This window comes from Schistocerca piceifrons, chromosome 4 (assembly GCF_021461385.2).
Source record: "Schistocerca piceifrons isolate TAMUIC-IGC-003096 chromosome 4, iqSchPice1.1, whole genome shotgun sequence".
In the NCBI taxonomy this organism is placed as follows: domain Eukaryota; kingdom Metazoa; phylum Arthropoda; class Insecta; order Orthoptera; family Acrididae; genus Schistocerca; species Schistocerca piceifrons.
The window spans coordinates 418,403,666-418,534,407 of NC_060141.1; the positions used below are offsets into that span (position 1 = coordinate 418,403,666).

A 130,742-nucleotide genomic window follows, 5' to 3' on the forward strand; every position below is an offset into this window, starting at 1 on the left:
TGTGTGACCCACAGTGGGAAGCCATTAATGTAAATGAGAAACAGTATTGGGTCTAATAGACTCCCGTGAGGGTCTACATTGTTCAGATATTCTTGATCTGAAGGATGTTTCACCATGTAATTACAGCCACTTGAAATTTGGGATATCTCTATCCTCTGCACTCTGCCTGCTTGTTAAGACCTAAATGATTTATTTACCGCCTCCTTATTCCTAGTACTTCAAGTTTACCTAGATGTATTTCATGATCAGTTGCATCAAATGCTTTCTGAGGTCTAGGAAAATGCATGTTCCCCTCTATCTTCTAAAACTACTTTTGTAAATTTTGCTATAGCAGCTTCTGTTCCCTTTCCAAACCTGAATCCAAATTATTCTTTGCACAGAAACTGATATTTATTTAAATAATCTGTAAGTCTGGTTTCATAATAGTTTCCATCATTTTTGAAAAGGAAGAAGTAATGAAACTGAGCTGCAATTCTCTCTCTTCTCTATATCATCTTTTTTTATATGGTAGAGCTTTGGATGCTTTAGGTAATCAGGGAAGCAACCTTATGAGACTGACTCATTTATAAAGACTATTAGGGGTGCTTTTATACTGCTAGTGCAGTCTTTTAGTAGACATGTTGGTACTTCATCCAGACATGTGGATATTTCACTTTCAAATGTTTGCACGATTCTACTGATTTCCTCCCAAGTGGTGGATAGCAGCAGTGTTGTGTAAGGTACACAGTTATTATTTTGTTCCTCCATCTTGTATGTTTGGAAGATTTTCTTGCAGTTTGATTACTATTTTACTAAAGTAATTGTTTACAAAGATGGACAGGTCTCTGGGGCTACCTGTTAAACTATCTTTATTTATGATTTTTATATTGATCTGCTTTGCCTTTGTGTTACCAGCTTCTTGTTTTACTATATTCCAAATGGCTTTGCTTCTATTGTTTGAGTGCAGTATGTTCCCATCATTTTGAATTACTTTTGCTTTCTGCAGCAGTTTTCTGTGTGTCCTTTAGTGTCTGAGAAAGAACTGTAAGAAGACTGGGTCACTCTTATTTTCTTTAATAGAACTGAGATATCTGAGAGTTTTAGAGGATTTTCTGATATCTTTTGTTACCCTGTCCCTTCTACTAGACTCCTCAACAGGTTGGTAACATAAGAAATTCCTCTTCAAATTTTAATTTGAATATGTTCGTGCATTTGTTGAATTTTTCATTTTTATGTGTTCCTGAGTATAGTTCTGACCATGTTTGGGTAGTCATCTGCATTGCAAATCTGCCCCTTTTTGATTTTGAAAACACCTTTCTGTAGCTAAGCACTTTTGTTTGTTTCTTTGTAGATATTTTGAGTTCTACAATTTGACCAAAGTGGTCTGATACTCCAAGGTTTTTAACAGATTTCTTACAAGATTTATGGTTGATATCTGTTACAATATGGCCAATAATTGGCAATGAGTGAATGGTTATTCTTGAGGCATTTGCTACTATAACTGTACAAGATATTCAAGAATCTGTTGCTGACTTCATCTATTTTCATCATATTGATATTTAAATCTCCACAAATAATAATATGCCCTTTATCATTACACATCTTGTCCAGTACTTGTATTAATTTAGTGGAAAAGGGTTCAACATAACCATTACGAGATCTACAAAAGCACAGTATAAACAGTTTTTTTATTGTATTTTACTGTTATTCTTCCCTTGGGGAAATCATGTCACTTCTAACTATGATCTGAAGTCCTATTTTAACATAAATACATGAACCTCTACCCCTTTTTAATGTTCTGCTATAGTGACAGCCTAATTCATAAGAAGGTTAAACTGTGTATTCAATGTCAGTGCCTTCCCACCAGCATTCAGTAACACAGATAATCAAGCTATCTATGGTTTTCAGTTCAATTTATAAATGTTGCAATTGTTTCTTATTGACTGAACATCCTGGTAAAACACTGTTAAACAATAAATATTACTTTTCTTGGACACTTCTTCTTCCTTCCTTCTATTAAAAAATCTTTTAGATAGGAAGGAGGCGCTGTCCTCCTTTTACTCACAATGCTAGATGCTGTTTCTTCTGCAGTTGCTGCTGCTGCTAGTGTTACTGCTGCTGTAGCTGATGATTCCTGCACTATTTGTGCTAATGATGCTGATCCCATCAATATTGTTCTTCTCATTTCATCCAGTTCACACCAACGTGGATCTTCTGTTGTTACTGATTTTAAATTCCTTGCTATTACTGCTGTTGTTGTAGCCATTGATACTGACACAGAGTCCTCCTCTGCCAATGTTATTAAAGCTGCTTAATTTGCAACTGTTGTTTCTGTGGCATTTACATGTATGAGGGCTGGCTTATCTTCAACAGCCAGCTGCTGGTTGCATTCTTGAGTGGAGCCTCTTCTGTCTGAGTGATCTGTTGTCTCCAGTGAAACTTAATTGCCTGTTTCACTGTTGATGTAAATAGTTTATATTAACTCACCAAGTTTTTTACATAAATAAGATTTGCCTTTCTGCAGGTTTATTGGTAAACATTGTTGGCCTTCTGGATTTCCTTGCTTATACAAACCAGTCCATTAGATCATGCCTGTGAGTTAAGTATATTACAATAACTTTTTGATCTTTTATTCCATTTAAGACTGTTTTCAGTGTGCGAGTAGCTTCAATAAGCTCGTTATTACATATGACATTTCCACAAACAAAAAACTGATGTGCACAGGTTTTGCAATGCCTGATTACAAAAAAGGTAAGTGTATTTTTAGAACGTGATACTACTATTGACATCTATACTCTGCAACCACTGTGAAGTGCATGGCAAAAGGTATACCCCATGGTACAAGTTATTAGGGCTCATCCTGTTCCATTCATGTATGGAGGTCAGGAAGAATGATTGTTGAAATGCCTCCATGGGTGTTGTAATTAACCCACTCTTGTCTTCATTATCCCTATGGGAGCAATATGTAGAAGGTTGTTGTAGTAAATGTTTTTTGACAATCAAGAAATACTGCATCTACTTGACTGCCTAGATCCAAAGCTTTCAGTAAGTCATGTAAGAAAAATGCAAATTGGTTTTCACATGATTGATATTTTCAGAATTCATGATGGTTGTCATGGAGGAGACCATCCTTTTTGAGATACCTCATTATGTCTGAGTTCAGAATATGTCCTAAGATTCTACAGCAAATCAATGTCAACAATATTGTGCAGTAGTTCTGGGGATCATTTCTACTACCTTTCTTGTATACCAGGTGTGACCTATGCTTTCTTTTGACTACTGGGCAAAGTTTTTTCTTTGAAGGATCTACGACAGATTACAATTAAAAGAAGGGTTAACTCAGCCACAAATTCAGTATAATATCTGATAGGGATTCCATCAGGCCCTGGAGATTTGTTCAGTTTTATGAATTTCAGTTGTTTTTCAATGCCACTGACACTAACACTTATTTCACTCGTCTTTTCAGTGGTACGAGGATTAAGCTAGGACAACTCTCCTCAGTTTAAAAACAGAGTTAGCATTTCTGTTTTTGCTTTTCTATGCTCAATTTCAGTTCCTGTCTCATCCACAAGTGACTGGATACACTTTGGTACTGCTACCAGCCTTTACATATGACCAGAATTTCTTTGGGTTTTGTGACAAATTGACGATATTCTACTACAGCAGTCAGTGCAGACTCCATGCATTGCTATCCTGACAGCCAAACACATTTCTTTTAGCATCCCTCCATCTATAGCCTTATGCTTTGTTTTACACCTATTATGCAGTAGTCTCTATTTCTTTAGAAGTTCCTTTACAGTGATTGTATACCATGGAGGGCCCCTCCCATTATCAACTATTCTACTGTGTTCATATCTATCCATTGTATGGTCAACAATTCATATATTTTCGAGGCATATTTCCTTCACATGCTGCTGCATGAGCTAAAAGCTTTAAGTTCCTCATTGAGATATGGCACTGCCACTTCTTTATCTAGTTTGCCAAACATACAGATCTTTCTACTTGTTTTAATTGCCCTTTGTAGTGTAGTAATCACTGTTGCTGTTGCTACAGCTGTTGCTTGGTCACTGATACCAGTTTCAATGTGTACATTCTCAAAGAGGTCAGTCATGTTTATTGTCATTAGATTTAATTTCAAACTATAAGTTATGAGCAATTTTCAGGGAACGTATTTAGCAAATGTACACAGGATTTCTTGTCACACCTACCACTAACAAAATTGTAATTTTTCCAATTGGATGATTAAAGTTTCAACCAACAATTATAGCATGATTGGGGAATTTACGTACTAGCAAACTGAGGTTTTCTCTAAAGTTTTTGGGTCACATCAGAGGTGGGCCTGGTTGTCAGTAGAAGGATCTAATAACAATTGCGTGCCCACCCTTGATACTGAATCTTGCCTAAACTATCTCGCAAGCAGCTTCTATTTCTATCTCAGTGGATTTGAGTTTCTTGTCTACTATGACAAATACACTACCTCAATTTCCCATTGTCATTTCTATATTGATTTAAATTTTCCTCAAAAATCTCACAGCTGTCAACTTCAGTTTTAAATCAGCTTTCTGTCCTTAGTATTTTGTGAACTTCACTGATTTTTGGGAGCTCTTCAAAGTCTAGCACTTTGTTGCAAATGCTTCAACAGTTGACTTCTAGGATTTTGACACTATTGCCTGTGCATGTGTGGGTGGAGGGGGGAGAGGGGAGAGGGGGGGGGGGGGGGAAATTCCTTTAGATCTTACACCAATACTTCTGGATCTCCAACAGCTGTTGTTATCTGGACTGAATGGAGAGTCGCACCCAACACACAGCCCACTACCTAGGTAGCAGCCCTTTATGTGTAGTGTACACTTGCCCATTTAGGGGGAGCCTACAGTTCTCAGCCACATGGCCCAAGCCGAGAAAACCACAGCCTACCTTGTCACAGAACATTCACAGTTTCTGGTTCAAGCCTTCTAGTTGATTCAGAAGTAGGGGGCCACAATCTGGTCTGTGGACTATATTTCAGAATGTGAGCTTCACTCCATGAGCAAGGTTGATATTCTCAACCTTAACTGCTAGTTACTGAAATGATCCAAGTATGATCTCGGAGCTCACATGACATGCATCATTTATTCTAACATGCACCACAGTCTTCAGTTGGTTGCACCCTTTTCCCTCAGTGGTGGCCAGAATAGCCTCTTCAACATGTTGAATGAGGCCCCCAGGCATCCATGTTTGATTATTTAAGAATAACTCAAGTTTTTCTTCATTCAAATCATTGGTTTATTGAAGTCCACACATTAACACTTAACAATGGTAATAAACAGTTCCACAGTGGCAAAGAGCATAAAACAATCTGTGTCTGGTAAAACAAAGATATTTAAATGTCATTCAAGTTATTATATAAAACTGTTCACAACACTTGACTTTAACACCCTCCCTTATTTAATAACTTACACATTCTCATATTATTGCACAACTGTCATAGTCAGACAGCAAATAATGAATTTGTTAATAAACCCACAAGCTGATTTTCTGTATTCAGTAGTTTCAGCAGCTGTAACTAACTCTCAAACAAAGAAGTGTACCATAAAAATATGTTTTTTTTAGGATTCTGTCCAAGTCAAACAGCAGCTTCATTGTCCACTCTTAAGCAAGGCTTTGATGGCAAAATTCGGTTAAAAGTCTTCTGATCCAAATTATTTCTTGTGCTGCTTCACTTGCCACTACAGCTTCTGTAGTAGAGACTGCAATGGAAGTTTGTCCTTGACTCATCCAACTGACAGGTACACCAAAATACAGGCAGAGAACACCAGGGTAGATTGTCCAGTCCCTAAACCACCAGCACACTCGGCATCGTTTTAACATTCAAGAATGCCTTTGCCTTCACTGTTTTTGTAAATGTAAGTCTGTAGTCATATGCATCCCTCAAACAGCAAAAGATTCTTTTTAGCCTTATTACCATACATCATGCTCTATCAGATCCTCAAGACTTCTAGATACTACTCCAACAGCATATGCTATGTCTGGCTTTGCCCTTTACATCAGGAACATCAGGGATCCAACTGCTTGCCTATAAGGATATTCAGTGTTTAGATTAGATTAGACTTACTTTCATTCCAATTGATCTGTCGTGAGGAGGTCCTCCAGGATGTGGAACATGTCAGAAAAACAACAATACATGACAAATATTTACAACTAAAACAAATAAGCTATGTACCATTCCACAGGTCCCAAGTGGAATGATCATCATTTTTTAATGAACACTATATGAAAGAGTCATTTTACAAATACTAATGCACTGAATTTAAAATAAAAAAGGTTTTTATTTATTTATAAGGTAATAAACATGTAATACAACTACTATAATACTTATTTACAATGAACACATTACTGCACTGAAATGGTGCAGAAGTTAGATTGTACTTACACACACACATACACACACACACACACACACACACACACACACACACATTTACAATGACCACATTACTGCACTGAAATTGTGCAGAAGTTATATTGTACTTTTATATATATATGTATATTTCTGAATAGTGCACACCTTATATATATATATAATAGAAGGAAACATTCCACGTGGGAAAAATTATATATAAAAACAAAGATGAGGTGACTTACCGAACGAAAGCGCTGGCAGGTCGATAGACACACAAACAAACACTAACATACACACAAAATTCAAGCTTTCGCAACAAACTGTTGCCTCATCAGGAAAGAGGGAAGGAGAGGGGAAGACGAAAGGAAGTGGGTTTTAAGGGAGAGGGTAAGGAGTCATTCCAATCCCGGGAGCGGAAAGACTTACCTTAGGTGGAAAAAAGGACAGGTATACACTCTTTCCTGACGAAGCAACCATTGGTTGCGAAAGGCAGAATTTTGTGTGTATGTATGTGTTTGTTTGTATTTCTATCGACCTGCCAGCGCTTTCATATGGTATGTCATATCATCTTTGTTTTTAAATATATTTTTCCCACGTGGAATATTTCCCTATATATATATATATATATATATATATATATATATATATATATATATATATATATATATATATATATATATATATATATATATATATATATATATATATACAAATCAGTTTTAAATCCTTGTGAAGATTATTCTTATTTCTAGTATTGATTCCATGAATTGAGCTGTTGGTTTGAAAAAGTGATATATTTTAATTACAAATTTCATTAAGGAATAAATATATTGGGAAGCAGTAGTTAGTATCCCTAGTTCCCTAAACAGGCTTCTGCAGGATGTTCTTGAGTTCACACCACATATAGCTCTTACTGCACGTTTTTGTGCCCGGAAAACTTTAGTTTAGCCTGATGAATTACACCAAAAAATAATCCCATATGACATTATGGAATGAAAGTAATCATAGTATGCCAGCTTTTTCATTTTTATATACCCTATGTGTGACAAAATTCGCATTGCAATCAGAGATTTGTTAAGACACTTCAGCAGTTCTGTGGTGTGCTCCTCCCAGTTGAATTTATTATCAAGCTGTAATCCCAAGAATTTAACACTGTCCACTTCTTCTATCTTCTTGTCATCATATGTTAGACATATACTCATGGGACACCCCTTACAAGTTCTGAACTGCATGTAGTGTGTTTTTTCAAAGTTTAGTGACAAAGAATTGGCTACGAACCAGTGATTAATGTCCACAAATATTTTATTAGCTGATCTTTCTAAGACTACACTTGATTTGCTATTTATTGCAATGTTTGTATCATTGGCAAACAAAACGAACTTGGCATCTGGTAATGTTACTGATAAAAGGTCATTGATATACACAAGAAAAAGTAAGGGCCCCAAAGTGTAACCTTGTGGGACCCCACATGTAATTAGTTCCCAGTTGGATGATGTCTGATAGCTTGATACATGTCTCTTTCCTAATAACACCCTTTATTTCCTGCCAGAGATATACGATTTGAACCATTTTGCAGCATTTCCTGTTACACTATAATATTCTAATTTACTTAAAAGGATATTGTAATTTACACAGTCAAATGCCTTTGACAGATCACAAAAGATACCAGTTGCCTGCAATTTTTTGTCTAATGAATTAAGCACATTTTCACTCTAAGTGTAGATAGCCTTCTCAATATCAGAACCTTTTAGAAATCCAAACTGTGACTTTGACAGTATGTTATTTGGGATAAGATGGTTATAAAGCCAACTGTACATCACTTTTTCGAAAATTTTTGAGAATGCTGGCAACAGTGAAACTGGACGGAAATTTGATGCTATTTCTTTACCTCCCTTCTTAAACAGTGGCTTAACTTCAGCATATTTCAGCCATTCAGGAAATATTCGACTGATAAACGACTGGTTACACAGATAGCTTAATATGTTACTTAGCTCAGAATCACATTCTTTAATTAACTTTGTTGATATTTCATCATACCCACTAGATGTTTTTGATTTCTGTTGGGGTAGTGAGGGTCAAATTCATATTATGGAAGTTACTTGAAATGTCTGGTCTGAGGAATTCCATAGCAGCATCTACTGAACCTGACAACCCCATCTTTTCAGTAACAGTTATAAAATGTTTGTTAAAAAGTTCTGCAACACTATACACATCTGTCACCAATGGTTCAAATGGTTCAAAGGGCACTGAGTACTATGGGACTTAACAGCTGTGGTCATCAGTCCCCTAGAACTTAGAACTACTTAAACCTAACTAACCTAAGGACATCACACACATCCATGCCCGAGGCAGGATTCGAACCTGCGACCATAGCAGTCGCACGGTTCCGGACTGCGCGCCTAGAACCGCGAGACCACCGTGGCCGGCTGTCACCAATGTATCATTTACTCTTAATGCTATTTGTTCCTCTTCACGTCTGGTTCTACCGGTCTCCTCCTTCACTATATCTCATATTGTCTTTATTTTGTTATCTGATATGACTCTATTTTCCTTGTAATATATTTGCCTTGACATCCGTATTACAGTCTTTAATATTTTGCAGTATTTCTTGTAATGTGCTATAGCATCAACATTGGAACTGTTGCTTCTCTTTCATGCCATTATCCTTGATAACTGGAGTTGTAACAGCTCTACAAGCACTTGTGTCAAAGTGCACCAAAACCTTTTTGTTGTTGTATTTTCTGTCAGTTTCCAATTCTAAGATATGCAATGCTGGGTTTGAGTTTATTTTGAATTCTCTTTCAAGATCTTCAATAAATTGTTTAAGTTCACTATCATTGTTTGTCACAATCAGTCATCAATATAGAGTACAAAGAAAATCTTGTAAGAACCTGTCTGACTCATAAAGAGGCAGTCATCAGCTTCATTTCTCTTAAAACCTAATATCATGACATCACTAATGAATCTCTCAGTCCAGCAATGGCCTGTCTGTTTCAGACCATGTAAGCTTTTCATTAATCAATGTACCTTTCTAGAACCATCACTATAGGCTTCAGGCTGCATTATAAATATCATTTCCTTCACGTCACTATAAAGAAAAGCAGGAGTCACACTTATTTGTGAAATGTTCATCTTCTCCTTGGCTGCAAATGCTGAGCAGTATTTGAGTAATCGACATCTTTGCTACAGACCTTTCTTTTGAGAAAATCCTTTTCCAACCATCTCATTGACTCAAATTCATGGCATCACAATAAGAGTCTGGTTCCTCAAGATTCATTAAGTGCATTAATAATCTTGAACTCTTCTCAGACATTTTAGTGTTAAACATTCATGCAGTTGTGGCTTGTGGCCTAATCCTTTATAGTTAGATTGTTCTAATAACTCTTCCGTTTCATCCCGTGAGTCACAACCATAAAACACATTTTTTTTCTAATTTCTCTTCAGCTTTGTCTTGTAAATTATCATAACTATGGAACTCATTTTATCATGGAAAAATAAGTTTCACTTTGCTGTCAGTTCTCTCTGATGATCCTGGGGGTTTCTGATGAGGGATACCAAGATCCACAGGAACTACTGGATTTCCCTTTTCCTTAATTTTCTCTTCAAAAATAATGTCCTGTGATCTCATTAGCTGACGATTTTCCATGTACCAGATCCAATAACAATCATCGTGGTCATAGCCATTCAGAATCCCTGTTACTGCTTTTCAAACCATTTTCACCCTTAATTATCTTGGAACATGAACATGACATTTAGATCCTATTATATGTGTATGTTTCACATCAGTCTTCTTATGATACCATATTTCATATGGAGACATCGCTAGAATACTGGAAGGTCCCATTTGATTCATGATGTATGCTGCAGAATTTATCATTTCACCCCAAAACAACTGCGGAATGTTCCCATGAGCATTTGTCACAGACCTGCTGTTCCAGCAAGAGTAAGATTTTCTCTTTCTCTGTATCCATTTTGCTCAGAGTGTATGTCATAGTGAAACACTGGATTATGTTCTCCTTTTGTAGAATCCTTCTTTTCGGTTTATTGTTGAACTCTCCTCCATTCTAGTTGTATACCCAGCAGTCTTTTTTTTTCAGTTATAAATTTGTTTAATTTATTAGGAACTTTTGATTTTTCCTTGATGAAGTAAACAGCTTTAAATGTACAGTAGTCGTCTTTGAATAAAACAAAGTAGTGACACCCAGATTTGGACTTTTGAAGAGGACCACAGACATTCATATGAATCAGCTCACCCAGTTCAAAAGCTCTCTTCTGGCTGCCAGATGCAAGCCAAAGTGTTTTACTGTAAATACAGCCTTCACAGAGCCCAGAGTCCAAGCCCATGTTTACGCGTAAGATCCTGGAGATTAACATCTTGACATGTCACATATTTTGATGCCCAAATCTTTCATGAGATAACCGTAGTAAGTTTTCTTGGATGATTTATGTTATTTCAGAAGGAATAGAAGGTTTAATGCTTCTCATCAGTTACTTAAATAGTCTTCCATAATGATCATGATTGCCAACTAGTTTTGTGACTTTGCCAATTTTAAAACAACATACTTCTGTTGTGGATGAAAATGTACTTTTCGGACTTTTATCTTGTGCTGCTGAGACAGAAAATAGGTTCTTTTTAATTTTTGGTACATACTGTGCACCATTTGGATTGAATTTTTGCCAGTTTCAATTTACCCCTGATTCCATTTCCATGGTGCTCTTGCCAAGAGCCTCAACAGTATCACCATCTGCTGATATAACTGTATATGTTGTCGAAAATGGTTCAAATATCTTGAAAAAATTGTCAGTGTTGGTGATATGACTTGTTGCACCAACTGTCAGTATCAAACTGAGACGACATAACACTGGACATTTCAAAGGAGAGAACCATATCTGTATTCAGAGTTTCAACAGCTTCCAACTCATCACTTTTCAGAGGCTTTTGCACTCAACTATCCACAGTCCACTTTTGGCATTTCTTGGCTTGTGCAATAATGACAGTCAACTTTTTTGTACTATACTTGTTTAGACAGTTGTTTTGGTGAGTTACTTATAAGTGCCTCTTGAGGTGTAGAGTCTCCTCCTTTACTCAACAAAACTTTCTCATATGCACAAAGTTGAGTTGTCAAGTTATCAACAGTCCTGTCCCTTTTTGACATGAGCATTCAACTTCATTTGAATGACAAATACTCATCGGGTTGTATGCCTAAAATTTTACAAATTAAAAATAAATTGGGTAATTTTTGATTATTTTCTACATCTGTGGCCATTTCGTGATTCAGATCATTCCACACATTTTTCAACTTGCTACATCATCATTAGATCATTTGCTGAAATTTAATTATGGCTGTGGAGGCATAGAGTGCTGAAGTTGGCAACAGCTGTTGAACGATGCGAATTAACAATGACCAATTGTGACACAGATAAAGGCACCAAATCAGATTTTAGCCAGTAATAGTTAATTTATCTCCACAATAAACATAATTATTTTGATAAGGTCAATCGGAGGTTCTAGTTTTATGATGAGGGATAAACATTGGTCAGTGGTTTAAATTTAGAAATTTTCTCGTGTGCAGAGTGTTTATTTTATTTATTTATTCTTTCATCCATAGACAGATTTCTTTGTATGGACATCATCATTAGAAGTACATAAAATAATGGGAAAATAGGGTGTATATAAGAAATTCAGATCACATAACTAATGAGGAAGTATTGAATAGGATTGGGGAGAAGAGAAGTTTGTGGCACAACTTGACCAGAAGAAGGGATCGGTTGGTAGGACATGTTCTGAGGCATCAAGGGATCACCAATTTAGTGTTGGAGGGCAGCGTGGAGGGTAAAAATCATAGAGGGAGACCAAGAGATGAATAAACTAAGCAGATTCAGAAGGATGTAGGTTGCAGTAGGTACTGGGAGATGAAGAAGCTTGCACAGCATAGAGTAGCATGGAGAGCTGCATCAAACCAGTCTCAGGACTGAAGACCACAACAACAACATAAGAAATTCATAATACAAATACACATACACACAATTTATCACTGCATTATATAATGTAGAAGAGCCTTATTCAAACAAGTGAAGTGAATCATAAGATAATAGGTTGGTTGATTGGATGGTTAAAAGGACCAAACTACTAGGTCACCATTCTTTTTCCTCAAACAGACAGGTCTATATGACTGTGAATCAGAGATAGCCTACCACGCAAAACCCAGGGAAAGAAAACACCAAGGTCTACCAATGTTAGTGAAGCTGAGGAGGTAAAGGACAAAAGGAAGAAAAGGAGACATAGGAAGAAAGGCAAGCAAAGTGCCCCATTTAGGAAGCAGTTATTAGCTCCTGAAAGCAGAGTGCAGTGAGGGGACATATATCCCCCAGACTACTGCCACTTATCATAGGTTCTCTACTCCAAGATTGCTTTGGAAAGACTAGCAAAACAGACAGGGCAAGAGAAGCGCAGAGAAACAAAAGCTGAAGAAGTCCAACAGACCATGCAAGAGGGGGGGTGGGGGACAAGAGTAAAAGAATAGGTTGGGTGAGGACCATGCTGGACCATCAAACAAAGTGTTCTGCCAACTTCTCAGTTGGCTTGGTCAATTGGCTCTCCCTTGAAGAGTGGTAAAAGCCCGCTTCAGGAACAAAACGTAAAACTAAGTCAGCTGCTGGGGCATCATCTCCTAACACCGGGGGTAGCAAGTCAAGGAGATTAAGAGTCCACCGCAGGGTGACTAAGTTGGGACAGTCCAACAAAACGTGAATCACAATCAAACTGGAGCCACAACAACAGTGGGGTGAGTCCCTTTAACAGAGAAGATGACCATGGGTCAGCCAAGTATAGCCAATGCAGAGCCAGCAAAGTACGGTAGAGTCCTTGCGAGGGCCCTGCGTGGAACACCTCTATAGATTCGCTGTCTCCTTTGTCACCTGCAGTTTGTTTGGTGAAGACAGAGTGAGCCATTCCATATTGCAGGCACCTGAAACTTGACAGTGTAATGCCAGTCGGAGATCTGTTTCCGGAATACCAGTCTCAAGAGTCAGTTTACTGGCAACCACTTTGGCCAGGCTATCAGTGAGTTCATTCCCCAGGATCCTGACGTGGCTCTGAGTCCAGACAAAACTTACTGATCGACCACACTGTTCAATGGCATGCAGGGAATCCTGGATAACAATGACCAATGGATGCCGAAGGTAGCACTAGTCAAGAGCTTGCAAGCTGCTCAAAGAGTTGCTGCAGATGAGAAAGAACCCACTAGTGCAGGAATGGATATGCTTAAGAGCTTGAGAGATGGCTACTAACTCTGCAGTGAAAACACCATAACCATCTCACAAGGAGAGCACTTCACTATGCCCTGCATATAAGCGAACCCTACACGACCAACAACCATTGAGTCATCAGGTGGATAATTCTGAACCCAGGGATGCATCAAGGATGGAGAAAAACTGGCGGGGGAGGGCCTCAGGATGAACAGAGTCTTTCAGACTTTGTGATAGTTTGAGACAAAGCTGTTGCTGAGGGAGACACCACGAAGGTACACAGGAGTGGATGCAGAGGAAAGATGGTAGAGGAAACAGCTGAAGTTAAGAGAGGATAGAACGGATTTGGATTATGATCATAATCCCTGATCAGGGTTATCATCATGGGGAGTAGTATTTGGAAAGAGGAGACAATAGTTTGGTTATTCAGAGGAGCTACAAACATGGGTATCATAACTGACAAGCTGTTGTTGGCACCTGTTCTACAATGGAGAGACCTCTGCCTCCACGACTAAGCTGTTCACAGGGCTAGTTCGAAAGGCTTTCGCCGTATGTAAAACATAGCAGTTGTGTATCGAATCCAGTATCTGCAGTGAAGAGATCAATGTCGAACTGTAAACCAGACTCCCATAATCGAAGCAGGATTGTATCAGGGCTTTGTAAAGCTGCAGAAGGGTAGCGCAATCTGCACCCCCCAGCTGGTGTTACTCAGACAGCGAAGTTTATTAAGGTGCAGCCAGCATTTTCACGTAAGCTGGCGAAGATAGGGAGTGTATGTCAACCAAGAATCGAAGACCAGTCCTCAAAAGAGGTACGTCTCCACCACACTGAGCAGTTGGTCATCGATGTAAGGTTCTGGTTGTGTGTGAATGGTACAATGTTGACATAAGTGCATGATGTGAGTCTTGGCGGAAGAAAATCGAAAGCCATGGGTGAACCTATGCCTGTGCCTTTTGCATAATGCCTTGCAGTCTATGTTCAGCAACACCCACACTATAGGAGCAATAGCAGAGGCAAAAGTCGTCAGCATCCGAGGGGGGTGATGCTGAGGGCCCCACAGCTGCCAGTAGACTATTAATGGCAACTAGAAAGAGAGGGACACTCAATGCAGAGCCCTGTGGGACCCAGTTCTCTTGGATATGGGTTGCACTGTGGGAAGCACCAACTCGAACCTGGAACATACGATGCGACAGGAATTTCTGGATGAAAGTCGGGAGCTGACCCCAGAAATCCCATTCATGTAAGGTAGCAAGGACATGGTGTTGCCATGTAGTGTCATAAGCCTTTTGCAGGTCATGGAAGACAGCTATAATGCGCTGACATTGGGCAAAAACTGTTGAGATGGCAGACTCCAGGTAAACCAGATCAGTAGCGGAACAGCTTTGGCGAAAATCACCCTGGGACAGAACCAGAAGGCTGGGAGTCTCAAAGAGTCACTGGCTCACCATGCATTCAACAAACTTACATAGAACATTGGTGAAACTTAGTGGGCGATAACTGTCCATCCCTAGAGGGTGCTTACCCAGTTTCAGTACTGAGACAAAGATGCTTTCTCGCCATTGTGATGGAAACTTGCCCTCGCTCCAGATGCTGTTAAAAATGGCAAGGATATGACACTGACAATCCACCAGTAGGTGCTTGAACATTTGGTTGTGGATGCCGTCTGACCCTGGGGCTGTATTAGAGCAGTGGGCTAGGACACCAACAAATTCCCACTCACTGAATGGAGCATTTTATGGGCCCAAGTGGCGCTGAAGCTTGAGCATAGTGCAGAGCAAAATGGTCGGTCATGGCGTTTGAGTCAGTGTAGACAAGGCTATTCAAGGCAGTACCAGGTACACCTGCAGGTGTCTGGTATCCATAGAGTCATCTGATCTAAGCTCAAACCTATGAAGGAGAGGTACATGGTCTGATGGTTGAAATGTGCCGTCCCCAGAATTCTTGCTTCCATCTTTTTATCAGGTGGCAGACCCAGGCATGGAGCCAAGTAAAGGCAATGAGGTGCTCCATCAATAAGTGCCACTTATAGCATTGTAGAGCCTACCTACAATCTCTAATGGCCTCTGCGTTTTTCGATGACCACCAAGGAACTGTCTGTGATGGGGTGGGCCCGAGGAAAAGAGGATCACTAAATCAACTGCCAAAAGAATGGCTGTAGCTGTTGTCTCATCAACATCTCCATCCAGCAAGGAGCCAAAGTCGACAGCAGAGGTGAAAGCATCTCAGTCAGCGCTGTTGAGAGCCCATCTAGACAGGCATGCAGGGGAGTGATTCTGAGGGAGGGACCAGAAGATCAAGAAGTGGTCACTACCACACAGGTCATCATGGAGCCTCCATTGGATGGTTGGGAGAAGACAAGCATTGCAAATGGAAAGGTCAATGGCCGAGAAGGTTCCGTGTGCCACATTGAAGTATTTGGGGGTACAAATATTCAAGAGGCGAAGGTCAAGCTCTGCTAGTAAAGTTTTGAGGTCTTTACCATGGCCAGTGACCATGGTTCCATTCTACAAACGATTATGGGCATTGAAATCACTCAAGATTAGGTAAGGGGGGGGGGGGGGGGGGGAGCTGAGAAACCATTGCAAACAGTATGTCGCGAGATACTTCACCATCGGGAGGGAGGTAAACATTGCAGATGGTAATATCCTGAAACACCCTCACCCGAAGGGGCACAGCCTCCACAGGTGTATTAAGAGGCATGAGTTCGCCATATAGAGTGTCTAGAACATATGCACAAACTCTGCAGTTTCACATCACATCAGTATGCTATCACTGTGACTTTTCAGGCAATGAATAGCCCTCAAAGGCCAAGATGAAGACCCCAGTAGCAACCTCATTGCCTTTTGGCCCCCTATAGACATGGTGGACAAAGCTCATCATCAGATTGTAAGAACAGGTCTCTGTGAAAAATGATGGCCTCAACCAAGTTTAGACCGTGGGAGGGGAGGGAGGAAGGGGGAGAGGGGGCGACAGTCACCAGTATGTCACCCAGCTTGATCCAAGCAAGCAGTGCTGTGACTGTGTGGGGAATGCCGTTTTGATCAAAATTGAACCACTCTTTATTTTAGAAACAGCTAGCACTTCCCCAAATTTGTTAAGTTCTTTATGAAGAGCAAGGGCTTTGTGGTCAAGAATGAATCGCCATCAGTAATTGTACACACCAAGTAGCGTGGGGAGTGCTGCTCTGCTTGCCGCTTAGCCCTACACTCCTCTCACAGTGTAGCCTGGGAAGGGAACACTTTAGGGTCCTATCTCTCTTCGTTAGAAGAGGATTCTCCTTTCATAGAGACTGCTGGGGCCATATGACTGCCAGCAGGAGATAATGTCATCTGCTCCATTTGTGGCTGATCTGCCCTTGTGCCAGCCACTCTGAATGGGAACTCTCCCCATTGGCATCATTCAGCCTCAGCAACAGCTACCTGGCTAGCGATCCATTGCTCAGAGTCCCTGTGCCCCAGTCATGACAGGCAAATACTCCTCAGCATGAACAGGGAGTTTTCAGCTCATACACCAGCAGTGTGATCCCTGCATGGTCAGGAGGCTACTACAAAGCAGGTACTTGATGACTCTTCCACAATGGAATGGTTGCCATGTTCTGTTTTGGGTATATTACCTTATTAAAGGGAAAGGGGCACAGATGGAAAAACAAAGATGGAGCACACACCACATTGTGTGAGTTTCTCTGCATGATCAGCACTTCTGGAGAATTTTGAAAGTTGGTGGCAGGTCAGATCCAACAATGGGGACTATGTGTTTATGTACAGAAAAGTTGTAGCATAGTTGTAGGAAGAAGGAACTCGAAGCCCAATCACAAAGCAGGTCCAAGCAGGGTTGTCACCAAGCAAACTATCCAGTGGAGAGGCAGAGGGAGAAAGGGATGTTGTTGTTGTTGTTGTGGTACAGCAAGAAAAAAAAAGGAATAAATGTGAGATACTTTCATCCTTCTTTACCTCCTCTGCATTACTGCAGATAACGTGTCACTGAGCACATTTGTACAGTGCATGCAGTACACGTGAGGTGCCTAGTTGTTTCCGCTGCCCTCTGTGGAATACATAAGTTCTTGTACACTTCACTAACCTGCTGTCTTCATGATGATGATGTCCCCAGCGCTGAAAACAGCACACAGGTCGTGGATCCTTTTTCTTGAGGCTGAAATTAACCTCACAAGGAACTGCTGCTACAAATAAACTATAACTCATTTGGGATGCCACTCGCGTTTTTTATTGATATAGACACGAGAAACTATTCTTGATCACAACGTATTGAACATATCTTCCCACAGTCATTACATCTGGCTAAAATAACATGAAATACATCCTGCCACAGACAACATATCTGTCTACTGGAACCGTCAGAACGGGAGAATAAAATTACATGAATCAAATACTACTACTACAGACAACATGTCTGTACCTAGCGACGATCGGAACTGTAGTAAATAAAATTCCATGAAACAAATACTGCTATAACAGACAACATGTCTGTCTACTGGAACGGTCAGAACTGGAGAGCCGGACTGCCCGAGACACTTCGCGCGCCAAGCCATCAAGGCGTGACCCGAACGCCAGCGAAGTGTATCGGCAGTAATATCGTCAGTCTTATGTTTTACTAATACTTTGATTTTAATAATTTTGAAATGACTGATTGATAGCTAGCTGTTGAGAGATGTTTATTTTAAAAAACAAAGTAATTTCGATTACAGGTTTAATTAATAATAGCAACTAAAGTTTAACGTTTTGGTGCCCTACTGCCGAACACAGAAGCCAATCACAGAGCAGCAGCATCATGGAGGCAGTCTTTCTCACGGGAATGGTACCGAATCTAACATCTGTCACAGGCACCTCATCCCACATTGCGTCATCTCTATGCTTCTTGCATCTCCACTGCCCTGGGAATAGCTTCCTGGAGCCTAATACAACGGCTGAATAAGCCAGAAATATTACAGTGGTCTTCAGTCCTGAGATTGGTTTGATGCAGCTCTCCATGCTACTCTATCCTGTGCAAGTTTCTTCATCTCCCAGTACTTACTGCAACCTACATCCTTCTGAATCTGCTTGGTCTCCCTCTACGATTTTTACCCTCCACGCTGCCCACCAATGCTAAATTTGTGATAGTAAAAGTATAAGCATGCAGCAGGGAAAGGAAGTAATTTTGCAAAGGTGGGGTCCTGCGGTGGCCAAGCATGTATTCGCAAAAGAGTTGTGAGCCCCTGGGTTGGACTCCTCCAATAATACAACTTTGTTTTGTATTGCGTGGAGTAAATTACAAACTACAATGTATTGTGTTGCTTACAAACATACTCCATCCACTTTGTCTATTTTGTCATTTATCAACCTGAATATTTGTTTGTAATAATTTTATATTGCATGAACTCTTTAATGGATTAAAAACCATTTTTAAATATTCTTTAGCATATGTTTTAAATTTTTATAGAATTCCTTTATGTTTTTGATCTCTTTTTGGCAGTTTATTATATATCTTGACTCCTTGCTGAAACATAGTTGTTTGGGTCTTTGCTCTGTTCATTCTACAGGGCAAGCAATCACAGTATCTGGTTTGATCATTGTGTATGGAGCTATTTGCTGCATATTGCTCAGTATTTTTTGAATAAAAACTGCAGTTTGGAATACGTATTCAGTTGGAACTGTCAGACATTTTTTTTTTTATAATAGCTCAATGTAGTGGCTGTTGCTCATTATTCCAATGCCTCTTTTTTGCAGTTTGAATACATTTTCCACATTCTGAGCATTTGCACTCCAAAATATTATGCCATAGCCACTGTTAGAACGAAAGTCTGCATGCTATATTGCTTGTAGGCATGAGCTATTACAAACTGCGGTTAGTATTTGTAAGGCATAGCACGCAGTGACAATTATTTTTCCAAGTATCTTGATGTATTCATACCATTTAATTGTTCATCAATATACATACCTAAAAGTTATGTGCCAGCTGCGCATTCTATTGTTTCATTAGGGGAGAGTGGGGGAAATACACGCACCTGAGGAAAAATCGATGTGAACCATTCGATACGTCATTAAAACCTACGAAAATAAGTACATACGATACAATGGACATTTCTCCACATATTCCAATCGTCTGTAAATAGTTATAAACAGTACCCTAATTTTGAACATTAAAATAAAAAAAGTGCAAATGCGTGGTATTCCACACCCCTGAGGGTAATGGCACGGAAAGTACTGAGTAATAGCACACAAAATAAACAAACCACAAAAATGTACAATACTTGCTATTTTTATTTGCTTATTATTTACTACAAATAGTAAACAGTATATTTAAGAATGAAATAATGTTATTCTACAAACATCTCTTATAATTTTCATTTTTTACATTTTTATTGATGTGGAAAGAGTTCATTTTCTCATACAGCAAAGATCGCACTTGTAACCTTTTGGAGTGTTCCAGCCAATACATTCTTCATGACTCCATCTGCTACAAGAAGTACATCGATACCATAGTTCTCCATCGTTCCCACACTCTCCACAAACTAAACAGACATCTTCTGAAATCGCCAATGAATCAATATCGTCCATTTCATCATCATCGCAAATGTTCTGCAAGTCCAGATTTAGGTCATCCTCGCTGCTACTTTCACTTTCTTGGTGGTGTTTCTTCTTATATAATGTCTGTTTCCTCTTCGAGACTTTTGTAAGTTGCAGATTTCTGCTCTTATCTGCTTTATCCTTAATATTTCTTTTCTTGTTTCCTTGAGCTTTCTTTTTCATGGCTTCTTTTTGTTTCTTTATTGATAACTCTGTTAGCAGTTTATTCTTCTCTGGAGTTGTTGTAAGGATCACTGACTTTCCCTTAGGCTTTCCATTGGCTTGCTTCGTCTTAGGAAAAAGTTGTTTTTGTTTAGGAACAGGAGATATGTCAAATACACTAACGTGCTTAACACATGCCCTCTTAGTTGATGTTGTGACCTCTTCTAGGCCTACTAGAAGTGGAACATCATCTGCTGGAGATCCAGGAATCTGTTCTTGACTCCTTTTGGGTATATGTGGCTGGTTTGTAGATGCAACCACTTCATTTCCATTTGTTGCATTCGGAACCTCTTCATCTTCAAGGAAAACATCTCTGAAGATCTCACATTGTTGTAAGTCGTCATGCATTTGGATTGAAAGAGCAAATCCCACCTGCCTTAAACCCTGATGCCCTTCGTCCGTGGTAACGACCTTAATAAATGCCTTATTAAAAAGTTCTGCTAACTCATATGGTGTAATTTTTTGATACACCTGTGACTTCATATACATGTCCCATTCACGATTGAAGGCTGATCTCAAAGAATAAAAGAATGTAACATCTATTGGTTGAAGCTTGTGAGAAGTGTGTGGAGGTATGGTTACCATGACAATAGAATGTTTTTTTACAAAATTCAAAAATTTCAAGTGAAATGTGGCTGCTGCGATTATCTAAAATCAGCAGCACAGGGTAATCAATAGTTGATTTTACATTGTTCTGAAAATGTTGGATCCATTTGAAAAATAATGACTCATTGGACCAGCCATTGACGGAACAACCATATATTGCTCCAAGTGGTCCACCTTTACTTAAGAGATTTGACATCCTCTTCCTGGGGAAGATAAACATAGGGGGGATGTAGGTACCAGCAACACTGAAACAACATATCAGTCACGTTTTTCCCCCTTTCCCAAGATGTGGCCCTACCTATTTGTTTAACACCTTTAGGAGCCAAAATTCTCTCGTACTTTTGTACAGTATTTATGCCCCTTTCATCGACGCTGAACACTCACCCCTCTTTAAATTTATATTTTTCAGACATGTTGTAAGTTTTTAAAATATGCATTAACCTCTTCTTCATTAAATGCCTGTATTCTGTTAATGCTAGTTGCTTCAGGTTTTCTCATGCTAATACTTGGGTTTCTTTTTAAAAACAGAGCTAGTCAATCATTTCCAGCTAACCTACATGGCTCACCAAAATTGTTTGCAATGTTGCTAGCCTCTGCATACTCAAATGCAATCTTTCGCAGCTGGATGCATGTAATGCCATAGAAAAGCTTGGACATTGTAATAACATGATCCCTAATATCATTTTCCTGTTCTGTCGAAAATGTTGGGTTTCTTCCAAGTTTTGGACCCTCGGTATTTTTAACATTCATACTCGTTCGCAGAGTAGCTTCATGAATCCTGAAAGCTCTTGATACTTCTCTTATTTTTCTTCCAGATTTGATGGCATCAAGAGCCTTACAAAGTTCCTCTTGCATCCATTTTGCTTTCTGGGTTTTTTTTTTATAATATCTACCCATCCGAAATTTAAAAAAACCTCGTTAGTATCGAAAATATAACCTGCAAGGGGGAATACCACGCACTTCAACAGCTGCGTGGCATTACCCCACTGTAAGTTCGATGACTAACCTAAGCATAACTCGGCACCTAATTCAAATAGCGAGACAAATCTACAATTAAATTAAAGGTTTCATCTAGGGTTAGTAGTTGCTGATGATACAAGTATAGTAATCACACCTGAGAAACAAGAATTAACTGATGAAATTGTCAATACTGTCTTTCAGAAAATTACTAAGTGGTTCCTTGTAAACGGACTCTCACTGAATTTTGATAAGACACAGTACATACAGTTCCGTACAGTGAATGGTATGACGCCATTAATAAATATAGACCTTAATCAGAAGCATATAGCTAAGGTAGAATATTCCAAATTTTTAGGTATGTCCATTGATGAGAGATTAAATTGGAAGAAACACATTGATGATCTGCTGAAACATTTGAGTTCAGCTACTTATGCAATAAGGGTCATTGTAAATTTTGGTGATAAACATCTTAGTAAATTAGCTTACTACGCCTATTTTCACTCATTGCTTTCATATGGCATCATATTTTGGGGTAATTCATCACTGAGGAATAAAGTATTTATTGCACAGAAGCGTGTAATCAGAATAATAGCTGGAGTCCACCCAAGATCATCCTGCAGACATTTATTTAAGGATCTAGGGATATTCACAGTAGCTTCTCAGTATATATACTCTCTTATGAAATTTGTTATTAACAACCAAACCCAATTCAAAAGTAATAGCAGTGTGCATAACTACAATACTAGGAGAAAGGACGATCTTCACTATTCAAGATTAAATCTAACTTTGGCACAGAAAGGGGTGAATTATACTGGCACTAAAGTCTTTGGTCACTTACCAAATAGTATCAAAAGTCTGACAGATAACCAACAAGTATTTAAGAAGAAATTAAAAGAATTTCTGAATGACAACTCCTTCTACTCCATAGAGGAATTTTTAGATATAAATTAAGAAAAAAAATATTAAAAAAATAAAAAAATAAAAATAAAAAAACAAAAAAAATAAAGTTGTTATATTAACTTAAGTATGTTGTTAAATTAACCTAATTATGTCATGTATTGGAAAATTCGACTCGTTCCACATCATTACGAAATATCGTATTCATGATCCATGGAACTAGTATTAATCTAATCTAATCTAATCTAATCTAACATTTAAGGAACTTATAGTAGCACTTACCTTGCAAAATACAGCTGACCAAAATTACATGAGACACGCAGAAAATAAACAATACTTCACTGCTCCAACAATGCCACTGGAAAATGGCTGGCGTATGCTGCGTAGTAGTTGTTACTCCTGCCGGCAGGGTGCAGCAACAACTGGGAACAGCTTGCTCCATTCAAACTGCGTAAATCAGCCTGCATGGGATTACCCACATGCGTGTAATTCCCCCACCTTCCCCTATGTATTTTAATTTTGCGACATTAGGTTTTCTACTTCTGTAGAAGTTCATGTTATTAGTCTTTTTTACATTAAGAGTTACTTTATTGTTATTCAACGAACTGAGGACTGCCGTAACTGCCTTTTCAGCTTTTTCTTCTAACATTTCTGGTGTCCTATACGTAATCATTATACTACTGTTGTTGACTCTGAAATAACTAATTAATGCTGTTCCTGCTCTATAGCTGACAGGTTTCTTGTATGTGCCCTTCTTTGATCAGTAAATTAATTATCCTCATAAAGCGAACATTTCATAACAAAACATTTGCATAAATATGAAAGAGACTGACATGAAAAGGTGCAAGTTCCTGAAAAATTAATTACAAGAAACAAAATGTAGAGAAACAACAGAGCTTCAATAAATTCGTTAAATAAATCTTTGGAATCAGAAGCCTTCTCCTCCACACATACTCAAACAGATACAAATTAAACATGTATCACTTGTTAGGATCACTGAAAGAACACTTGATAGTGGATCATGTCCCCTCTATCAAGTTTGTGTACACGCCAGTTTCAGGATCTTTGAAACATGTACAAATCTTTCACCGCACGGCCATTCATGGGATTTGAAGCAGTCCAATATAACAGAGGTCCCAGGTGCACATATGTCTTGAGTATTTCTGAAGAATATGTTTTTTTCTTCTAGCAACAACTTGAAAACACTCATCTCCCAGTAACTTTCTAACCCCTGCGAAACTTAATCTTCCTACATTCTGATTTGTCAGTTTCCATACCTTTGCATCACCCCCCAGTTAAGTCATTAATGCTGACGCAGTCCAGTACACACACTTCTCCACAAAAAAATCTACCAGTCGACGACAGTTAAATACTGACAAATGCAAATCAAAACAAATAAAAGAAGTACTGCACTTCTTCACCCACTGCAAAGTTGATTTCAAAATGTCTCCCACACTCATCCTGTTTTCAGCGAACCAACTTTTATTCTGGATACTCTACTGGTACTCATGCAACCCCTCTCCTCTACAGATTCATTCCACGCCATCACTTCAATTTTTTCTCGCAACCAACTCCATAGAGCGAACACATACTTTCCAAAATCAGTATCTTCAAATTAGACCATACTTGAAGCACCAATCAACTGCTTCACCCTGCAGTTTAAACCATCTCCATTGAAAAATGGATCAATATCACAGAAACCGCTAAAATTTTCCGAAAAACGCACCAAAAATCGAAAAATATGGAAAGAAGTAATTGTACCTTAAACTCCATGACAACAACTTCAACATAAGTTATTACGCCGTTCTCCATTTTAACAAACCATGTAATAAACTTGTATATTTCGTCAAAACAAGAAAGCGAATCTCATTGGATACCGTATACTATCACCGACTGGCTAACATCAACGTCCCATAATTCCCAACATTCAACGGTCGTTGACAGCATAGACCAAACATCAACACACTACTGCGCCACTGCTGTAATGTTTCACAAATCCAAAAAAATCCTAACAAAGGTAATAAACTTTATAATTAGAAACACCGCCAAATAATTTATGCAATTCTGTCCACATTGCTCGAGCTGTAATAAGAGGCATTATTTTCTTCAATGACAAGAAACAAAAAAAAAAGGGAAAGAAAATTCTCAGAGACGCAACTGCAAAGCAAGATTGTGGGATTCCTAAATCAAATGCAGTTTGCAGTTCCATTGTCAGTTTATCGAAGACTGCGATCCTATCGCGTTTTTTCGGTGATGTTCATTATAATTGCAGCTATAAAATACAGGCTTCATATCTATTGGACTAACACATTACAGTAAAGTCTTTATGAAAATTTTATACTTTTCCTAATTATTTCACATATTATTCGTATATTTAAATGTAAACGTTTTTGGTCATAAAATTCACTTTACTTGAGTTATAAAAAATGCCACGTGGTTTGTATGTTTTTCCAATTGTAATTTAAGTAATATTTCATGGTAATTTATTGTTCACTGTTGTGGAAAATTTAATTACTTATTGTTCCCTTTTGTGAAAAACTTACTTCGCAGCAAATCAATGTTCATTATTTACAGTTACCGTACTATCAAAGAATAATTCACCCAGAGTTTCAGTAGCCTAAAATCCTATATCAACATATTATTCGTCCACATTTGAGAATTTTCGGAAGTTACCATTGTTGTTTGCATAAACTATTTCGTAGTAAATCGGCATTTGTGATTTAGTTACCATAGGTAGCACTTTTTGTAGCTACAGTATCGTATTACATGAAGTTTTCCCTTTCATGAAGAGCTTATATTATCTACATTTAACACAGGTTAAGGCTATTTTCGAATTTATTAGTGGCCATAACGTCACAAAGTCAGGAAACCAATAATTTTTACCACAGGTTATACTGTTGCCTTAATAAAAATCTCGTTTTGTATACTAATTGCTCCAGTTTTTAAAAGGATTAAGTAAATTTTTAACAGATTAAAAGATAATCAGCAGGCCTAGTTGAAAGTTAATTGTTTACTGATCTGTAAAATATCGCACCAGTTAAAATGCAGCCCCGCTGCGACTGCTTTTCTCGAACACAGGATGAGTTTGTTGACATTCGTAAGCAGCTGAAAATCTCTCTGACTATTGTCAGACAATTGACAACTGCTGCGAATCCATGTTTAGGAGGCATTCTCATCGGCCACCACGCCGAGTGTCAACTTTGTTTGCGTGAATAGTACCAGAGTTACTAAAGGTATCTCAAGTGCCGTTCTCTCCCATCCTGTCTCCTCTACAGAAAGTGCAGGATCTGTCACTACCCGTCCGCTTGACTACAAGTGGCGCTCTGTGCAGGGTAGATAGGGACCAATAGGGATCAGGGAAGACTCAGGACGTCCCCTAATCAAAAGGTTCGACATGTTTCTATCTTCCACCGAAACTAAATCTGACCCACTGGGACTCGTTTTGTGTGTTGGGAAACCTGTTTTGTCCTGTGTCAAGATGAGGTAAACGATCAAGGGTAGGGGTCTATTAATCATCGACAGTTCAAAAGTATGGCGAATAACAATGCCGTTAGGGAAATGAAAGCAGGGAACAGGACAGAAACTAGATGTGTGTTGTAAAAGTCTTGTGTTCTAAACAATTTTATTTAATAACATGAAAGATATTTATGTATGTCTATCTTACAAGATGCAGACTTTTTTACGCTCTTTGCTGCAATGGAAGTGTTTATTGTCGTTTTTAGGCTTTAATGTGTTGACTTTCAATAAATCAATGTTTTTGAGCTAAGAAAAACTTGCGTTATTCCTAAATAATCAAATAGGTTATGGACCATGTGTGCTACTGCCTAATTTAAAGTGAACTGAAGAAACACAAGTTGTCAGTTTCGTACACAAATTCAGTGCAAATTTTCAAATTAGCATATTGTGACATCCGTATGTAGGAATAACTTTCGAAGTCAGTTTCTGAATTTCAACTATGGATTCGTCATGGGTGATAATATTTGGTTTACTGGAAGGGCAATCAAACTGGAATTTATGGAAATAAAAAGCAAGTGTCTATCTACATGGTATTCCTGGAGCACTTGATATTATTGAAGAAACCTGCAGAATCTATTGTCAGGAAACAAAAGATAATGTTTGTTCACTCTGACTTAGGAAGATCCTACTGCTCAAGTAAAAGAGATATATAAGGATGTGTTAAATAATTATCTTAAGATTGACAGCAATGCCTTAATTGTACTGACTATGAATACGACAGAGAAACAAAGCTATGAACCTGGTTGCTCAGTCATGAAAATTCCTGGTAAGTTTCCAGAAAGCACACACATTCTTAAATGTATAAGCTAGCAAGTGTCATTATTTTAACTTTTTTAAATATTTCCGTGCATCTCTCTCTATGAGGAGCTCCTTTCATTACTCTGACAGCCCTTTTGGAAGTTTGAAAGTTTATTTTGTCCTGTGAATATTTGTGAATATTTCCCCAGAAAATCACACCATAGCTAAGCTAGCTGTTCATATAAGCAGAATAGGCCCACAACACTGATTCAATGCTACAACAGTCCCGAAGCATTCTTAATGCATAACAGCATTTACTTTCTTTTTTTTTCAAAACTTGTAGATGCTTCTCCCACCTCAAGCGCTCATATGTGAAAACAGATAGAAATGTCAAGTTTTGTAAGCCAAGTGTTACAGATGTCATCGAAACTGGATAAGTGTTTTTAGTTTATTCGCTGTTTCTGCACTTTTTGGAACACCAAAGTGACATTATTTATTTTTTTATGTATACTTCCAAAAGAATTTTCTCAATTTTATGCTTCAGATTACTTTCAGTGTCAGCCTACCATTTTGGAATATAATATATTTCTGAATATTTTCTACTTATATTTCATCAGTCACTGGTTATCCTGTACGAAATCATATGATTATACAGTGTCACAGGCTTAAATGAATGTTATTGAATAATCTTTATTCCTATTAATAATACCAAAAGATGCATACCATATTTAAAATGTATACCATTTAGGTATCAGCTTAAAAGCTTAAAAGTGCTAAGCAGGTAACTATCAATTCTTTGAGGTACTGTTAATTTTGTATACATCCTGTCAAAATTAGTGCTTTGGATAGGACACATTTTCAAACTAGAGTAACAAATCAGTTATATCAAACATGCCAATTTTAGAACTTTGTTTAAATTTCGGTTGACACACATGGCATTTAACCTGTTGTGTTTAGAAAATGTAAGCAATGGCAGTTTTTGTGTGTAGTTAAGAATTCTGATACCACAATACGACATTATTTATTCACCTTTAACTATGTAATGTAGGGTGAATAAAATATATTAATAAAAAGACTGAACACTGTACATGACAACAAATAACAACAGAATGAGACCTTGTTGGCTAGATTCAAAGAATTGGTTTTTGAGGCAATACTTTTTTTACCATATTTCACTTATTGATCATGAGAATAAGGGACAAGAGATTAGGGTGTGTACTGAGATGTACATATGGTAATTCTACTCTTGGTCGGTATGTATATGACTGTGTGATTTCGCAAGGCTTTCTAGCCTAAGTGTCTTGTAGGTTAGCTGGCCGGAGTGGCCGAGCGGTTAAAGGCGCTACAGTCTGGAACCGCACGACCGCTACGGTCCCAGGTTCGAATCCTGCCTCGGGCATGGATGTGTGTGATGTCCTTAGGTTTGTTAGGTTTAAGTAGTTCTAAGTTCTAGGGGACTTATGACCACAGCAGTTGAGTCCCATAGTGCTCAGAGCCATTTGAACCATTTTTTTTCTTGTAGGTTAAGCAGGTTCCTGCTACTCATACTTCCTCCATGGGACGGTTGTTATAACCTCTCATTGTGGATTCTTTATCTCTTTGTCACATGTGGTCTTCACATCTCAAGCTGCATGGTGTTGCTACCCACATAGCAGGTGCTGTCATCTGATGTTGAGTCGCTACTCTGAACTGCCTTCAACATCTTGATTGACAAGTCATCAGCATTCACCAACACTATGGCAGCATACTCCAACACCAGCCTGATTAATGTCTGATTCAGTGTACTGCTGCAGTGTGAGGGCAGTGTTGTTGCAGGGTTCAGTACAGGATACAGCAAGCTTATCCTGCCCAGCACTTTACCTCTCACCTACTAGATGTGCATCTTCCATGACAAGTACCTGTTGAAGGCACCTTCCAGTTTGGGAGCAAGGATGGGTCTATCCATCATCTGCACTGGATGGAAGTATCCTGGCAGCCTCTTGTGGATGAAGACCACTGCCTAGTTCTTGGCTGCATTAAACTTGAGTCATAATTCTGCGAAGCAGCAGTTGTGCATTTGTGCTTCTCACAGACAGCATGGTGTCATGTGTGTAGAGTACACAATAGGGGTCCCAGCACAGACCCCTGTGGCACTCCCACTCTGATGGGATGAGCTGCCAAAATGCCGCCATCCATGCACACATCGAAAGTGTGCTCACACAGATATGACTGTAGGGGATGGATGTGTGACACAGGTACTGCCACTACAAGAGGGGTTTTACAGGAGGCCATCAGGCCACAGGCTGTCGAAGGTTTTGGAGAGATCAAGAAGCAGTGCCCTAAGGATATTCATAATGCTCCAGTACCCTTATCGCCTACTCTTCCAGTATCAGGGATTGGTGTTGCGTCAAATGGCCGCCTCTGAAGCCAAACTATCCGTCAGGCAGCGGGTCTTCTTCATTGACATGGCGCTGTGGCTGCTTGGAGTACAGTCTCTCGAAGATCTTGAAGAGAGAAGCAGAAAAGTTATAGGTATGTAATTAATTTTGCACCAGACTGTCGTCCTTCCCCGCTTTAGAAATTGCTACCGTCTCCAGATATTTCCACACAGAGGGATAGCTGCAGGTCCCCAGCACAGATCTAAAGATCGCTATCATGACTCGCACTGCACCTGACAACAGTCGCTTAATCAGCATGTTGTCGATCCTGTCGCTCCTCCCTACTTTCCTGGGCTGTACGTGTGCGAATTGTTGAAATGGCTCTGAGCACTATGGGACTTAACATCTGAGGACATCAGTCCCCTAGAACTTAGAACTACTTAAACCTAACTAACCTAAGAACATCACACACATCCACGCCCGAGGCAGGATTTGAACCTGCGACCGAAGCGGTCGCGCGGTTCCAGACTGAAGCGCCTAGAACCGCTCGGTAACCCCGGGTGGCTGCGAATTGTTGCTGGAACTCTTCTTCTGTGACGTTTTTGATCAGGTCGTCGTCATCACAGTTGTCCAGGAACACCGGTACTCGCTCCACCACGATGTGGACGTAATGATCCTTGATGTCGTCATCCTCTTTCAGCGACGGGATGCGGTGGAATCATCTTAATAACTGTTAGGAGTCTTCCACAAGCTGTTATCGTCGATCCTGAGCATGGAATACGGGTATGAAGTGTGATTCAGTCGCTTATACTGATACGAAGCAAGCAAGTAGACAATATTCTATCTCTCCGTTACGGATTAATCTCCGCCATTCATTGTTACAAATTTCTCCGAATTTCTGTCTAAGGAAACAGTGAAGCTGTCAGATACTGGCAGAGAGAGAGAGAGAGAGAGAGAGAGAGAGAGAGAGAGAGAGGCATAATAACTTTATGCCTGTAATTGTCATGCCAGCCTACAGTTCGTAGAATAAATAGAATGCTAACATACGGATCTTGATTAGTACAAGATAGGTGTGAGTATTCGACTGCAACTTTTTACCGCATACGGAACCCGGCTGTACGATCTGATCCAGGTTCTAAACTGATTGTTAAAAGAAGACCGTTTATATCATGGGCGAACAAACGCATTTTAATTTGTAGTTCTGACTTATACTAGTAGAAAGTCATGATTGTCTTGACGACGAATATTTTGTACTCAGAAGTTGACAGTAGTCAAAGGTAATAAACTACTGTGACCGCAGACTCTTTCGTAAGCACTAAGCAGTTTCACTACAGACTCAGAGGTGGGCCAAACGGTTATTCTGGAGTAACCGTTATCACAGTTCCAGTTATTCTTTGATAACCGTTATCGTTAACGGTTATTAATAACTGCCAAGTTATTTTTCGCTAGCGAATACCGATAACTCCGACAGTTAAATAACGACATAGTTGGAATCCATCAGTTTAGTTATCAGTATAACTGCGAGTAGTGTGAAATAGCAGGAATGTCGTATGAATCGTGTCATAACCTCAGCTTATTAACTCCGGGTACATTTTAGTTGATGTTAGAACGATTATTAGTGTTTCAGATTATATGTTTGTAGGTTATCGGTCGCTATTAGAAATATTATCTTCGCAGCTGCGACAGAAAGTACGCGGAACTTCACCAAAGCACTGTTTAAGTAAAATGTTAACAGTGTGCGTTTTTAAGTATGAAGTAATATGTAAACCGAGTACTGTAGGTTAAATTCGAAGCTTAATTTCTTGTGCTGCTCACATAATAGAATAAAGTGTACAGCCTTGTAATACAACAAAAAATATGCGTAATGTGACAGATTCGTTTACTCTTGTGCTGTAAAAGCTAGTCCTATTGGGGAAAGTGTGAGTACGCTAATCCAAGTTTTACGTCAGATTTGGAAACGGCTCGATTTTTCCAGCTACAGCATGTTTATAACATATGAAGACATGCAGATCGAAAAGGTTGACAGTGTTACATTTCTGGGACTACAACTCCATAATAAATTCAGTTGGGAAGGGCATACCACATTTTTTTCATTCTATTATTTCATAAGGGAGCATATTCTGTGGTAACTTATCAAACGTAGCAAAAGTTTTTCGCATGTAAAAGCGTGTAATAAAAATCGTTTGTGATATCAATTCAAGAACATCATGTAGGAACCTGTTCAAGGAACTTTGTATTCTAACTACTGCTTCCTAGTATATTTATTCCTTAATGAAATTTGTTACAAGTATTTCCAACCAATAGCTTAATACATAATATCAGTACTAGAAATGGGAACAGCAATCTACATAAAGACCTAAAATTACTTACCTTGGTCCAAAAGGGGTCCAATATTCAGGAACATGCATTTTCAATAAACTGCCAGCAAGTCAGCAACCATTAAAAACATGGTTTCAGATAAGGCACAGTTTACAGTGTGTTTGAAAGACTATTAGATACAGAAGTGTCTGATTCCACCCGTCATCAATATGCCGGAAATGGCTATTTTAAGTGTGTCTATGACGTCACTACATACAAATGGCAACAAACACGAAGATACATATAAATAAGACAATAACATTTCCCACCAAAAATACAATCAAACCAATGGGACAACTGCGGGAAGTTGGGGGTTTTAGGGTGAGGACAAGCTAGTAAAAAAAACACACCATGATCCCAAAACACAAAATGAAGAACAAAAAGAAAAAAAATACAGCATTCTGCTACACCAACAAAAATCTGCAGGAATCGGACACTTCCCTTGCACAATATAGGTCAACTATACCAAAACACCAATACCCACAACTAAAAGTACGAAAATTGGAATCAGACATTTCCCTTGACCTACATAGGTCAACCTCAGATGACGATACTAAAACATCGACACACACAACTATAAAAATGGGAATCGGTCATTTCCGGTGACCTATATAGGTCCACCACAGCTACTGATGCCAAAAAACCAACACCTACAACTGCGAAAAATAAAACCACAATCCCAAAAGTCCACAAATCAATCATCCCTACATAAATTAAATCACATTCAATACTTCATAAATACACAAAACATCACAGCTAGAAAAAAAAAAAAAATTCATTACCACCAGCAAATTCCGGCACTACAACCTAGATCGACAGTCCCCCCCCCCCCCCCCCCCCACACACACACACACAAAAACCAACTCATAAACACCGTGCCGTAATGACATTCACACACCACAACACCTTTACGTCGAAGCAGACGGGTGGAATCAGACGCTTCCAGTGACCCCTCCTTCTACTCTGTAGATGAATATCGTAACAGAGACTGATAGACCAGCTTAGGTAAAAATTCTGCTATTTTCAGTTTTGACAGCACTTGGTTGCAACAGTCAAGATCGGGTATTCTGTGTACGATAAATTTATTAAAAGTACGTAACTGTGTTTTATTCTGTCAGTGTACCAATTCTGTAAATATTTGCAGTTACTGTGATATATTCACGTATTTTGACAATCTCCTGACAAATGATGAGGATAATAATTATTATATTCCACTGTATTATGTTATACTTTCTGACATGTTATTTGTCATTCGTGATGGCCAGCGGCTATTTCCGTAGCAGTACGAAAATATTTGTTCGCTCCAGTTACTATCCTCTCTGGAAATATCACCTAGAACTACGACCTTTAACTGGAGTCACCGAGTCAGGAACGTCTAGACACACAGTTATTCCGTTACCAGCTTCCAGGTTATCTGTGGTGGTAGCCAGATAACTACCAGAGAACTAGAACTACGAGCCAATAACGATAACTGCCAGAGGAGAATACCGGCTCTGACAGTTATTTCCATAGTCGCTCGAATTCCTTAGTAACTTTCCTTGTACTACCCGTCCAAGCTAAATTAACACGTAAGGCGGTGGCTTAAGGGAACGACCGTACTTGTTAATGCCTGTACTGCAGCTCCTATCAGCCACGGCTCGGACATTAACTTTATTTAATTGTTTATGCTAAAAGTAACGAAGGCCCACGAAATAGTACACAGTTCTTATCAACAGATGGCGCGCAGTCTCACAGTTATTCCCATGGTCTATAGAACGCCCCCAAATGCGCAGTACGATCTTCGGTCAACAGATGGCGCGAGGCACTGTTGACACTAAACAGTTATTGAAATAACTGCCAGAATCAGAGGAACGGTTATCGCAGTAACCGTTACTTCTCAGTAACCGGTTATTTCTATCAGTTACGTTATTTTTTGCCACCTTACTACAGACTACAGAGTTGCACAGGCGGAGCGAAGTGATTCGATGTGACTTTGTTTACATGTTTTAGTTTTGTGTCAAGCAAGCGATGTCAGTACATCAAAATATGACCAAGAGAACTTTTAGCTAATTATCTGACCAGATTTTTTAAAAAATTATGTGAGTTACTCAATTCAGCGTTGTTAATTCGTGTTTTTCGAAAAGGAGAGTGGGAATAAAAATGAATTTCCTGTTAAGTAAGTTGTGTGCATCTGCAGTTTCAAAAAGTGCCTTTGTTAGGCAAGTCTGTAACAGTAGGCCTGCATTTCAATCTGCATGGAACATCAGCAGGAAGGGTAATACGATTAATGGTAATATCATACCGTTAAATCTGCGAGTAAGTAATAGAGCTTTGTGTATGATATTTCGATTTACTTTACTCAGTAAAATGCAAAAGTCCGTGTGTGTCATCTAGGAGCTGAGAACAATAAAAAGAGAATACACTGCAGTTCTCAAGCTTATACAAAGATCCCAACCGAAGACTCTTGGCACCAACAACAACTTCATCAGATGTCTACACACATCAAGACCACAGTCTCAACAGCCAGGAAAGAAACCTGATAAAGATGAAGAAGACGACAAGATATCGTCTTTACTTGTGAAAGCATTTCTTTGGATGCTGACTGCATACATGCTAATAGCAATTGTTTCCCTGCTATTTCCAAGCAGCAACCAGCCTGAGGTTTGTTAAAGTATAACCTTTTTTGTCTGTAAATTAAGCTGTAGACCAATAGGAATCCTTCTCTAAAAGGCCCCTCTAGGCATGATCATCTGTGAGCTGTGTTTGATGATGTAGATATGTGTGTTTCACATCAACATGATGCTGTGGTTTGTCAGAATGATTTAGGTATTAATCTTGTACTGTCAGATGAATGTTTTCCTACAGAGTTTAGCGTGATGACAGTTGTGTAAATAGGAGAGTCTGTGTAGCAAGTTTCCTTTCAATAGTTGTGCAACTTCTTCAATGTTTACATCATGTTTCTTTGTTCATTCGTCATAGATATGTATATCTACCATTTCTCTCTCTCTGGACTGTTTACTGTAATTGTTCCTATAAAAATTCATTCTGTCTGTGGCAAATTTCAAGTTATGTAACACATTATTAAAAGAAAGCTACTTTTCTAGAAAGTTGGTTACATAACAGAGTATTTAGAGAGGGTTAGTCATTGAAGTCTATTTTGGCTTCTGTGAAGCAGATATTTATTATGAAGATAATATTAAAGTATCAACATCTGCAAGCATTGTTTATTAGTTAGCTAATAAGTTAGTTTCATGTTCCATGGATTATTAGCATGATTGATTAAATGTTACAACATGGAACAAGTAGATTTGAGATATTTGTGTAAATATATATAAAAGGAACATGCTTAATGTACATTAAACTATCTGCACCTGTGTATGTTTCTGCCATCTAACAATATTCTGAAGCACATATAATAGTACTTCTTTCACATTTAGAATATACTGTGTTTTTCGTATCTCTGCTTAGATGTTTTTTTTGTACCAGTGCTTGTCAATGTTTTTGTCTTACTGGTTCATAACAAGTGCATGTGAAATTAAGAAGAAGAGATTAACTTTGAAAGAGAATTATATTTTAAATAATGTCTTTGCGATCCCTATTAGAGTAATGCCTATTATATTTTCCTAGATTCAACATTTACAGTTGGTTCTGGAGATTTTTTAAGTTGGCCAGGTTTACACAGGATAGGTTGTATCTATCTTCCAGGATTTTGCAATTCATTTCTTGTAGAATCTTAGTGACTCTCTCCCACGATGTGAATGAACTTGTGACCACTCATTTTCCCCTCCTTTGTATCTGGTCAGTGTCCAGTTTGTCAGTTTATGTCCTATTTGGTATGGGTCCCACAAAATTCAGCAACATCCTATCCTAGAATGGGTTGCATGATTTCTTTCTTTCTTCCTTCCTTCCTTCCTTCCTTCGTTTCTCCTGTTTGCTTTACCCTAGTATTTTACCAATGAACCACAGTCCAGCACCTGCTTTAGCTGTTCCATTTCATACACCCCCTCCCCACCAAATAATAGTTCCACCTGAGTATTTGTATGAGCCAACTAAAGCCAACTGTGACTCATTTATATTATAGTCATAGGATGTGTGTTTTTCGTAATCAAGATTCGACACTATTTTCACAGCTTCTTACAGACAGAATTTCATTACTTGCAAAAAGCTTATGGTTACTATCAATGTTGTCTGCAAGATCATTAATATAAAACATGGACGGCATACTCAGAACCAAGCTGTCACCTTTCAACTTAATGTAGACTGCAGACTACACTACAGATCATTGTCACCACAAGTGAGACTTCCTGTTGGCTTTGCCAACCCATAACTTAACTGTTACATTTCAACCTAACTACCTTGGACTACATTCCAAGCACAACCTACATTCCAAAAAGGAATATATACACAAAAAATATTGTCAGTGTTCCATTTTCTTCACATCTATGCATGTATAACTTCACTTGCCATTTTGTCATTATGTTACAGTATGAAGATTCAGTTGACCTGGTAATTGAACTCCCTAACATACCTTCTTTACTTCCATCCCACGTATTCAAACTATGATTTCATAGTGTATGTGTACCCAAAAGATACAGCCCCAACATTACGCCTATTTAGATTAGATATCTAGTAACCAGTTTCCACACAGTTTATCATTATTAAACTTTTTATTTATTTCAGGTAATAAGATACGTGTCATGGAATGAATTTGTTCATCATATGCTGGCCAAAGGCGAGGTAGAAGAAGTCATTGTCCGGCCAGATGTGGATATTGTTACAATTGTGCTGCATGAAGGAGCCATCATTAAAGGGAAAAAAGTAAGATTTTAATTTTGTTGTTTTCAGCATTTCTTTTTAGTTAGAAACCAATTTTGGTGTCTGCTTTTGGTTGCTAACTTGTTTCAGAGTGACTTTTCTGTGGTGGAAATGCTATTGTTAGTTTCACTTTTTTAACACTGTAATATCTATCACTCATAGTATGTCATTGTAGATTTCATTTCTGGTTTCATGTTAATGAGTTTGAAATGTAAAATTATAGATTGATCATCGGACATTCCACATGAATATTGTGGACATCAACAGGTTCGAGGAGAAGTTACGTGAGGCAGAGCGGAGGCTAGGTATCACAGTAGACAATGGTGTCCCTGTTATATACGAACGGAGCACTGACACTGCTGGAAAGCTACTTGCCTCCCTCATTGTGGTTGGTCTTTTATTATCCATGCTTTCACGGAGCCGCAGCCTGAGACCACCGATCAGCATGGATGCCTTTGTGAGTGTAAATCTGTATCAGAATTTGTTACTCTTTCACTATCACTTCATAGCTTTTATTATTAGTAGTAATATTAGTTTCTAAGAATAACGAACACTTATATCCACTTAGAGAAAAAAGTTTTTCTGTTCCATAAGAGTGTTGTTGCTATTGTGAAACTGAAAGAAAGAGAGAAAAGTGAAAAAAGTTGTCATTGTTCTAGACCTAAGAGATAGTACCTGTGTGTTTTTAGTGTAGCTACGTTGCAGCAGTAGACCAATATGTCATCAATAGACAGACATACAGGACTCATAAGCTGACCCATGTGCTCTGTCAGGAACAACGAAAAACCACTATTAAATAAAATGGATATGGAGCTTTAGACAGCTAAAACCTTACAACTCAAATTCTATGCAACATTCCAGTGGTGGTTACATGTTAGAAACATTAAATTACCATATTTAACAAATCTCATCTCCTCCCCAATGTGCCTGTCATTTCAGTAAATCTATTACTTCTCATTTGTCACTACACAAACCTATCAGGGAATCAGTATCAAACGAAATATGTAAACCACTCTTTTCATTCTAAATATGCCTCAAAGGAAGGGGTATCTGTATTATGAACTCCAGTAGCAATAGCAACAGGCTTCATAACAACGATGACTCCAAACAGATTTCACAGACCATTATAGATGAAACCTTCATATGTGACTAATCACATACTCACCAACCACAAAAGTCATACATCTACCATGGCTCACTCTATAAGTAGACATATTGTAAATATGCACTGCAAGAAGACCCATTACTGAAAGAGAAAAGCATTGTGTGTGTCACTTCAAAGAATGTACTGATGTCTCATGTCATTCCTAGACCTCAATTTCAAGGAAAAAGAAATCATTAATTGATTGACTGATATGGAATTCATCTCTCATATCAAGTTAGTATATAATTCTACATTAATATGGCTGTCAGGGACACCAAAACTCTTCTGTGATGACGTGGGTGGCAAACAAGGGTCTCCAGGCCATTGCAGTACTTTGTCCTTTCCTGCGCTGCAATCTTACTCTCTGATTATACAGGGACTGTGGGAACACATTACTGATCTGGTGTATGTACCGTCTCTACCACATGATGTAGCAGAGCTCCAAGAGAGAATACTAGAAGCGACTGCCACAGTCGACAATGCCATGCTGGGACGGGTATGGCAATAGTTCGAATACTGTATTGACATCAGCCCAGTCACTCATGGTTCACATATCGAATGCTTGTTTAAAAAGAAAAGAAAAAAAAACTTCCAGAGTTTCTCTTCAAAGTGCAATATGTATGACGTCTGTACAATGTTTAGTTTTTGTGCAATAAATAATTGAAAGTTTTCCCAGACTTATGTACAGACTGTATATTGTTTCACCTGTTCTGTAGCACAGATTCCCTATTTAAAACCTAGCTTGTGCATGATACATTGGTTATGCCTTATTCAGTTTTATTTATATGCAGAATTTATTTTTGTTAACTTGCTTGTAGTCTTCACATCTCAGTTCTATCTCCAGTTTTTACAAAAGTGCACCCCATGCATGGAGGACTGACCAATACCCAGCATGGCACCAACCCATGTGGGAGGATGGGGGTTGTCAGGTGTGCCCACAATGGTAGCCCTGTCACTACACAGGTATTGCACTATTAATGTCAGGATTTTATCTCCCCGCACATGCAAAGGAGTAGATGTCTGACCTTGTGGAGGCTATGTCCATCAAACCAGATGGTAATTGCTTTGCCTGGGTAACTATAAGACTCCATCAATCTCTCCAGACAGACCTGAATGTTTCAGTGCAGATTGTTACAATGCAAAGAACTTTCCCTCCTTGCCATGGCATATGAGGAAAACAAAATCAAGCCAACTGGTTTTTACCCAGATAGATGGAAGAGTCATTCTGTGTTCAAAATTTGTGGTCTTATCAAAATTGTATTTGGAGAAATGTCTTCCCTAAGTAAACTTCGAAGTGGTTCTGTCTTAAAGCAGGGATTCCTACCAAGTCCTGAGTGTTGTGCTGTTGCAAGAAATTTGGTCATGTACCTGTGATATAACACACATTAAGAGCCTGAACATGTTACAGTATTTAACTTTTCACTGGGGCTTAATGCCCCAGACAGATAGAAATTACATGAAAACTTGAAAAGTGAGGGATGCTCTTTGTTTGTTGTGCATGTCAAGGCCTGCCAGGCACAACAGGGTTGACTCAGGGTCACTCTTGCTTTTATGGGGTATTATTTTCATGAGGAAGTTAAAATCATGTTGTACCACTGATTGCCATCCCTTATGGAATGCCTTAAGTTCCAGTGCATCTGGCATATTTCCTCCCAGTGTATGAACTATCTATTTTGTGGAGACTGTGGTTGGCCAGTTAATTATAACTTAGCATGCAAGCATTTTTTGTCAGTTGCACGGGCATGTTGCCTCCCTGATCCCCAAATTGTGGTACATTAATTAAGGAATGTAAAATCCAGGAACTTAAGGTATCTTGTTGCGTGTCATATTGTGAACCCTGGAAAACATTATCACTTACGTCCCGTCCCAACAGTATCGAGTTTTGCTTCTACTGTAACCAGTCACCAACAATGCCTCGAGTACTTACTCCAAACTTTCCCTTGAAGTCATCCTCTGGTGATCATGCAAGTCAATTAGCCCATAGTGAAATAATCAGCACTCTCCACCCCATCCACCTTTTTGTAGCCCCTGCAGCACCATTTTTGTGAACGTCCACACCCGGCCGACAAAGCAGCATCCTCTTCCAGCGTCTGCTGGTGATAGGACTCCCTTTAGGGAACCTTCTCACCAGAAATGTACCATGGCCTTGCACCAACCAGTGACTGAAGGAGCTACATACGGTGGGTCCCAGTGCTACCTGCTCCTTGTAAGGTCTTACCCACACAGCAAATAAGCTGTTGCAAGATTCCCGAGCCTCTGAAGTAGTTACGGAGAAAAAGTAGTAGTGTCAGGAGAAGGCTACTCTGGTGACATCAGTGATGTCGGATCCCCCATTCCCCTGGGACACTCAACCTATGTTCGCTGATGTTCTTCCATCTCCACTGGTGAAAAAGAGTGAACCTGGAGCACGAACTGTCCTCTAGGTCCCTACATGCCTAATCAGGATGCCTTTAACATGATAGTACAGTGGAACTGTAATGGATATTGTTGTCACATGCCACAAGTGTAACAACTAATGTCTTTCTGTTCAGAAATCTGTGTTGCTCTGCAAGAAATGCATTTCAATGATGACCATTATTTAACCCATCAACATTACTAGCCTTCTGTTGGAACTGTACTGGTTCCTTCTGTTGGATTTGCACAGGTTCCCAGAGAGCATCTGGAGGGATCTTAGGCTATTTCACACAGATTTCATCAGTGAGTAGATTCCCCATAACACCATATTGGAAGCGATAGCAGTAAGAGTGCAAATGACCACAGTGATCACAATTTGCAACATCTGTTTACCCCCAGACAGGGGACTTACATATCTTGAGATGAGAGGCCATCTTAATCCTCCCTTTACAACCTCTTAATTTATAATGACTCAATGAGATGTCTCCAGGCTATTGATCAATGTTACTCTTGTCGCTGTGTGAAATCTACTGTTCATTATCTTCTCTCAAACTTTGGTTGTACTACCCATTCAGTTGTCTTCCTCCAGAACCCAAATCATGTGGGTATCCCAAGGAGCAAGCTGGCTACCTATTTGGCTACAGAAGTGATTGCTCATCCAGCATCACTTTGACAGTCCTGGGCACAATTTTATGGGTGCATGTAAATCCACTATTCACTCAAAGATGGAAGAACATTTGGTGGGATACTGCCCTCTCTAATAAAATCCGTACTATCAGTGATACTGTGGCTGCATAGCATTACTCCTTCCATTCGTCCCTGAAGGAATCCTTCATCTTATGTTACCTCTGCATCTGCCATACCTTTACTTGAGTCAGGCAGTCTACGTACTCATTTATTTGCTGAAGGTATTCCAACCTCTGTCTTCCTCCACGGTTTTTACCCTCTACAGCTTCCTCTAATACCATGGAAGTTATTCCTTGATGTCTTAACAGAAGTCCTGTTATCCCATCCATTCTTTGTGTCAGTGTTTTCTACATATTCCTTTCCTCTCCAGTTCTGCACAGAACCTCCTCACTCCTTACTTTATCAGTCCACCTAGTTTTTAACCCCTGTGTGTAGCACCACATCCCAGATGCTTCGCATCTCTTCTGTTCTAGTTTTCCCACAGTCCATGTTTCACTACCATACAATGCTGTGCTCCAAACGTACATTCTCAGAAATTTCTTCTTCTTCTTCCTATGTTTGGGGCTAGTAGACTTCTCTTGGCCAGGAATGCCCTTTTTGCCAGTACTAGTCTGCTTTTGATGTCCTTGTACCATCCGCCATTGGTTATTTTGCTGCCTAGGTTGCAGAATTCCCTAAAATCATCTACTTTGTGACCATCAATCCTGATGTTAAAGTTTCTTGCTGTTCTCATTTCTATTTCTTCACATTATTTTCATGGTGTTCTTTTCTTTTTTTTTTTTTTTTTTTTTTTTTTTTTTTTTTTTTTTTTTTTTTTTTTTTTTTTTTTCCAGTTGACATTCAATACATGTTCTGTACTCATTAGCCTAAACATTCCATTCAGCAGATCATGTAATTCTTCTTCACTTTCACTGAAAATAGCGATGTCATCAGCGAATCCTACCATTAATATCCTTTTACCTTGAGTATCAATTCCAGTTTTGACCCTTTCTTTTATTTCCATCATTGTTCTTGGTCTCCCATTCTTAGTATTTGCTTTTGGCTCTCATAAATATTGTATATTAGCCATCTCTCCCTATAGCTATCCCCTATTTTCCTCATTATTTCAAACATTGTTGCACCATTTTACGTTGTGGAATGCTTTTTCCAGGTCAACATATCCCCTGAACATGTCTTTATTTTTCTTTGGTCTTGCTTCCATTATCAACCACATTATCAGAATTGCCTCTCTGGTGCCTTCACCTTTCCTAAAGCCAGATTGATTGTCATCTAACATATCCTCAATTTTCAAACCATGGAAAATCCAGGATGGAATGTAACAATATTATGAGAAGGAAAGTTGCTACTCACCATATAGTGGAGATGCTGAGTCGCAGATACGCACAACAAAAAGATTTTCACGCTTAAAGCTTTTGGCAAATGGCCTTTGTCAACAACAACAACACCACACACACACACACACACACACACGCGCGCACATAGGGCTGATGACTTTCCTGTTTACTCCCTTAATACCCCACCAATAAAGTAACCAAAAAATCAACTTAGTTGATAAGGAATGGGTCAGTTGCATTACAACAAAATGAACGTAATTGTCAGGGATAGAGCAACTATTTACAAAATGAACAACCCAAACAAAGCTACTGTAGTAACTGATAAATGAAAATGATCGTCATCTCAGTTACATCAAAAATGCCCTTAATTTCATTGATAGTTATATATAAGTTACCTAAAAACAGTCAAAACTTATGAATTTACAATATTGCAAATCAGTGTGTAAAAATATTTAACAGGGTAGAAGTACCTACTTATATAGTAGAAGTTATTTCAATGGTTTTCATTTTTGTTACTGTTCTAATTTATTTGTGATCTGCAGGAAAAGGATTTTATACTTTGCTTCTTGCATGTTCTTAATTATTTTTGTATTGTTTGGGAAAGGCATGTTTGCATGGGCCATAAAAATTGCATATATGCTGACAATGTTGTCTGGCAGCATTGCAGCCACATGTGCTACAACATTACTGGCCACTATTGCCTGACAGTGTGTCGGGCAGTACATTATCAGACCATTAGTGCTGACAAGGGGCAACACTGTTGTCACAAAACAGATGGACATGAGCTAGTGGAAGTAAGCGTGACCCTACTGCTTTTACACCACGCAAGGAATCGAGTTAGAAAGAACAAGAGAAATTAGGCTTTGTGGATGCATTCTTCTTTTTTATGAAAACAGAATGTTTCAGAAAATTTAACTTATGAATGTTTTCCAGAATTTTACCAGAATACTGAAATGGTATTTCAAATGTCTTGCACAAGAAATTGGTTCAAGAATTGCTTAAACAGATACGAATATGAGAGAGTGTATACCAGTTACAATTCAGTTGGTGGTCACCATTCAGTTTTTAGCTACTGGTGATTCATACAAAAGCTTATAGCACCTCTTTAATGTTCATTATTCCTGAATGAGTCTCATGGTATCAGAAGTATGATATGCTGTGGTAGGAGTAGTGGAAGGTTTCATAGAGTTTGAAGTAGAATACAATTTTTATTTTAGTTTTGTTCGCCAGCATACGCCATTCACTATCAGTTTTTGCTTCATGTATGCCTCAATGTAGTATGAGACTCGGGGCATCAGATGGAAACCATGCAGATGAAGAGCCACCCTCACCTTCACTCTTCCTATACACCTTTTTTGTGTCTCATCTGTCATAGTTTCGAAGACTTAGGATGATTATTATTATTATTATGTTAATGTCACAGAGAGCAGGATCTTGGAAGATCACAAGCACAGTACTTAAAAATGCTTAAAAAAGCCTGACTGAGTGCTACGTGTCCATAAGAGGCGAAACAGTTGCTAGTTAGCAAATTTATGGGTTACATGATATGTCCCAGTTGTTTCTACATCCATAGATTTTTGAGTAACTCAAATGGAGCCTCTTGATCAACTATCCAGTGTGTGAGGGGGTTACTGGGCAGTTTTAACAGCCAACAGCCAATAAAGAGAAATGTGGTACATCACTATCAGCAGCCAGATGCAATGCTCTGCAGAACTGACTGATAGCTTCCTCGTGACAGTTGGCAGTCATCAAGCCTCAGCTCTGTCTCTATTGGGCTTCGATACTGTAATGGATACCATAATTCTTGGGTTACAGAATTGTGTACTGTGGATAGTATTATATGCTGATGTGATGCTTAGGGTGGTTGCCAGGAAGGATCTTGAAATGAAATTTTAACTTTTGAATGATGATCTGCAAAAAATTGGCCTCCATTTAAACATACACAACACTAGGTACGTCAAAATGATTCCATCTTCTGGAACTATACACATTACCGGAGCTCCTCTCATCATGGTTGATTAATTCAAATCCCAAGGCTCTCTGCTGCTGTGTGATGACTATGTGAATGAGGATGTGCGAGGAAGAATCAAAGTGATCATCCTGCATGCGATTTGGAGATGTCAATGATGTACTTTGTGATAAGATGCCTATTCACCTAAAATCAAAGATATAGCTACATCTGTACTCTGCAAACCATTGTGAAGTGCATGGCAGAGAGTACATTCCATTATACCAGTTATTAGGGCTTTCGTCTGTTCCATACACATATGGATTTTGGGAAGAATGAGTAATATTCTAGGGTAAATCATGCAAGTGTTTTTTGTGCAGTCTCCTTTGTAGGCTGTTAATATGCAACATGAACAGAAAAGATCTCACACTTCACTGAGGCACACCCGAAGTTAGTTCTATACTTGTCTGTGACAAGATAACATGTGGTGCCCTCTCTACCAAAAAATCCTCAATCTTGTCAAGACTTTTGCCTGATATCCCATACGATCATACCTTTGAGAATAGACATAGATGTGGTACTGAGTCAAATGATTTTTGGAAATTATGCAACACTGCATCTATCTGGCTGCTTTGATCCATGGCTTTCATTATGTCATGTGAGAAAAGTGCTAGTTGGATTGCACGTGTCTGTGTTTTCAGAATCCGTGCAGGGTAACTTGGAGATCATTCTATTTGAGATACTTCGCTACATTTGAGCTCAGAATATGTTCTAAGATTATACAACAAATGTATACCAAGGATGTTGGATGGTAGTTTTGTAGATCACTTCCACAGCCCTTCTTGTAGATGGGTGTGACCTTTGCTTTCTTCCAACTACTGGGCATGGTTTTTTGTTCCAGTGATCTGTGGTAGATTGTAGTTAAAGGCCGGGGTAACTCCATTGCAAATTCAATATAGATCTGTAAGAATTACCGTAAATACTATCTTGATAACCAAACTTGTATCATTTAGCATACCTTCATCTATAGCCCTATGCTTTGTTTTACCCTTATTGTATTTTATTTCTTTATAAGTTTCTTTTCATTGATTGTATACTATGGAGGGTCCCTGCTAATATGAACTGTTCTGGTTCCATACCTACCCAGTGCATGGTCAACTATTCCTTTAATCTTGAGGCATACTTCCGGTACATGCTCCTGCCTGAGCTAAAAGTTTCAAGTGTCTCATTGAGATATGACACTAGTGCTTCTTTATTTAGTTTACTGAACATGGCACAACAGAAAGACTGCTGAACAAGTAAGCTTTTGGCCCCAAGACCTTCATCTCAATTAGACAAAACGCACACATACATACACTGCACACACATAACCACTATCTCTGGCTGCTGAGACCAGACTGTGAGCAAATGCGCATGATTGGAGAAACTGTCTGGGTGGTAGGGGTAAGGAGGAGGCTGAATGGGGTGGGCGGAGAATAGCATGTTAGGTGTGGGGGACAGTAAACTGCTGTTTATGGGAGCATAAAGGGAAAGTTGGGAAGGGGGTTATGGCAGCTAGGTGCAGTCAAGAGGGTGGGGTTTTGGGGGATGGGGGAAACGGAGAGAAATAAACAGCCTGTGGTGTGTTGATGGAATAGATGGCTGTGAGTATTGGAATAGGAACAGGGACTGGGGTGGTGGGTGAGAGACAGTGGCTAATGAAGGTTGAGGCCAGAAGGGTTACAGGAATGTAGGATATATTGTGAGGAGAGTTCCCACCTGCGCAATTCAGAAATGTTGGTGTTGGTGAGAAGGATCCAGATGGCATAGGCTGTAAAGCACTAATTGAAATGAAGACCATTGTGCTGGATGGTCCAGCTGTTTCATGGCCACAGTTTATTGGAGGCCATTCATTCAGACAGACTGCTGGTTGGTTGTCATGCACACATAGAATGCAACACAGCAGTTGCAGCTTTGCTTGTAGATCACATGACCGTTGCCCATGAGCAGGCCGGAGTAAGTGGTGGTGGTGGGATGGTGTGTGGGACAGGCCTTGCATCTAGGTCTAATACAGGGATATGAGGCAAACAGTTGGGAGTAGGGGTTGAGCAGTGATGGGCAAGGATGTTGTGTAGGTTCAGTGGGCATCGGAATACCACTGTGGGAGGGGTGGGAAGAATAGTGGTTAGAACATTTCTCATTTGAGGGCACGACGAGATGTAGTTGAAACTTTGGTGCAGAATGTGATGCAGTTGCTCCAGTCATGGGTCTTGGGTGTTACTGAGTCCTGAGCTGACTCCCCCTCTGTGGCCAGACAGTGGGGTTTTCGGAGGTGGTGGGTGACTGGAGAGAGAAAACACAGGAGATCTGTTTCTGTACAAGGTTTGGAGGATAATTATGGTCTGTGAAGGCCTCAGTGACATCACTTACATATTTTGAGAGGGACTGCTCGTCACTACAGATGTGAGGGCCATGGATTGCTGGGCTGTATGCAAGGACTTCTTGGTTTGATATGAACAGAGGTACTGGTGTAGCCATCTTGAGTGGAGGTAAATGTCAAGGAAGGTGGCTTGTTGGGTCGAGGATGACCAGGTGAAATGAATGGAAGAAAATGTTGAGATTGTGGAGGAATGTGGATAGGATGTCCTCACCTTTGATCCAGATCACGAAGATGTCATCAATGAATCTGAAACAGGAGTGGGTTTTGGGATGCTGGGTGGTTAGGAAGGATTCCTCTAGGTGGTCCATGACTAGGTTGGCGTATGATGGTGCCATGTGGGTGCCCACTGCAGTATTCCAGATTTGTTTGTAGATGATGCTGTTACAGGAGAAGTAATTGTAGGAGAGGGTATTGTTGGTCATGGTGACTAGGATGGAGGTTATAGGTTTGGAATCCAACGGGTGTTGGGGAAGGTAGTGTTCAGTAACAGCAAGGCCTTGGGAATTATGGAAGTTAGTGTAAAGGGAGGTGGCATCAATAGAGATGGGCAGAGCACTGTTTGGTAAAGGAGCAGGAACTGTGGAGAGTTGGTGCAGGAAATGATTGGTGCCTTTTATGTAGGAGGGTAGCATGCATGTAGGTGAAGGTGTTGGTCTACGAGAGCAGAAGTTCTCTTAAAGGAGGCCCAGACATTGTGGCCCCATGGATAGAACCTCTGCTCTCATAGACCAACACCTTCACCTATCCTCAGTGGTTAGGTTTATGGACTGTGGGAAGCATGAAGAAGATAGTTCAGGGAGTGATAGGAATGAGGAGAGAGAGAGATTCCAGGGAGAGGTTCTGGGAGGGGCCTAAGGACTTGAGGAGAGAATGAAGATCCTGCTGGATATCTGAAATGGGGTCGCTATGGCAGAGTTGGTAGGTGGACGATTCTGATGGCTGGTGGAATCCTTCTGCCAGGTAATCCTTGCGTTTCAAAACCACTGTGGTGGAGCCATTTCAGCAGGTAGGATTATAAGATTGGGAACAATTTGTAAATGTTGGATTATGGTTCTTTCTGCAGACATAATGTTAGTTTCATGTTGAGGGATTGGGGGAATGATAGTGAGGCATGCTTTGGGGTTAAAAATTCTAGTAAGCTAACAGGGGGCAATTTGGGGGCAGTGGGGTTGGATCGTGGCTACCCCCAAATCAGTCCTTGTTAACTTTCCAGAATGTTTTAACCTCGAATTTTGCCTCATCATCATTCTGCAAATCCCTCAAATCAAGCTGCCCTTACATCCACAGAAAGAACGGCTATTCATTGCCTACAAACTACAACAACCTAGCCACCCATAGCTATCACATATGTAATGGCTAGCAGTCCCTCTCGAAATATACCAAGGATCTCACTGAGGCCTTCACAGACCATCATTACCCTCCCAGCATTGTACAGATCTCCCATGCCTTACCTCTCCATTCACCCACCATCTCCCAAGTCCCACCTACCAGTCACAGAGGATCATTTTCCTCATCAGTCAGTACCACCCAAGACCCAGGACTGGAGCAACTGAATCACATTATCAGCCAGGATTTTGACTACCTCTCATCATGAACTGAAATGAAGGATGCTCTAGCCACTACTCTTCCCACCCCTCCCACAGTGGTATTGGAAATTTATGCGTACTCTCAGGTTATCAGTCACCAGTGAATATCCAAAAACTGCATAACACCTTGAATTATACCAAGAATACTATATGTTGTAAAGACATTATGAATATGAGTGTTTGTGAACTCCAGGAAGAATGGAAGGAGGGTGGCGCCACTGAAGTAAGAACATTATGCAAATGGAAAAAGAGGAAACTTGAAACATCGGTGTCTTTATATTCTAACACTTGATTCTCTAGTATTACTTGGCTGCATTAAGGCAGGTTTTCTGTACCTAAAAGTATAGCCATACATCCCAAATCCAATGAGAAGTTTCAACTGCCTAAGTGTGTGCAGAAGGCATTACACGGTGTTTCATGAAACCAGTGCTCCATTTATGTCCACAGAAAAATGAGTTCACTGTCTAGATGACCATCTAGCTTGCAAGTTTACTGTTATCAGTCACTGTTTAATTTTTTTCCATGCAGTGTTTCAAATGTTTAAATCTCCATCATCAGGTGGGTTTATTTGTATTAGTACAATGCGTGTGTGTGTGTGTGTGTGTGTGTGTGTGTGTTATGTGGTGTAACCTGTGGCACTGTCTAGTAGAGAAACGATATAATATTTCAGAACATGGGTCTGTGGAGGTCTTTGACTAAAAACTGAATGTGAATGTTTTGTTTTTGTTTCATTTGCACACCTTCAGTGGTCATAGGTTCCTTTCTCTTTCATAAAACATCACATATAAACTGTCATACTTTGTAAAGAAAGATAATGCATAGGAACTGATAGGTGTAAAGAACATATAGCAAAAATAGAAACACTATTTCAAAGTACAAAGAACATATAGCAAAACAGAACCATTATTTTGTATTAAGTCTTAAAGCATTGTGGAGATTTTCAGTTGAGTAGATGAATGGATATGTTAGATTAAATACAGGCTGAGTTAGAAGGAAAGGAACACACTTTGAGGGGTGATAGTATAATTGCTTCTGTACAAAAAACTTAATATGGACATATGCACTTTTCAAAATGGTTCCCAAGATAGAATACATTTAATATCACTTTTGTACATTTTTCTTGAGTAACTCAAAATTGCAATCTCCAGAAAAAAGTTTCACAACACAAAATTAAACTACATTTATTACCAAAAAAGGTCATATTCATTTTTTTCTCTAGAACTAATAGTTTGCACAAAAAAAGTGGGAGAATATTGAAAATCACATTTGACGTGCGTTTGCTGTAGCTTAGATAGTTTTGGTAGACTGGTTTGAGGTATCCTGGTCCTTATGCAAAATGTATTTCGACGGCAGTAAAATTGTTCTGTAGTCAGCTTCAAATGCTGGTTCTCTAAATTTCTCAGTAGTATTCCTCAAAAAGAACCATCCCTTCAATAATTCCCATGTGAGTTCCTGAAGCATCTCAGTAACACTCGTGAGTTGTTTGAACCTACTGGTAACAAATCTAGCAACCCACCTTTGAATTGCCTCAGTGTCCCCCTTAATCAAACTTGACACAGATCTCAAATACCGAAGCAATACTCAAGAATAGGTGCACCAGTGTCCCATATGCAGTCCCCTTTACAGATGAACCACACTTTCCTAAAATTTTCCCGATTAACTGAAGTGAACTGTTTGCCTTCTCTGCCGCAGCTGCCAATGGGGTAAGTCGAAAATTTATGCCAGACCAGGTCTTGAAGCCAGATTTATTTATTTTTTCACGAATTGTCACCTTGGCTGCTTCAGCCGTAAGGACGTTTACCGTGACTGACTGCAATTTCCAACTTATCCACACACTACTGACATAGTGCCCCTGCTCGGACATACCTGAAATAACAGACATCTCATATGTATAGCTTAGGTGAGGCAGCCGAATGAGCCTTTCAGTGCAGATGCACAACACGCTCGATCTGTTATGGAAACCAGTGCTATGCTGCTAGTAATGAGAGTAATGGGTATACATCAGGAGTTTGTGAATAAGTGGGAAATTTGAGTCCACCAGGGGTCATGTCCAGATGACAGAGGCGATAAGGTGACCGTTTGCGAGAAACATAAAAATCCAGTTTTGAGTCTCTCAAATTTTCATATTTCCCTATTGACGTATTCAATGCCCAATGTCAGCTAATGTAAATGAGTAACATAAGGAGAGCAAAGTTTTGGTTATACTAAAGTTGAGGGTTTGTTACTCTTATATCTGTTAGATGTTATAACGAAGTAAATGTTGAAGTAATACACTGATAAGGAATTAAAGGTGTTCATAGATATACTCCTAATAATCTAATCAGATATATGTAATATCAGCCTGATGTGGCATATAGACTTGTGGTTTTTGGATGGATCTATCGGGTTTGTGAGTTAGGCAAGTCAGTTATTCATGGAAGGTTAGCAGGACTAAGTGGTACTTGGGCTGTTGATAAAATAGTGATATATTGATACTTTTTTTAAAAAAGATATTGATGTATATCAGCAATATCTTTTTCACCGATATGTCGATATTGAAATGGCAATATTTGATATTACAAAATTTTTTTCACAACTTTTGATAAATATGTGAAATTTTTCTTTTGAAATTGTAGTATAACATAATTTTACTTTCACTGTGTGAAGGAGTTTTACTACTTTTTTGAACTTTCATCAAATCCAGTCTTTCGTTTTGACTGTGTGAAGCAAGTATAAGTGGCACAAAATAAGTCTGATTGCACTGATTGGGTGGTGATACGAATAGGATAACAAGATTTCCAATGTGAAGAAATAACAACTAGTGTGCTATTTCTTCAGATCGGCATTCTTCAAAAACAATTGCTGAAAATGATGAACAAAAATCTAAATGACAAGATTGGTCTGTGTGGTGGGTGGAGATGTGTGAGGGCAAATGCTGACGTCATTGGCTCTCACCGTTGCCAACAGAAACTGCAGCGTTTAACTTCACCAAGCAATTTTGCTACAATTGCTGGGTCACTGGCATTTACAAGAATGAAGAAACGGGGAACTCGACATGAAATGTTCTGGGCAAATCTGATACCTGATGTAATTGAACTGCAGACACAGTGGACACCTCCGATTTGCCACTCACATGCAGTTAGTGTTGCTAACAAAGTGGTATGCAGTTAGTGTTGCTAACAAAGTGGTTATTGCCAAGTGTGGACGTACGTCATTTTCCTTTCAATTCTTGCTCTGAGGGGGATGAGCAGGCTGCTAGCTTGTTGATGTGCAGAATATCTAATAACAAAACTATACTTTGACCAGTGCTACATTTACAATGTGCAGCTGATATTTTTATAGGCCGGTACGTCAAAAGTTTTTGCATTAATGTGTTGTTGTGGTCTTCAGTCCAGAGACTGGTTTGATACAGCTCTCTGTGCTATTCTGTCCTGTGCAAGCTTCTTCATCTCCCAGTACCTACTGCAACCTACATCCTTCTGAATCTGTTTAGTGTATTCATCTCTTGGTCTCCCTCTACGATTTTTAACCCCCCACACTGCCCTCCAGTAATAAATTGGTGATCCCTTGATGTCTCAGAGTATGCCCTACCAACCGATCCTTTCTACTAGTCAAGTTGTGTCACAAATTTATCTTCTCTCTAATCTGTTCAATACCTCCTCATTAGTTATGTTATCTACCCATCTAATCTTCAGCAGTCTTCTGTAGCACCACATTTTGAAAGCTTCTATTTTCTTCTTGTCTAAACTGTTTATCGTCCACGTTTGACTTCCATACATGGCTACACTCCATACAAATACTTTCAGAAACAACTTCCTGACACTTAAATCTATACTCGATGTTAACAAATTTCTCTTCTTCAGAAACACTTTCCTTGCCATTGCCACTCTACATTTTATATCCTCTCTACTTCGACCACCATCAGTTATTTTGCTCCCCAAATAGCAAAACTCCTTTACCACTTTAAGCGTCTCATTTCCTAATCTAATTCCCGCAGCATCACCCAATTTAATTCGACTACATTCCATTATCCTCGGTTTGCTTTTGTTGATGTTCATCTTATGTCCTCCTTTCAAGACACTGTCCATTCCGTTCAGCTGCTCTTCCAGGTCCTTTGCTGTCTCTGACAGAGTTACAATGTCATTGGCAAACCTCAAAGTTTTTATTTCTTCTCCATGGATTTTAATTCCTACTCTGAATTTTTCTTTTGTTTCCTTGACTGCTTGCTCAATATACAGGTTGAATAACATCGGGGATAGGCTGCAGCCCTGTCTCACTATCTTCCCAACCAATGCTTACCTTTCACGCCCCTCGACTCTTGTAACTGTCGTCTGGTTTCTGTACAAATTGTAAATAGCCTTTCGCTCCCTGTATTTTATCCCTGCCTCCTTTAGAATTTGAAAGAGAGTATTCGAGTCAACATTGTCAAAAGCTTTCTCTCAGTCTACAAATGCTAGAAACATAGGTTTGCCTTTCCTTAATCTTTCTTCTAAGATAAGTCGTAAGGTCAGTATTGCTTCACGTGTTCCAATATTTTAAGGAATCCAAACTGATCTTCCCTGAGGTCGGCTTCTACCAGTTTTTCCATTCATCTGTAAAGAATTCATGTTAGTATTTTGCAGCTGTGACTTATTAAACTGATAGTTCGGTAATTTTCACATCTGTCAACACCTGCTTTCTTTGGGATTGGCATTATTATATTCTTCTTAAAGTCTGAGGGTATTTCGCCTGTCTCATACATCTTGCTCACCAGATGGTAGAGTTTTGTGAGGACTGGCTCTCCCAAGGCCGTCAGTAGTTCTAATGGAATGTTGTCTACTCCGGGGGCCTTGTTTCGACTCAGGTCTTTCAGTGCTCTGTCAAACTCTTCACGCAGTATCATATCTCCCATTTCATCTTCATCTACATCCTCTTCCGTTTCCGTAATATTGTCCTCAAGTACATCGCCCTTGTATAGACCCTCTATATACTCCCTTCCACCTTTCTGCTTTCCCTTCTTTGCTTAGAACTGGGTTTCGATCTGAGCTCTTGATATTCATACAAGTGGTTCTCTTCTCTCCAAAGGTCTCTTTAATTTTCCTGTAGGCAGTATCAATCGTACCTCCAGTGAGGTAAGCCTCTACATCCTTACATTTGTCCTCTAGCCATCCCTGCTTAGCCATTTTGCATTTCCTGTCAATTACATTTTTGAGACGTTTGTATTCCTTTTTACCTGCTTCATTTACTGCATTTTTATATTTTCTCCTTTCATCAACTAAATTCAATTTTTCTTCTGTTACCCAAGGATTTCTACTAGCCCTCGTCTTTTTACCTACTTCATCCTCTGCTGCCTTCACTACTTCATCTCTCAGAGCTACACATTCTTCTTCTACCGTACTTCTTTCCCCCATTTCTGTCAATTGTTCCCTTATGCTCTCCCTGAAACTGTGTATAACCTCTGGTTTAGTCAGTTTATCCAGGTCCCATCTCCTTAAATTCCCAACTTTTTGCAGTTTCTTCAGTTTTAATCTACAGTTCATAATCAATAGATTGTGGTCAGAGTCCACATCTGCCCCTGGAAATGTCTTACAATTTAAAACCTGGTTCCTAAATCTCTGTCTTACCATTATATAATCTATCTGATACCTTCTAGTATCTCCAGGATTCTTCCAGGTATACAACCTTCTGTTATGATTCTTGAACCAAGTGTTAGCTATGATTAAGTTGTGCTCTGTGCAAAATTGTACCAGACGGCTTCCTATTTCATTTCTTACCCCAATCGATATTCACCTACTATGTTTCCGTCTCTCCCTTTTCCTACTCTTGAATTCCAGTCACCCATGACTATTAAATTTTTGTCTCCCTTCACTATCTGAATAATCTCTTTTATATCATCGTACATTTCATCAATTTCTTCATCATCTGCGGAGCTAGTTGGCATATAAACTTGTACTACTCTAGTAGGTGTGGGCTTCGTGTCTATCTTGGCCACAATAATGCGTTCACTATGCTGTTTGTAGTAGCTTACCCGCTCTCCTATTTTTTTTATTCATTATTATACTTACTCCTGCATTACCCCTATTTGATTTTGTATTTATAACCCTGTATTCACCTGACCAAAAGTCTTGTTCCTCCTGCCACCGAACTTCACTGATTCCCACTATATCTAACTTAAACCTATCCATTTCCCTTTTTAAATTTTCTAACCTTCCTGCCCGATTAAGGGATCTGACATTCAATGCTCCGATCCGTAGAACGACAGTTTTCTTTCTCCTGATAACGACGTCCTCTTGAGTAGTCCCCGCTCGGAGATCCGAATGGGGTACTATTTTACCTCCAGAATATTTTACCCAAGAGGACGCCATCATCATTTAACCATACAGTAAAGCTGCATGCCCTCAGGAAAAATTATGGCTGTAGTTTCCCCTTGCTTTCAGCTGTTCACAGTACCAGCACAGCAAGGCCGTTTTGGTTAGTGTTACAAGGTCAGATCAGTCAATCATCCAGACTGTTGCCCCTGCAACTACTGAAAAGGCTGCTGTCCCTCTTCAGGAAGCACACGTTTGTCTGGCCTCTCAACAGATACCCCTCCGTTGTGGTTGCACCTACGGTACGGCCATCTGTATCGCTGAGGCACGCAAGCCTCCCCACCAATGGCAAGGTCCATGGTCCATGTATACAACCTTCTTTTATGATTCTTGAACCAAGTGTTAGCTGTGATTAAGTTAAGCTCTGTGCAAAATTCTACCAGGCGGCTTCCTCTTTCATTCCTTACTCCCATTCCATATTCACCTACTACGTTTCCTTCTCTTCCTTTTCCTACTATCAAGTTCCAGTCACCAATCGATATATTGATACTGTTTTTTCAGTGTATCAAAGGCTGATAATGATATTTTTTTTTTAAATATAGATATATCGAATTCCTGATATTTTTAAAAATATCAACAGTGCTAAATGGTACACTCAGTATTACTGCTATGTCAAGTGCTGAATCATCATCATTGGATGTCATGGGTGTCCTTAAAGGCAAAGTGTTTGATTTTCTCCTTGAAGTCTCTCTGTTGTTTTTTCCTACTGTTTCTTTTGGAGGAGATGACATATTGAGTGATACTGAGTATACAGATACTACTGATTTCTTGTTTTACGAGGTAGTTAGCTTTGTTGGGGTATCAGTTTTCACCTTGATCACGAGACTAGAGTAAATGGTTGAGCAATTTTACGTACATGGTTGCAAGTGTGAATGAGACCTACTACTAACAGTTAGGTTTTCTTGTAGGCAACCACCTTAATGCTGGAGTTTACAGTGGTCTCAGGGTGCCCCAAGTGAATTCAGTGTTTGATGCAGCACTTCACACAGTACTGAGGACACTTGAGTAGCTGGAATGGAATCAGATGCCAAAATTCATAATTTGCTAATGGCTGTGCAGGTTATTCAATAGCTGTACCCAGGTGACAAATCATGGAAAATGAATTGTTATACACAGCAGCCAAGTAGTGGCTGGGACACTGATTGACTGGCAACGACTCTTTAACACATTGCAGTCTATCAGATCAACAACCTGGCTATGGTGTATTTCTTTCCAAGAAAAGAGATGTAATGAAGTGACTCATAGCAAACCTAGAGCAGGGCACTTCCCATTGATGAATGGTTTCCTCCTTCAGTGAGAGGACCCTCCACATTAAACGCTTTGGAGACCCAAGTCTGAGCATAGCACAAGCCACCACTTTGTGTTAAGAAGACCATCCCAAGTATAGGTTTGGCTGCGATTTGCTCAGCGTGTGAGCCATCTATTGCTCAAAAACTGGACTCATTTTGTATGAGAACGATATTGCTTCCTGTCCCATGACTGGTGCTGCTTTTTGCTGTCAATTTCTAGAATTATTTGGAAAAGAAACATTGGCAAACATAACAGCTGCTGTCACAAATGGCAGAGCAGCCAATATGATCACATAGGTGTAATTTTGTGCATGTACTCATTAGGTTTCGCAGTTTGCTTAATTCTACTACCAATACATAACATTTGTTGAGCAAGCAAGAAATTTAGGAAACTCAAGAGCGAAGAACTAATGTAAATATGGAAAATAGATCTTGAAGTTTGGTCCTTTCTTAGTATGTATTAATCTTGAAAATACATCAATTGCATATGTGCCAGTAACGCTTTCAATAATAGCATAAATGACCATTTTTCGTCTTTCTCATTGTGTATCAATGCATGAGACATTGTATTCAGAATTTGGGATTTTTCTCCTGACTTTGATTTGATTCCGAAGATGAAGGAACCACTTCGGGGCATTCGCTTCAGAGCTGTTCCAGAGATTCGACAGGCAGTAGACCGCTACATTCGCACCCTCAACAGAACATGCTCTGCTAATGGTATACTATGCCTTCCACATCGCTGGCAATGGGCTCTACATAATGCTGGTGACTACTGTAAGGACAGTAATGGTTGCAAATGTGTATCTCTTTTGTATTGGTTGTGAATAAATAGTTGCCACTACTTAAATTCCAACTCTCATAGGTACTGTTTTCCCTCAAAGGCATAAGTTTTAGAAATGTTTTAGATATGTTGTTTTAGTTAATTTCTTTGGATCTATATTCACAAGATTGTAAATTTTGTAGACTCAACTTGGCAGGGCAAAGTTTACACTGGTTGATCCAATGACTGGTCCAGGGAAAGGAGTCCATTTCTCAGATGTAGCAGGTCTTCAAGAAGCAAAAATAGAAGTTATGGAGTTTGTTGACTATCTAAAGAGACCTGAACATTACAGGCGACTTGGTGCAAAGGTTGGTATATATTATATTATTCAAGTACGTATTATGACTTTGTTACCTGTGCTTTGATTAATATATGATGTGATGTCTTATGACCATCACTGAATAATTAGCACTGCTGTGCAGAACACTGTATAGCTAATACATGAGAAGCCATTCGATAGACAAACTGCAAGTGAACATGCGAAGAAAAGACCAACCCTGCATCATACCTCCCTGTGTAAAGTGTTTGAATGAAAGGCATGCTTCCAGCTTTCTTATGTACAGTAGCTTTTAAGATAGTCAGTCTGAAGTTATCTATTATTCCAGTATATTTCATTGTTTGAGGCAGAAATTTCGTAGTAGTTGTGTCAAAGCAGTGTCTGTACTATTAAAATTCATATGAAATAAGCATCTCGGCTTCCTACTTAGACAGCGACAGGTGAATAATAATGTATTTCTACCTAATTAAAGTGTAACAAAAACAAGAAGGCCTTGATATGCATGCATGTATTTCAGCAGCACTGCTGCCTGTACATAGTTACGTAATCTCTTGGCTTTAATAATGAGATAGCGTGTGTCTTGTCCCATTATGCAGTTAGAAAAAGTTTAACAAATAACTAATTCTGCATTCATTTGTTCTCTCAATGTCAAATGTATTATCTCAATATTTATCAAATAATAGTTTTATTGGTGCTTATTAACCTTTGACTATTATGATTAGTGCACATCTTTCTCATCCAAATTACACATTTTGGGAAAACATCAAATTTTGTCCATCTCTCAGTGACTTCACTTATTGACAAAGACAGTTGACTGTAAAAAATATGCTTTGGTCAGAAAGCTGACTGTAAAAAAACTTACTTTGGATGGAAGTTCAATGCCTAATTAAAAAACCAAGATAATGCAGCATACCATACGCTCTGTTAAGTGCTAAAAATGTGTGGCATGGGGTGCTAGATGTTCTCTTAGATTAATTAGCCTCATAGTGCAGTAAGAACTCTTGATGACAAAATGTGCCATATTTAACATTTGTAGAGTTCTGATTGAGGAGAGGAGACTTTTAAAGGCAGTTATTTATCTTGCACAGAAAAAGGCTTTAAGTGGTCTCGGGAACATTGAAACTGCGAAATACTGTGAGGGCACACTTGTTTCTTCAGCCATAATCCATTAAGTGATACAGCTCCTCTGACCATGAAGGCTTGCAGCTCAACTGTATTTCAGCATTCAGTGTCGCCAGTGTAATAAAGTCCCTTAATGCACAATGTAATTTTTGTATCTCTATTGATTTTGACCTGCTTTGTGCTTGGCTTTATGAGCATAAGACGAGCTGTGTTGTACCTGATAGGCCATATCATTCTGTCATGTCTTTCCTTTCTTCAAGTAGTCTTTTTTCCAATGTGTATTCTGGTGGTAGTTCACATTCTCCTCCCAATTTCTATCCTTTCTCTGGTAGTCTGCCACCAGTTTGTCAGATACACATTCTCTGGTTATTGATTGGAAAGGATTTTTCACAAAGAGAATTCTGTGTAAGTTTGCGACAAACTTTGTGCAATATTTTTGAAGTGCACATGGTCTTTGAGTACTGTGTTTGTGACTACTGTAAATCCTACGCAGTCATTTTATTTCTGTATTAACATGATTCACGTTGTCTGTTGCACTTCACATAGTGTAGACTGGGAACTGTCTGCTAGGCAAGCCCGATGTAAAACTGACTGGGCACGGCCCATGCTGCCTGAGTTGTTGTTGTTGTTCCGCCGGCAGAAGGCGCGGCCGAATTCTTGCGTGCCCTCTGGTGGATGGGATTTTACTTGCGGCAACTACTGTCCGTGACACCTGTGCCAATGTGCGCTTCCCGTGATCTTTCTGGTGGCTACTGCACTCCTCCTCCTTCGGGGGTGGGGGGTGAAGCCACTGTGATCGACTGCGTCGGAAGGTGGAGCGTCGTGCAGTAGCGATGACCTCCACGTCCATTGGAATGCTGGAGTCGGGGGCATCTGCCAACCCTCGAGCCGGCACCTTCGAATACTGTGGAGGCCCCCGTCGTCCCACCACCAGAGCCCGGGACAGAACGGGTGACAAGCTGTCGAACTCCGGATCCCTCAGGAGGGGCGTGACCCAGTGACGGGGACGAAGGGGAAGGCACGACCACAGGTGAACTAGCTTCCTGAGAAACCGGACCGGCAAGGGAGGCCAGCTCTCGCCGGGGCATCTCTAATGATGGCGATGTCAGTGCTGGAGCTACTGGAGGTCGCCAAGGCTGAGAATCATCACAGTGTGGTGGAGTCACAGGTGGGAGGGGCAGTAGCATCCCCTGAGAAAACACAGGTGCTGGCAATGGGGAAGCTGGCCCCTGAGGGTTCGGAGGGTGGGTGCCCAAACGTGGACGTAGCTGATTTTGGTGATGACGTACCTCCCGATCCCCCGCCTGCAAGGTATAGAACCGGTGGCCATTGCGGTGCAGGACCACCGCCGGTATACAACATGGATTGCAACCAAACCCATGTGCCCAGACCAATACAACCGGTGGAAAGCCGGGTACCCCGTTTTGCAAAGACTGGAAATCGGTGTGGTCCGTTATGCCGTCAGGAAAAACGTCAATGCCTCCTTCGCAGGAAATTCATGCACATACTTTTTCATCTGCGTCCTAAATGTGCACACCATGCTATCAGCTTCCCCATTCAATTGTGGATGAAAGGGGGGAGAGCAAACGTGCTGAATACCGAAGGGCCTACAAAAATCCTGGAAGGTCTGCGAAATAAACTGAGGTCCATTGTCCGATACCAGGGTGACTGGCAGACCTTCCACAGAAAAGATTTTTACGAGTGCCTGGATTGCAACTTCTGAAGTGGTTGAGGAGCAGCAATCCACATATGGGAATCGGGAATAAGCATCAATGACAATGAGCCAAAAGCCATTGAGAAACGGGCCCGCAAAATCTATGTGAACACGTTCCCATGCCTGGGTTGCAGGCGGCCATGAAGAGAACGCTGCCCTGAGAAACGCCTGTTGGCTCGCGCACTGGGAACAGGTGGCCACCAAGTGCTCAATTTCTCTGTCAATACTTGGCCAGTACACATGTCTGCGAGCCAAGGTGTTAGTACGGGAAACACCCCAGTGCACCTCATGTAATAACGTGAGGACCTCCCTTTGCAAATTTGCAGGAACAACCATGCGAGGAGCTGTATCATCGGTAACCAGAAGGAGAACTCCTTCCAAGACTGAGAGGCGGTCTCGTAGAACAAAATAATGACAAAGAGGGTCCGAGGCCCGGCCCGCAGGTCGGGACGACCACACCTGCTGAACGAGGTGAACTACTTGCCGGAGAACCGGGTCAGCTGCCATTTCCCTGGCGACTCTAGAACTAGTGATCGGGAAGCCATCAACCGCTTGGCAGGGTGCCACATCCAAATGAAAACACATAATCTCCTCCCGATCAAACTTAGGATCCGGGCCCACCGGAAGACAGGAAAGAGCGTCGGCCTTGGCGTGCTGTCCGGTAGGGTGAAAATGAATGTCATAATGGTACTTAGAGAGGAACAAGGCCCAGCACTGCAGTCTGTGGGCCACCCTATCCGGGGCCAGATAACGATATTAATGGCTTGTGGTCAGTGATTAACTGAAACTTCAAGCCATACAAGAAAAGGTGAAACTTGGTAACAGCATAGACAATGGCCAAAGCCTCTTTTGGGAGTAATGGGCCTGCGCGGGACTAAGAGCTTTAGACGCAAACGCCAATGGCTTTTCGGAGCCATCCGCATTGCGATGGGCCAGGACTGCCCCCACCCCATACTGCGAAGCACCTGTAGCCAGGACCAATGGCTTATTGGGGTCAAAAGTAGCCAAACAAGGCGCTGATGTGAGTAGGCCCTTCAACGAGGTGAACGCGCGCTCGCATGCAGGCGACCAATCAAAAGGAACACCCTTGCGCAGAAGGCAGTACAGGGGGCAGGCTATGGTGGAAGCCCTGGGAATGAACCGATGGTAATAGGCAATCTTGCCTAAAAAAGCTTGCAACTCCTTCAGCGAAGCTGGCCGCGGAAGGTCGACGATACCTTGGACCAAGCTTCTTAGCGGCTTGACACCGTGCCGAGAGAAGGTGTAGCCCACATACTCAATGGATGGTTGGAAGAAGTTCGACTTACGCAGGGTGCAACGCAGGCCCACGGACCTGAATTTGAGAAAGAGGGTTTGAAGGTTGTGAAAATGTTCCTTCGTGCTGCAGCCTGTGACATTTATGTTGTCCAGGTAATTAATACAATGAGGGATTGTCGATGTGACGTGCTCAAGATATCGCCGAAATATTGTCGGGGCACTGGATATTCCAAAGGCCAACCGCTGGTATTGGTAAAGGCCAAACAGGGTGTTGACGACCGCCAGCCGTTTGGAGTCCTCATCAAGCAGTTTGTGATGATAAGCCTCCGAAAAATCGTTTTTCGAAAAATATTGGCCTCCCGCCACGTCGGAGACCAATTCACCAGAACGAGGCAAGGGATAGGTGTCCACCACCAATTGGGAATTAATGGTGGCCTTGAAATCGCCACAAAGACGTAATTTTCCTGAGGGTTTCCTGATAATAACGAGGGGCGAAGCCCACTCACTAGAAGAAATGGGACGAACGACCCCGAGGGCTGTCAGCCGGTCTAGTTCTGCTTTTACCTGAGGGCAGAGAGCCAATGGGATCTGCCTCGCGCGTAGAAAACGCTTGTGAGCCGACGCCTTCAACATTAAGTGAGCTTCAAAGTCTGCAACATGCCCCAGGCCCTCCTCAAAGATATCCTTAAAGTCAGAGGTCAAAGATCCCAGTGATTGATGGGGAACGTCTTCAGAGATCAATTGTATGGTGTCTGTGATAGAAAAACTGAAAGCTTGAAAGGCATCCAATCCAAAAAGGTTAGCGGAGCATGCAACACTGACAACAATAAAAGTAAGAGGCCGAGTCACTGATTTGTAAGTAATGTCGGTAGTGAATTGACCCAGTAGGGGAATGAACTGTTTACCATAACCGCGTAGACGCCGGTAAACTGGCACCAACGGGGGCGACCCAAGGTCGGAGTAAGTTTGTGCATTCATCAAAGAAATTACCACTTGCAGTTGTAATCGGCGCGACCGAACCGACACCTCGATAAAGAGTTTGTGTGCCGATGCGTCGGGAGTCGGGCCCGATGAAACTTCCCGAATGTCAACGTCCTTGTCCTCCATACCTGCTTCCTTCAATTCTTTTGAGGCTGAGCAGCAAACTTTAGCAATGTGTCCTTTTTTATTACATTTGCGACAAACGGCCCAACACTGGGGGCACTCTGACCGATCATGATGTATATAGCACAATGCACAGGACTGTAACAGGGGCCAGCTGCCGGAACTCTGTTTATGCGCCGTGCGGGAGCGGCTGTAACGGCTGTATTGTACCGCTCGCAAGTTGTCCACCCCAGACGTAGTGGCCATGCTGCCCTGAACTGCCGCGACGTCGCACTACGCTTCCAACTGTTGACCTGTGGTGTGAGAGACTTCATATGATTGAGCAACGGACAGGACTTCATCAAGGGAAGGGTCTTCCAACTGCAGGGCCCGTTGCCGGACCTCCCTATCAGGGGCCGAACGAACAATGACGTCACGCACCATAACGTGGGCATATGACTCTCGCGACTGCTCCATGACAAAATGACACATGCGACTAAGACCGTGCAGGGTAGCGGCCCACACCCAGTTAGACTGATGGCGCTGTTTCTTGCATTGATAGAACTTGACCCTAGCTGCCACAACATGCATGCGGCAGCAATGAACACAATGCGTCAAAAGACAAGGACATGGGTTCCTGCAACGGCGTGAACTGCCGCAAAACTTGATACAGCGAGGGAGATATACAAGACAAGAAAAGAGCACGACATACCTCCGCATCGTCAACATGAAATACCTCGAAATGCTGCCGAAGGCGATGTTCATATGCGTCCCAATCCTCCGCCGTCTCGTCATATGGGGGAAAGGGAGGAGGATATGGCGCTGGAGCAGACTGCGTGGAGAGAAACGCCGGAAGCGCTTGTTTCTTGGTTGCCATGAGTTCCGTCTGCTGCTCAACCAAAACCCGCACTAAATCCCCCATGCCGCGGATAAGCTGCGAAACCAGAACGACGACGCAACACGCGAAAGAACGACCCTACTTGTTGCCAATTGTGTATTAATATGATTCACATTGTCCGTCGCACTTCACATAGTGCAGACTGGGAACTGTCTGCTAGGCATGCCCAATCTAAAACTGTCTGGGCACAGCCTGTGCTGCCTGAGTTGTTGTTGTTCTGCCGGCAGAGGGCGTGGCCGAATTCTTGCGTGCCCTCTGGTGGACGGGACTTTACTTGCGGCAACTACTGTCCGTGATGCCCGTGTCGATGTGCGCCTCCTGCGATCTTTCTGGTGGATACTGCAATTTCTTCAGCAGAGCAAGATGCCAGCTATTCTGATTTTCATTTTTACAACATGTAATATTTTGTTTGTGTGTAATGTTTCCTTCCATTCCTTGACACAAATAGTGCTACTGATGCCAAGCATTTGCTTTGCTTTGTATTTGTTTACAAAGTAGTAGTTCACTGTCTCACCAGTAAAATTTTTACAGTTTGCTTTCTGCAAAAACAGTGTTTTGCATACAACAGAAGCTCCCCCAAGTTCGTCATGACCTGTGTGAAATCACCTTATGACATCAGGAAGGGTCCTAGCACATGAGCAGCAATGATGTCTTTGGTGCCCTAGATAATGTGATGCATTAGTCCTTGATGCCTTTGGTAGCTGTTATTGCCCTTAGCAATTGTGATATGTACACAGAAGTTTTATCACTGTTCTACTTATACCAAAGACGTGCTGTTAATTTTTCTAAACACTTATTGGCACTCAAGTCTTTGTTACTGAAATTGTGACCACACTATACTTTTATGACATTCTTACATACTTTTCAGTCTTAAACATTTGAGCCGTTCACTCATTTTGAAACTGGGTAAGGCCTCACAAAATTTTGAGTACTACCTGCTCTGTATCTGAATACTGCTGCCAACCTGTTCCTCTTTCTTCCACTGTTCATTAGTTGGTTGTGAAATTGGGTATGGCCTTAAAAAATAACAGTACGATTTCCTTAACTTATAGGTTGCCCACAGCTCCCTTGCTTCACGTCGGTATTTCCACTACTCTGTTCCTGTTATTTTTTTTGTGACAATGAATTTCAGGTCATTTGTCTTGCCTTTTCTTCCGTTCTCCACTGTTTCTTACTCAGCCCTACTCTATCTGCTTCTGTTGTGCTCTACAGTATAACTTGTTACTCTAGTATGCACCTCCATTTTTAATGACCTCATCAGTGAGATATTATTTCATCCCGGCCCATTGACCACTGGTGGAACCCACACTGCTGTTGGGCATGCAGGCAGAATCTACAGGCTTTTATCTGCTGGAGTGGCCCCTGTGGGACTTCTGTTGGTCACCTGCTTAATGCAGGAATATGATTGGCGCTATGTGATAGGCTTTGGGCTTTGTGGCCACAACATAGCAGCACCCCCCAGCACTACACCTCCTCCCAATGAAAACAAAGATGTTGCACATCTCTTGAGTTCCCGAAAGTGGTGATGGCCCTGCCAGCGGCCATGGAACCAGGAGGGCTGCTGTCAACTTCCATGGGTGTGAGCGCCTATGTCAGAGTAGGGCTCCCTCATCAGTGTTTCAGAGATCGTGAAGCCTGTAGTGGAGATGGCTGCAGGTTATTGTCGATACTCTTGGCTGTTAAGTGCCTGACACTGGAATAAAAAACTATGGAAAATCTTCAGTAAGAGGGTGTGGCGCACTACGTGGGTGCACTTGGTTGACGTGCTTATGGCACTTGGAGACCTCATTGAGTTGCACTTCGAACATTGCCTGACCTAAGAGATGCATCACAGTCACCAGCACCTTGTGTTGTCAACCCTTGAAAAAAATTAGCACCTAGACGTTATCGTGGAGGAAGTATCGGAGGTGGCTCAATCAGCAGGAAGAGGAGCTAAGGACCATCATCTGGGTATCCTAGAGTTGTAATGGATGGAGCCAGCCATGCAAATTTTTGGCCATACTGGACTACTGTTGAATCCAAAGCAAATTTGATCACAACTTCTTTGGCTTTAGTATCTGTGTGTAAATAGCCATTGGCACTGACTCGAACTCTGGGTCTTGCTCCATGGGTAGGCACGAGAGGATGTCAGTATTGGCGTGTTGTGCCATTGACCTGTATTGTATATTGTATGTGTGTATTTGGCTGTAATTACATTGCAGTTGTTAGCATCTTGGAGACAAGTGTAGAGGGGTGTTCTACCCCATTGACTTGGGGGAAACGACTGCTCCCAAGCCATAGTCCGATCCATCTGCTGCCACAGTTAAAGGTTCGGACAACTCGTATGGCTTGAGACAGGTTGGACAAAGAAGAGCTCATTCGAGAAGCTGGAAAGCCTTGTTGCATGTGGGAGTCCAATTCCATTTCCCATTTTTCTCCAGTGCCTTGTGAAGTGGTTAAAGGATGGCATGAATTTTCTATAGTATCTGAGTTGTCCCAGCACAGATTTTGTTGTTTAGTGTTGTTGGAGACTGGGAGATTCTGGCTGGTCCATATATAATGGAGTGTGGTCCGGATACCTGCTGCACCGAACATATATCTCAAATACATGACTTTTGGTATTAAGAAACAGTATTTTTCTTTGTTTCACTTGAGATTTGCCCACTTTAGCACTTGAAATAATAGTCTAAGTTGATAGCTAATTTCTGAGCATTTTTGCCAGTGACAATAATGTCATCTAAGTAGTTGACTGTCGCCAGCACCTCTCTTGTAAGAAGTGCTAAGTTGCATTAGAAGATAGCCAATATTCTGGCAATGCCAAAGGGGAGCCAGTTGACGACTAAGATGTTTCTTGATGCCTCATTGAGTGGGAGTTGGAGATATATGCCATGCATATCAATTTTTGTGAAGATCTTGAAACTGTCAAGTCAAGCCGTGCTCTTCACTTTATAAATAGGGGAGGCATCATCAAAGAATTTGATGTTTTGTGGTTTTGAAGTCTCCACAAATCCTTAGTGAACCATTCACTTTTTGACAATGATGTTGGGAGTGCCCCATTGACTGTTAGATACTGGGGTAAAGATGTCTTATTTTGTAAGTATTGGGGCTCTCTCTTAAGCTTATCCCTGAGCTCAAAAGGAACATTACACACTTTAAAGAAACAGACCGTAGTCAAGGGGAGGAGTGCAACAGTAGCCTCAAATCCTGTGGTGCTGGACAAGGGACACACAAAAACTGATTCATTCATGGGAAAAAGATCCCTCAGGTACGAGCTGGTCACGAAGGGTTGGATACTACTAGTGAAATCGTAGGCTTCCAACAACAGGCCATTGAAAAGTTTTAACCTCAAAAGTTTATAGCCTCCGTCATATCAACCACAATTAGGCAACCTGTTAATGAGGCTGCCTGGTACTGAACTTGTGCACAAAACTGGTCCTTGACCCTGATAGTGTCATTGCTGTAGCTCTTAAGTTCTTTGGAGAACTCTTGGAGTGGTAGAGAGACCAGCACCAATATGTTTCCAAATTAACAATGGCTATTGGAGAGCGTTTGAGAAACCACTAGCTCTGTGTTGACAGCTACTGTCAGCATGAGGACCCTATTGTAGATTGGAAAAACGACCTGTACATGTAGTACATCTGGAGGGAAAACAGTGGATGCCTCATCTGATCCTGAATCCAGGGGGGTGAGCACAATCCTTGTTCATTTTGAGAGACAATTGGCAAATTTCTGTCTGACAAACATTTGTTATGGCAATAGTAGCCCTGTTGACAATTTCTGCAGGAGAATAGCTTTTGGAGACATTGCTTGCCCGCACTGTCTTTATCTGTGGGGAGTGACTCGGGCCAGTGTGGAGGCCAAGCCTGAGGCTGCACCAGCAAGTTGGTTGGGTAGCAAACACCTGAGATAGGTCCAGCAATGCTGTTGAGAATCCAAAAGATTGTTCGAAAAGCTGTAGTGATGAGGGGGAACACAATCATATACATAAATAAGAATGCAGCCTAAGATTGTGTGTTCTGGAGTTTAGCACACTGATAACAAGCCCCTGGACAGATCCTGTAACCTGGCTATCCACTCCCTATATGGTTGTGCAAAGAGCTTACGGCGGCTGAAAAACTTGTGATGGGTCACCACGATGTGTGCTTGGGAGCCAAATAGTCCAGTTAGCAAGACTTCAGACATTCATGCTGGAGGGCATGTGACTTAACCGCTGGGTTGAACTGTTGCAGTAGATGGTACACTTCAGCACCTGCATAGACCAAAAAGACCACACACTGCTGAATGTGCCAGGAAATGTTGTTTGAGCCCACTGCATAATTTCCCCATGGTTTTTATGTTGAATGGCTGGAATGGTTGGGGTGCTGTTCAAAATCCTGTCACCAGTGAATCATTGCATGTCAAGCAATAGGAAAGTTCTGGTGGAGGCATGTTGATTGTAACCATCTTCTCCAGCAGCAGCTATTGACTCTGTTTATAATGTAGACAGCAGTGACATTTGGGAAGCACTGTCCACCAGTTCAGCAGCTGGTTGTGTAGCCATGCCGTCACAGAAAGTAAATGTCAGTTCACTCCGAACACTGGAGTTCCATGAATGAAAACATCATCCACCTGGGATGCAAGACACGCATGAAACTGAGTTCAACACAGAAAAACCCCTCGTCACCAGCTGATATGAGGTGCAGTGAGAACACAGCCTGGATAAAGAATGTTGAACAGGTATATTAATTAAGAGACAAATAAACTGAATCTCCACCTTGAAGCAAGTTCTACATGGATAGTACGTAGATAAGTTTAGTCAGCATTTAGCAGTTGAGTTACACAATAATTGATGTTAGGGCAGAAGGCCCCAAGAAAATGTCAAAGGTAATTTCCAGATTCACTTGAGAATAAGAAGTTAATAACACAAAGCCTTATGACAACTAATACTAAAGTCCACACATGTCCCCAGTGCATAAGCAATGGCTTGGTAGAGATACTGACTTATTGACTGGAGTAAAACATAAAAGGTCATGACTATTCCTTAGTGAGAATTCTGATAGATGATTCACCATTGTGGTCAGCTCCTGGCCGAAAGAACACAAAGGACTGGACTGAACTGAAGTGAACCGAACAGAACTGGCATGACCTTGACGCCAGCCTAAATACTGGGTAGTTGCCAGGATATAGCCAGGTCTGTTTGCAGCCAAGTGACTGTGCGGAGGCACCTTTGATAGTGACCATGCCATCACCTAGTGACGCAGTGGGCGAGTGAAACCTTCAGGATGGTGTTTGCTGCGGCTCTGCTATGTACATCACACTCTCATCACCATTGCGTGGTTGGTTGCTATGTAATAAGTAGTATTGTCCCAGTGCAGCATTCGCGACCTTTCCTTAAATTCAAATGAGCTCTTCCTTCCAGTATGTAGCACAGTTCAGCCAGTCTTCTCATCCTTCTCATTTTAACATTTGTTTTGAATACATTTATTGTGTCTTTTGCTCTTTTTTCCCACAACTTTTGCAAATGCAGATGGAAGTTCCACTCCGTTAAACACGTCACACACAATGGGTGAGCAGTGAGACCCCAGTCAAAAATACTAGTACGTCCTAGTGCCTGAAATTTGTTCCTTCACATCTTACTCTCCACATGCACAGCACATGTAACAGATTACTTTCTACATACCAGCCATCACCTTTTGCAATGTAGCTGTGACTAGGCTTCTTGTATCTAATAACATCAGCAGCTTATCGAAGACTTTATCATCATTTACTGGTTGTGAGGTCCCACAAGATTTGATTTTGTTTTCCCATAACATCATTCAGTAAGGCTCATGCACTGTCTCTTATATATTGTATCTGCCACTGGCCCTACACCAGTTGTTTTCCTCATGCCACGAACACAACAATGAGATTGTGCCTGTATTTATATTGCTATCTGCTAGGTCATCCTTCTGTGGTAGCAAGTAACCTGTGTTGAGCACTGCAGTAAGTCAGAGTGAATTTTTAACTGCTCACCACTCCAGAATGGATTGTTTTGAACCACACTAAAAATTATGCTGTATGCTATTTTCAAATTGAATTGAATTTTTGAATTCTGAAGAAGACTTCATCATTTTGTACCCCTTTTAAGTTACTGCCTCATTCACATCCTTTAATAATAACTTCATCTCATTCTTTATCTGTCGTTACCTCCTTCATTTAATATTTTACATCACTGATAAGTGACTGGATTAGGTTCTCTTCTTCGTACATCTTGCTCATGAGGCAAATGCTTGCTTTTTGGTGTACATTTCCTGTCATTTCTGTGAAATGTGCCATGCAGTCTGGTAGTCTAACTACAAAGTTAGCTCTTAGTACTTCACTCTTAAATCTATAGTCCACTTGTTTGAACTTTTCCTCGGTACTGCATTTACATTGTTGACTTCTTGGGGTCTTCATCAAACTTTATGAAGAAGTCTTATTTTTTATTTTGTTCATAACTAGTTCAGCAGCTGCAGAATATTTCAACAAAGATAAAAAGTCGGTCATCAGCTGCATAAGAAAACCTTTATGTGGTTCAATTTACTGGTTTCAACAGTTTAAACTGTTATCTTCGGAACTGAAATAGACTCAAATCATTGGTAAGACAACATCAAAAGAAGACTCAGATGGTAGTATCCTACAATGGACTGGAAAAAATATATACGTAAAGCAAGTATGTTAAAAACAAATGTACAAAGAATGAACAGCAGATATTAAACGGGTTTGGTACAACAAATTTAAAACTGTTAAGCTTGAGAGCCACAACATACTTTTGTTACAGAATCAATAAAATAGTGACAAGAATGAGAAGCCATACAACAGACAAATATCTCAAATCTGAGATACGTAACATTCAATGCAATGGGTGCCTGAGCTATTATATAGAACACACAGGAAGGCTTTAAAACCCATTTTTGTGAGCACTTACTCGAGAAATACATTCATTTTAATAAATCAACTTGTGCACAACTTCCTCAAACTGAAAAACACACCTTCCTCCATCTATCCTTACTTGGTATGGAAGCTTTGCATATATTCAACAAAGGGTGCAAAATGAATCTTTTAGAAGAAGTTGAAATTTATAAACATTCCTGCCGTGACTATGTGGATTTGCTGAATGAACTACTTGCACTCAAAAACTTGTTGTTGTTTTCATTGTATAGCTTCTCTTTTAAATGATTTACAGTAACCTATTTCATGTCCAACTCATGTTGTATCTAATTACAAATTCAAAGCTTGCTTGATCACAGATTTTAGAGTCATTTCAGTTTATCATTTATCCAATATGTACTAATGACTTTTATGTAACATAGATTTTTTACATTCTGATGAGGTCTTCTTGGTATAGCCACAAACTACTACATGTTTATTTTTAATATGTAACTGTGCTGTACACATTAGATTTCACTAAACATCTAGATAAGCGACAGGCACAGTTCTATGCACCAAGTTAACTTGTAAAAACATGCTGGACCCTCCTGCATGCCTGCGATTCGACGGCATCCACTCCCTGGTATTGAAGCTCACTTACTTTTGTTTCCTGCCAACGTACATCCAGCGGCTAGCCTCGTCTCCAGGATACTGAACAGTTCAGTGTATCATCAATGTTCCGGTGGCCCATGGCACCATCATAAACATGGCACATTTCTTTAGCTCCCTTTACATAGTAAATATGTTATTTTTTATATGTCTGTTTGTTTAACACTAGATGCATGGATTACTGTCTTTTTAACTGCTTTCGTTAATCATTTTATATGGTTTATTAGGTTTAATGTATCCTTGCATTTAACAAATATTTTAGCAGACTTTATTACACTTTATGTGTACACTAGCATTCCCACTTTGTATGTAGGTGTGTTTGATACCCTTCATGTCAACAGTTTGTTGGCTTTTTTTGTGTATACTATGTACAGTTTGCAATTTAACAATTCATTGTTTGCTACTCATTGCAACATATAATATACTTTTAGCAATTCACTCTATTTTATTGATGCTGTAACTAAGGTGGCTCTCAAGCTTAATTATTTTACATTGGTTGAAACAAACTATCTTACTTCTACTGCTCGATCTTTGTACATTTGTTTTTAACCTACATGCTTTACATATTTATTTTTTGCCAAGCCTTTGTAAAACACAACTGTCTGAGTCTTATTTTGATGTTGGCTTAATGATTAGAGCCTAATTCCATTTCTGAAGATAACAATTAAAACTGTTGACACTGGTAAAGTGAACCAGGTAAAGGGTCTCTCGTTCAACGGACAACTGACTTTTTTTACAATCACTGTGTCTGCTGGGGCTGCATTATTCCCCAGTTCTGCCTTAAATTCTCATCTGCTGTTCATAAGCGTGTCCATTTCTCTAGTTGCTGTTCTGACAAACTGCTTTGGAAAAATCTTCAGATTTATTGCTTTTGGTTGCAAAATAAAGTTGAACTCTAGCAACTTTTAATGCTGTCGACACAGTGCCAGTAATATGTTGCCAGGTTTGTGAACTAAATTGAGGACAGTCAACACCATTTACAAAGACCCATTTAAAAAAGGAATAGCTCTTGAAAAATCCAGAAAATAATTTTTTATGCAATCACAGATAACTTATAAGGAATTTCTTTCAAAAGATCCATCATAGCTATGTCACTGATCTTTGAGAAACGACAAAGATTGCTCACCATACTCAGTAGGTGTCACTACTCACAAGTATAAATTGTGTATGGACCGCCCTCTGCTGGGCTGGAAAGACCCTACTAATTTGTCAGGATGCAGTTTGAGGACCTGTGCAGAGTCGTTAGATGCAGTAGAACAGTATTCAAAATTATTATATTTATTGCTGAAAATACAGGTTGTTTCTAGTCTGCTAAATCCAAAAGGAGACTTGCTGCTGCCAAGAACATTGTGTCAGCGTGAAGTGGAAGCTGATGACTCCCAGATGCAGTGGTTTAGAGTCCTGCTGGTGAGGAAGGAATGCCCCATCGGTAGTTCTGCTTTTGGAGATGGCAGTGACCAAGATGTGTGTGTTTCTATTCACACGCTATTTTTGGGAGTTCTCGATCCCTCCCAAATCACTGCCTGCATTTTCTCATCAGATGGACTGCAATGTCAAACACCATGTAATTTTGCTGAGTGCTGAACTGGTCCGCCGGGACTGTAGGCCATCAGACCCGTGCAGTGCCTGGAGTTTAGGGCAGCTACCATTCTGGACCGGAGTGTTGTTGGTAGACTGTCAGTCTACCCATCAACACTGGTTGCTGTGCTGGCATCAATACTGGATGCTTAAATCCTTCAGTTGTTCCTTTGGTTCTTTGATTGTCTCATAAAACAGCAAGTGCAAGATCAACACCAGAAAAATCTCTCTCACAAGGTGTTAGTATATGACAACCAGAGAACAGATTGTGAATGACATGAATGCCATCAGTCCTACCAATTGGGTGCCAGAAGCTTGTGGGAGTGGAGTATTTATGTCCCCAAGGAGAGACTCTGCTCTACCACATAATTTGTAATGACCGAATTGTTTCTGCTCTTCCCAAGTCATCAACGTTCTTCAGTTGCACTACATTTGCTTAATGAATTTGTTGTAAGGTCTTCACTATGTAGTCAAGCTCTTGCTAGCCATTGTTTCATCCTTCCTAGTGTCTCCTTGGCAACATTATGGATGTAATGAAGGCGATTCTGTGTGCACTGCTGTAACCATTTTCCACAGAGTGGCTTGCAGTCTCTCTGGCAAGAGTGGCAAGGTGGCTGATATGCCTGACCCAGTAACAGTGTTGAAATGTTTAGACTTCCTGGCTGGCACCACTTCCTCATGGTTGAGTAATGCTGCCTGTCTCAAAACTTAGGAAATGTTTACTGTCACATTCCCTTGCTAATTTTATCACGTAACAATTTTATTAAGTCAAACAGCATCTAACCTATTTGTTTCACTTTAGAATTCCTGCATTTCCATGAAACCTGTATGTCTCATCTTGCTGAAATTTTGGGTCCAGTAGCTGATCTGTCTATAATACCAATGGCTGAAAACACATCCCATTGTTAGGTAGCTGTAGCTCTGCATCTAGATGGTTAAAGAACTGATTCTTGGCTGAGCCCTCTGGCCACTTAATGAAATTGACAGATGCTATGTTAATGGTACCCCATCTCTGCTTCATCACCACCACATCACATCACATCACATCACATCAAGGTTTTTGCCTGCACATTCAAGTTCATTAACCTTGCAACTGGTAATTGTGTATGTTTTCATATGGACAGAGGAAAAGCCATTCCAAGACTGCACATCACTCGGAGATAAATGGAGGGATCCATTTTGGGAATTACTGAGAGAGGTAATAAAACAAACAAATGGAGATGGGCAGATCATAGAAACAGGCAAATGGATGTCCATGGATTCCAAGAGACAAGAAAAGGCTGACAAAATTACTTAGTGGAAGGTGGGTCAGTGACAGAAAAACTTTCAGAACTGGGGAAAGTCAGACGGTGGCATTTTTCAGCAGCGGATGTCGATTGCTCATGGCGGCGGTGGCGGTGGTGGCTGCTGCTGTTGGTGGTGGTGGTGGTGGTGGTGGTGACAACAGTGATTATGACAACGGTGGCGATGGCGATGGTGTGGTGATGGTGATTGGCTCACATGTTAATAGCACTGTTTGTTCATCCATTCAGACCTGCATCATTTGGCTTCACAAAGCTGATTTAACTCCCAACCTGTACACCCCATTGTAGAAAAAATTTGACATCTCTCTCTCTCTCTCTCTCTCTCTCTCTGTCTGTCTGTCTGAGGGTATTCTGAGTATACAGTATCAACTGTTTTCTATATCTTTTCCATATTTTGTTCGTGGACTGTGCCACAGTATTATTATATCACTACAGTGATGAGCCAGAGCATTATGACCACCTTCCTAATAGGCAGAATTTTTACCTTTGACACGTATAACAGCAGTGACATATCGTGGCATGGAAGCTTGGTGCCTTGCATGAGCTGACCCATGGATGCACATGAATGTTCCCAGAGCATAGTGGAGTCACTACAATATAGATGTCAAGTAGCTGTTTCCCTGAAGATTCATGCTCTCTCATCAGCATGATGAAGTAGGTATTGGGATTCATCATGTCATGTAAATTCTGCCACGGCAACGACATCCAGTGCCTATGGTTAAATGCCCATTTCAGTTGTAATTGCTGATGTCGTAGTGTTAACATTAGCACAGGCGTGAAGCCCATTGTTTGGAGTGTTAGGTGCAATGTGTGTTCAGACACACTTGTACTCTGCCCAGCATTAAAGTCTGATGTTAGTTCCTCCAAAGTTTGTTGCCTGTCTGGTTGTACCAATGTGCCCAGCCTACAACGTCCAACATGTGCAATGATGGGTGACTGCCCAACCCCACGACATCCAGCTGTAGTGTCACCTTGGTTTTGCCACATGCTGAAGACCTTCACCACAGCACTCCTCAAACACTCGACAAGTTGTGCAGTTTCCAAAATGTTCATGCCAAGCCTTTGGGCCATTACTATCTGCCCTCAGTCAAACTAAGATAGATCATGTGCCTTCTGCATTCTACACATGGACAGCACACTCATTGTTACTACATGCACTGTGCAGGTGTCTGACCAGCAGCCATTGCTCACCAGGTGACGGTACTATCGCCTCAAAGAGTTGATATTGATAATATGTCGGTGGTTATAATGTTCTGGCTGATCAGTGTATTAACAAAAAAAAAAAAAAAAAAAAAATGAACAGTCATTGCTCAGACATGATCCTGCTGACATATCTGTCTCGGGTTTAGCTTCACATGGCAAGAATTTGTAACACAATGAGCAATGCTAACTGCATTTATTGTTATTTGAAAGAATACGTTATATGCAGAATGTTGATGCTAGTGTTGTAACACTTCTGTGCGCGTCGTAGGCGCGCGCACACACACAGCAACCGTCACTTGCACAAAAGTTTGCCAGCATTCTTAGGGAAAGCCATCTATTTGCTTGATTTCATGCATAGAAAGGCTTCAGAAAGGAACGGGGCGACGTTGACTGGTAAAAGGCAAGAAATTTTTTTTATAATGACTCATTAAGGATGTACTGGACAGTGTTTTCAGTGCCACTAGTTCACCTGGCCTAGTTTGTAGGATTCAGTTACTGAAAAAAAGCTGTTATTCTAATAGCAGGTGTAATGTGGAAGAGGCTTGCAGTGTTGCCCGTAACCTTTGCTCACCCCATACCCTTTCCATTCTAGTTATTCTCCACCCTGTTATTCTCACTCTGCTTGGTTTGTTACCAAAATTAATCTACATTTTTGTCACTGTCACTGAAAAAGAAAGCTTTATATATGTCTCTGTCACCTCCCAATATTGTACTATCTGACCCTTTCATTTGTTCATCCATCCATCCATCCATCCATCAATCAATCCAGCCAGCCAGCCAGCCAGGCATCGATCATGTTCCATGTATCCCACAAGTTGTCAAGGATGTTTCGACTACTCTGCAGAAGTTTAATTGGAAAGCCCTTACACATTCTCCACACAATCCTGATCCCTCCCCATGCAATTGCCATATTTTTGGAGCCCTGCAAAAAGACTTAAGTGACCATCAATTTGCTTCATATGAAGAAGTGCACACCAGGGTACAATCATGGTTCCGTAAGCAGCAGTAATCCATGAAGGCATTGACTGTCTTGCCTCACAGTGGGATAAATATATTATCAGTTACGCAGTTACTTTATAGTAAACAGTTTATTACTTTTTTCCACGTGTCTCATTTTCATGTGACTGCTCTGTATGCTTTTTGTTATGCTAGTTACATTTATTAAAATAAAATGGAAGAAAGCTGTTGCATCCTCAGTTATACCAAATAGTTGCTGCTTATCTGCTGTTAGTAGCTTTCTATTTAGATGATTACAACAGTGTTGTACAAAGAAAAATATAGCTACACCTGTAAATACTACTTGCCATACAGCTTTACAACAAGCACTGCTACTTGCCATGTGTCTAACAGAACTTTTCAGTTCCTGTTTCTAGATATTCAGAAAATTTGTAAAACAAATGGCTAATGAGACATGTTTCTAATACCCTTTGGAATTGGTAGGGTTTCCCAATTTCCTCGTGTATGTTAGCTGGAAGCTAGTTAAATATATTATCGCCAGAGTACTTAACTCCATTCTGAACCACTTTTGTAGGCAATTTTGAAAAGACTGGAGGAAATGAAACAGTTCTCTTAGTTATCTCCAGTTATTTTATAGATCAGTGCTAATATAAAATATGCAAGTCTGTCAGAAAATCATAAGTAATTGATCACAAAGATGGCTTAAGGGCAGTTATATGGAACTGGCACAAGATTTTAATATTCAGCTATAAACCCCATTGTAGCCAGCAGAATTGTTATTTTTAGTGACCCCATAATTTTTGTAATCTCCTTAGGGGTTGAATTTTTGAAACTAATGTTCTTGTTAGTGCATGCAGTGTCTACAAAGACAAAGTAATGTATCTATATTTGGTTGTTTGTTAAAGGATGGGATGTTGGCTGTGACTGTGAAGAAGTGATCATTGAATGTTATGGCCAATGATTTGAATGTGTTACCATTTCCGTTAGTGCTATTTTGCGGGATTCTAATTTCATTTGGGTTACTATTTCTGTTAGTTTGTTGCTTAATAAGGTCCAAAATAGTTTTTACTTTACTCTTGTAGCATTGTAATTTTTGAGTGTAGTTTTGGTTTTTTGATAAGACGGGGAATTTTGCAATACTGGTGAAATTGGAGTTTCAATTGTTGACTGCAGGTTGCCCTCAATTTTTGTAAATCTCTTTCTTATTAACTAAAGGTACTTTAATCCTTGGAGCTATTCATCCCTTATCGTTACTGCTGTTCAGTTTTCCCCTTGTTTGTTTTATTTGCCTCCTTGCCAAAACGGGTGATTTTCTGACATTTAATGTTGAAAATTGCATCATGTATTAGTCATCTTCAGATGAATGCTTGCCTGTCCTCATTTATCATTTTCCTTTCATTTAATGTCTCTTGAATATTTAACAGCATTTGTTTCATAGGTACCCAAGGGAGCATTACTTCTTGGGCCTCCAGGATGTGGAAAAACCCTTCTTGCCAAAGCTGTTGCAACAGAGGCTAATGTTCCTTTCTTATCAATGAATGGTTCAGAGTTTATTGAGATGATTGGAGGCCTTGGAGCTGCAAGAGTGAGGTAAAGATCTTTATTTGCAGTGTACAACAACAATAACAATGTCTAGCAACTGTGTTTCCAGAAGTAGGAGGTGCGTGTAGATGGGTGGGTGGGGGGTGGGGGGGTGGGGGGTTGGTTGGAGAGGTGTGCATTCATGGACAAATTCTAAAAGGTTCTGTACACAATAACAGCATAAAATGTCATTAAGGTTTCATGTTCACCAAGTAGGTTTCACCTGTATGGATTGTGGATTTGACCCTTTCTCAATAATAATAATAATAATAATAATAATAATAATAATAATTATAATAATTATTCACATGAAAGGCCTTAAATGGTTTCACATTGTCAAAGTTTTGCACTAGTTTGTACAAATCACTTTGCGAAAATGGTTTTAATACTGTTTACTTTTCCCATCATGGGCTATGTTGTCGAAAGAATTTCAGCCACCCATGGATTCTTGGTAAATGCACTTTGATGTGGTACTCAGCTGTTTCTGCTATTTTTTGTAGCCAGCCGGTGTGGCCGAGGGGTTCTAGGCGCTTCAGTCTGGAACTGCGTGACTGTTACGGTCGCAGGTTCAAATCCTGCTTCGGATGTGTGTGGTGTCCTTAGATTAGTTAGGTTTAAGTAGTTCTAAGTTCTAGGGGACTGATGACCTCAGATGTTAAGTCCCATAGTGCTCAGAGCCATTTTATTTTTTGTATTTTGACATGTTTCATCAGTGATTCTTAAATTCCAGGCTTTAGTGATTCTTACAGGAGAGAAACGGCTATAAGTCACAGGCTGCACATGTGAAAAACAAGTTGATGTCTTTGCAACCCAGTGTGACTACGTTTAAGAGGTTAATGTTGCAGTTTACTTCTTGTTCTTACTGGTCTTGGTCAGAATGAGAAAATGAATGGGAACCAGGTCGTCTGGTCATGTTGGGAGAAAACCTTCAAAAGAAAAGACTGTTTCTGAGGTTTTATTTCTCCAAAAGCCTATACCATTGGGGTACACTGAAATCAAACTATCTATAACAACAGGAGGCTGCCACAGTTAAATTGAGAAGCATTGCCTCCCCCTCCCCCTCCCCCCCCCCCCCCCCCCCAAAGGGAAGAACTAGCAATATTCTTTTTAAGCAGACACCAGCTGCAGAGCCCCATAATTCAGTGCCATAGCTAAGAAAGGGGTAAATTGTTTGGTAGTAAACTTTTTATTGTTTGGGTAGGAACTACCTCCTTGAGCTGGCTAAGGAGATATAAGCTATTACTGACTTTTCCAGTGTTCAAAATTAATGTGGTTTGTCCATTGCAGATTTTCACCAACATACACACCTATAAATTTACAGCTGCCCATCCCTTAGGAGTTTTGAACAGCCATGTTGTTAGAGTAGAGAAGATTGAGAATATTTCATGGAAATGAACAAAGTGATCCAGTTGCTAGTGTGGTCACAGCAGCAAAATTAGTTTTTAGTGACAAAAAAAAACTCTAAAATAGTGTCTCTTCTCTTGGGATCTGTTACTCTAAGGGACGTGACCTGTATGCTGCCTTTCTAAACATTTCCTTTTACTGACTGTGAATTAAGCTCAGATTCTGAAAACTTAATAACTTGTCATATTGTTGTTAATCTAGCTCTGTTGCCTTAATGTTTTGCTGTTTCTGAGCTAGCTGCTTCTATAAGTACCAATATCTATATATATTTTGCTCACAAATTGATTTTATGTATACATTTAACTATTTCAGAGATCTCTTCAAAGAAGCAAGAAAACGTTCTCCTTGCATTATATATATAGATGAAATAGATGCAATTGGACGAAAAAGAAGTGGAGGAGTAGGCCAGTTTGATGGAGGAGTTGGTGAAGGAGAACAGACTCTGAATCAGCTGTTAGTGGAAATGGATGGAATGGCATCGAAGGAAGGTGTCATCATGCTTGCATCAACTAATAGGGCTGATGTGTTAGATAAGGTGAACTACATTTCATTTGCAATTTTTTTTGCCAAATTGTCTTTCCCCATTTCTCTAATCATGGATTAATCTTTTATTATTAGGCATTACTTCGACCTGGTAGATTTGATCGTCATATCCTAATTGATTTACCAACATTTGAAGAGAGGAAAGAGATTTTTGAGCAACATCTCAAGAGCATATGTCTATCAGAGCCTCCTGAGGTATACTCTAAAAGACTTGCATATTTAACACCTGGATTTAGTGGTGAGTTAATTGTTCTAAAGATTTGTTTCTCCCGTTACAATTGTCCCCTGTTTAACATATCATTATGTCTTTTTGCCAGCACTTCAAACAAATACAGAAAATAACATCTCAAAAATGTTCCTAAATGAATTATTGTTTGATGTTTGTACAGTCATTTAAATATGTACAAGATTTACAAAGTAAAGGTAACTATCTTGAATAGATGTGATGTGACATGTATAGCATTCACATATCTTTTCAGTAATGTATTCATCAATAATAAATGTGACAAGAATTCACCACAGACCTTTTCAGCATAATATTGTAGTTTCTGAAAATACCTGCTGAATTCCTTACTTTCTGGTGCCCTTTATCCAGCCAGTGCTGGGTCGATACTGGTATAGTTCTTCTCCAAGTTTGCAAAGAATCTTGTATAGACTATTATTATGATGTGGTCACCACTCCCAAAGGCATTCTAAAGCTTCTGCCAGGTCCACCACCCCTTCCCCCTCCAGGGAGGAATCCATTTACCCTTCCACCTGCATCTAGTGTAATCACATGGTCCTATGTTGCATCTTTTTTGCAGTGTTTGCACATTGGGTATATGAGATGAAACATGCAAACCAGCTCAGTATTTATCTAGGTGGATGTGGAAACTGCCATAAAACCACATCTAGGCTGGCTGGCATGCCTCCCCATATCCCAGAAGTGGGCAGTTTAATGCACTCTGGTATCTTGGCATGCATCTGCCTGAATATTCCACAAAATTTTGTAATTACCAGGCAGTAGCAGTTCTTGTCAACTGGAGAATTGCATTTTGTACCTGTTCACTGTTGGGAACTGTAAATAATCATTTTGCTTCTAGACATTCAGGTCATTTCACAACTCTGTGACAAACGGGCAAGAGAAGTTGACAGTGTGCGCAAAGTACACATACTTTTTACACTTTGACCGAATATTTTCAGTGGCTGGTATGGGTTCGATCCAGCAGACATTTACATTTGTGAAAATTAAAAATATTAAAAAATTAGAACACTAATAAAGAATTAACTACCTGATTCCAGTTTTGGAAGATACATGGAACAGTGAGATATCAATAAGTGAAAGTTTCTTGCAGATTAAAACTGTGTGCCGGACCAAGACTCAAATCTGGGACCTGGTACCTTGGTCCATCTTATAGTTTTAAACTGCCAGGAAGTTTCACATTAGTTCAAACTCCACTGCAGAGTGAAAATTTATTCTGGATTTCAATAAGTGATTATGATTCCAGGAGAGATGGTGTCAACATAGGCATGTGCCCTTTCTTTAGTGGCCCAAAATGTCTGTGTTATGTCAAGCTCTTTGGTTGTAAAACATACAGGAATGCACCTGGGTGACATCTTAAACAAATGCCATTAATGACAGGGTGTGAACCTATTGAAATATTGGCAATTGTTGACAGTGTCACCCACTGCACTCCCATAAGTTATTTGAAGATTGAATATGCTGGGCAAAACTCGGGTCTCATATAAATCTTCATTTGTACTCTGCAACCATCATAAAGTTGCTGGTAGCACCAGAATCATTTCTCCCCTCTTCTTGACATCCAGAAGCTGTCAGTAGAGTTTTATACCATCAGATGGTAAGCTAAACTGTTGCATATGTAATATGGGGAAAGATATGTGGTGAGATTGAATACTTTCATGTGACAGAACTCAGTATGTCCCTCTCAAAGGGGAGGCATCATTAGGAGGACAGCTGTCATCTTCGTACCTCAAGGTAATGTGGTAGGGCCACTGCTGTTCTTGATATTTATAAATGACATAGCAGATAAAGTCTGTACCCATATGAGGCTGTTTGCAGATGACACTCTTGTGTTCAGGGATGTGACTTGTTAGAAACACAGCAAAATGCAGAGACACATGAAAGTGATAAATATGTTTGCAAAGGCTGCCAGGCAACCCTCATCATAAATAAATAAATATAATGTAATGTGTACAGTAATTATATGAAAGGATCCATTGTTGTTTGCCTCCACAGTCAGTGATCAGTCACTGAAATCACCATCAATTATCAAGGAGTCCACATACCTTTTCTGACAAGTGGATGGTGTGTGGGAAGAAGATTCAGTACTTTCCTGTGCAGACCCAAAGTTCTCTAATTTTTCTGTCCTTTTCAGTATGCAAGATGCATGTCAGAGGAAAAGGGCTGGATATTTTTCTCATTGACATCAAAATGTGCAATATCAGCAGTTCATACTAGATAGAATGATCAGTAACCTGAAAACTGATTTGTCTCGCTGTGACTTTTCAACTTGTACAGAGCATGCTATTATGAAATTGATTTTTCAGTAGGGACATGAGTAGAACGGGATTGATGCAGCAGTGTGTGGATACCACATATACCCACCATCTTGGCCGTGTGGCTGTAGTGATGGTTCAAATGGTTCTGAGCACTATGGGACTTAACATCAGAGATCATCAGTCCCCTAGAAATTAGGACTACTTAAACCTAATTAACCTAAGGACATCACACACATCCATGCCCGAGACAGGATTCGAACCTGCGACCATAGCGGTCGCATGGTTCCAGACTGAAGCGCCTTGAACTGCTCATCCATAGCGGCCAGCGGCTGTAGTGAACCATCAAGTTATAGCTGTGGTATTGGCTGAACACTGAAGCGCTGCAACAGGTGTGGATCTGTCTGCATCAAAGGTTTAATAGTACCTGCTATGATTTCGACTGGGGGCATGGATATTATTGCATTACTTCTGTTGTCTGGAAACCACAAACCGTATTTGGGTACACAAGTTGTGCCAGTGTAGAACCAAGTGGGAAAATGAAGTGTTCCCGGATGAGACATGCTTCAAACTATGCTACAGTGATGGAATGATGTTACCTGTAAATGTACTTAGATTTGAGTAGGATGACTTCTCATACTTATGAATTTCTGCACCTAAAATATTCTTGTGTTATGGCCGTATTGCTGCAGGTGCATTGGACCTCGTCGATGCTGCAGCCATGCACAATGCTGGAACTGAAATGCTTCAAGATATACGGAACTTTTATAAATAAATGTGAAGTGTGCAGTAATCACAGGAGATGAAGTACCTGTTTAAGCTTTTGTGCACATTCCAGGCATCATCGTCTCAGGTTTGAGTAACACAGCAAGCCCAGAATAAATGCCCATAGTGTATCAATACTGCAAGAGATACACACAGAAATAGACAAAATCTGTACAAGATTCTTGTAACAAGCTGTCAAACTGACATATGCTGTCTTATGTGATGTTCCCTATATTGTAAAGTTTTAAATAAAAGAATAAGTTATATTTTGTGGAACAATCTCCAGGAGAAATCCCACAGGTACTTCATCTCCTGCGATTACTGCCCCACCTTGAAGTCCCTCTGTATACTCATTACAAGCAAAAATACATAACAAAACATCCAGACAGTTCCATGCTCGTAACTACTAAACCAGTATGTCACCTAAAGATTGCTTTCAGCATTTGTCGGATTGATAGACGTAGGGTTAAGTGGCACTATAACAGTGTTATATGTTACGTCACAATGGCCATATATGTGTTAGACATTACCACAGTGTCTCCAATCTGACAGCATGCTTTGTTGAGCAACAGACTGGAAAAACAGGAGATTTGATTGTTGAAGGTGCTATTGTATACACACAATTTTGACTTCATGTGTATTGATAGCAACCAGAACTGCAGCTGCTACATAAGTGAGGTTTTACAGTCAGAGGTGGTACCTCTTCTGCAGGTAGCTCCCCATGCCATATTTCCACTGGATAATGCCCAACCATAAAAAATAAAGAATGTGATAGACTTCTTCGAACAGCAATAGGTGCACCTGCTTATCTGGTTTTCCCATTCAGCTGACTTGCCTGGAATGTGACTGGCTTGCAGAGTGCTGTCTGTCAGAGTGTACTAAAAGGAAGTAGGAAAGTTTGTCAGGTGCACCATTGGGAGGCTCTGGAGGAAAGCAGAAAAGTAGAGGAACAGAGAGGACTGGTGGATGCACAACAGAGACCAATTCACAGTGAAGGTGAGGGGACTCGAACTAGGAGGAGGGGATGGAAACTGTTGGGTGTAGGTATGGGAACAGTAGGTTATCGTAGGTTGAGGTCGGGATAATTTTGGGAGTGCAGAATGTGTTGTAAGGATAACGCCTATCTGTGCAGTTCAGAATAGCTAGTGGTTGAGGGAAGGATCCAGATGGCCGGGGTGGTGAAGCAGCCATTGAAATCAATCATATTATGTTCAGCTGTGTCACAGTTATGGCTGTGTGTTGTGTCACAGGATGATCCACTTAGCTCTTCACCACAATTTGGCAGTGACTATTCATCCTGATGGACAGCTGGTTCGTAGCCAAACAAATATAAAAAATTGTGCAATGATTCCATCACACATGGCCCAGCTGCTTTTGGGGTAGGATAATCCTGTGACAGGACTGGAATAGGAGGTATTGGTTGGATGGTTTGGACAGGTCTTCCATATGGATATGATCCCTTTGTCAAGGTGCTGGGATTGGGAGTAGCATAGGAATGGACTAGGATGTTGTGGAGGTTGGGTGGGTGATGGAACACCATTTTAGGAGGGGTAGGAAGGATCTTGGTGAGGACATCCATCATTTCAGGGCATCGTGATAGATGATTAAAGCCCTGCCGAAGGACGTGGTTCATTTGTTCTAGTCTGGGGTGGTAATGTGTGATGAAGGGGAGGGGGAAAAGGGGCTTCTGTGTATCACCACATACCTCCAATCCTCTCACAACCCCAAGAACCAACTAAAAAGGAGCATCATGTATGGCTAAGGAATATGATGCATCCCAATAATTGAAATTTTCAGTTACACCTTTTCGGCATGCTGCCAGTTACACCTTTTTGGGATGATGCCAGAAGATACTTTTAGTCATCCCCAGCCCTTTGCAGCATTGCCTTCAACACAGATTTTTGAGTTACCATTATTTTTGTGATTTTGATTGATTTATGGAAAACAAGTATTAAAATCATCAAGAGCATTCCGTGTTCTGGAAAATAATACCATCACTACAGTGTGATGAGTTGTAAGCAGAGATATGTAAAGAAATGAAATTTAGAGGAAGAAAACAGGTTATAATCTGAAGAGGACAACTGTTATCAATACAGGCTTCTGACTAAGAACATTGCCAAATACCAACTACACTGTTTCTGCATATGTCATCGTCATCATCATCATCATCATCATCATCATCATGAGGGAGAGACGAACTGTATGACCCTTCTTATGGAACTTAAGTGTCTCTGAACTGTGCAAAATGACATAGTGGTGGAGGCTCAGTAACACTTGTGGTAGGACAGTGGTTCTAATCCCTTTCCATCAAACCAGATTTAGGTTTCCCGTTTTGAAGGGCTATCATTGTCAGCACAAACAAGTTGTGCTTTGACCACTGTAAGTTCATTTTTTGCAAAGCTAGCATTGTTTCCTCTGTATCTGACAAGGATATCAAAACTTCATAAATGATTCCACTACATCTTTGGTTGTATGAGATGCCATCACAAGGTTCTTATATGAGGATGCAATACACCCTTTTAAACCTCTAATGAGAGATGGCATTCATCATGCCATCTGCTTGGGTATTGTCAACACCAGACTGGACCATTTCACTTGAATTAGTGGTAACTTTCATCCAAATCCTTTAACAAGCTAGAGAGAGAGTGCAATGTAAAGATTGTATGTCTCTGCTACTTGTCTTCCTTGTTTATAAAATCTTCCACGCTGTAATTTGTTTGCTCTTTATATGCTCTTCAAAGTTCACTTCTGTGAACTGCATTTTATTTTGAAACCAAAGCCAACTAATATGTGGTATTTTCAAACAACCTTTGTCTGTGACAAGGCAACATATAGTGTGATCTGTACTTGTTTCATAAGTATATGCAACAGATTCTTTTGGAAAGATGTTGTTTTTCAGCTCAAAGAGGACTATTCCATGCATGAACATACAAAGAATTGTTATTAATAGATGCTTTTGAATAATGGTTTGCATGATAGCCAGTTGTTTGTTGCCAACGTAGCTCACGTGATTTTCTTCTGTAGCTTAAATACTTTGAGGTGGTTTGCATTTTCATACCCCAAAAAAATTATGCCGCAGCCAAAAATTTATATAAAGTATGCATTATAAATAGTTTTCTTAACAGCTACTCCAGTTTTACATTATTTGGAACTCTCATTGCATAAGCAAAACAGTTTAATTGCTTCACTAAGCACTACATCATCATTCCATGACAAGTTTTTATTTATAACAACTCCAAGATACAAGGGGTGTTCAATAAGTACTTCAGTACATTTTTTCCTCAACCGGTTTTGGTTGAAAAAATGCAGAATTCGTTGTGAGGCAGCATGGAATATTCCCACTTCAGCCCCTTTAGTTTCATAAAGTTCCGATACATGGCAACTCTATATGTTGTCTTCCAAGCAGAGATCTGTTCATAGAGTTCCTTTTGTAGAAAACTGGAGTACCACAGATATTCGTAAGCATTTGTAGAATATCTGCATAGACCTGACAGTGAACAAAAGCATGGTGTGTCGTTGGGCAAGGCGCCTGTCATCACAACAAGGTCGTGCAAACTTGTCCAATATCCAGCGTGCTGGCTGGCCACAAACAGCTGTGGCTCCTGCAGTGTTGGAACACGCAGACACTCTCATTCAAACTGATGAACGGATCACAATCAAACTCCTCATTTCACAACTGTATGTCTCTATTGTTAGTCCAGCAGTTGAGGTATGCAAAGGCGTGTGCCTGCTGGATTGCCCGCTACCTAACAGAAGACCATAAAGTACAACACAGACCAGCTGTGCAGAATTGCATGTGCATTAGGGGGCTGATTGTGACAATTTTTTGTCAAACATTGTCTTGGGTGATGAAACACAGATTCATCACATTAAACCAGAAGCAAAATGGCAATCCACAGAGTAATGCCACACCAACTCCCCTCCAAAAAAAAAGTTCAAAGCCACAACCTGAGCTGGTAAAGTCATGGTGGCAGTCTTCTGGGACTCTGAGGGGTTATTCTGTTTGATGTCCTCTCTCAATGCGCAACTGTCAACTCAGAAGTGTATTCTGCTACCCCCAGGAAATTGAAAAAAATGACTTCAATGTGTTCATCACCACAAAAATGTAAATGAACTGCTCCTTCTCCATGACAATGCAAGGCCTCACACAAAACTGTACACTCAGGAGCAGCTCACAAAACTTCATTGGACTGTTTTTCCTCATCCAATTTACAGTCCGGATCTCGCGTCTTCCAACTTCTGTTTGACCCAATAAAGGATGCACTCTGTGGGAAGTAGTATGTGGATGTCGGAGAGATTATTGATGCAGCAAAATGTTGGCTCTGACATCATCAGTATAGTGGCACCATGCGGACATACAGGCCCTCCCAGTAAGACGGAGGAAGGCCGTTGCATTGAAGGGAGATTATGTTGAAAAATGGTATTTTGTAGGCAGAAGAGTGGGGAATAATATGGGGTATTGCAATCCTGAATAAAACTAACATGCTTTAAGAAAAAGATATGTTACAGTACTTATTAAAGCCCTTTGTGTTTATCAGAATCTGCAGTGATCCGTTCTTTGACCTCATAATTTAACTGTGATCTATATTCAACAGTTCGTTTGCTCTCAAATGTATAATCTGTATTTCTGTAAAGTTGTTTCATAGCACTGTTATTTAGCCAAACTTCAAGTTCTTGAAGAGTTTGCTTAGTATTCACTTCTAGTTCTTTGTTGTGTTTACTGCAGACTACTGTTGTTGAATCATATGCATACAGAATTATTTCTGACGTTATCTACGTGGCACATTGTCTATGTAATCTAGGAACAATAACAGGCATATTATGGATTCCTGGGGTATGCCTGCTTGTATCTCCTTCCAACTAGAACAGGTGCTGTCACCATTTTGTGACATAACTATCCTCTGATTTCTACTTTTGACACATAATGAGAATCAGCTTTAAGGTTTTCCATGGAAACCATAAACAGGCATTTTGTGAGCTTATGGTTTATCACATTAAATAGTTCAGTTAGGTCAGGAAAGATACTGTATACACACAATTTATCAAGTCATTTGCTGATTTCCACTGGACTCGCATTCGGGAGGATGATGGTTCAATCCCGTGTCCTGCCATCTTGATTTAGGTTTTCCGTGATTTCCCTAAATCGCTCCAGGCAAATGCTGGGATGGTTCCTTCGAAAGGGCATGGCTGACTTCCTTCCACGTCCTTTCCTAATCCGATGAGACCGATGACCTTGCTGTCTGGCCTCCTCCCCCAAAACAATCCAACCCAAGCCATTTGCTGATTTTGATCTTTGGTTCTGTAATAGCATGCAGAATACTTTGTCCCTTTCTAAATCCGTAGTGATTATTCAGAGTAATGTTATGAGTTTTGTTACACCTTTCTAATTGATCATGCAGCATTTGCTCAAATATTCTAAAAGAAGTTGATAATATTGATACTGGTCATCATGTCTGCCCCTCTTGTGGAGAGGTTAAATTTCTGCAAATTTCAGTGCATTGGGAAAGCAGCCTCATCAAATGACTGATTTATTCTCTGGCAGAGTTGGGGTGCAATACTTTGACATCCTGCTTTTGTCGTTATTATTATTATTATTATTATTATTATTATTATTATAATAAGGTCTTCACCCATAACCCTAGGCATGGGTTCCGTGTTATACCCCACGGGATTGGGTTCCTGCCTGAACTCAGCCATCTTAGCACTCCGGCCTACTGAAGTGTAGGATGCCCACCCCCACGACATGGACGCGCCAGACAGGAATTACCCTAGTGGAGGAATGGGGAAGGGCACCTTACGTCCCTGGAGCCTGGTTAATGATTGTGTATGGTGCCACAATGATACCACAATCCAAGCAGTTAGAAGAAAAAATGGAGCATGGAGAAAGTGGTGGAAAACTAAAAATGATGAAGACCATAAAAGATATATAGAGGAAAAGGAGTGCAAAGAAATAGTGGAAACAACAAAGAAAAAGGCATGGGAAGAGTTTACAAAAAAACTTGAAGGTGTGAAGAGCAATAAGAAAATGTTCTATAATATGATGAAAAATAAAAGGAAGGCTTCTGAAGTCCCAGTAAAGATGGAAACAGAGGACAGTACCATTATTGAAGATCCAGGGAATATAAAAGATCTCTGGAAAGAACATTTTAAGAAGCTGTTAAATTCTGAGGAGCAGGTACATGAGGAAACAACAAATAATGGAGAAATTGAGAGAAGTTGGGAAGCAGAATTAGGACAAATTACACGGGAAGAAATGGAAAAAGCTGTGAAGAAGATGAATGGGGGGGAAAGCCCCAGGACCTGATGAAGTATCAGTGGACATGATAAGAGCAGCAGGTCCAGTGGGAATGCAGTGGCTGTATAGAGTACTATCAAGCGTGTGGAGAAATAGTACAATACCTGACGACTGGAGAACAGGAGACATTGTTCCCATCTTCAAGAAAAGTAATAAAAGACTTTGTAAAAACTACAGAGGAATACCGTATTTACTCGAATCTAAGCCGCACTTTTTTTCTGGTTTTTGTAATCCAAAAAACCACCTGCGGCTTAGAATCGAGTGCAAAGCCAGCGGAAATTCTGAAAAAAGTTGGTGGGTGCCGCCACAACTTACTTCTGCCATCGAATATATGTAGCGCTACACAGGCGTGCTTTGTAGGCACAAAGATAAATACTGGCGCCAAAACCTCTGCGTCAGTAAATAAATTTAAAAAAAAAGGTGGAAGACGAGCTATTTTCAATGTACTACGAAAATCCGACTGGCAAGACTGTTTGGGATGTTTATCAATATGGCCAACTCTACGTTCTGAATTTTTTTCCTACTTGTGAGAAGAGATGGTTGCTATAATAGGAACTTTTATAAATTGTGCATCACATGCAGTATTCTCGTCACCATAAGAATAATACGCATATAAACGTTTTGCCATGTATTGTTTCATGTTTGCTGCTATCTCGTTTAAATCCGGTCTGCCTAATAAACTACGAAACTAGAGTGAGACAACAGCAAACGGGGAAGAATATAAATATCATGTCATGTTTATATTCGTATTATTCTTATGCTTAATAGTGATACAGTCAGAAATGAAGCACGGCAATTGACTAGATTTTTAAATCTAAGATGACTCTAATTTCTGTGTACTAAAGAGGTGCCTGCAAAGATTTTCAAACGGAGAAAAATTTTCGCTTAACTCTCGTTCAGAACATCTTCTATCATACGCAGTCTATTATTTGGTTCTTGTTGATCATTATCAAAGAAAGCAGCAGTGTAAGTAACAACAAATAGCAGTTTCTTGCCATTGTTTCGCTAATGAGACAATTCCTCTTTTTAAAAAAAAAAAAAAAAAAAAAAAAAAGCGTGGGGGGGGGGGGGGGGGGCGGCGGTAGCGTGCACAAAAGCAAGCCATGCCGCGAGCGGCGACAGGCCGTAAACACGCACTATCAGAATGCGGCAAACAATGCATGACACAGTACAGTAACACATTTTCAGCTTAGAGTGATGTAAACACCTTTAACAAAGAAAACTGCGCTTATCAGATCAAAGAAAAATAAGCTATCATTTCAAACCAGACGAAGCACGTGGAAAAGGAAGGGTACCCGTATAAATGCGGACGGAGTGCCTGACACATAGCAATGGCTACCTGGTAAAGCTTAACTGCTGAGCTTACGACTCGAACCAAACTACTGTCACTGTATCATCATTCATTCGACCTAAATTGTGTCTCATATTACAATGGACCAACTTTGTTTCGATTTGGAGATGCGGCCTATAATTTTTCTCTCCCCTTGAATTTCGAGTCTAAAATTTCAGGTGCGGCTTAGATTCGGGAAAATATTTTTTCCTTGATTTCGAGTCTCATTTTTCAGATGCGGCTTAGATTCGAGTGCGGCTTAGATTCGAGTAAATACGGTAACCCTTATGAGTCATACAGCCAATATTCTTGAAAGAATTTTACTAAATCAAATAAGTGAAAAGATAGAAAAGGAGCTGAATGAAGAACAGCATGGGTTTAGGAAAGGAAGAAGCATGATCGACCTGATATTTTCTATCCGTCAACTGATGGAAAAAAGTTGGGAGTATAACAAAAGGGTGATAATGGTTTTTATAGACATAGAAAAGGCATATGACTCAGTTGACAGGGAAAGACTCTGGGAAGAAATGAAGAAGATGGATATAGAAGATGAATACATTAGTGTTATAAAGACGATGTACGGAGGACACAATTGTAGAATTAGAACACCATTGGGGGACTATGAATACTTTGAAATAAGACAAGGACTTAAGCAAGGAAGTATTCTATCTCCTGCACTCTTTAATGTTGTGATGGAGGGAATGAATAGGGCAGTTAAAGATATAGTAAAAGAAAAAGACAAAAAGATGATTTTTGTAGATGATATGGTAATATGGGGTGATAGAGGTAGATGTACAGTTACAGCTTGATGCGTGGAAGGAAATAATGAAAAGTTATGGATTAAAAATAAATAAATATAAGAGTGAAGTAATGATATTTGGAAGAGAGAAAGGGATCAACGGAAATATTACCTTGAATGGAGAACCCCTCAAAGTGGTAGAAAGTTTCACTTATTTCAGGAGTGAAATATCTAGGAATGGAAGAATAACTAACAAAATTAATAGGAGGTTACAGAAGGGAGGCAATTTCTACCAAACAATAAAACACCTGATTTTGAATAATGAAGTTTCAGAAAGAACAAAACTCCTTATGTATAAGAATTATTACATCCCTATTGTCATCTATGGTGGAGAAACATGGACAATGACAGAAAGGAACTGGAGTAGACTGCAAGCAGGGGAAATGAAATTTCTTAGAGCAGTTAAGAGAAAAACAAGAATGGACAGGGTAAGGAATGTAGAGATTAGGAAGGACCTTAAACAAGAAAGTATGAGAGAAGAAATTGAAAGAAAGAGATTAAGATGGTATGGGCATGTTAAGAGGATGCATGGGCAGAGACTCCCCAAAATTATGGAAGAACTAAAGATGGATGGGAAAAGACCTAGAGGGCGCCCAAGAACACGGTGGAAAATGGGAGTGAGAATATCTGTAGAAAGGAGAGGTGTGACCTGGCAGCAAGTGGAGGAAGAAAAGTGGTGGGAGGACCGTGCCAAATGGAGAGGACTCATGAGCACCCAGACCCGGCAATAGCTGGAGCGGGATTCAGATATATAGATAGACCTCCAGTTTACAAATTTAAAACGTGTTAAGGATTTTGGAATGCTAGCCACCAAAAATTTGTGGTGCAGCATGTTGGGATTAATGTGGGGAGGAGAGAAGTCATCCATTTTATCTGAAGTTCTAAAGGGCTGTAGAACCTCACTAATCCATCCCCTATACAACCAGGAGCATGGTCGGAACTCAAAACAGGTTGGATTATCTGAGGAACACTTGTATTGACCCATAACATCACACTACAGTACAGCACAATTTTAATGTTCATCTTGAAATACTGTCTGGAACATTGTTACATGTTAAAACACTAATAAAATGAAAAGATAAACATTTACAGACTATGAAATCTTACATGAAAGTGTAATGCATAGTAGTACCTGTTCTATAAAATATATCTGTATCGTACAGTAAGATGTTATTACTGTGAGTGAAAGTTTAACATCTGTATACATCTTATTGAAGCACTGCAGTGACATGCAGCTGATTTGCGCATAACTTTTACAACATGAGAAATCACACAGTAAAAAATGTTCTGCTCTTAAGCAGAACAGAAAGTCTCTAATGTTCTTTTGCTTAGCATTTGTCAACTTTGATTTTGCAACAGTGTTCTGCCATTTCCTAATCCACAAAATATCTATTGGAGGCACACCCAGAGATTTGTTTGATTTATTGAATAGGTACATCAGATGCATTTTTAGCATCTGTACTCAAGCCATAGGTTCATTTCCTTCATTGTTGTCATCATCTTTCTCATTCCCTTCATCTGTTTGAGTTACAGACCAGTGAGTTGGTCATCCGTTAATTCTGCTTCCATTGTGCAGTCAACATCAGCTGTACTGATTCACTCACTCATGTTGTGGTGGGACGGGTTTGGCGGGACTCGTTTCGCGATTTATTTAATGTCCACCAACCTCAGTATAGTATCCATTCACCATCCGTTGCTCTGCATTCGTAGGTACTATGTGGACGATGAGAAAAGCAGCGTTGAAGAAAACCACTGTCCATACTTATGATTACAAAGTCTGCGTGACTCCAGTAACAAGATAAACCTGTAAATATCGATTAATAACGGACAAAGTGGGTGCTTCCCCCCTTCATTGAAAATGTTTGTTTTTAGGTACTGATGTTTTATTATGGTCCTTTTCATTTATTGTGTCTCCAAGCCCACATTTACATTGGTAGTACATCTACTAATAGAAAATAAACAATTTTTTCAGCCTTCAGTTGCAAGGTAATTTCTACTCGTTTACCTAGGTTCCGATTCCAGTAATGGAATCTTCTTCAGAACCTGTTTTCAGTATTTTATACACTATGTCCATATATCTGTTAGCTGCTTTACTTGCCTCAGCAGGTACAAATTTACAAATCTTTAACATCATGCAGCGCGTCAGCAGCTGTATATGTATAGAAAGTAAACAATTTTTTCAGCCTTCAGTTGCAAGGTAATTTTTACTCGTTTACCTAGGTTTCGATTCCATTAATGGAATCTTCTTCAGAACCTGTTTTCAGTATTTTATACACTATGTCCATATATCTGTTAGCTGCATTAGCTGTTTATTTTCTATACATATACAGTTGCTGACACGCTGCATGATGTTAAAGATTTGTAAATCATCTACTAATAGTTCGTGCAGCTTATATCACACATAAGACAGCCAGAAATGTGCTAAGTCCAACCTGAAATATTACAAGGTTCACACAGGAAGCACACTGTTACATATTGAGTTCACATTCTGTCCTTTTCAGTGGATTCTTCAAAAGAAGATGCTCGCCAAAATGTTCTGTACATGCGTATGGAACACGCCACGCAGAATATTCACAAGGCCAATAGTTTCTCACACAGTTTATTCTGCAACCAACATTCCAAAACCTCTCACAACTTCACCAAAATGTCCGTAATTGCATATTCTAGCATGGTGATATAAACCGAGCACGATTTAACCGTCATTTCTTCATCTTACAGATAATTTTTTCGGGCTCATTTAACATGACCTTCTTATCTGACAGCAAGTCCACAACTGACTGAATGTCATTGCTCACAGAGCATATAACTCATTCAATTACGTGGGAAAGACTTCTCTCTCATTCATTAATCAAAATGATCATCCAATCAGATTATCCTTTCATGATCAATTTCGCGCGCAAACCGCTTTACTCCAGTCAACATTCACAGATGCATCTACGTCATTTCATATTACAAAATTTCACAAAATGTTCCACAAAACCAAATGAAACAAAAATCAAAAGAAAACTATGCTTGAAATATACTTTAGAACTAAGTATCCTCTTACTATCTTTCTGGCTGCCTTAGTACAAAAGCAAAAACTCTTAGACATACATCATCCACCAGTTAGGGGGATTAACCGTTTTCAGGACATCCTGGTTGTGTAACACTTGCTAGTTACAGATGGTGTAATACATTATAAAATTGAAATTTGACGTATGTCCCCACATATACACTCACAAAATATAAATATCAACTTTTAAACTATTATTTTCTGTACAAAAGCAAAATTATTAAAAGTTTAGAATTAAAATTCTTTAAAAATAACTTGTATGCACTGAGAGTGCTGTTTGTATTTTCAAATGACAAAGAAACTTAAACTGTCATGATTCCTATCTGAATTTACTTTACTAAGTGTTGGTTAAGTACTTTTTTAATAGGTTTTTTTGTATTTTCAAAACTATTAAAGTTATCTGCATGAAAATTTTACGCACTGTTCTTCTAAATTATAAAAGTTCCTATACCAAATTTGAAAACAAACAGATCATATTTGTCACAGTTATTTAGTTTCTTAGGTGAGATGAATAAGTGATCTTAGTACAATCCACACAGAGCAGTTCTCACAGTCCGCACACCGCGACAGATGGCATTGTGATGCCAGCAGCCAACTACACAATGGCCGGGGCTGGAGGCTTCATTGCCAGTCTCAAATACAGTTTGACCTAACGGAATAAAACTTACTGCAAAACTCTGCAGCCGTGCAAATAGCTATGACATTACAACATCACTGGGCTTAATGTCCGGTTATAAAGACAGTATAGTGTATTTACATTTAGTCGGTGTCATAATTTAGTTTTAAACACTTTAATACGTAAGAAGAACACAGTCACTAATTTACAAAACAAATACGTGCACAAGAACACTTATAGATCAAGTTAGAAAAAAGTTATTTCATACTAAAAGTGATCAAACTGTCGCACTAGCAACAGTAAACTGCCTGCTGGTCCATTTGTGGACGATGAATCATCGACAAGTCCAGTCCTGACTGTAACAGTGGTCTGTGTAGGTAAACAAACACCAGAAATGGGATGGTCGGACTAAGCGGGAAGTTGGACCATCCCAGGTTGGATTTGGGAGGTTCCACTGTACATACTGAAATCTGCACGGATATGCATGGAATTTATAACCATTTACCCATCAGTTTCCAATTTAGAGCGAAAATGAGTAGTTTTCTCATCACCTGCTTCAGGCTTGGCAATCTGCCAGACAATTTTGGATTTGTTTATGGCATATGAGATGAATTGTCAGTTGTTACCAGATTTTTTGCCTTTTTAATGACAGTCAAATATTATTTTGTATTTCTTTACGTACCTGAGAAGCTCTGCATGATGGTTGCTCTTTGATTCCATAATGTCTTCAGTTTTCCCTGAGTTTGTTGTACTGAATTTGTCCATACTGTTATGAAGGGAAGATATTCATTGAATATACATATGAATTCAGATACAAAAGTGTTGTAGTTAGTGTTTGCCGAATGACCAAGAAGTTCCATCCAGCTTTGAGACAAATATTATCATTTCATTGATTAAATGTCCTGACTCTTGTTTGTGAACAGGTTTTATTTAAATTTAGCAATAAGACCAAAAGGACTGAATTATTAAATATCCCCAAATCTAAAAGGAAGTTTGCTGTTGTGTCATAGTTCATATTGCTTACTACATTATCTATACATGCTGCTGTAGATTCTGTTACTCCAGTGTATTCGCTAAAATTTAGTACTGGGCCATTTGTAGATAAGAAACCCTTCAAAGAAACGGAAAATCTGTTCTCAGCACTTGTATCTGTGTTGAAGTTAGCACAAATAATTATCTTTTTATACAATTTTCTGTCTGCAACCTACTAACCAGAGATATAATGTATACTACTAAATAATAAGCCCTGTGTGTGTGTGTGTGTGTGTGTGTGTGTGTGTGTGCGCGCGTGGGTGCGCGCGTGGGTGCGCGCGCTACACAGCAACTTTCAAATAATAGCTGCTTGTATAGCCCATTAAAAGTATGTATAGGTTCAAAGCTTGGTGACTGCTATACTAAAATGCAAAATCCTCCACACCCGTTTTTTGTACAAAACTACACTGCTAAATTATAGTCTGAAAGTGATCTTATCATACTGATATTGTCACTTTGAAGCTAGTGTTCAGTAAAACATATAACTTAACAGAATTTGTGTTCTACAGAAATACTTCCAGTTCGTATAGCTTGTTCACACTTTTGTTGATAGGCTACCTATGTTTAGGTGCATTATGGAGTAATTTTTATGAGCTAAATCAACAAAAAATCTTTACATTGGTCAACATTTCAGGTACGTGCCTTGATTTGTATTTCTTCATTGCATTCCCATGTTATTTTGTTTCTTTTGGAGCAAACTCCATTTGAATTGGTCCACTTTATTAGCTTCCCTATGGAGGAGTGCCCAGCACAGTAATGGATTTATTTCTGCTTTTGTTAATGAGAGATATCTTGTCAAGAGCTCTACTTACAGCAGAAGTTATCGCCCTTGTGCAACATTTGTTTATATGCATATAGTCGAACAGTTTCTGTCATAATTGCTAATTTTTAACAACTGAAAAGAACAGACACTGTTTTATCTCAAATTAGTTAGTCTGATTTCATTGTTTAAACACAACCAGTCTCGTAGGTAGTGCTTTAGAGGCAAAGCCATCACAAATATATAGTTGAATGTCATAGTTGATTGTCGTAGTATTGCACCCCAAATTCTGCCTGAGAATAAATCAGTTAGTTGATGGGGCTGCTTTCCAAATACACTGACATGTGTGTAAATTCAACCTATCCACAAAAGGGACAGATAAGATGAGCAGTATCAATATTATCAATTTTTTCTCACATATTTGAGGAAACATTGCGTGATCAGGTAGAAAGGTATAACAAAACTCGTAAGTATTTAGGAAGGGGCCAAGAATTTTGTATGCTATTACAGAACTAACCATTAAAGTGAACAATTTTTTTAATAAAGACACTGGGCTTTGTTTATATAGATACAATTAGCACTTCTCATGGAAACAACAACGCTTTCTTGTGAGATCAGAGCATTCGTCATTAACACTAACAGTAACACTGTCAAAATTTGCTGTAGGTTTTACAGTGCCAGAAACACAAACCCTGTTGTTAACCTAGTTCATCAATAATTTTGATATGTTGAGTGTATGACTATTGCCAAATAGTTTCACCTTCTTCTTCTGTAGTCATTTTTCCACTGCTGAAAAGGTGTTTGTCATACATTTAGCATATGCCTTTGAAAAACAGTGTTATGGACCAAGGACAAGGTCATACCGTATGCTTATATACTAGTGTGAGTACAAGAGAATATAGATATTGATAGCTAATTAAAAGATTAAATGAAAATATGTAGAATGAATACTTTTCTCTCACTTCTACTAAATGCACACATCAAAAAGTTACATACTTGCTCTTTTATTAACTTTTTTTTGGAAAAGAGGAAGTATTACAATAATGATATAAGAAGATTTTACTTATCTTGGAGACATTTTGCTGGGTGGGAACCATGCACCCTCATAATTGTTGTTAATGGTGTCCTTTAGAGGTCCCAAATTTTATATCTTCAACCCCAAATGCTAATATTTGAGTTGTTGCAGCATATTTCTAATTGAAAGCTAAACAGAGACTTGATGTGACACTGTTTATGGGTCCTATTTAAAGACTCATGTGTGGCATGTTTTACAAAAGATTAAAATACAGAATTACTAAATTTCCACCAATAACGCAAAAGACCTTTACGTAGTTGTGATGAAGTCATTGTGCCTAAGTAATGGCTATGTATTTAGTAAAATGCTATAGAACAAGGTCCCTCTTTTATGTGCAGAATTTTGGGTGTTTAAAATTTTTAGACGGGTTTATTTAGAAAACACAGTTGAGATATTTTCTTGGCTGACATGTTTTCTTAGCAACGTTATACATTTTTGGATTCAAAAAATACAGAGCTGCAGAATAGTAAGGCTGGAATTTTGACTAGATTATGTTCTGGAACTCTTACAACAATAATTTTCAATAAATATTTCCTAAATTACATAATGAGGACAAAATTTTTGTTGCAAAGAAGAAAATGAGGCCTTTCAATTGATGTATGTCAGTCCTAAAAAAGTTATTAGTGGTGTCAAAATTTTATGAGGAGGGCGTGATTCTCCCAAATCTAAACTTTGTAGTACCTTCTTAAATAACCAATAATTTCTAAGCTTGTTAGAGATTTTGTTTGAATCACTTTCATGGCTGTACCTATTTTATGTCAGAAAGAGTTGTTTATTTTCAGTACCAGGCTGCAGTCAATAAGTGCTTTTTGGATCACAGTTCCTGTGCAGTGAATAAGGATTTTTATATTGTTGTTTATGGGCCTTTATATACTATTGTCAGAACAACTTTATTTTATAGTAATAAATTATAAGACTAAATTGTAACCAATACTTACCTTCAGGAACTATACTGTGTAATAACATTCAGGAAGTGTACTGTGTAGTACTGCCAATAAACACACATAAAAATAGAACTGAAACACCACCTAGCCTTTGGAGCTTGTAGTTCCCATGTTTGTGACAAGAGAGAGATAAATTGGGGAACATTAAAAAGGAACAGCAGGTCACTCCACACAAAGATGAATGGGTTCCACCTGTAGTGAGGATGAGGTAGATAAAGAAAAGATCTTCCCTTTTAACCTTCCTCAACCTACTTCTCTCTGAGGAAGGAACTGTTAGTTCTAAAGGCTATGTAATGTCACTTTTCCTGTTGTGGATGTGTCTCGGCAACACTACACATTTTGACCCTGAAGGTAAGTACTTTCCAGCAATTCTATCACATAATTTATTACTTTCCTTGATAAAATTATTTTATAGTTATCAACACAATCCGACTGATTACATTACAAATGGAATTTAATATCAGACAAAATAATGTCATTCCACCCCATCTCTGTGGTGGCTACCACTAAACTAAGTTGCACTTAAAATGCTGGGATAGCTGGTTTGAGTCCTGATTGTGGATGAGATGTCATTACCAGAATGGTTTTAGAAACAGGCAAAGCACATGGTTCAATCGCAGTAATGTGATCACCACCTGTGTTCAGTGTCATCATGCAATAACCACTCTGGGTCAGCAGGTGGCACTGCCAGCAGTGGAGGTATGTAAAGTGTATCATGGGGATGTGCAAATCAATGTCATTATTGTAATGTGGAAATAGAGTGATTTGTCTTATGTCCAAAAGCACATGATCATTGGATTTCAGGCCAAAGGTGGAAGCATTTCCAGAATGGCTAAGTTTGTAATCTGTTTGCTTGCCACCACAGTTAAATTATACCATGCATGGCAAAATGGCGGTATCCGAAACTGATTCCAAGGCAACTGTGGTGTGCAGTAGACTATAGGTGACAGGGGTGAACAATGACTGCAGAGAGTGTACAGGGAAATAGATGTCCAGCTGCTAAGGAACTGACCACCCAGATGAACCAAGGGCTACCAACAGTGTCTCCTCAATGACCATTCAGTGAATGTTGCTGCGCCTCCACAGCAGGTGACGGGTTCACGCACTCATGCTGACTGCTGTTCATCAGTGAAGAAGGCGGAATTTGCATCCAGTACAACAGTCGTACATCCACTGGGCAGCAACAGGTGGCCTTTTCAGATGAATCACGTTTTACGCCATTGGACACATGACCATTGGCTCATACGGCATGGACCATCTGAAAGAAAACACCCTGCAACAAGCGTCATAAGGCTCTAGGCTAGAGGGCATATCATGGGTGATCTCGTCAATTTGGAAGACACAGTGGATCAACACAAGTATGCTTCTATCCTTGGGGGGCTATGTCCACCCTTACATGCAGTTTGTTTTTCCTCAACATGATGGCATGTACTGGATGAACAGTGTAACATGTCACACAGTTCAGTGTACATGTCTGGCTCAAAGAGCACCAAGACCTTATTGACACACCTCCTGCATGTCTTGCAGCACTCCGCACTGCAAAAAGTGGTTCTTCGGGCTTTTGGCAGGTGGTCACATTAATGTGACTGGATAGTTCTTGGTTAAATTTCAGTCCTTCCTGGAATATCCTGAATAGTAAGTGCATGGAATATTATTGATAGAGAATTGGCAATCAAATAGATATGTCTTAGCAATCCTGTTGGCATTCTGGAAGAGGAGCAGAATATATACTAGCAATGGGTATCACTATCTCTTATTTTCACTCCCTTATTGATTCACAAAAGTGCAGGCATGTCACTACATTTCACATGATTCACTCTGGATTACTTATTATTAGTTGCTCACCAGACATGCCAGTAAGTCAATCCAGAGGAATAATCCATTTCCACTGAAACTGTAGTACAAGTGCTCTTCAAACTTGCTGTGAATATGGGGTCATGGTTGAAGTCCTTATACAATGTTTCTGCTTTCTCCCATTGCTCATAACTACTGGTGTACTTGTGTCTATGATACATATTTTGACATTTTATATTTATTTAGTTGACAGAAGGAAAAATGCCATATTTTTTTTAATTTAAAAAGAAGTAGCAATAGTGCATGTATATGAATTATTTTTCAGGTGCTGATATTGCAAATGTGTGTAATGAGGCTGCACTCCATGCAGCTCGAAGCAAACAAAAATGTGTCACAGGGTCTGACTTGGAATATGCTGTTGAGAGACTTGTTGGTGGCACAGAGAAACGTACAAGTGTGATGTCTCCAGCAGAGAAGCGAACTGTCGCCTATCATGAAGCAGGACATGCTATAGTAGGCTGGATGTTGCCACACACTGATGCACTGCTTAAGGTCACCATTGTACCAAGAACCTCCTTAGCATTGGGATTTGCACAGTATACTCCCACTGAGCAGCGATTGTACTCGCAGGAGGAAGTTAGTAATTTTTTATTTTTTTGTAAGTACATTATCACCTATTACGTCTGTTTTGATAAAGCATTGAACAGGACTTACAACTGTTACAATGACATAACAGTATGTCAGCATTGTCTGATGCAAGGCAAAAAATGTTACCTGGTATAATCACTCTTGATAGTACAGTATTATCAGTATTATAAAACACTGATACTTAATTTACATATTTCGGAATTTTTACAACTTGAATCAATTTTGTGTAGCTGGAGAAGTAAACGTTTAATATGTTGCTACATATATGTTGTAATCTCATCCAGGATCTTGATTTGTGCAGGTCTTTTTCTGCACACTCTTTGAATAAGTTAAGTTACTAGTGAACGCACATTTTCTGCTAATGTCCTGTTGCACTTGTTGTAGATAACTAATGCATTTGAATATGACTGATGTATTCATATTTGAGAAAACAGTGGTTGAAATCCATGTCTGCTCATCTAGACTTAGATTTTCCATGGTTTCTCTACTATGCTTAAGTCAAATGCTGAAATGGTTCCTTTGTAAAGGACACGGCCAATTTCCTTTACCATCCTTCCCCAATCCAAACTTATGGTCCATCTATACCATCCTCAACCTCAAAGGAATGTTGAAACATACTCTTCTGTATTTTCTTTGAATGTGTCTCTTCGGATGTGAAGCGGAGGATGGTTGGTGATTCACAAAATAGCGAAATTGCTAATCAGTGTGCAGGTGTAGTTCATCACAAACAGTCAATCTGATTTAGGTGCTTAGCATAGGATACTGTCTACAGCAGAGCCTGAACAATTACTACATCTCCAACAAAGAACTGAAAAGTGACTGACCCCACCACACTGCTTTTACGGTTTGTAATATATAAAGGATATTTTGCAGCACATAAATCTTTTGTTATTCCATCAAATTAAGTTTATGGTTATTTCAGCTCTCCAGAGCAAATAATGTGAAATACCTTATGTTCAGCCTGAAGACTGTTTGGATGCAGCTGTGCAGCTAATCTTTCCTGTTCAGGCCCCTTCACCTCTGCTTAACTGTTGCAACCTACACCCATAATCTTCTCCCTTACTTTGAAGGAAAAATTTAATGGCATGTCCGTAGCTGAAAAAGTATTTGTTTTGGAAATAAACTTTCCAAATTAGGACTGGTAACAGAAACTTGTTGTTTCATTTGATAACAGTTACAGTGGAGCCTAGGTAAACTTTTCACAGCTGCACTGTTTTTATTTTATTTATTTATCTTTAGTTTGGCTATGATCAGTGATGATGCTGGATTTTAGCCTGATGACTTAGTTGATGGCCAGGATGATTGCTTAAGAATGAGTTATGACCCAAAATTAATACCAGAGAAATCTAAGATAGTAAAACAGAAGCAGTTTGGTTTATAACATCTATTTCCAAAACAAAAATTTTCATGCACGTAAACCTTTTTCTGTAGTCAAGCCTTGGGCATGAATTTTCCATAGGCAGCTGTAAGGAGAAAAGTTTCACCAGTGTAGCACAAATGCCATTACATTCCGCTTGCTACGGTACCTGTTGTGAAACACAAAAAATGGTTCATGTCTTAACAGTCAAAATAGACACAGAGTACTATTTGGCCATGGTTGTGAGTTTCGGCCATGATCAAGATGATCTTACCTGCCATAATCTAGGAATTACAGATGTTATTAGAGTTAAATTTGTGTATGCCACTATGAATTAGAGAGAGATAGTTACAGTAAATGCATTTACTAAAGTATGGCACAACTGTTCGTAAGAGTGTACTCTTTGCTGCTACACCGTGTGATAATCAAAGCTCTGTGCCTTTACACAGATCCATAACTTAGAATTACTGTGTTTAAAAATAGATCAGAAAAATTAATTTCACTCCTTTTTGTATGTAAATTTGTTTTCGTTCAAAAGTTTATCTTGAAAAGAATTTTTTGAAACATTGCCTACAGTACAAACATTGCAACACATATCATCTTTGCTAATGTTGCTAAATTTTAAAAACCATGATGACATGCTTTTTCTACAGACCTATTGTGATGTGGATCTGAGCTACTGCAGTAGGGTCAAGGAGATCTGTAGCTTAAATGTTGTAGGCTCCACAAATAAGTGAATACCAAAACAAAGTGCAATAAATCTGCAAGAGGAACTGCGTAAATTACATTTGTTCATCCTTTTCTGGAATATTGCTACACAGTATTGGATTGATGGAGAACATCAGAAAAATTCAGAGGAGGTCATCTTGTCTCGTACTTCACAAAATGGGGAGAGTAAGTGTCATGGGTACGTTAAGTGAGTTGGGCTGCCAGTCATTAAAATTAAGATTTTTTTGCAGTGACAGATCTTTTCTTGAAACTACGGTTGCCAATGTTCTCCTCTGAATGCCAAAATATTTTGTTGACTTCTATCATGATAAAAATAAGAGAAATCAGAGCTCACAAGGGAAGATGTAGGTGCTCGTTTGTCCCACGTGCTATTCAAAAGTGAAATGGTGGGGATAGTTTGCAAGTGGTGCTATGAACCCTGTACTTAGCACTTAAGTGTGAATTGTAGAGTAATCTTGTAGAATTAACCAAGACCACTGCAACCTCATTCAGTGTAAGGTTTTAGTTAGGAAGGCTTCATACACAACTGTGTAGGGATAAAGCATCTTTCCTTTTGTAGATTTGATGTTGTGTGTGAACATATCAAAATCATTGATGAATTGTGTGTTTAAAGATTTGTTGAAGGGACAGTTGCACCTACACAGTTCAGAGATGCAGTTTTTGTTGACTGAGCTGGTACAAGTTGTGAAGCAGTCGTGAAGTCAACCACGTTATCTTCAGTAACATACACTACCACTGAGTGGTCCACCTAGACATCGACCACAATTTAGTGTCATTGCTAATATTGATGATTGAAATGAAAATACATGTGCTACCTGAACCAGACAATATTATTTACCTTTTAAGTTGTGAAGAGGATAGATCATCATAAATCTGAAACAAATTAAGAGCAAATGTCTGCAATAATAAACTGAAAAATTTTGCAGTAAAGAACAGATGATATGTGTTGCTTAATGATTGCCATAAGAATGCCTCACTCAAATCTTTAACAGCACTAATGCTAACAACATGAGGATAAGTGTCACACAGCTGTCAGTCAGGTTACATTCATGGTTCCTGAAGATCAGCAGTTTGTTAAATTTGTGTAACAATGAGAACAGTGTGTGAGAATACACATTTGCAACTGTAAAGAACAGAACACTCTGAGCCCTGCCCCCTGTCCCTGCATTTTTCAGATGAAGATATGTGATGAATTAAGGAAATTTTTGTGCTTACTCCAAGTAAGGCAACCAATTGGGCTAGTAGAGAACTAGGAGTACCTTGGCCTACTGTATGGTGAATTTTGAGAGACCATTTGCTGTACGCATCATACTGCATAAAACTTGCGCTGTCTCTTGTCATAAATGACAAAGCAAAGCATTTTTAATTTGTGATGACTTGGTAAAAATGGTAGAAGTAAAACATTTCATCTTAATGGAAAGGTGCATGGACACAGTGTTCACATATGTGGTGTGATAATCCCTTTGCACTATTGCGTCACGGGAGACTCACATGTTTTGTGTCTTATCACAAAACAAGCTTTACAGGCTATTCTTTTCTTGGTGGAAAATGTTTGTGAAATTATGAACCTGGACATGCAGGGACAGTGGCTTTTTCCTCAACTTACGAAAGACTCGTAGCTGCCATCTGCTTCACACCTCCTGTGCAGCAAGCTACGTACATTTAAGTATTAACTGTGTTTTTCCTACTTATCACTTCTTTTTCTGTGTGTTTTTGCTTTTGGGAAGCTTTAATTTTCGGCTAATAGTAATAGTTCTCATAGATTTCGCGTTTGTTTTGAATACCGTCCAGAGACAGTTAGTGCTTATTTTCATTGTTTCCAACAAGAAGTGTCTAGAACCACAGTTTAGTCAGCTATCAGCTGCCTTTAGTTTAGCAGTGTAGTTAGTAGTTGATTACTTAACTCTCTACAGTAAATTGTTGATTTCTTAGGATGGATAGGATGTGTGACTGCTGTGTACAGACGCAGGACGAGCTGGCCACTGTTTGCAAACAGATGAACGTGCTGGTGGCCACGGTCAACCGTCTTCAGGCTGCTGCCTTGGAGTGTAGCGACAGTGGGGAGTCTGGTGCGTCACATGCTACACCCCAGGTGTTACATGCTTTACCCTAGGTCCCTGCTGTCGAGACTTCTTCAGGGGTACCAGGTGCGGCCACCCTCTCCTCAAGGGGAATGGCTGGTTCAACGGTGTTCGTGTCGCACGAGGCGGACGGTCAATGTGGAGGCTGGCCATGTGGCATTGCCCGCTCTGCCTGTGAGTGGACATGTGGCCGCTCCTTCAGCAAGGTCCGAGCAGGCACACGGGGAGAGGTATTTATTAGTGATTAGGAGCTCCAGTGTTAGGTGGGTGATGGGGCCCCTTAGGGAAGCAGTGGAAAGGTTGGGGAAGAAGGCCAGTGTTCACTCTGTCTGCTTACGGGGGGGGGGGGGGTCTCGTCCAAGATGTGGAGGAGGCCCTGCCAGCGGCATTAGAATTAGAGAGCACTGGGTGCACCCAACTGCAAATTGTTGCTCATGTTGGCACCAATGACTCCTGCCGCCTGGGTTCAGAGTTCATCCTCAGTTCATACAGGCGGTTGACGGAGATGGTGAAGGCGGAAAGCCTCGTTCGTGGGGTGGAATCTAAGCTAACTATTTGTAGTGTCATTCCCAGAACCGATCGCGGTCCTCTGGTTTGGAGCCGAGTGGAAGGCTTAAACCAGAGGTGTGGACGATTCTCCGGAGATCTGGGGTGCAAATTTCTCGACCTCCACTATCGGGTGGAGAAATGTAGGGCCCCCCTGAATAGGTCAGGCATGCTCTATACACAGGAAGTGGCTACAAGGGTAGCGGAGTACCTGTGGAGTGCACATGTGGGTTTTTTAGGTTAGAGAATTCCCTCCCTAGGCCCGACAAGATACCTCCTGAGACGCGATAAGGTAGCAGTAGGCAAAACGCAACAGGAAATGGCAATATTAATGTGGTAATAGTAAACTGCAGGAGCATCTATAGAAAGGTCCCAGATCTGCTCCATTAATAAACGGTCACAATGCCCACATAGTACTAGGGACGGAAAGTTGGCTGTAATGAAATTCTAAACACAGATTGGAATGTAAACCGTAGAGACAGGTTGGACAGTGAAGGAGGAGGCATGTTTATAGTGATAAGTGCAATATTATCGAAGGAAATTGACAGAGATCCGAAATGTGAAATAATTTGGGTGGAGGTCACTGTTAAAGCAGGCTCAAACATGGTAATTGGATGTCTCTATAGGCCCCCTGGCTCAGCAGCTGTTGTGGCAGAACACCTGAAGGAAAATTTGGAAAATATTTCGAGTAGATTTCCCGACCATGTTATAGTTCTGAGTGGAGATTTTAATTTACCAGATATAGACTGGGAGACTCAAATGTTTATAACGGGTGGCAGGGACAAAGAATCCAGTGAAACTTTTTTAAGTGCATTATCTGAAAACTACCTTGAGCAGTTAAACAGAGAACCGACTCATGGCGATAACATATTAGACCTTCTGGTGACAAACAGATCCGAACTATTTGAAACAGTTAACACAGAACAGGGAATCAGCGATCATAAAGTGGTTACAGCATCGGTGATTTCAGCCGTAAATAGAAATATTAAAGAAGGTAGGAAGATTTTTCTGTTTAGCAAAAGTGACAAAAAGCAGATTTCATAGTACTGGGCGGCTCAACACAAAATTTTATCTCAAGTACAGATAGTGTTGAGGATCAGTGGACAAAGTTCAAAACCATTGTACAATATGCATTAGATGAGTATGTGCCAAGCAAGATGATAAGAGTTGGAAAAGAGCCACCATGGTACAACAACCGAGTTAGAAACTGCTGCGGAGGCAAAGGGAACTTCACAGCAAACATAAACATAGCCAAAGCCTTGCAGACAAACAAAAATTACACGAAGCGAAATGTAGTGTGAGGGGGGCTATGTGAGAGGCGTTCAACAAATTCGAAAGTAAAGTCTTATGTACTGACTTGGCAGAAAATCCTAAGAAATTTTGGTCTTATGTCAAAGCAGTAAGTGGACAAAGCAAAATGTCCAGACACTCTGTGACCAAAATGGTACTGAAACAGAGGATGACAGACTAAAGGCCAAAATACTAAATGTCTTTTTCCAAAGCTGTTTCACCGAGGAAGATTGCACTGTAGTTCCTTCTCTAGACTGTCGCACAGATGACAAAATGGTAGATGACAGAAGGATAGAAAAACAATTAAAATCACTCAAAAGAGGAAAGGCTGCTGGATCTGATGGGATACCAGTTCGATTTTACACAGAGTATGCGGAGGAACTCACCCCCCTCCTTGCAGCGGTGTACCGTAGGTCTCTAGAAGAGCGTAGCGTTCCAAAAGATTGGAAAAGGGCACAGGTCATCCCCGTTTTCAAGAAGGTACGTCAAACAGATGTGCAGAACTATAGACCTTTATCTCTAACGTCGATCAGATCAGTTGTAGAATTTTGGAACACGTATTATGTTCAAGGATAATGACTTTTCTGGAGACTCGAAATCTACTCTGTAGGAATCCACATGGGTTTCGAAAAAGACGATCCTGTGAAACCGAGCTCGCGCTATTCGTCCACGAGACTCAGTGGGCCATAGACAAGGGTTCCCAGGTGGATGCCGTGTTTATTGACTTCAAGGCATTTGATACAGTTCCCCACAGTCATTTAATGAACAAAGTAATAGCTTATGGACTATCAGACCAATTGTGTGATTGGATTGAAGAGTTCCTAGATAACAGAATGCAGCATGTCATTCTCAAGGGAGAGAAGTCTTCCGGAGTAAGAGTGATTTCATGTGTGCCGTAGGAGAGTGTCTTAGGACTGTTGCGATTCACAATATATATAAATGATCTTGTGGGTAACATCGAAAGTTCACTGAGGGTTTTTGCGGATGAAGCTGTAGTATATCGAGAGGTTGTAACAATGGAAAATTGTACTGAAATGCAAGAGGATCTGCAATGAATTGATGCATGGTGCAGGGAATGGCAGTTGAATCTCAATGTAGACAAGTGTAATGTGCCGCGAATACATAGAAAGATCCTTTATCATTTAGCTACAATATAACAGGTCAGCAACTATAAGCAGTTAATTCCATAAATTATCTGGAAGTAGGCATTAGGAGTGATTTAAAATGTAATGACCATGTAAAATTAATCGTCAGTAAAGCAGATGCCAGACTGAGATTCATTGGTAGAATCCTAAGGAAATGCAGTCTGAAAACAAAGGAAGTAGGTTACAGTACACCTGTTCGCCCATTGCTTGAATACTGCTCACCGGTGTGGGATCTGTACCAGATAGGGTTGATAGAAGAAATAGAGAAGACCCAACAGAGAGCAGCGCGCTTCATTACAGGATCATTTAGTAATCGCAAAAGCATTACAGAGATACAGATAAACACCAGTGGAAGACTCTGCAAGAGAGACACTCAGTAGCTCGGTACGGGCTTTTGATAAAGTTTCGAGAACATACCTTCACCTAGGAGTCAAGCAGTATATTGCTACCTCCTACATATATCTCGCGAAGAGACCATGAGGATAAAATCAGAGAAATTAGAGCCCACACAGAGGCATACTGACATCTTTCTTTCCATGAACAATACAAGAGTGGAATAGAAGGGAGAACTGATAGAGGTACTCAAGGTACCCTCCACCACACACCGTCAGGAGGCTTGCGGAGTATGGATGTAGATGTAGAAGACTTCATTTTCCATAGAATGGAGCTCCTCTCCATTGTCACCTTGATGTCCGAGCATTATAGAATCAATCTTTTCCTCAAAGATAAATAGGTCACTGGGGAAAAACAGACCTGGCTCTTACATTCAGGCTGCCGAGATCTCCTGCTTTAACACCATAAGATTCCCCCCCCCCCCCCCTCCCCCCTGTTGGGCCGTGGAAGCTGTAGCTTATGTTCCATCCCTACCAACAGTTCAGGCCAGCCTACAAAACCATATCACTGCTGTAGTGAAATCAGTAGCACATGAGATAATTCTTTACTTGTGAGATGAGTTTGGCTACCCCATAGATGTTTGCCATGCAGCAGGAGGTGACACAATGATATTTATGTCCCATATTTTTAAATTTTAAAAATTCCTACTTCCATTTGTATACAGATTATTCATATAAGTTTAATTAATATTAATTCCATATAAAAATAAATTTTATCTATTTTTATTTCCATTAATGCTATACTGAGAGGCTGTAGATAATGTCTCTGTGAATTGTAAAGTGATGCTCTTTCAGCTTCACAAGAAACCCACACTGGAATTTATGGATAGAAGGACACTCAAAAATGGTAGTGCATACTGTAACAGTTTTTTTTTCTCTTTTCTGGGTGTTGTAATCGGATTTAAATTCAGTGTATGAGGTAGGATGTGATTGGATCTTGAAATTCAGGGCCTAATTTCACACATATCTTATTAAAAAAACTTCAGTTGACTCAGAACAGCAAGAGACCATATATAAATCTCAGTAATTAAAACTGTCTGAAACTGTCGTTTATCAGTATACAAGAGAATGCTTTATTAAGAAAGTCAGTGTTACATATTTGTTTGCTACAGAGTTTGTTAGCTAAGTCTTAAATCAAATGAAGAGTCTCACACAGTAAAGAGCTCATAAAATGCTAATTAAACTTAAAACTGATAATTTTTGCTTTTGTTTACTGATTAAAATAGTTCAAAGTAGCAAACCTACACTGTGACACAACCTAATATTCACCGTAATGTGGATTTTTTCACAAACAAGCTCCGAAGAGCCAGGAAAGTACACTAGTCGCAATGGCAACCATCAGTATAATAAGAATACTTGAAAAACTGGAACCTGCCATATATGTGTTGCTGTCAGTTGTATAGAGCAACATTTTTAAGGAAATTTTGCTCAGTTCTTATTAAATTGTAACTCTATATTTAGTCTTAAAATCATATATGTTGATTGTAATCATTGATAGTTTTCCCATTTCTCTTCCTTTAAATTTAGTTACAGTTCTAGGGTTGCAGAAATTCAAGTACCATGTGTAAGTTAATTTTATGTTTCAGCTATTTGAACGGATGTGCATGGCATTGGGTGGCCGTGTTGCTGAATCTCTGACTTTTAACAAGATAACTACTGGTGCTCAAAATGACCTGCAAAAAGTTACGAAAATGGCGTATGCACAAGTGAAAATATATGGCATGAGCAATACAGTAGGACTCATTTCTTTCCCAGAGGATGAATCACGTGAAATTGGGCGTCGGCCGTATAGTAAAAGACTTGCTGCACTAATTGACGATGAAGTGAATAAGTTAGTGGCTCGTGCTTATAGCCGGACAGAACAGCTGCTGCTTGAGAATTCTGACAAACTGAAACAGGTGAGCTGTGGAATTATTTGTGATTACTGCAACATAATTTCTGATGGAGAATCCATATGTCAATTGCCTCTTTCTCATGTCTCATGCTTCAGAGATTAATCTTTACTAATTCCAATCTTAGTCCTTAAAACGTGAAATGGAATTTTTTAAATATTGAATGTAAATATACAGGGGATTCAGGAAAGACAAATAAACTGAAATTCAATTAATTTTTGACTATTGTATCTGTTTGTAATTGGAAATATGTTGGACTATTTTCATATTTTTGAGAATTTTTAAGAGGGACATTACTATATCACTTTAAAAGTGGACATATATATATATATATATATATATATAAACAAAGATGTGGTGACTTACCGAACGAAAGCGCTGGCAGGTCGATAGACACACAAACAAACACAAACATACACACAAAATTCAAGCTTTCGCAACAAACTGTTGCCTCCCACGTGGAATGTTTCCCTCTATTATATATATATATATATATATATATATATATATATATTTTTTTTTTTTTTTTTTTTTTTTTTTTTTTTTTTTTTTTTTTTTTTTTTTGTGTATGTTTGTGTGTGTATGTTTGTGTGTCTATCGTCCTGCCAGCGCTTTCGTTTGGTAAGTCAGGGAAACATTCCACGTAGGAAAAATATATATATATAAACAAAGATGTAGTGACTTACCAAATGAAAGTGCTGGCAGGTCGACAGACACACAAACATACACACAAAATTCAAGCTTTCGCAACAAACTGTTGCCTCATCAGGAAAGAGGGAGGGAGAGGGAAAGACGAAAGGATATATATATATATATAATAGAAGGAAACATTCCACGTGGGAAAAATTATATATAAAAACAAAGATGAGGTGACTTACCGAACGAAAGCGCTGGCAGGTCGATAGACACACAAACAAACACAAAATTCAAGCTTTCGCAACAAACTGTTGCCTCATCAGGAAAGAGGGAAGGAGAGGGGAAGACGAAAGGAAGTGGGTTTTAAGGGAGAGGGTAAGGAGTCATTCCAATCCCGGGAGCGGAAAGACTTACCTTATTGGGAAAAAAGGACGGCTATACACTCGCGCACGCGCACACACACACACACACACACACACACACACACACACACACACACATATACAGACACAAGCAGACATATATATAAAATCACACACACACACACACACACACACACACACACACACACACACACAGAGAGAGAGAGAGAGAGAGAGAGAGAGAGAGAGAGAGAGGGGGGGGGGGGGGCTGATAAGGTTTACATCCTCTAAGATGTTTGCACTACAGGTGTGCAAAATGAACTTTGTACTAATCAAATTTGCTCAAAATTCTGCTTATCTCGACCAACTTTACAAATTGCATAACACACGGGGTATCTCAAACTGATTCTGGAAGAGGACTTACAACTTAATAACAGCTTCCTCACCTATAGGAGAATGACAGGTGGCACATGCAGCAGAAAACAGTTTTCACTAGCTTTCAAGCTCTCTGGCTCTTCTTCTGGGAGAAAGTACACATGTACACACATCAGACAACCAAACACAAGCTACCACGGTTCTGTGCCACACGTCAGTCTGCTGTATGTAACTGGTTGCCTTCCTGTCATTTTATGTTTTGTACCATCCAGAAATTTCCATTCTTGCTAATAACATACTAAGATTTACAGGCTTAATTTGCATGTGTCAAATGTCCTAGTTAGTTCCCTAAGAGCGCCAGAAGTTTAGAGACTTAGTCGTCAGGAATACAGAATCCTGTTGACCAGCTACATTTACATACATACTCAACAGGCCACTGTATAGTGCATAACAGAGGTTATTTTTTACTACTACTACTAGTCACTTTCTTTCCATTTCCACTTGCAAATAGAACAAGGGAAAACAACACTAAAAATCTCCATACAATTCCTAACTTCTTGTATCGGTGAGGCCCTTATGCAAAATGTTTATTGGTGGCAGTAGAATCACCTACAGTCAGCTTCAAATGCGTTCTCTATAAATTTTCTCAATAATGTTCCTTGAAAAGAATATCGTCTTCCCTCTAGGGATTCCCATTTGACATCAAACATCCCTCTAACACTGGTGGGATTATGGACTCTACCAGTAACAAATCTAGCAACATACTTCTGAAATGTTCCTATGTCTCCTTTCAAAACGCTGTGGTGGGGATCCCAAACACTCTAGCAGTAATTGATAATGGGTTGCACTAATGTTACTATACAGCTGAGCCATACTTTCCTAAAATTCGCCCAGTAAACTGAAGCCAACCATTCATGTTCCCAACTACCATCCATACATGCTTGTTCCATTTCATATCACTTTGCAATATTATGCCTAGGTATTTAATCAACATTACTGTCTGAAGCAGCATCCTACTAATGCTTTATTCAAACATAATGGGGTTTTCTTTACTATTAATCTCTGTTAACCTACAACAATTTTCTTTTTTAAATGTAGAACAAGGTGACATTCATCACACCAATTAGAATTTTTTTCTTTTAACTCATCTTGTATCCTCCTAGACATTCAATGATGATGCTTTCCCATACACCACAGCATCAGCAGCAAACACCTGCAGATTGCTGCTCACCCTGTCATTTATGCGTATAGAGAATAAGAGTGGTCTTGTCATGCTTTTCTGGGGGCACTCCTGATGATACATTTGTCTCTGGTAAACAGTCACTGTTGAGGACAATGTACTGAGTTCTATTATGTAAGAAATCCTCGAGCCAGTCACATGTCTGGGAATCTAGTGTGTATGCTCATACCTTTGTTATCGGTGTGCACTTTCCAGAAATATAGCATTATGGAATCTGTCTCTTGCCCTCTGTCATGTCCTACAAGGGCATAATATAGCTATGGACAGTGTGTTGTTTTACATTTTGTAGTGATTTACACAGAAATTTGACAAGTTATCCAGTTATCTTCCCATGAACCATGGATCTCGCCATTGGTGGGGAGGCTTGCGTGCCTCAGCGATACAGATAGCCGTTCCATAAGTGCTACCACAATGGAGGGGTATCTGTTGAGAGGCCAGACAAACGTGTGGTTCCTGAAGAGGGACAGCAGCCTTTTCAGCAGTTGCAGGGGCAACAGTCTGGATGATTGACTGATCTGGCCCATTAACATTTACCAAAACAGCCTTGCTGTGCTGGTACTGCAAATGGCTGAAAGCAAGGGGAAACTACAGCCGCAATTTTTTTCTGAGGGCATGCTGCCTTACTGTGTGGTTAAATGATGATGGTGTCCTCTTGGGTAAAATTTTCTGGAAGTAAAATAGTCCCCCATTCGGATCTCCGGGCGGGGACTGCACAAGAGGACACTGTTATCAGGAGAAAGAAAACTGGCATTGTACAGATCAGAGCGTGGAATGGCAGATCCCTAGGTTAAGAAAATTTAAGAAAGGAAATGTATAGGTTAAAGTTAGTTGTAGTGGGAATTAGTGAAGTTCGGTGGCAGGAGGAATAAGACTTTTGGGCAAGTGAATACAGGGTTGTAAATACAAAATTAAATAACAGTAATGCAGGAGTAGGTTTAATAATGAATTTAAAAAATAGAATTGTGGTTAAGCTACTACAAACAGCATAGTGAACAAATTATTGTAGCCAGGATAGGCACCAAGCCCACACCTACCACATTAGTACAAGTTTATATGCCAACTAGCTCCAAGATGATGAAGGGATCAAAGAAATGTATGATGAGATAAAAGAAATTATTCAGATAATGAAGGGAGATGAAAATTTAATAGTCATGGGGGACTGGAACTCAATAGTAGGAAAAGGAAGAGAAGGAAAAATAGTAGGTGAATATGGAATGGGGGTAAGGAATGGAAGAGGAAGCCTCCTGGTAGAGTTTTACGCAAAGCATAACTTAATCATAGCTAGCACTTGGTTTAAGAATCATTAACCATGAAAGAAGGTTGTATACGGGGAAGGGGCCTGGAGACACAGGGAGGTTTCAGATAGATTATATATAATGTTAGGACAGAGAGTTAAGAACCAGGTTTTAAATTTTAAGACATTTCCTGGGACAGATGTGGACTCTAACCACAATCTATTGGTTATGAACTGTAGATTAAAACTGAAGAAACTGCAAAAAGGTGGGAACTTAAGGAGATGGGACCTGAATAAACTGAAAGAACCAGAATTTGTAGAGTGTTTCAGAGAGAGCATTAGGGAATGATTGAGAAGAACAGGGAAAAGAAATTCAGTAGAAGAAGAATGGGTAGATTTGAGAGATAAAATAGTGAAGGTAGCAGAGGATCAAGTAGGTGGCCAGCAAAAATTTTTGGGTCACAGAAAAGATACTGAATTTAATTGATAAAAGGAGAAAAGAACAAAATGCAGTAAATGAAGCGGGCAAAAAGGAATACAAACATCTCAAAAATGAGATCGACAGGAAGTGCAAAATGGCTAACCAGGGATGGCTACAGGACCAAAGTAAGGATGTAGAGGCATATATCACTAGGGGTGAGATAGATACTGCCTACAGGAAAAGTAAAGAAACCTTTGGAGAAAAGAGAACCACTTGTATGAATGTCAAGAGCTCAGATGGAAAATCAGTTCTAAGCAAAGAAAGGAAGGCAGAAAGGTGGGAGGAGTATATAGAGGGGTCTACACAAGGGTGATTTACTTGAGGGCAATATTATCGAAATGGGAGAGGACATAGATGAAGATGAAATGGGAGGTACGATACTAGGTGACGAGTTTAACAGAGTGCTGAAGACCTAAGTCGAAACAAGAGCGTGGGAGTAGACAACATTCCATGAGAATTACTGATAGCCTTGGGAGAGGCAGCCCTGACAAAACTCTACCACCTGGTGAGCAAGATTTATAAGACAAGCGAAATACCCTCAGACTTCAAGAAGAATATAATAGTTCCAATCCCAAAGAAAGCAGGTGTTGACAGGTGTGAAAATTACCGAACTATCCGTTTAATAAGTCACAGCTGAAAAATACTAACACGAATTCGTTACAGATGAACGGAAAACCTGGTAGAAGGCGACCTCGGGGAAATCAGTTTGATTTCCATAGAAATGTTGGAAGACGTGAGGCTATACTGATCCTACAACTTGTCTTAGAAATAGATTAAGGAAAGGCAAACTACATTTCTAGCATTTGTAGACTTAGAGGAAGCTTTTGGCAAAGTTGACTGGAATACTCTCTTTCAAATTCTGAAGGTGGCACAGGTCAGATACAGGGAGCAAAACGCTATTTACAATTTGTACAGAAACCAGATGGCAGTTATCACAGTCGAGGGGCATGAAAGGGAAGCAGTGGTTGGGAAGGAAGTGAGACAGGGCTGTAGGCTATGTCCGATACTGTTCAATCTGTATATTGAGCAAGCAGTAAAGGAAACAAAAGAAAAATTTGGAGTAGGGATTAAAATCCACAGAGAAAATATAAAAACTTTTGAGGTTTGCCAACAACATTGGAATTATGTCAGAGACAACAAAGGACCTGGAAGAGCAGTTGAACGGACTGGAGAGTGTCTTGAAAGGAAGATGAACATCAACAAAAGCAAAACAAGGACAATGGAATGTTGTTGTTTGTTGTTGTTGTGGTCTTCAGTCCTGAGACTGGTTTGATGCAGCTCTCCATGCTACTCTATCCTGTGCAAGCTTCTTCATCTCCCAGTACCTACTGCAACCTACATCCTTCTGAATCTGCTTGGTGTATTCATCTCTTGGTCTCCCTCTACGATTTTTACCCTCCATGCTGCCCTCCAATACTAAATTGGTGATCCCTTGATGCCTCAGAACATGTCCTACCAACCGATCCCTTCTTCTAGTCGAGTTGTGCCAAAAACTTCTCTTCTCCCCAATCCTATTCAACACCTCCTCATTAGTTATGTGATCTACCCATCTAATCTTCAGCATTCTTCTGTAGCACCACATTTCGAAAGCTTCTATTATCTTCTTGTCTAAACTATTTATCGTCCCTGTTTCACTTCCAAACATGGCTACACTCCATACAAATACTTTCAGAAACGACTTCCTAACACTTAAATCAATACTCGATGTTAACAAATTTCTCTTCTTCAGAAACTCTTTCCTTCCCATTACCAGTCTACATTTTATATCCTCTCTACTTCGACCATCATCTGTTATTTTGCTCCCCAAATAGCAAAACTCCTTTACTACTTTAAGTCTCTCATTTCCTAATCTAATACCCTCAACATCACCTAACTTAGCTCGACTACATTCCATTATCCTCGTTTTGCTTTTGTTGATGTTCATCTTATATCCTCCCTTCAAGACACCATCCATTCCGTTCAACTGCTCTTCCAAGTCCTTCGCTGTCTCTGACAGAATTACAATGTCATCGGAGAACCTCAAAGTTTTTATTTCTTCTCCATGGATTTTAATAGCTACACCAAATTTTTCTTTTGTTTCCTTCACTGCTTGCTCAATATACAGATTAAATAACATCGGGGAGAGGCTACAACCCTGCCTCACTTCCTTCCCAACCACTGCTTCCCTTTCATGCCCCTCAACTCTTATAACTGCAATTTGGTTTCTATACAAATTGTAAATAGCCTTTCGCTCCCTATATTTCTGCTTTCCCTTCTTTGCTTAGAACTGGGTTTCCATCTGAGCTCTTGATATTCATACAAGTGGTTCTCTTTTCTCCAAAGGTGTCCTTAATTTTCCTGTAGGCAGTATCTATCTTACCCCTAGTGCGATAAGCCTCTACATCCTTACATTTATCCTCTAGCCATCCCTGCTTAGCCATTTTGCACTTCCAGTCGATCTCATTTTTGAGGCGTTTCTATTCCTTTTTGCCTGCTTCATTTACTGCATTTTTATATTTTCTCCTTTCATCAATTAAATTCAATATTTCTTCTGTTACCCAAGGATTTCTACTAACCCTCGTCTTTTTACCTACTTCATCCTCTGCTGCCTTCACTACTTCATCCCTCAAAGCTACCCATTCTTCTTCTACTGTATTTCTTTCCCCCATTCCTGCCATTTGTTCCCTTACGCTCTCCCTGAAACTCTGTACAATCTCTGGTTCTTTCAGTTTATGCAGGTCCCATCTCCTTAAATTCCCACCTTTTTGCAGTTTCTTCAGTTTTAATCTACAGTTCATAACCAATAGATTGTTGTCAGAGTCCACATCTGCCCCTGGAAATGTCTTACAATTTAAAACTTGGTTCCTAAATCTCTGTCTTACCATTATATAAACTATCTGAAACCTTTTAGTATCTCCAGGGTTCTTCCATGTATACAACCTTCTTTCATGATTCTTGAACCAAGTGTTAGCTATGATTAAGTTATGCTCTGCACAAAATTCTACCAGGTGGCTTCCTCTTTCATTTCTTACCCCCAATCCAAATTCACCTACTATGTTTCCTTCTCTCCCTTTTCCTACTACCGAATTCCAGTCACCCATGACTATTAAATTTTCGTCTCCCTTCACTATCTGAATAATTTCTTTTATTTCATCATACATTTCTTCAATTTCAATGGAATGTAGTCAAATAAAATCAGGTGATCCTGAGGGAATTAGATTAGGAAACAATACAATTAAAGTATTAGATGGGTTCTGCTATTTGTGGAGCAAAATAACTAATGATGGTTGAGGTAGAGAGAATATAAAATGTAGACTGGTAATGGCAAGGAAACCGTTTCTGAAGAAGAGAAATTTGTTAGCGTTGAGTATAGATTTAAGTGTCAGGAAGTATTTTCTGAAACTATTTGTATGGAGTGTAGCCATGTATGGAAGTGAAACATGGATGATAAATATTTTAGACAAGAAGAGAATAGGAGCTTCCGAAATGTAGTGCCGAAGAATAATGCTGAAGATTAGTTGGGCAGATCATGTAACTAATGAGGTGGTACTGAAGAAAATTGGGGAGAAGAGGAATTTTTGGCACAATTTGACTAGAAGAAGGGATCAGTTTGTAGGACACATTCTGAGGCATCGAGGGATCATCAATTTAGTATTGGAGGGAAGCACGGAGGGTAAAAATCATAGAGGGAGACCAAAGCATGAATACACTAAACAGATTCAGAAGGATGTAGGTTGCAGTAGTTACTCGGAGATGAAGAAGCTTGCACAGGATAGAGTAGCATGGAGAACTGCATCAAACCAGTCTTTGAACTGAAGACCACAACAACATCATCCAGTACAGTGTTTTCTGCATTGAATTATTTGAATCTGTGGATTATTTTGCAAACAAATCCACATTTGGCATGAGTGGAAATGATATGCAGGTGGATGCTATGGGGTTTCTCATCTGTAGGTATTTTGAAATTGACAAGCCTGTAAAAATAGATTTGATCTATTAAAGTGGGATATCACTGTAGACGTTCTTCCAAATGATTCTTTGTTCCATTTCAGGTAATTTTTCAATCACTCCTGTACGTGTGCAAGCAGCAGTCACTTGAAACTAAGACAGACAGAAAAAAAGTAAATAAACTGTTTATTACTTCAAAAGTAATTGTCATAACTGTTAAGACATTTATCCCCCTTGTGAGGCAAGATGGTCAATGCCTTCATGGATAAATGTTTGTGTTTGCCATTAGAACCACAGTTGTAATCAGGAATGCACCTCTTTGTCTGAAGCCAATTGATGGCTATCAATATCTCTCATCAGATCTCCAAAAATATTGAGTTGGGACTGTGTGGAGGATATGTAAGGGCTTCCCAATGTAGTTAAAACAATCTTGGCAACATGTTGGTGGGCATTATCCTGAAACAGAACGATGACGTCCATCAACATTCCTGGGCATTTGGACTACTCTGTAGATGTTTTGCTGGGGAGCCCTTGCACACATCCTCCATGCAGTCCCAATCTGTACTCATGTGATGTCCACAGTTTTGGAAGGCATTCCTGCTTGGTCAGCAGGTGATGGAAGAAGTAATCACTGTAGCAAATATCTACTAATACCAGTATTGCTGGCCCCTGTTTTGAACACAACCGAGGTAGATTCTTCCATCACGTCAGTCATGGGCCTGATGATAGTGCAGTAATACCATGAAACTGGTTGCCAAATAAAATAAGGTTGAAAACTGATGACTGAAAGGTATTTAATTTGACATTCTCTATCGAACATCCGCACTGAGCAACCATTTCTAAAAAGATGGACATACAGAGACTTTATGGTCATATGTTCAATAAGGAACATTACCTGAAAGTTATGCACCATTTGTGTTAAGCCATCCGAAGAAAATGACCATAATTGTGGCAGAACCACTCATGGAAATTTCATCTTGATAATGCTCCCACCTGCACATCAGTGCTTGTTCATGATTTTTTGGCAAAAAACCATGACCATTATGTTGCCACAGTCACCATATTCAATGGAAATAGCTTCCTGTGACTTCTTTCTATTCCCAATGCTGGAGAGAACCCTAAAAGGATATTATTTTTCCACCATTGATGAGATGAAAACAGAATCTCTGAAGAAGCTGAACACCATAACAAAAAGTGGAATCCAGAAGTGCTTCCAGAATAAGAAAAGGTGCTGGCACAAGTGTGTTATATCTGAGAGGGATTACTTTGAAAGGGGGAGAGTTGATGTTGGTGAATAAATAGAGATTTGTAGAGAAAAATAAAAATTCTTGTTACTTTTTGATCATACATTTATGTTAGCATAAAGCCACCAGTTCTCATCACCAGTAGCGATACAGGATAGGAGCGGCATGTGTTGTTCGTGAACCAATTGGCGATGAGCAACCAGAAATGAACATATGGCCATCCATTGATTTTTGCAATTTTGGCTTAGAGCATGTGGTTCCCATATACCCAATTTTTGAACCTTTGCCATTGGATGCAAATTTCATACAGTTCAGCACATTTACCAGTTGTCGAGTACAATGGTGTGGATCATAATGGATTAATGCATTTAAATGATCTTCAAACCCAAAGGTCTTCCTGACCATGGGGAGTCACTAATGTCAAAACGATCCTCTTTAAAATGAGAAAAACATTTTCTTGTCATGCTTTGTCCATTGGCATTATCCTCATGTTGGGTGCAAATGTTTCAGGCTGCCTCCACTGCTGTCACCTCTCTATTGAACTCAAACAGAAGAATAGGTTGGAAGTGTTCCAATTTCTCCACATGGTACTCCATTTTATACTGTCCACAGCTCCATTCACTATCTCCAAATGACCGTGTGTAATCCCAAATAGCAACAATGAATGACAAATAAAAAATGACAATCAATAAGTACACCCTTAGCAACCAGAATATCAACGTGCAAAACAAAAACACTACAAACTTGTGCACCAACCTACTATCAGTTCCGAAAGCTTTCATTTCTTGCTTTTTTAAATTCATTATTTTTGTATCATTTATCTTTTTAATTCTTTTACTTTTCAAGATTTCTCAGTTGATATGCTGTTTGAATTTGTTTCAGCTTGCTGAAGCTTTACTTAAAAGGGAGACACTTAACTATGATGATGTAGTGGAATTAATTGGACCTCCGCCACATGGGAAAAAACGCCTCATTGGCCCAGTGGAATTTGAAATGTCAATCAGTAAAGATGCTCGTATGGACAAGCCGCAAAAACAACCAGAGTCTCCTAGTGACCGTCAAGAACCAAGTGCATCATCAGTTGTAGGAATTTGAAGAAGTTGTCATCCAAACTAATAAAATTATTTATGTTAAACATTATAATTATTTAAGTTTAGGTCTCGTTCATATATGCTGTTTATCATTTGATATTGGTAGTTCATGCAAAATAGTAAGTCATCAGAAAATAAAACAAATTTGGTGTTCTACATCAAGGCATGTCAAATTGTTGATTTTTAATATCTGTAGGAAGTTAAATATCTTGTTAAGAGAAATTGATAGGTAAAAGCTAGATATTGTGGGAATTAAGTAAAGTTTGGTGGCAATGGTCAGATGTGTGCAAGATTATCAACATACCATATTTATCCGATTATAAGACAAATTTATTTCCCAAATTCGTCATTCAAAAAATACAGGATCGTCTTATATTCGCAGAGTAAAATTCTGCTGCTGAGGTTGACAGTTTTATGTTGTTTAATAGAATATACTGGGGTAGTCTTACATTTATGATAGTCATCTTACATTTAGAAGTGAAGCTTTGGCTTTGGAGGTGACGAGCAGATTTATTTCAAAGAATTCAGAAGGGCAGAGCTTGACAAATGGTACGTTCCAGCAGGCTTGAAATTTTTCGTATATACCAAAGCACTTGATGCAGTATCGACAATGCTTGAACAATCAAATGAAATTTGACTCACAGCACTTGTGCAAGAGATATGCGAGAAACTATGAACTAGCCACTACAACAGTGTATTACTCTGATTAAAATTTGACATTTTTGTGAAACACAAGAGGAAATAGCATTAAATTTCATCATCCTACAAACTTTTGTTGTATTTGAATAGGTTTGCAATAAAAGTTCTCATACGTATGAGGATAGGTGTACCCTATACAAGCATTAATGCCGCTTTTTAAATGAAGATAACATTCCAGAAACCTTATTTTATTCAGAACACAGACCAGTATTTTATTTGGTTATCAGAGACTTTAATGATTTGCTAAGTGGATTGCAGACGAGAAATTCGGTCACTGTTCTACGTGTCAGGATACCGGGTAAAAATGTTACCAGCCTTTAATCAGCATTAGAAGATGATGATGAAATTCATTTGAAACAAGAATGAAATGTCTTACAAAGGAAATAAATCATATTAAACTGGCTGTAATTTTTATCATGAGAATAAATTTAGTGGCAAGACCCATTGTGGATATAGTATCAACAGATATCACTAGATCATGGGGTGAGTGAAAGTTCAAGAATGGGAGTGAATCGTAGTTGTGATCTTTTATTTATGTATTAGTTGCTGTTGTTACATATGATCTAGACACTTGAAGATATTGCAGCCTGTTTTTCTCAATTGCTCAAGCTCAGCACTGTGGAAAGTTAGGAAGGGGAAGTGACACCAGCTTGGCTGAGAGCTACGATGATTACGGGAAGGGGAGTGGCTAGCGAGCAGCAAATTTTGTCATGTTGCCAACCATGGGAATCTATACCATGTCCCTTGGTTTTTTATGAACATGTGCCATGTTTAAATGCAATTTACGTGAATCCACTTGTAGTCATAATCGAACTGATTTTACAACTGGACAAAGACCCAATAATAGTGTTCATTTCTGCAGGAGATGGTAAAAGTCTAAATAGGGACCAGTGGTGTACTTATGTGTTTCTTACTACAATGTTGTCAACACTCGCAGTTACATATGACAGAAATGAAAGCAGTGTGTCAGCTGGTTCTACACAGCCAGTTCGAGAGCTGCAAGCAGGCGAATTGTTTGTAAGCAAGAGACATTGCAACATTCTCATGTCAGTATAGAAGCGAAGTCCTATATATATTTGGAAAAAAAGAGCTGTGCTGTCAAGTCCTCTCATTAAAAGTAGCCTCGGAAATAGCAACATATTCAGAAGAAATGAGAAAGATATAAGTTTAACAGGTGTGCTATTAGCGTGATTATTATGATTAAAAATAGTGATGCTGCAAACAACAGCATTAGTAAACAGAAAAGGCAGGAAAGAAAATGGTCAGAAAATTAATGTAAACCATTTCTTTTTGTTTATTTTATGTCTCCTGTTATTATGAAAATGTAGATCAACAAATGAGATAAGTTTTGAATAGGTATAATGTTAACTTTTTAGCAGATACTTTACACCATGTAACAATTTGTAATTTTGATCAGTCAGAATATGTTAAAAATGAGTTTTCTCAAGGAGCCTCTTAAAAAGAGGGGGTCATTATACTCGGCTAAATATGGTAGAAGATTGAGCCTTATTGCCTGAAATGACAGACTGTGTGTGTGTGTGTGTGTGTGTGTGTGTGTGTGTGTGTGTGTGTTTTATGCTGTTTTGTCTACATTTGCTGCTAATACCTAGCAGTCTTTTTTTGAATGTTCCCATTTCACATTGTTATTCTATCCCTCATTTTTTCAGTTGTTTGAAACAGAGATGAATTAATGAAGGCAGCTGAAAACAATTTAAGAAAAAAAAACAAAGCCCAGCAGAAATCCTTGGTAACACAGAAGGTATTCAATACTAAGTTTGATTGATGAAGGGGAAAAAATACATGAATGTAGCAAATGAAACAGACAAAATCTAATTTATACACCCAAAAAAACGATATCACAAGAAGTTCAAAATGGTAAAAAAGAAATGGCTAGAAGGGAAATTCAAAGCTGTAGAAGCATGCATGCGTATTGGAACAGTCTACCTTGTAGGAAAGAAAGCTTTTGAGAACAGAGAAGCAATTGAAATAACGTCAAGAGGTCAGATGGCAAGTCAACACTACCAAATGAGAGAATACTGAAAGGTGGTAGAAATGCATAGAAGGGCTAAATAAAGGAAATGCATTTAATGAGAAAAGAGCTAAGTGATGCAATACTGTGAAAAGAATTTGACGTAATGCTGAAACGCATAAATCAAAACAAAATACGTAAAGTAGATATAACATCTTAATACCTGTATAAAGTTCTTTATGAAAGAAAGAAATTAAAAATTATATTTCTCTAGCAGTATCCAGAACACTCAGGAGATGACAGCACGTGTCATAATCTTTGGTAGCTCCGTGTAGAATCTGCACCAACTAGCACTAGTGCTCGAAAACAGTTACCCTTTCACTTATTAGTCACACATTGGTATGACGGGAATTAACGTTATCCGACGTTAACGGCTTAAGATCCTTGGGGGAATCAACAGTAACAAAACTGTTCTGCCTGTTATGCATGATAAATAAAACAGGCAAAATATTTTCAGACTTACAGAAAATGTAATAATCCCAATGCTGAAGGAAGTAGGTGTTGAAAGGAATGAAAGCCGCAGTTGAGAAATACCAAGGATGAAATGACTGGAAGATGATGATCTGGGGGAAGATCAGTTTGGGTTCTAGGGAAATGTAGGAACACACAAAACAGTATTGACCATACAACTTATCTTAAAAGATAGGTTACAGCAAGACATTTTTAGCACTTGTAAATTTAGAAAAAGCGCCAGATATGGTGTCTCATACTGAAGCGATATGTGGATGATAAACAGGATAGACAAGAAGACAATAGAAGTATGTTGGTGATTATAGTATTTATTTAACAGAGCGTACTAATCAATTACATCATGTAAATATAAACTGCAATGAATGTCTCAGTATTAGCAGATGTCTACGGCTGCATGTGTGTCAGCTGGGGTAATGGATGGCTTAAGTCTATCACTTAATATCGTGATGGAAGAACCATTGATGTCAATAATGATGTCCTGTCCTGGGTTGCCAGTACTGTGTATGGGCCATAGTGCAGTGGTTAGAGAGGTTTTTGAATGGTACCACACATGCAAACACCTGTTTGCAAGAATACAAGTCTTAGAAAATGAATAGTCACAGGATAGTATGTTCTTTTGAAACAGCTGGGTGGAACTTGCTTATCTGCAAGCATTGATGTTGTGCAAAGTCTGATTCTTCAATGATATTGTTTGAAGGGTCAGTGAAGCATTCTCCAGTTAATCACAGTTTTTGACCATAGCCTAATTTGACCACTGACAAATTCAGATTTTGTTTGAAATCTGTTCAGAACCCTACTAGGACAATACGGGGGCTGTCATTTCAGTGTTTTGTGGTATGACTTCTGAATCAGGTTTTTAACTAGTGATGGAGCCGTTCCCTGAGACCATTAGCAACAGAATGACAATGGCAGTTTTGAATTCAGCTCATGCGAAACAATTAAGAATCAGTTATAAAATTTGGTATGTAAGGGTTCACAGCTGCTGTGAATTTCTTGAGGAAAATCATTTTCCTATATAGGTTGTTTTGTTTCTGAAATAATGCCTGTATTTCATGATTTAGCTGTTCGCTGATTTTGGCCTCCTGAGTAGAGCTAGCTGGTAATGCCCAAGTAGAGCAATTAGCTAATAGTTAAGTCATGAAATAAAATTATTATTTCAAATATAAAACAGCCTGTGCAGGAAAATTGCTGTCCTCAAGAAGTGTCAAGAGTGCTTTAAAGAGGTTTGACTTGAACTGTTTGCCCTGATTGGCTTTGATATATAGAGGTAAACAGAAGAGGGCAATCTGCCCATGCAAGGTTGTGGCTACAGTTGTTGATGTTGCATCTTATATGGACAGACACTCAGGAAGTATTAATGTTGTTTTGCCATTGGTAAAGATCTTGTGATGTCAAAATGGACACACTCAAATCATTGATTTCATGAGATGAAAGTACCAAGCAGTGCCATAACATGTCAAATTATTTTTTTGCACTGGCAAACAGTGCAATCACTGAAAAATGTCTTGCAATCCTTCTTGGTATTGTGGCTAACAAATGCCTAATTTCACCAGCCTTATGGTCACCCTTACTCCTGAATGAAAGGGGCTATGGAGAGGGAATATTGCTTGCCAGCAGAAAACTGCTGTAACAGTCGGTAGAATTGTGACACTAATGTATCACAATATAGCATTATATTTGAGCATGGTATTTTAAGATGAAGTTGTCACAGCTGTAATTTTAATGATGTTTCAAGGAATGTCTTCAGTTTGTTGTTTCCTTCCTTAGTGGTGGGATGTGGTATGAAGTAAAGTTCTTTCTCAGTGACATCAATGCAAGAAAATGTGTCAGCTAGTCGATGTTCAGCTTTGTCTTGAACAGCTGTAATAAAGTTCAAATGATGCAGCTTGTGTGGTGGGGGTCTTGCTTCTCATAGAAGTTGAACATGGGTGCCTTATGATCTGTGATTAGGGTGAAATGTATGCATTCAAGCTTGTGCTTAAACTGTTTGAGACATAGGCCACATAAAGTTTGCAGTCTTTTTTTTTTTTTTTTTTTTTTTTTTTTTTTTTTTTTTTTTTTTTTTTTTTTTTTTTTTTTTCCCCTGAAAACAGCCAAAAGCTGCCAGCCGTGTAAAACAGGTACAATAGTTATTGATAAGGGACTGAATATGTAGCATCTATTTTGGGCACAATTTGCAAATACTTCTGATGAAATTATCATTTTTTTTCTGTAAGTAATTAGACAAACAGATTTAAAAGACTGTAATGCTGTGTGCCTGAAGATAATGCTTCAATGCTTTGAAATAACTGTCTGGTGATTGGGGAAGTTTTTGAGTGGATTGCTTGCTTTTTGCAGAAACTTCAACAGCTTTTTTCCAAAATTGTCTTTGCTGCTTTTCTTCTTTTGGTTCTATTTCTGTCAACAAATGATTGTTTACATTGAGAAGCAGTAGCATTTTCCCACCAGTGCACTGCGTGTTTCTCTGTTTTAAGATGTTTTCCCACACAATTTAATAATTACAAAATCTGCAGAATATTAATTTTGACTTTTCATGGAGATTCACAGCTGCACAGCCCACAGTTGACAACACTACAGGTAGGATTGACAAAGTATTTAATGTAGAAACAGAACCACAAGTAACTCTTTTATTTGCACATTAGGGGAAGAATTTTGGCACAATTGAAATACATTTAAAGGTTTTGTTTTGTTGTTGCTATAGTGCCAAGTGCGGACAGTATAGACTTGCAGATGGATACAATAGTAAACAAACTAGAATTACAGTGCCCAGAGGGGAGAGCAGCAGTGTGAGGAAATAAATCCCACCCCTCCCTTGAAGGGCTGCAGTTTAATTGTGTGTACTGCATTTCTGCCAAAGCAGAAATGACACATGGTCACTGGGATCGCCAAATCTTTCTGGTGTTGTGAGGTTCCTAAGTGAACTCCATGACAGACCAGGGATAGTTTCTTCATGCTTTTCAAAATACTCTGACGTTGAACAACGCACAACACAGAGCATTTGGTAATGGCTGCCACACAATTACGTGTTGAGGCCGACAATGTTGTAAACAAGGTATTTCAGGCTTAATCTCTACCAGTATTTGACGCAACCACAGTTCAAAATACTTGCTCCCTGAAACAGCCACCTTAAATATGTCCACATTATATCCATTACTGAACTTCAGCTAGCAGACAAATGAACGTTTTTCTTTGTTGTAAGCTGCTGGGTTCCATGACTGAGTATTACATTCCATTACAGGATGTGTATTTTATATAGACCATTCAACCACCCACAGTTCGCACAGCAATGGAGCATCAAGTGCACTGACATATCATTACGTTTGTGCACTTTTTATTTTGCAGTTGCTTTCTTTGACACCACAAGCACACAGACTTGCCACATGATGTGGCATGGACTCAACTAATGTCTGAAGTAGTGCTGGAGGAAAGTGACACTATGAATCCTACAGGGCTGTCCATAAATCTGTAAGAGTGTGAGAGGATGGAGATCTCTTCTGAACAGCATGTTGCGAGGCATCCCAGATGTGCTCAATAATGTTCCTATCTTGGGAGTTTGGTGGCCAGCAGAAGTATTTAAACTCAGAAGAGTGTTCCTGGAACCACTCTGTAGCAATTCTGAACATGTGGGGTGTCACATTGTCCTGTTGGAATTTCCCAAGTCCATTGGAATGCACATTGGTCCTGAATGGATGCAGGTGATCAGACAGGATGCTTACGTATGAGTCACCTGACAGAGTCGTATGTAGACGTATCAGGGGTCCCGTATCGCTCCAACTACACAAGCCCCACACCATTACAGAGCCTCTACCAGGTCGAACAGTCCCCTGCTGACATGCAGGGTCCACGGATTCATGAGGTCACCGTACCCGTACTTGTCCATCTGCTCGATACAATTAGAAACGAGTCTTGTCCAACCAAGCAACATGTTTCCAGTCATCAACATTCCAATGTCTGTGTTGACGGGCCCACATTAGGTATAAAGCTTGATGTCGTGCAGTCATCAAGGGTAGACAAGTGGGCCTTCAGTTCAGAAAATCCAAGTCGATGATGTTTTGGTGAATGGTTCGCATGCTGACACTTGTTGATGGCCCAGCATTGAAATCTGCAGCAATTCTTGGAACGGTTGCAGTTCTGTCATGTTGAACGATTCTCTTCAGTCATCATTGCTCCCATTCTTGCAGGAGTTTGTTTTGGCCACAGTGATGTTGGAGATTTGATTTTTACCGGGTTCCTGATATTCACAGTACACTTGTGGAATGGTCTTATGGGATAATACCCACTTCATTGCTACCTCGGCAGTGCTGTGTCCTATTGCTCATGTTCAAACTCACTTAAATCTTGATAACCTGCCATTGTAGCAGCAGTAACCCATCTAACAACTTTGCCAGGCACTTGTTGTCTTATATATGCATTGCGAAGTGCAGCACCATATTTTGTCTGTTTACACATCTTTGTGTTTGAATATGCATGCCTATACCAGTTTCTTTGGCGCTTCATTGTATATTTATATGCACAAAATGATGCTACTTCAAACTAACCCTGATAAAATAGTTCCTGGATACAGTTCACTACAAATAGCCTCTCTAAAACAATTTCCTTTAAATTCTTGGAGTGTCTCAATAGCAACACTCTGGGCTCAGACAGTGCATGATTTTTGCACACGTAAAAAGTCGGTGTTAAATAATATCTAGACCAAAGCTGTGTTGTTTATTGATTCGTAGGTCTGGGCTGCCTCAATCCTGAATGAAATTTTCTCTCTGCATAGGAGTGAACTGATATGAAGCTTTGTGGCTGATTAATACTGTGTACCATATCAAGACTCAAACTGTGGACCTTTGCCTCCTGCAAGTTTCACAGGAAGTTCGGAAGGTAGGAGATGAGGTTCTGGCGGAAGTATAGCTGTAAGGACAGATTGTGAGTTGTGCTTGGGTAGCTCAGTTGGCTGAGCACTTGCTTACATAGGGTAAAGGTCCCAAGTTAGAGTTTCAATCCGACACACAGTTTTAATCTGCCAGAAAGTTTCATACCTGCACCCTGTCTATTATGAAGGCATAAAGTGTGACAGGGATATGCAAAATGAGGTGCATTACCAGCTTCTGTGGAAAGCCTGATGAACCATCTCTTTTCTGTAAGAAGTGAACATTCATCCAAAGTTAATTAAAAATGACATTCACCACTGTAGAAAAGTTTGTCAAAGTGCATGTCCATTACTCAGAGTAGAGGTAGCAAGTTGTTTGCGATAAGAGCAACTCAAAAGACAAACAGATCAAATACATGTTTGTGAAGATCAAATACTTTAACAGAAAATCCCTGTTTATCTCTGCTGCAAACTCCTGAAGGTAGGCAGGATACCATGTTTGAAAACTGTGTTTCTAGTCTTAGGTCAGTGTACAAATATATAATTGCTGCCAGTGAAAGCAACATAAATTTTCTGTACAACAGTTATAATGCTATTAAATTCAGGCATATGCAGCATTCTTTAAATCCGACACTACTAAGATAGGATATACAAATGCTGTCCAGTTCAGTAAAATTGTTCTGCCTGCAGGCAGATAAGGAACAGTCAGTTGTTCCATGAAGGACACTAAACTTACACATACCAAAGCATTAACTGATGAGAGAGTTAGACTATATGTCCTATAGGATGTGTGTGTGGTCTGGAAATAGAGAAAATACTGGCTGCTGCTGATCATTGTCTCTGACGAGGAATGGAACCACGGCTTCACTCTTCCAGCAACATCACTGAACTGCAACCGAAGGTACACTGTACCAATTATTTCATAGTGGCAAGTGCCCATGCAAAAGATTATTTCTTAGCCATACTACTGACTATACTTTCAAAAAATTCATGCTACATGTTAGTTTGTCATCTAAAATATGTAGCCCATGACAAGGAGTCTGAGTACTTTGTGATGAATTCTCTCAGGCTTCATAAAACATCACGACTTGCCACCCATTTTAACAGGTGTATCATGGATGTTAGCAAAGCCTTTGGTACATAGACTTCAACTTTTTATTTGCCAGACTTACAACCCTAAATTTTTCTATGTAATGCAACACAATGGTTTTGCTCATACCTGACATCTCGTCAATGTGTATTTTGACAACCTCTATTTATATTCAAATGCAAAACTAATTAACTTGAGAACGGCCATCAAAAATGTCAGTAATGATCTACGTACACATCACAATGTTCATATGTGCCATGTATCTCGCCTAGAGCAACAACAAGCACATTTATTTTAACAGTGAAGCTGGTTGAACTGATCTGAAGTTATCAGTTTTTTCAATTGCCAAATGTATATTTCTTACCTAAAGATGGGACAGAATATGTTGCAGGCTACCATATGTGTGAAGCTCCTGCCAGTAATACCTAACAGTAGTATTTTACATAAGCATTTGACTGTAATAACCTCTTCATTATCACAGTGGGCACAGGATATTATTGTACAGGCTTAAGAAGGAGAGCTTGGCCAGGATGGAAGAGGAGGGTACTGGATTGGTAGGTTTCGAAATAAAGAGTGAAATGAAGTATTCTGAAATTATGGGTTAATTCTGAAATTATGGGTTACATAAAGGCTCATTCAGGTGGGACTCATGGTATCTGCCAGTCTGAATGATAGTTGAATACAGATGTAGGAAGAGGGAGAGAAAAGAGAAGGTTTTTCACATTCAAAATTGACAGTGGCCGGTCGAGGAGAGCAGAGACTGGGGAAGATGTTTACTCAGTCTAAGGCTGGCATCTCAGAGAGTGATTCAACTGTCATCTGCCCCCTAGGCATGGTCTGCAACCACCATGTAACCCCCTTTTTACTCCTCTTATTGCTTGGCTGTGGTGTCACATATAGCCAGTTTATCCAGCAAAGTGCAGGAAGTGGTGGCTTGTTGCTGAAAGCTTTGTTTGACAGTCTTTTTGTT

The 130,742-nt window shown here is 39.7% G+C and overlaps 1 protein-coding gene across 1 annotated transcript; it reads left to right on the forward strand.

Annotated features, from left to right (window-relative positions):
- The first annotated feature begins 33,744 nt into the window (after positions 1-33,744).
- LOC124794830 (paraplegin) lies at positions 33,745-120,798 on the forward strand. Its single transcript, XM_047258495.1, has 11 exons — positions 33,745-34,115; positions 34,194-34,460; positions 36,480-36,617; positions 36,838-37,071; positions 56,705-56,869; positions 76,908-77,059; positions 78,767-78,989; positions 79,073-79,235; positions 100,281-100,591; positions 109,730-110,041; positions 120,417-120,798. Exons 1-11 carry the CDS (start codon positions 33,960-33,962, stop codon positions 120,627-120,629), a joined length of 2,334 nt encoding a protein of 777 aa, XP_047114451.1. The 5' UTR covers positions 33,745-33,959; the 3' UTR covers positions 120,630-120,798.
- Positions 120,799-130,742: the final 9,944 nt, after the last annotated feature.

Excerpts from the sequence above, each read along its gene's own strand:
- LOC124794830 (XM_047258495.1), top strand. The coding sequence starts at position 33,960 with ATGAATTTCCTGTTAAGTAAGTTGTGTGCATCTGCAGTTTCAAAAAGT. Across the intron at positions 36,618-36,837 it reads CCATCATTAAAGGGAAAAAA|ATTGATCATCGGACATTCCA; the intron begins GTAAGATTTTAA and ends GTAAAATTATAG. Across the intron at positions 110,042-120,416 it reads ATTCTGACAAACTGAAACAG|CTTGCTGAAGCTTTACTTAA; the intron begins GTGAGCTGTGGA and ends AATTTGTTTCAG.